This window comes from Gymnoscopelus braueri (genome assembly GCF_963280865.1).
Source record: "Gymnoscopelus braueri genome assembly, chromosome: 14".
NCBI lineage: Eukaryota > Metazoa > Chordata > Actinopteri > Myctophiformes > Myctophidae > Gymnoscopelus > Gymnoscopelus braueri.
The window spans coordinates 36423758-36565711 of NC_137619.1; the positions used below are offsets into that span (position 1 = coordinate 36423758).

General features: G+C 42.7%; 1 protein-coding gene across 1 annotated transcript; it reads right to left on the minus strand.

Moving 5' to 3' along the window:
* Positions 1-25236: 25236 nt before the first annotated feature.
* Positions 25237-121150, minus strand: wdr11 (WD repeat domain 11). The gene is made up of 29 exons (XM_080450204.1): positions 120975-121150; positions 117324-117435; positions 114977-115130; positions 114176-114349; positions 113348-113549; positions 106014-106179; positions 99542-99644; positions 97928-98126; positions 94803-94903; positions 78805-78981; positions 68812-68896; positions 66279-66385; positions 61692-61767; positions 59134-59242; positions 58409-58530; positions 55728-55875; positions 48680-48786; positions 47487-47601; positions 42630-42801; positions 41347-41455; positions 40547-40609; positions 39377-39442; positions 37197-37380; positions 34775-34870; positions 29992-30157; positions 29459-29556; positions 29210-29355; positions 28161-28243; positions 25237-27573 (listed from the first exon to the last, which is right to left on the minus strand). Exons 1-29 carry the CDS (start codon positions 121058-121060, stop codon positions 27374-27376), a joined length of 3726 nt encoding a protein of 1241 aa, XP_080306330.1. The 5' UTR covers positions 121061-121150; the 3' UTR covers positions 25237-27373.
* Positions 121151-141954: the final 20804 nt, after the last annotated feature.

Below are 141954 nucleotides of genomic sequence, written 5' to 3' on the forward strand. Positions count from 1 at the left end.
ATGACGTTTGGATAAAATCTGTAGGAGTAATGTAAAAAAAATTGTTTTGCACAAATCGGCCTCCTGGTGGCACTATAACAGGCCCATGTGAAAAAAGAGGCAGAGGTTTTGAATTGGCATCCAGGGAGTGTGTGTGCACAGTTTCGGAGCGACCGGGCCAACGGTGCAGGAGATTAGCTGCTAACACACAGACAGGACGGACACACACACACACACGGACGGACACACACACGGACGGACGGACGGACGGACGGAGGGTAAAACATACTCTCTCCCCATGCCTTCGGCCTGGCGGAGACAATAAAATTAAAATAAACAGAGAATGAGGGAGCTTGGCTTATTATAACCAGTGAGTTATCATGGGTGAGGGTGAGGACAAGCCTCGTGAATATCCTCTGAGCTGTGGAGCATCACATACAGTACGTCCTCTTGCGTGAAGACAAGCAGACAATTCTTTAACATTATTATACAGTGGACTGGAGGTGTATTTGTCTATTGCAATGTCAAACTAATGAGAGAGTGAAGTCTCCCTACCTACTCCCTTCCATTTTTCCATGACCAAACTATTCTATATCTACAGTAGATCCAGCCAAAGTGGTATCTGTGGTTAAGCAAGCATGTAGAAGAAAGTGTAGTTTTCATCATGACTGTACAGCTGCATACTTGTGCAGTATGCTGTGGTGGACAAAGTATTCAACTCCAGTACTTGAGTACAGATACTCCTTTTAAGATATTACTCTACTGCATGTGAAAGTTGCTCAGTCAAGTTGTACTTCAGTTACAGTATTGGAGTACTTCCTTTGAAAAATAAATAATAATGATAAGACAAATCTTTTTAATATCATTGCATTGCTCTATTGAAATTTTGAACATTTCCGAATGAATAAAAATAAAAGCTTTTACACTGGCTTAAATAGTCGTTAATTCATAAGTACAACATGAAATGTAGTGGAGTAAATAGGCTGCCAAAAAGCAAATACTCAAGTAAAGTTTGTTACTGTCCACCACTACATGTATGAGGTGTATGACCAAAGCCAATGCAGGAAATAGAAGAAATGCAGAAATGAATGGGATGTACTGTAGTTTGAGAGGAGAAAAAAAGGCTTCTATTATCTCAGCCTTAAATGAAGAGCCTAGTGAGTCTGTAACACACAATGGGGGCAGAGGAACCTGCCACCTGAGGCCACAAGGTGACTTCTGACCGCTGGCAGACCAGGTAGGACAGTGAGGGTGTTCAGGTATTTACAGGCAAGTGATCAGGAGTAGTTGGAAAGAAAGTTGGACAGAGAGAGTGTGTTTAAGAAGGAATGGAGGTACATGTTTTCTCTGATTGTAAAGCTCTGCTATCCGAGCCAAGTCACAGCTCCACGGTCTGAGGGAATCCCTCTCGGCGGTGTTGGACACGTTGTCCGAGAAAAAACGAAATCATATGCTTCCCCTGGGAGTTTTGCGAGAACTCTGTGTTCAAAAGGTTATCTATACTAGGAGTTATGCTTCCCTCTATGGAAAATAAAAGCCATTTTCTTTATTCTTCTGAGAAGATTTACATTATACATTCACTTTTACATTCATACCTGCACACACACACACACACACACACACACACACACACACACACACACACACACACACACACACACACACACACACACACACACACACACACACACACACACACACACACACACACACACACACACACACACACACACACAAACCATTTAACTGCCCCCTCACCACCATTTCCCACCACCAGCGCCCGTCTCCAGTTCCGCCCACTTCGACTCACGCACACTGCATTTAGCAGAGAGCACGCATGCACGCTTGAGGCAACCCTCTAATTCCCAGTGAATCCACATTTCCTTCATTAAGATCTACTTCTCTGGCGCAGGCATCCTGGCTGCAGCCTGTTTCAATAAGACCCCAACAGACTCACGCCTGGCTCATTCATCACCATAAAGGAAGTGGAAGGGAGCCCCGGACAGGTGCTGAAACCTGCTTAAAAGAAACCGTACCGGTATTTTGACAACGAAGCACCATTCACATCACACAATGATGCACTGAGTGTGACAGAGTACATTCTGATCTGAAGGCACCAGGATGCTGCAGTACATCGTTACAGTATATCGTTGCTGTCTGTATAATGTATAATGTATAATAATGATAGTATACATTTTGCTCATTTCCTCTCACCAGTTCATTTCTGTTTCTACACCACCATGGAGTGGCTTCACGTCAGTGGTGGGAAGTAACTAAGTACATTTACTCAAGTACTGTACTTACGGTATACTTTACTTTACTTGAGTATTTTTTTCTTTTTTCCAATACTTTTATATGTCTACTCCACTACATCTCAGAGTCAAATATTGTGCTTTTATTCCAGTACAATTATTTGACAGCTCTACTAGTTACTTAATTTGCAAATTTAGATTACAAAACCCTATGTGGGTGAACATGGCTATTCGGAAATAGCTGATCTACAAGGCAGCTATTTTCAACGTGTCACACATTGTGACGGAGTAGCCTACTTTTACTTTGGTATTATAAGTACATCTTGATGCCTGTACTTTTGTACTTTTACTCAAGTAACATTTTGAATGCAGGCTTTTTACTTTTACATTGTGATATCACCACTTTTACTTCAGTGAAAAATAGTAGGTTCCCCCCCACTCTTTCACATCATCCATCACCACTTGGGCTCCTCTGCCTTTTCCCTCTCTAGGGTCAGGCTGCAGCATGTCGTCTGATCCACTGGGAGGATTACTGGCTGTCAGCAACCCTCTCCACCCTCCATCAAGACACAGTGCAACTGCAGGGAACTCCCCCCCCCCCCCAGACACCAGTGGAAGAAGTACCCAGATTTTATACTTACACAGGGCTAGACCACACAGATAGGTAGAGGTTTGGGTTCAGAGCTGTCACGATAATGAAGTTTTACGTGGCGATTAATTGTCATACAAATGATTGCGATTAACGATTTAATTGTGTGGCTTTTAGGCCTTGTAAACAAAAGGTGCACAGGGCAGATACAGTATGACAAAAAAATCAAAATACACAAAGAAATGAAATAAAAATTATGGCCAAAATACGGCATATTTTATATTTTATACAAAAGATTTGTAACAAATTTGTGACGCGTTGGGAGCTTGTAGATCGTCTTTTTCCACTATTTCTGAAGAAGTTTCAAAATGTATGAACCTTTCTCAACATGGAAACGATTATGACGATATGCAAAAATAATTGCGATTAGACGATTATGTAAAAACTGTGACAGGCCTATTTGGGTTGTGTAGTTAGTTAATTTCCTTGCTATGATTTAACTCCAAAGGTGCAATAAATACAAAATAATTGCTCCATTGACTAGAAATTGATCATTCAAAATATGCTCCTCATTGACTTACATTGTACGGTGAAGAGGCTCAGGAGGAGCTCTTTTATCCCGTAAACTAACACAAACAAAGCTGATTCTGACAATATCGAACATCATCAAACCCAGTACTGTTTGTTTTTTAAATACAAATGTCAACTTCCTGTTGATTTTACTATTTGAAGATACGGATACAGATCCGCAGATCCAGTCCGGGTTTTCTTCCTAATAAAAATAGGAAAATCAAAGGAAGTTGACATTTTTATTTAGTATTGTACTGGGTTTGGTGATGTTCTATAATTGTCAGAATCAGCTTGGTTTGCGTTCGTTTACGGGCTAAAAGAGCCTCTCCTGAGCCTCTTCCCTGTACAGTGTAAGTCAATGGGGAGTATATTTTGAATTATCAATTTCTAATCAATGGAGAAATTATTTTTGATTTCTTGCCCAGCTTTGGAGTTACATCATGGCAAGGTAACTACACAACCCAAACCTCTACCAAAGTGGTCTAGCCCTTTAAAAGGTATAGGTAAGATTTTATTTTTAAATACTGTAAGTGTTAAATAGCTCAATATTGATTCTGATAGTAATCATTGCTATAGAGTGCACAGGGGGTTCCATGTCTCTCCAGCTACTGCACAGTGAAGCCAGAACTGCAAAAACTGGCAGAAGAATAATAAAAAATACATCAATAACAAGAAGGGACCACGGCACTACATGCTTGGCCCCTTAATTACAGTCATTTTGAAGTAGATTCCGTACACGTGCAATCTGGGAACCCATCGCCAAATGAAAAGGAAAAACAGCGCCCTCTGCTGTTTTTGACTATCTCAGTTGGCTCTGGGAGGAAGTTGACGTAGCACCCGTGCGTAAGGAAACCGGGGTTTTGGTCTGCCTTCAGCGCATCACTTCCGGTGGTGCGACTATGTTTTCATTCCAACTAACAATATTTCTACACGGAACACTAACACCACTTCTCCCAGAGAACATGGATCGTTTTGGTTATAAGCCCACTTGTTTCTATGATGAAAGAGCAAGTTAAAATGTGAATATCTTTCCGTGGTTTTGTCTGCTCCGCGGACGCTATTGTTAAATTAGTTTCGGTTTGTTTCGAGTGGGGAAGGATCGACGGACACGTAAATCCCGCCCACTACATTTGATTGGGTAAAGCGCGGCCTGCTTCCTGATCTGAAGGCACGCCCACTTGTAGGCCAGTGCGTAAGTGATATGACGAAGCCCCCCGACAGATTCAAACGCAGAGCAGAATCTGTTCTTGAGAGATTTGTACACGTGTGATAAAATGTGTATTGTCCTGATGAGAATCTGACCCATATAAGACTCCACACAGGATAAGAAAATATACCAAAAAAAAGAAAGAAAAAAAATGAAACTGTTTACAAAAACTCCTGACCTGGGTCTGTTTCATTGTCTCACACACTAACACATGTATACACACTCAAATGCTTGGAAAATGAAGAGCAACCTGTTTTCCATTTAGCCACTTAATTTAACTACTTAATGGTTCCTGGATGTTTGAATCATCTCAGCGTACATTTCTCTGTTACTCACATCGCCAAACGGCCCCCTTTCCTCTGACATTCCCTAACAGGCGTTAAGCTGAACGTTTGGCCTCTGCCTTTCTAAAGTCTGATCGATTGACAGCATTTAGAGGCCAGTCAAAGGAAGTAAAAGCCGGAGACATCTAAAAGCTAAAGGGTTCCTGTCACAACTTGCGCCCTGTCTGAATTCTCATTATCCTGATGAGGAAAAGTGATTGCAATGTTTGCACTGTTTTCTTTTAGTTGAGTTGACTTGTTGAAAAGCCTAAACTTGCAATAATACCCTCAGCAGACAGTCTGTGTTTGTGTGCGCACGCATGTGTACACAAGTCTGTCTGTGCGTGTGTGTGCGTGTGCGTGTGCGTGTGCGTGTGCGTGTGCGTGCATGTATGTATGTGCAACTGCAAATGTGATTGTGTGTGTATGCTAGTGTGTATGATGTGGGGCCCTGGGGGTTTGCTCCTGGGTTGAATGCATGGAATCCACCACCCTCTAGAGGTAAACTTGAACCCGGCGCCCTTTTCTCCATGGCAATACCCTCACCTGGACCAGGTGTGCTTTCCTCCGGGGTCACTGGCTAAACCCGGCATGGGGAGGTGTGCTCGGGGGGTTCAGGCCGGCGATGGGTCAGCCATGCAGCCTCTCGGTTCTGCTCCATTGCTTATCTGGTCCTAGGCCTCTCCACTACCCCCCCCTGAGCAGGCAGCCATGTAATGAAGCCCTAATGAGCCTGTCACTCCAACTGTCACTTATCTCTGCCTCGCCCCGCTCACCTGGGGGGGGTGAGGTGAGAGAGAAGGCAGGTTGAGAAAGAGGGCAAAGAGTCTGGAGAGCATATGTATAGTCACTATAGAAATCTAGATCTATGGATTCAGACAAACAGACAGACACACACACAGGTAGTACGTTTTTTAGGTGACACATTTTCTATACCGCCATTTCTTATGCTATGTCTGCCACTCAGAAACACACAATTGTATTAGAGGGGCCACAATGGAAATCAGTCTGTGATTTTTTGTGTTCATCCTCAAGTTTCTAATCATGATCGCAATGAGTATGTGGTCTTATTTTTAAATAGTCAAATAAAGAAAAAAAACTAAATTAACACTCAGGATCTTACTGTGTCGGTCGATAGAGGACAAAATCTGTTCAGACAGATTGAAGAGTTGGATCAGTGTGAGGAGATTTGTATATACATCTCTACCACTATGGGGAGCCAGTCAGCATTCTTTCGTTGAGGGGAAATGTTTAGAGTGGAGGAAAAGCAGTGGGGTGGGAGAAGACGACGAGGGGGCGCGATACAGCCATCTGACGAAGGCCGAGCATGGTTGATTAAAAGCATGTGTGAACCCCCACATTCACGAGCTAGACCGACAGACAGACCGACTGCGTCCGACTCACAGACAAAGACAAAGAAGCAAGGACCTCTAGCTCCCTATATGAACATGTACAGTGCATGCACACTTTTGGGAATACACACATGCTTGCCGAAAAAACACATTTGGAAATGATAGACGAAGTAAGGGGCCGTTCACGGGTGAGTTGTTAAAATGTTCATACTGTACCTCAGCAGGGCTACAATTGTTCACACCGAACCGTCAATTTAGAATAACAACCTATGAAAAGCCCTGGATAAATTAGTTACTTGTACCATGTGTGCCACACATAGGATTTAGATCCTGTTCTTTCTCAGACACCCACTGAAACAGACGTTTTCAACAAGGAGCAGGACCCCTGTTTGGAGAGTTGGTTAATGATAACAAACACACTCTTGAGAGTGAAAAGACGAGCGAGGAGGAGCAAAGGTGTGTGTGTGTGTGTGTGTGTGTGTGTGTGTGTGTGTTTGTGTGTGTGTGTAACACGTAGGACCTCCAGCGGCCCGTGACGCTTGCAGCTGAACCGAGCCAGGAGAAAGCAAACAGGCAGAGAGGTGGAGGGGATCGAGACCCAGAAAGAACAGCAAACTTCCAGGCCAAAGAGAAAATAGACATTACAGAGGGCTCCACATAAAATAATAATATCTCAACAAACACAGGGCCGGGCAGAAAAACCCTAGTTACACAATGACAACATGCATGACTCTTATGGAGCTTGGCTCCAACGCCGAGGCTTTGAAGCTGACAATTGATGAATAACAAAAAAGATGGGGGGAAAAAATCATGACCATTATAAAATAAATTGTTTTTTTCCCCCTCTTTATTTACAGTTTGCATGCACTTTCTATTTCCCTCTGCCTGGTCTTTGGTGTGGCCTGGCGATGGAATATCAAATATTTATCCATTCCAAGAAGCAAATCGTTCACACTCTTTTCTCACTGGTGTGGGTTGCAAAAACACATGCAGATGAGTTTAATGTATTTTTACATGCCCCCCCCCTTCCCCCCACCTCCACCAAAAATAAAGGTCAATCTCAGAAAGTCAGCGGTGCCTTGACACAACAGGAATTTCAAACGCTGCAAAAACATTTTGCCAACAGCACCAGGAGGAGCTTTCTACAGGGTCTCTCTCTGCCCAGGCCCAGAGTAGTGACGACTGGGGCCCAGGAGTCGCCTCTGAACAGCCCAGTCTGGTTCTCTCCCCCTTATCATTTTCATCCGTTTCCCAGAATCTAGTGCCAGCAGTCAACGGAGAATGTTACAGTCCCCCTGTCACATCTTATTTACACTAACTTTGATTAATAGCCCGTGCATTCGCAATGAGAGGCAAGTTGGTCGAAAGGGGAAAAAAATCCTTGACTTGTTTAATTTGAAATGGGCTCTAATTCATTCCCACTCATGTTGGGGAGTTTTCCGTCCAACGCCACATGGATGGCGGAGGACGCCAAGGCGTCCAGCCTGTATACATCTGCAAACAAACGCAGTTCCAGCTGCATAGTGGGGAGATCTTAAAAGATCCTTTTAAAATCCTCATCTATTGATTTGTCAAAAATCCAATAAAAAACACCAAAGGAAAATGCATGTTGAGAGCTATTTTCCCAGAGAGAGAAGCTATTTCTCCAACACTTGACATTTTTCCAAATTGAACAAAATAATGTCTGGGGGATCGTTCAACATACATTACTGTACTATGTCTCAAAGAAACAAAAGCTAAAACTAAATGTGATTCGATACATTATTCACAATGGTATGCATTGATTGAAACCATACGGTACCGTAACCATATTGTATTATTGATATTGTGATCTATTGTGATTGATTTGATCTGTTGTTGTGATTATATTTTTTAAAGAAAACCACAACAATGAGAGGAAAGGCAGTAATAAAAGTAAAACTAAATAGAAAAAACAAAAAAAACATTAAATAAAATAAATAAGTAATTGGCTCATTATATATGCGGTATAGCAGTTAATTAATTAATTACACACAAGATATGCAGCAAAATAAGTATGCATCCAGGATAAATAATCCATATCCAGTTATTAGGGTCTGGGCAGCTATGCTGATTTTGCCCACAGGGCATCAAAAGGTTTTACTGTAAACTTTACTGAAAACATCTACAGCAAATCCTCACTAGGAAAGCTCCAGTATTCATTAAACAAATTACAACACTTTCATATCATGGTAGATGCAGTGTGCCGAAAATTATATCCATTTGAATTATATTCTCAGCCAGCCAGGTAAACAATTGCAGTCAATGCATTATATAGCATCTTAAACATCAGTTTTCTTTTTTATAGAGCAATCAATCTTCGTACAAATGAATTATAGGCATGTCTACAGTGTATGTTATCTACAAAAATGGTCACAATTTTGTCTTGATAACAGATATTTTACACTAGTTTGAAATCTGCCATTACATGCAACATAATAGAGAGTCAGGTATTAGCGTTTCCCAGTCTTATTTTTCTTTACCTTGGCCAGATGATTCATGTGCCTGGTTGTCCAGGGGAAGAATGTATTTAGCAATCTACTGCCAAATGGCCTTGTGGCAGCGGAGCCACTTTCCATGTGGGATTGTGGCATCATCTGAAACATTTCGTGGTTGGAATGACAATGATCTTTGATGATTCTGCAAGCTTTGCTGACACTATGGTGTTTGGAAAAAGGATCAGGCCATGACACATTCATATGCCAGGGGAACGCACTGTTTACTCTCTGCTTGCCTCACACTCATACAAATACAGACAGAGCAATCGATCCCAGAACTTTAAGACATAAGCAATAGAATGCAACACTAACAACACTATAGGCATGGCACGATTGCAGCACAATATAACAAAACACTGCAATAGCTCAATGTATCACTGATGACCCAGTGTGCAGACATAAGACACAACGTGTACAGTATGTCTTGGATGGAGAGAAGCTCACATCCACTGATGTGCTTGGCTGTCCGCACAGCCATTTGTATCGCCTTGAGGTCAGTGCAGTTTCCATACTAGGCAGTGATGTAGGCCAGTCAGGAGGTGGTGGCACCTCTGTAGAAGGATCCATGCCGAACTTCTCAACTCGTCTGGGAAGCAGAGGCATTGTTGTGCTTTCTTCACCACCCATTAGTATGTACTAAAGATGCCAAAAACTGATTTAAATCTTTTCTATATTCTACTGCTCTGGCAAAGATTTTTTGATGATTAGACCCCCCACAGGGAAAAAAAGTTATTTCTATTATTATATTTTTTCCCTCCATTCCAGTAAACAGAATGCATTTTTTTCCAGTAAAAAGAATACCGTTTACTGGAATGGCTTGTTAAAATGAAAGGGTACAGCACAAAAATAGGCAGTTCAGAGTAATCCTTCATGACGTTGATTGGCTCAGTTGTCCGGGCAATAAATCAAAATATACTCACAAGTCATGGTGACATAATATTAAGTGTTGAGTGCTGTCAATGCGCCTGTGGTTAGAGCTGTGGGACAGTTGATTAAGCTTATGTGGAGTTTTAGTCTCCTAGACTGTCTAGAGCCAATCCTACTCTAACTCTAGAGCTTTTAAATTTGAGTGGTAACGTTTTATGGAACCAGCTTGTGTATTCCATGGTTGCCATTCCATCTAGCATGTTTGTGATTAGTGGTAGCACCGTTGTTCCACATGCATGTTTCAACACAGCGAACCCGCAGTGAATTAATGCACGGCTGGATGTTTCGTGTCGCACAAGCTTACATTTGACTTTGTTTTTTATTGCAGGTTGCAGCGCTTTCCATGCGATTTTGCCTAGATGGCTCGATCGGGGAGACAAGCATAAATGAGAGGCGGGTCTACAGCATGTTGTGGGCACTGGTGTCTGTTTTAACTGTGGAGAGAGACTGCCATGAATATTCAGGATTTCTAAATTCCGGTGGCATCCCTAGTGTACTGTGAACGAGTGGCGTGCACAGACATTTTGAGGGGCAGGTGCTCAAGTTAAAAAAAAAGGGCACCTTGCGCGGCGCGTGGAACCGCCGGCTGCCTTAGTATTGTGAGATTTATAGAAGAAAATTGCAATCCAAATTTTGGGGAATTGTTAATATATTAGAAGCTTTTAATCCAAAATGTATCGATGTCACCATGGGCTACATACTGTTTTTTGTTAAGTTTTTTGTTTTAAAGGGCACTTCTGGTCAAGAGGGCAAAGGGCAGGTGCTCTAGCACCACCTAGAGTCTATCTGTGCACGTCCCTGGAACGTCCCAGGTGGGTTTCTCAGTCATGTGGAGTGGATTCCAAGGAATTGGAAGTCACTGACCCTCTCCACTGCAGCGTGTGGAGTGGGTTTACATGGAGTAGGGAAGGGGGCTTTAATGGTTTAATGAACATTTTTATCCAGACACTTCTACTGATCTACCCCCCTGTATTTCTCATTTGTCTTCCTTCACCTTGCTTTCCATATTTCTTAGTTTCCCCCCCTTTTCCCCACTTCCACTTCCAAGTACCACCCGGGCCCGACCATTGCTGCGCAGGCAGCTATAATTTATGAGTTGTTCTAACGTTGCTCTTGTGCAACAGAGGCTTAAAGCTTGTAGCTGAGGGCTTTGCATCGAACAGTACACTGTAAAATCCCGAGTTCTCCTTTAACTTTGAGAGTGTACAAATGGACCCCAGTTTGCAGTGTAGGAGAGAAAAGCAATGGTGCCGGGGTCATAAAACAAAGACCTGCGCTCGGTTCAGTTGCATTTCAACAGAGGCCTCTCCTATTCAGAAGCCTTGCTCAACTCCTTGTGTAAACTTTGCAACAATCACACGAGGCAGAGGCGTTTGCACCATAAAGCATAGGTGTACCAGTCCCAGCATGAAATTGCAATGAGAACATCAGATAATGCGGGGGGGGGGGGGGATGTGTGACTTAATCTGGCTTTAGGGGTTGCTATAAATACTCTACCAATACATTTCGTTACCAAGCGTTTGAGCATGTATAGACACTGGAGGCATACAGTAAAACTAATTGCCTGGTAGAGCAGATACTGTACAGGCTGGGTGTGTATCCTGCTCCGACATGCTACATTTTACAGAGAAGTTCAAAACACACTGTTGCAAAAGAACCAAAAAAAAAATTCAGTATGTATTGCCTCCATTAGCAGTAGATCCAGTCCAGACTACAGTGGCTGGCTGTGCATATAGGTGGAACTACGGCGGTCAGTGCAGCTGTATGCATGTACTAGTACAGCCCCTCATGACTGCTTTGCATTAGGGTATTCCCTCATTCCCTGCAGTGAAATTTGCTATCTATCATGTGACTGCCTGGGTTCCATTAGGCCTCACACCTTCATCCAAACCCCCCCCCACCCCCCCTCCCCCCTACTTTCCCATCTCTCTCGATTTCTCCTGCACTGGCTGGCGGGAGGCTGTCGTGTCGGGGAGGTGGGGGGTGAGGGTGGTTCTGATAGATGTTGTTTCTCCGCATGTTTAGCTTTGTGTGCTGGGGTCCTGGCCTGGTGTTTATTTGCACAGGCTCGAGCTCAGCAGGGGCCTAGCTCTGTCCCGTTGGCACCACCTCCCATAAAATGAGGGTAGTGTGTGTGTGTGTGTGTGTGTGTGTGTGTGTGTGTGTGTGTGTGTGTGTGTGTGTGTGTGTGTGTGTGTGTGTGTGTGTGTGTGTGTGTGTGTGTGTGTGTGTGTGTGTGTGTGTGTGTGTGATGGGGTGGGGGACTTCCAAGACATTAAGAAGAATCACTTTACTGTCCAATTTGACATACATATACATACAGTTTTTGGGGGTGAAGTGCCTTGCTCAAGGGCATAGTAGCAGAGTTGGTGGGCCCCTGTGGATATACAGTTATATACAGCATGTACCAGCCACCCTTCAGTCACCTGCTGGAATACCCCCTCCTGTCAGTGTGAAAGGATCAAACTAGTTACCGTTGCGTCACTGGTCGGGCCTCTCTACGTTGGGACATTATCCAAAATATCCAATAAAATCAGAACTTTGGCTGTCCACATCACAGGTAATCCCTCTGTGAGCTCAGCCAAGTCATACTGTAGGTATGTGTAGTATTGCACATGCATGATAACCCCAATGTGCACGAAACCTATCAGCCTCCATGGGCCCTGATAAGAGCTTGGCGCCACTGGAGCGCTGATATCACATGACGGAGTGAGTGAATGAGAGAGAGAGAAAGCATGAGAACCAGAGAGAGAGAGAAGAGAGAGCCTGAGGAGAGTGAGAGAGAGATAGTCTGTCAAACATCTGACTAAAACCAATTACCCCACCTCTCTCCTCGACCTCCATCATTCACTCTTACTGTCCAGCCCTCTAACCCCTACAGTTTATCTTCTCTCTCCTTGCATGTATCCACCTCCACCCCTCTCTCTCTCTCTCTCTCTCTCTCTCTGTTCTTCTTCTTCTCCCCCCCCCCCCTTCCCACCTCCTCCCCAGTTTGGGGGTGAATGCTCTGCTGGGCTGTGGCTGTGTCCAGATGGGCCCTGGGTTTGGCTCTGTTCTTGTCTTGAGTGTCAGGGTGATGGAGTGGGGTTATCAACTCAAGACACCTCCACTCCCCTTCGCTCCTCAGGCCTCGCCTCCCCCGGAACGAGGCCTGCATGGGCCTGGGAAGGGAGTCATGAGTAGAGGGGAAGGAGCTCTTTACCCTGCTGGTGTGAATAAAAAGCAAAGCCGTCAGGCCCGATGGTAGAATGGAAGAATGAGCTGTTTCTCTGTGAATGAGTCTAATCTAGCTGGCTGTTAGAGTGTTAGAGCGAGACAGGGTCAGATATGGGCATCGGTCCGACGAGTGCTGGATGTTCTCAGACAGGTCGTTTATAACAGCGATGTGTTATGTTTTTACAGTATGGTATTAGTGGCATGCTACAGTGGTTTTACAGGTTTACACCTGAGACATGAAATACTTAGTACTTATTGTAATAATACATCATCAAGACACAATAGATTGACACCAGGATCTTGATACTAAACGGTCTAAACTAATTGCACAAACAGCTTGCAGGTTTCCTCTGTAACAAAAGCAGTTGAAGGAGGAGCTGCTTGGTGTTTATAGACTTTATTTTAGACTCATTTGTTTTCAGTTACGTCGTTAGCTCAAACTGAGGGATCACCGTTGTACCCTCGGAAAGTCCAAGAATAATCACCCATTCATGTTCATATCCACACACACACACACACACACACACACACACACACACACACACACACACACACACACACACACACACACACACAAACACTCAAATAGGTCACCCAGCTGTGAAAAGAAGCCCTGTAGTAGTGAGCGCCAAAAGTTTTCCAAAATACACTTAACTAATCTGCTTCATCTAGCAATTTATTGACGATGAAAACTTCAAAAGGTCTGAAACTCGAGCCGCTTGCGTCTCTTAAAGCATGGCCAATGCAATTTCCATGAGCGGGCATTGGGGGTGGGGGCAAGGGGTGGGTGGGTGGGGTCGGGTCTGGCCGGTGGATGGGGCTTTATTGGCTGTATTCACCTCAGCATAAAACTAATTCACCCTCGATGACAACTCATGGCAAGAGGCGAAAGACGAGATGCATTCTTTTTGCCCCCCCCCCCCCCTCCCCTCCATCTCAACTACCCACTTTATTAGCCGGCCTCTCTGTGACAGAGCTATTCATTCTCTGCTTTCCCCTCCAACACACACACACACACACACACACACACACACACACACAAACACACACACACACAAATACATGTATAGACAAAATGCATACAGACACACGCAGTCACATTTAGTCTTTCCCTCTCACACACACACACACACGCACGCAGACACGCACGCACGCACACGCACACACACGCAACCTAAACATTTTATATTACCGCCAGACTGGGGAATTTATATGGCTTTCGGAGTGAAATAGCAACTCTGCTTCAGTCGGGGGCCAGGGCTCCATCCCTCATCTGGAGAAAGGCTGGCCTTTATACATGCACACAGTAGTGAGGTACACCTCATACACACCGGGGCTTAAAGCACACTCTACAGCCGTGAGACACACACTGGGAATTTTCTGAGGGGTTGCAGCCATGAATTATCACACGTCATCTTCTGCACACACTTGGAATAAAGAACTCTTTATCTGGCTTTCCCTGTGCATTGGATGAGTGGATGAATGAATGAATGAATGAATGAATGGCGTGATTGGATGGGAGTGAGTGAGACTTCCACATTATTGCACAGAAAGCAGGGATATACTCTTTTCTTTTTCTCACACACTAAACAAACATTTATCGCGGTGCAAAGTTAAAGCAGCCAGCCTTCAATAAGTTGTGGCTCGATTTCCCTTGACTTCGTTTAACCCATTCAATCCGGGAACGCATATGTGTCATTTTAGATTTTTAGCTATAACCATTATTTTATACTTTGTCTATTTTTGGAAAATCTGTGCAAATCTGTGAATAAAAAAATTATTTTTTTTGCTTCTGGGGGTCCCTGGAACAAATTTTTTTTTCAGATGGGGGTCCGTGGCCAAATACTCATAATTTTGGGGGTGCTCGACATGAAAAAGTTTGACAATCACTGATATTATATAGCAACATAAGTTTTTTTCAGAAAACTGTTAGTGATTTAGAAGACATTTGTAGATGCGTTCCCGGGTTGAATGGGTTAAGACCATCAAGTCCAGGGAATAAAGCTTTAATGTATTACACAACATTAGGCTTAATGACGAAAGAAATATTAAGAGCTGGCAGGTAGCCGTGCTGAACTCCAATAACAGTTTCTTTATCTCCAGCAGCCACCCTGCCACGTCTGTATAGCAGCCACATGCAACTCTCTCTCCCCATCACTCTCCCCCAGGGTCCGCCTGAAGGCCAAGAATGTTGACCTAGCCACAGATCTCCAAGCACTGCAATGAGCTCCACATTATGCTGGGGGTGAAGGTACCCCGGGCCGTGGGTCCAGCTGGGCTTTACTAGCGGCCTTGCCTGCGGCTAAGGCTCTGCTGTCCTATCAAGTTACCACCATTCTGGGTCAACAAAGCCCCCCCCTCCCCCCCTCCTGGTTCTACTTAAGAGCTCCGTTTCATTATTTCAGATTTATCACTGCTATGTTTGCCAGTTGTCATGTTTTTTCTTACATACGTCCCACAGTGTAATTCATAGCATCTAATAATGCACAAAAACCCCAGACGTTTTAAGTGACTGTGGGCTGGAGTTGTTCCCAGGCTGGTCGGCGGAGGGATAAGGGGGTCCCCCAGGGGAGGCAACAGGGGTTAAGCTGTGGCTCGGGCCCCAAAGGAGAGACAGACAAAGTCCCTGGAGAAAGGACACTTCAGGACCTGATACCCAGTGTGGTAGCGCGGCCTTACGTTGGCACGGGTCCAACCTGGCGTCTAGTACAGTAGATATCTTGGCACACACCGGCGGAGTGGCACTGTGGCAATGCTGACCGAGTCCCTTAGGGACACGTAATGGCCCAAAGCAGTGGCATGGACGATTTCAAGATCCTCTCGGATCTTCAATGACTACAAACAAAGTATAATATCCATAAGCAAATCACAAAACTGTCATAATATTACATTTAAACTACTGTGCAGATATACGTAAACATGAGTGAAAGATAAAACAAGGCCCCATGTCATTTCACCTTTGAGCCTTCTCTCTTGAGTAATGTCTTTAATCTCCCAGGGTTCTCAAAGTGGGGTCCAAGAACCCCCAGAGTTCCTTGAGGGGGTGTGTCCATGTGTGTTGGTATAGCTCAGGGGTCGGCAACCTTTTTGACATGAAGTGCCATGTTTTAATGTATAGTCAGTGTGCCGTGTCATTAATTATGACACCACATAAAAATGTTATATTGCCAACTGATTTTGATTGTCCATAAGCTATATAACATGACAACCTTTTTTTTCCTTCTTCTTCTTCTTAGAAATGTTTTCTTTTACATAAAGGTGTAATGATTGACACAATAACCCACCTATCTCCCAGACTACCTCCCCGGTCAGAGTTATCAGTTTGAATGAATGTAGAATTATGTGCAGGATGTAATTTGTATATAGATGTGAGTGGACATAATTTAACTGACTAAACTTTTTTTGAGTATTGAATTTCAAAAGAAAAAACCTCTCTCTCACACTTATGCCAGTGATCACCCTCCCCTGTGCCAGTGTTGGCACCCGTGCCTAAGGTTACCTACCCCTGGTATAGCTACAGGCGTGTCATAGGTACAGCACAGGTCTGTAACTCTGAGAGTGTATACCAATGGAACCAAATGGGTCATTTGGTTCCATTTGTACACTCTCAGAGTTATGGGGAGCATTGAAGGGAAAGAGTTTGAGAACCACTGCTCTAGGTGCCATTTATTTAGCTGTTGTGTTGCTGGATTGGAAGCTCTGAGCTGTCGGGTGATTGTGGTGGGGGTGGATGGGAGGAGAGGGGTGGGGGGTGGATGGGAAGAGAGGGGTGGGGGGGTGGATGAGAGGAGATGGATGGGGGGGTGGATGAGAGGAGAGGGGGTGAGGGGTGGATGGGAGGAGAGGGGTGGGGGGGTGAGGGGTGGATGGGAGGAGAGGGGAGGGGGGGTGAGGGGTGGATGGGAGGAGAGGGGAGGGGGGGTGAGGGGTGGATGGGAGGAGAGGGGAGGGGGGGTGAGGGGTGGATGGGAGGAGAGGGGCTGGGCAGTGAACAGGAGATTCAAAACTAGGATGTGGAGCAAGGAGGGATAGAAAGCTGGGATTCATCCCCCCCATTACCATAATAGAATTAGCCTGGCGAACAAAGCAGGCATTAGTGCACCCATGGTGGCATTTGGAGAAGATCCATCTCTCTTTCCTCCGTGGGCCTGCCTGCCCTCACAGCTCAAAGGAAAAGGCAAAATCTACTCTTTGTTCGCCCTTTTATGAGTCCTCGCAGGATTGCAACAAGAGGATCGACAGACACCCGTTCACATAGACACCCGTTCACATAGACACCGTTCACATAGACACGCACAGACTCACGTACGACTCTGTGCTGCCACACACTTGTCTGTATGCGCGTGCATGGCATGCCTATAGCCCTGTGCTTTGGGTGTACTTTGGTGGTGCCGACAGCTTGACCTGCCCAACAGAGGGGATTACATCTACATATCTCTAACAGGACACCATGAGCACTTTAACAAGCTACTCTCACCATCCCCTCTCTCATTCACCCCCCGATTACCTGCTTCTCCTCTCCTTTGAGTGTGCTGGTCCCCCTTCTCTCCTCTCCATCCCAACTTTCCAATCCTACCCCTCACCTCCCACCCTCTGCTCTTCTCTCTTCTGCCTGTCTATTAAGTCTGCTGTCTGCTCTGATGTAATACAGTTCATTTTGACTGTGCTAGCGTTTCCCCCAGCTGTGCTGCATCAAGCAAACAGCACGCCATGCCCCCCACCCACCCACCGCCCAAAGACATCAGGCAAAGCTGGCTAACAATGAGTTACAAATATGCAACGTCACACACTTATAATCCTGAATGTTCATTTAAATCAGTGTAAAAACGAACACTGCAGATTCTTTTTTTTGCAGTGCATGACTTTTCACACAGCATCCCTGAAGACCAAATAATTTACAGTATGTGTGTGACTGCATGGGAATGCATGCATGGCGGACTGGCTGCAAGCGTGTGCCTATAAGAGGTAGTCGCTTCACACTGATTCCCTGATTAGGCTGTGTGCAGTAGCGCTGGTGTCAGATTGTCTCGGCGATAGAGGCAAATGTGGCGCCGACATGGACAAACACAGCAGGCTGTTATGACATGGACCTGCAGTCTCTCTGTATGGCTCTCTCACTGCATGACGTGACCCCCCCACCACACACACACACACACACAAACACACACACCTCAGCCACTGACAGCACACCACAGCAACCAGGATCCAGCAGTTACACTGGAATGTGGAGTCTCTTTCAGCGGGATGCAACTTTGTAATCCGTTTAATCAAGGTCCTGGAAGAGAAACATAATGTGGTGTAACTTGATTTTCCTAATATTGGCTAATGATTTAATTTCTTTGACCAAATCAAAACATCACGACTAACAAACAGAGATAACAACTGACTTGACCTCTAAATCACAAATTTAATTTGAGCATCACGACTATTCAAGAGCATTAGGTATTCCCACAAAAATGCAATGCATTCTTAAGCAGAAACCCCGTCTCTGCTGCAATCTCATTATTACAGAGTACTGAGTGGTCCCTGAATAAAGAGGAAAAACTCACACTCACTCCTTCACCACTATCATCCCCAGACCTGTGCTGCCCCCTAGTGGAACAACAGCACAAGTCTCGTCTCGACAACAGAATCCAATCCGGACATCGAATTCTCTGAGAAATACTCCACCAGTATGCACACTTGCGTATAATGATTGATGACCATCTTGACCGTATTGTGCCAAGGATGTTTTCCTTTGAAAACCACGGGAGAATGGCCAGGCCCCCGGACCCCCGTTCCCTTTGGCAGAGTAGCACGTGCATTTCCCCAGGAGGGACGCTCTAGTGCTGGGCCACGGCGGAACGGCTCACCACTCCATGGGCCCCGCAGTGTGTCCCCCCAAGGTCCCTCCTCGCGCACACTGCGCTGGTGTGTCCGGCCGCCTGCACATAGAGGAAACGCACATACTCCGCTTGACTAGAAACAAAAACATGCAGCTCGGCAAGAGACCGCCCGCTCCACAGGATACTCACCCTGCGCTAACACAGGAAAGAGGCCAGTGCAGCCAGACAAGGCTCATATGGACCAATTGTGCGCGCGCACACACACACACACCATAGTGACGGAACATATGTTCGTACAGTCACATGCAATGATACACAAACACATACCCAAGGTACATACCCTTCCCATACACGCAGTATATATGCGCGTAACGCGCACGCACACGCACACGCACACACACACACACAGGAAACGGGTCAGCTGCAGCCATTGGTATCCCATACAATCTCCCTTGGCTCCTGTTGTGTACCACTGTAAGGGAATACTGCCTTCTTTCCACCCCTGGGCTTAGCTGGTCGGGCTTACAGCAGCCTTTAAGAGGCCATTTCCTTCATAATCATCCCTGCCTTCCCCTGGCCTAATCTCCCAAAGGACAGTGGCAATTAGCCCAGGGGGGCCCTCTCTGCAACAGGGACATCTCTGGCATCTCCGTTACCTCACAAGCAGCCACTGTGACCAACTGGCTGACCAGCATCCAAGGGGAATGCTTGACCATGCTTGAAGAATCATTATACGCTAACCAGTGTATTAAATTGGCAAGATAAACCAGTTAATCAGTTAGGGCACCTTTTCCACTATGAACGGGTATTCCCTTTTATTTGGACTTTTCCTTTAGCGCTTTGGTTTAGCCTGTGTAAAGATACCTTTTGATATGACTAGTATAACGGGTTTGTATGATAGAATAAAACAAAAGAGATAAGAAGCTCCTTACTTGCAAAAATTTAAACTGCAGGTATGCATACCAGAATATTTAATATGTCGCCAGCTACATTATTATGTTCGTCACCTTCTCTACATGCAGATATTGCGATACGTGCACTCTTTCACAGCTTATTTTTTACCAATATTTGATGATGCCAATGTTGTGTATCAAGCTGCATCTAAAACCAGTCTGATTACTCTTAATACTGTCTATAGCAAACTTATGGGTTGTCCTTTTACAACTCATTACTGTACAATGTATGAACCTCTTCAGTTGCCCTCTCCGACAATAATTCAGTGTCACTGGTTACAGTTTATTTTCAAATGTATACATTCAGCTATCCTCAATATCTCAAACAACTTCTAGTACCACTCTACCAACTACCAGTTGAGGCACTCCACAGTCCACACAGATTTATTCTTGTTCCTTCAGCCTCCAAATCATTAGGTAAGCAAGCCTTTATGTTTAAAGCCCCCTCTGATTGGAACAATTTACCGGCAAATATTCAATCCATGTCATATTTTAATATGTTCAAAAGTGTACCGTCTTCTTCTTATACAATTTCTTGTACCTATTACCTTTTATAAACAATGAATAATTAATAACCATATAACCTATATCCCATCATAATAACTAACTAAATATACTTTTAAATCGGCTGTATGCTAATGCTGAAATCAACACTGACATTGGTATTTGACTCTTACTTCCACTATTATGCCTGAACGGCACCCACTGTACCTAATCTGCTGTATATAGAATATACCGTGAAGTTGTTTGCACAAAGTTAGGTGGCAGCTACTAAAGTACAAATGCTGTTGGTGTATACAATCAAGTTCAGTAATAAAAGTAAATTTTTTTGCAAGCAAGGAGCTACCAATCTCTTATATTTTATTTTGTATTATACTCAGGGCCACTTTGGATATTTGGATTCTACCATGCATGCATTTCCTTTACCCCTTCACCCTCCATTCCCAGTTTGCTTGCTGCCAGCTTAGTTTAACTGTTTGTTCATGTGTTTTTTTCCCTCTCTCTCTTCCTGTCTCTACCTCTTTGTCTGCTTGTTATTAATTCACCTCACAGTCTTTAATGGGAACCCTCTGTGTCAACTTCTTGTTTTCACATAGACATGCACACACACATCCAGAGGGGAATGAAAATGTGTTGTTTACAGATAAAAAATGTGTGCACATGCAGGCACACACACAAATGCACCATCGCGTGCACACAGCCAGACACACACGGAGGGTTCTGGCAATGGTGTAAGCTCAGTAAGTGAGAACAGTTAAGGTGGGGATCTTTCAACCGTGAGACTGTGTCGGGACTGTTGACGGAGCAGCTAGGGTTCCTCTTTGTATGCGGCATTAGCATCATTAGAGGTGGCAAAAGCTCCTACGCTGCCGTGTCTGGAAATTTCTCTCCCGCCGCATTAATCTGTCCGATGCAGTCTGCACATCTCCAGTGTCTGAGGGAGAATTAACCTGGGTTGGATAACCTTTTGTCACCAACACAAACACACACAGACTCAAACAAGTATACAAAAAAAATAAACATAGTCCCTCTCTCTCTCGCACTCGCGCACACACACACACACACACACACACACACACACACACCATTCTGTGGGGGGATTAGCTGTGTAGAATCAGGTAAAAGCATGCCTTGGAGCCATAGACCACACTACAGTAATTGACACAGGCGGCTCACACGCTCTTGACACAATGTGTACATTGATTCGCCCCGTGCTTCTGTAAATAACGGTTGTGACCGCAGCATGCAGGCGTGGAGGGCCACAGAGGAGCTGTTTTAGAGACAGGGCACACACACGCTTTTTTTCCTTAAAAAAAAAAAAAAAAAAAGATTATCCTGTCCTCAAGTCATTATGGGGAGTCGATAACAACATGTCATCGCACGGTAATGTTCCAGAGATCCTGTTGTTCCCCTATGCTGCCCCCCCCCTCTCTCAGGTCTTGTTTTAAATAGATCCAGTGTGGTGCTGTGCTGCACTGTGCCGCGGTGAGGTGAGGCCATGGTCTGCCGAGTACTGTGACATTCATCTAAATGGAATCAGATAAAGCCGGGGGGACCTGAATACCTTCAACATAAACATCACCTGGGGGCCCCTCGCCGGTGCACAGCCCTGAACCGAGTCACAGCCAAACGGAGACGGCGAATGCTGGGGGCAGCCAGGCAATAGCCAATAGCAGAACAGCGGAGTGGAGAGAGCGATGTCAATCCCGGCCAATCGGAAGAGAGGTTTGGGGCTGCGGGTGTATCAGATGAGATCAGGCCTGTGGGCCCTGGTTTCCTGCCATGCCAAACGATACCCCCAGATGTGGGCAACGGGAGGTGATGTGGCGGTGAGGCCGATAGAGTGTGAGAAACGGATATGACCTTTACATGTGTGGATCAGGTTCCCCTGCAGAGAGGCTGGGGAGGAGTGAAGAAATGTTGATGGAACTGGTGAAAAGAGAGAGACACACACAACTACATTGACGGGCAAAAGATTGATTGATGTTTAGGTTTTTTTGCACTGAAAAGGAACCAGAAACATGATAAGATGTGGGTCAACTTGGAGGATAGATGGCACAGGGAAGCAAAACGTACCCGTTTTGCCTAATACAGTTAACAAGACAAGCTAAAAGTACAGGATATTGTTATAGCCCTAGTCAATTCAGTGAAAACGTCAAACATTTTCTGTGTGGTGTAATATTGACAGCAATGTACTCAGGGCTCATAATGTGGTCCTACTGTACCAAGTTTTATAAGTTATAATAATACACTTTATTTGTATAGCACCTTTCATGACCTGAAATGCAGCTCAAAGTGCTTTACAGAGCAGAAGAAAATGCTTTACAGAAAATGGTGTTACAGTAAGTTTTTATGAATTCTACAACGATTTAACCATACATCACTTTTCCAAAGTGCTGTGGCTGTAGTACTATCGCCTATCATTGCTGTCTAGTCGAAGGCTTGTATGTCGAAAAACGTAGAAAAAATTGTGAGAATAGCCTACGAGCTTGGCTCGAGTTGTGAGCTTGTAGATCTGCCATTATTCACTACTTTTGTGCAACACTCTTGATTGATGAAGTAGGGCATTCATTTACACAAAAACATAAAAAGTTGAAATATGGAGATAAAAGGTTCCAGAAAGGTGCCAGAAAGCAACGCTATAAGCAGTGAAGCTGCAGAGGTGGAATGGGCTAAAATGAGGGGTTGAAATGAATACAGTGCAGCGAGGGGACAATTAAGAGGCAAAATGAGGAATAGGGCGATTGGTGGCAACCCTCGCTGAGAATGAACGCACACAAAAATGAAGAACACTACTGTAGCTCAGAAGGGGAGAGTGGGATTCCTTCCCATGTTGTGGGAGGCAGGCTTCGACTTGTCCATTCTTAGATAAAGCCATCTGTCAACAGCAAGAGGAGAGACTCCTGTATGGGAACTGCATGATCGACTGCACTCAATGACTTTACCACATAAACTGGGTAGTGTGGGCTGTGCCTCTGCTTGCCATAAACAGGAGCCTGTGTGGATGGCTCAATCGTATACAGGTGACTGAGGTTACGCGACTGCGAGTACACTGTGTTGCTTGAAATGAAGCCGGCTGCCTTCAAATAAGAAAAAGTGCCGCACACACAGTCCATGACCCAAATGCATTTAAATTTGTATTATTGGATAGACCCGAATGGAGTCTGTGGCCGTGGGGGTAACCGAGAGGTTAAAACCAAGAAACAGATGAATGGGTTTCTTTAGATGTCTGTATTACAAAGTCTTCCAAAAAACGAGCAAAGGGAAAATAAAACTCAATTAAAGGTATTGTACGGTAGAACAGTGTGTTGGCCCCATGCCTCCCAGCTGTCCTCCAGTATGAAATAGGCAGATATTGGAACAGGGAGTGAGGCTAGGGAACCAATGAGCTAGAATAGCTGGGGAACGGTTAAATCCAATTCATAGAGTGCTTCGTCGCACGACCGTGTCGATCAATGTGAATGACTGATTTTCAAGTTTAACCCATTCTGACCTGAGGCTGATAAAAAAAGAAATTCTTCTAAATCCAGTTTTCTGAAACAACGTATGTTGGTACAGTGGTGTTCAAAACCTTTTCATGTCAGGGACCCCCCAAATGTTCTGTATTTGGCCGCGGACCCCCATCTGAATATTTTGTTTCAGGGACCCCGAGAAGCAAAGATTTGAGTTAAAAATGTTCGCTTTGAAAACATGTATATTCAAAGATTTGCACAAAATGTTCATGTTTTTTCAAAAATAGCTGATCTTCAAGCTCATAGCGCGGCACTCGTGCCGTGCTATGAGCTTGTATATCTGCTATTTTTGAATAGCCAAATAGATCTAAAGTGAAAACAGATGCGTTCCCGGTCTTAACTCATTCACTGCCAGAACTTTTTTATTTTTGCGTTTGACAAACTGCCAGAGATTTTTCATAGAAAAAAAAAGTACTCAGGAGCCAAGATACAAAATGTTTAAGTTTTAAGTTAACAAGGAAGTGGATTGGAGTCTAGATCTTCAACAAATCATATCTCCTTGGTCTTTAGGTTAAAAATTAAATAAATAAATAAGAAAAAAAAAAAAAAAAGTGGGGGCTTAAGGGACAAAAGTCGTTTTAGTCGTTCTAGGCAGTGAATGAGTTGTTAATGGGTTAAAAAACGCAACAGACCATTGTTTTTTCTTTTACTTAAATACTGGGCTTTAATACAAGGGTGATTTGGCTTAGATGGGAGGCGCTGTCCAAACTAAAAGGCACAGACTTGAACTGCTGGGGTTCGGCCCCTGCAAACTCCATGCATACTGATGTCCTGGCTGTTAACGGCTGGACCTGGAGCTCCGGCAGTCATTCATTAAAAGCCATTAGAAAGAACACAATCGGCCCATTTGACTGGCCTTCTGTTTCAGCCTGCTCTCCCCCCCCCCCTCCCTCCCTCTCTTTGTGTACTGGCTTTCGTGAAAAGGAGAACGGAACAGAATGGACGTCAGTGAATAAATCTGAGGGAAACTGTTAAAGCGCGATTCATGCTTTCGGCGTAAGACGGCGCCGCGCGCCAAAAACAGCAGATCTATAAGCTCACAACACGTCGCATCCGCAGCGCACTGTGTGCTTGTAAATCGGCTGTTTTGGGTGAGAGAGACAGTCGTACGATGGGAGCATGAATTGGGCATTAAAGACCCTGGGCAGTGAGCTGTTGGGCCAGCTGTTGGCCGTCCCACCGGGCAGGAAAGGAGTAATTCATTCTTGGAACAGGTCAAGCGGGCAGGAACCAATTCACTACTTCTGGGACAGCTTGATAAATGGATCTCCATTCCCCCATTCAGTCTACCTGGCCTGGAATTAAAAGAGCATAACTCCACACAACACTTGATATAATGTGTGTTTTTAGCAGAGCTTGCCGTCACTGAAAAGCTTTGTCAGGGTTTACAAGGCAAAGATCTGCACTGCAGCCACACTGTCTCCTGTTTCTTCTATTTCAAGAGCAGGAGCGACATCTTGTGGTGAGATTATTGGATAGGAAAAAACACAGCCCAGTGTATAAGGATAAGTACTTTAAGATTTTGTTTTATTGCTATCCATATATACATATATCTTTTTTTCCCAGAATATTTATAAAGCTGAAAGCAGGCATATGGGTCACTGTGTAAACAATAACATAAAAAGTGTATTATTTTCTGTAGTTTTTTTCATCATCTAACTACAAAGCGAAGCAAAACAATATGATAAAAAACAGCGACTAATGATTAGGAAGGAGCACAGTACACTTGCTTACAAATTGCTTTTACAATACTGCATAATATGATTGAGGCTGAAGGTATACAGTGTCATGTATACAGTACTTGATTGGATTAAGACAGTTGGATAGTGTGAAACTATTCTAGGCCTCATGGAAATCCTGTGTTACAGAAAACGTTATAGGAAAGGGGTATATGGCATAGGGCTGCTATGGTAACACTGCCTGGGGGTCACAACAGTATTATAGAGAAGAAGAATATGGAGGTGTTTCTGGAACAGAACACCACACTGAGGTCCCATGGATGAGGAGGATGCACTTACAATCTGAATGCACAACAACAACTTAACATCTTAATTATGCAATTAAACACACAAGCACCGTTCACAAAATATTATTCACATTGCCTGGTCCAACAGAGATAAGTTTTCTTTTTTATCTTTAGATATTTTCCATGTTAATTCTACACAACTTACACAGAGCAGAGGAAACATTGGCTCCAGTTTGTTCATTGTGTTGACTATGGATATGATTTTGCTTATGCAAATTGTAGCTCAGTGGTCTGATAAAAAAAAGAAAAGACATTACAACAACTTTCCTCAGGACGCACACACCCACACACACACACACACACAGAAGTGCATTATTCTTTTTTAACCAGCATTTCTAATAAAAATGAAAAACTAAATTAACAATGACAACAACGCAACCCTCCACAGCTAAACAAAATAACGTTATTATTTATGGTGCTTTTCCACCGCATGCTACCGGCTCAACTAAACCCAACTCTACTTGCCTTTTTTTGGTTTTCCATCGGGCAAAAGTTGTGGATAGTACTTTTTTGCGGTTTTAGAAAACACTGGTCCCAATCACTCTCCCCTGTGTGTGTGTGTGTGTGTGTGTGTGTGTGTGTGTGTGTGTGTGTGTGTGTACAGCGGAGCCTGGCTGAATAGAGGCCATCACGCTGCATTGCCAAAGTAACGGCTGCAGCAGCCATGCTGTGGTCCCTCACATGTACGTATAATGTATACAGTACTAACTACTACTGTAGATCAAATGTTATGCCTGACCTATACTTAGTTGCACGCGGGTGTCGCACACTGAAAATAGCTCTACCAGCCCACAATGGCGTGTTGTAAGCTTGTAGAGGGGCTATTTTCAGTGCGCGACACCCGCGCACGACTAAGTACAAATCGAGCCGTATGGTCCGACTGGGCAACATCGTTCAGTGTCATTCAAACAATGTGGATGTGCATTTGGTTAAAATAAATGTGCAAAAAATATATATTCTCTTTCAAATTCAGTCACGACGTAGTCACACTATATTTCCATAAAGGGAGTGCATTTACAAGATGAAAAGGGAGCGGGTAATAGAACTTTAGGGGTGGAAAATCAGGGCACAACATGACCAAGTGAATACACATCTACACAGAAAGCAAACAGTAGCACTTTGGAAATACTTTTCACACAGTGGCAAGATAAGAGTGAATAAACTTTGAACATAAAGCTTACAAACAGACCATTTAAAATGTCAAACGACTTTGCACAAATCCACAAACAGACACTGGATAGTGTAAGGGTCCATTTTAACACTCTTAGATGGACACCACTGGGGACAAGTTGATGTGCGCACGCACACACTGTTCAAATCAAACATCAAAAAACATCAAGCTCATTAAAAGTCACAGGCAGACTCCAGTGACAGACTGACAAGTCAACATGAAGGAAATCCCTCCTCAGCCATCTCCTTCCTCTCTTGATATAAAGATGAAGATCACATTGCCCTCCCCGATGAGGATAGCACTGACGACACAATGCACATTTCTACGTTCTTCCTCTTCTAATGGCCGAGGCAAGGATGGAAAAAGGATGATTAACCGACGCCCTGATCCGCAAAACACCCAACTGCATATCGTCCACTTCTCCTTCCAAAACCTACCCAACAACACCTTGTGGTCACTCGATGCTCTCTGGGCACATCTCGGCGTCCTTTTCTCCGGACACGGCCTCAGGCGTGGTCCCCTCTCCTTGGAACAGCTCTTCCATGAGCTTCTCCCCTGCTTCGCCGGCCCGCGACGCCCACAGCGCGGCGCCCTCCCTCAGGCCCAGGGTGCGCAACAGGCGGGCGTAGTCCACGAATGCCGCGCCTATGAGCTTATGTGCACGAGTGTGTCAAGGAGAATAGATTGCGACGGATAAACACACACACAGTACATCCTCACACTAAAATATTTGCTAGATCATTTGCTAGATAACAGTTAAGTTAACTTCATTAAACTATATTTTATGCGGTGTTGCTCACCAAAAAAAGCAGATCTATAAGCTTGCAATGCATCACGCTGCGACGCGTTGTGAGCTTGTAGATCAGCTATTTGCGGTGCGTGATACCATAACGCAACTAAGTATAAATGAGGCTTTACTCTTTGCCTGCCACTGACGAGATTTCTCGTCAGATTCTGCTAAGGCGCTCGCCTATGGATCACTGCAAATTTATGGTTTATTTCTGGCAGTCAAAGAGTTAAGAATGAGCTAGCTTTCACAATTTCATGCTTTCAATCTGACTTGAACACATGATGGAACTTAAGAGCTCTGATGACACTGTGCTATTGGGCTCAAATAGATTTTTATTATACATTGCACTCTGGGGAAATGATAGAGAAAGTGAGGCAGGGGAGGTGTATTGTGCATTGTGCAGGCTAGGAATGGACCTTGGGGTCCAGTAATGGGTTTTGCTAAAAAAGGATATTGGAGGAATCATTGGCCTCCATCACCCCATACTTCAGACAGGCTTCGATGAAGAGCGCAGCGCGATCAAAGTACCTCATGCTGCCCATGGGACGCGGTTGGGAGCGGAAGACAGAGATGGAGGGAGAAAATGAGAAAGCTATTGTCAGAGTTTGGCATCATCCCGTGCATTTTACCCCGAGAACCCTAAGGCATATACATCAGCCCTGCTCTTCAATTCACCATGAAAGCAAGTCTTTTTTTGCTGCCAAGGGCTTTTCAGAAGGAGAGCTGTCAAGACGCAGCACACACACAAGACACTAGGGATGAAAGCGTTAAGTCATTTACGTGTTCAAGCACTCAAACTCAAAGAAACAGATATGATTCTTTGTGTCGATGTCAGCTCTGATTTGGTGTCTGTGCAGTAGGCTGGCCTAGGCTGCGTGCCACCCGCCTTGCTCAAATTCTATCATACTAAAGGCTCAGTGCTTTTGGCTCAGTTCAGCTGACAATATATGGTGAGTGCTGAGTAAGTCTGCCTATACATACAAATGTTTTATTAATTATTTTGCTATATGGATCAGTCATAGATGGCAGATACAGCACTGTGTCTCACTTTTAATATAGAACAGTGTCGTTTAACGTTTATGTTTTTTTTTCTTTTTTTTTAACATAAGAGATAAGAAAGTGTTTACTCCATACATTGAACAAATACCGACGTCTAAATCGAGCACTCATGCCCATCCCTAGTTGACACACGCACACACACACACACACACACACACACACAAAGGCTCAATGTGAAGCTGAAGGACATCGCGTAGGACTCGTTTATGGTTGCGTGTGTGATGAGGGACAGAGGTGACAGAAGGAGGAAAAATCAATCAGCGGAAGGACGAAGAGTTTCAACAAAGGTTGACTATGAATGAGTGAATAGAAAAAATGCGTATCATTGTAAAGAGCAGAGAGAGATGATCAGGGCATCGGAGTGATAAAAAGGGTGAGAGGGATAGATAGAGCAGCTGGGAGACAGAGAGACAGAGAGAGAGAGAGAGAGATGGATATTACCTGTGCAGCATCTCTCCTACTTTGTGAAAGCATCCCAGGGACAGGAGGACCAGGATGGCCTTGGACTTCTGGTTGACCTGAGGGGAGCAGAGGTGCTCCGCCCAGCGCTTCAACACGTCCGAGCTCTCCGCTGGGTTCAGTCGAACCTGGAGCACATGTACACATACATAAGCATCAAGGGCTCAGCAAACACACGCACACACACCCCCCCCCCCCACACACACACACATACACCAATGCGTTACGTACCTTGGCCAGCCACGCAGCACGGTTCCATTCCCCATAGGTCTGCAGGTAGCGGCACGCGTCTACCGCCTTGTCGATCAGACACAACAGCTGCACACCCTCTGACAGAGAGAGAGAAAGATAGAGAGAGAACTAGGCCTGTCACAATTATTACATAATCGCCTAATTGCAATTATTTGAGATGATCGCAATTATTTTGCATAATCGTCACCATTGTGAGAAAGGTTCATACATTTCGAAACATTTTCAAAAATTTTGGAAATAGCCGATCTACAAGCTTAATAATAAATAAAAGCCTGGAGATCGAGGCTAGCCCCCGGTGCATCTCTTGTTTAGAAGGCCTAAATGCCACACAATTAAATCGTTAATCGCAATTATTTGTATGGCAATTAATCGTCAAGTAAAATGGCATAATCGTGACAGCCCTAGAGAGAACACACACATGATGGATAGCTGATATCTGATCGCAGATGAGGGTAATAACTCTGTGGATATTTAGACCCCCCCCACCCCTAATTGAAAGAACTGTACAGTACCTGCCAGCTTGCCATTAGCGATCATGTTGGTGGCCACCAGTTTGATGGTGGACTGGGAGGGCCCTGAGGAGGTGATGGTGGTCACCAGGCAGGCCTTCAGCGAGTCACAGTAGTAGCTGCTGTTGTCCGCGCTCGTCTCCAGAAGCAGCTGCACTGCCCGGTCCGTCTATAATAATAATAATCATAAGCTTTATTAGTAGAGCACTTCTTTATAAAACAGCTACTGTACAAAAGCATCCTACTATTAAAGTCGAGCTGCAATGGCTTTTTGTAACCTTTATTGTGATTTTTGGGCGGTGAAACCGCCCCTATAAGTGAGATTTGGAAAAATGTACATTTTCCTGCGCTGTGATCTGGGCCCAGGAAATTAGTAGAATTATCCTGCGCTGTGATTGGCCAATCACAGTCTATTCAGGACTGTGATTGGCCAGTGTCACATGACACATGTGCATAGCCCTATATAAGCAACCATAACTTGAAAAAAAACAAAGTTTGGTTTTTTTCAAGTTATGGTTTCGTCCATCATAAAGAGTGTTTCAATAAATGTATTTATCTTTTGTACATGATTGGTTGACTCCATTCAGTATTGTGATTAGCTAGCAAGACACCGCCCACTTCACACAGGGTGTGATTTTTTTTTAAACAAGAAAGAACACAATTCTTTCTTGTTAATTATATCTCCATGATGACCCTCTATGCTCTATGTGTGAAATTTTTTTAATTTCAGCTTTAAATAAACAAAACTGCCCTCATCCATTTTTCTCAGTGGGTTGACCGGTTGATCTGAAATTGCACACGGGCATTGACCCGATTCTTCACTTTACCAAACTTTAAGCCGTTTATTAGCATATTGGCCATGGGCTATTGCAGAAACAATTGAAGAAAACAAGCAGTACAATTTGATTAAAATATTAATATGAACCAAAGAATAGTAAAAACTAACAAAACTTTAAAACAGGGCTGATGGGCTGTTAGACTTTTAGTCTTGTTTTAAAGATTTGTTCTTTGTTTTAGCCGTTATGGTTGTGCTGCTCCTAAAACCCCAGATACAGTAGTAGTTTTTTTTCCGAGATATCTTGTTTATGACTAAAGGGTTGGAAAGGAAAGTGTCATGGCACTCTGCCCATTCCATTCTAGATACAGTATCTTTTGTGCAGAGACGACATTTTGACCTGAGCATGGTGCTAAAGGAAAGGTCTTGGGGTCACTCAAATCAATATGGTTTATTCTCCAGGGAGCATGGATACACTAGTTTCATGGCAATCCGCACATTACATTTTGAGATCTTGTTTGGGACAAAACTGCTGTATTGACCGACTGACTGACAGACAGACTGACCTCACCATCCTTAACTCATTCTGTGCCACATGACGTCAAAGACGTCACGAGGCCTGACGCCCCGTGTGCCACATGACGTCAAAGACGTCATGAAAAATAAAAAATAAAAATATATATTTTATTTTTTTTGAAAAACATGTTCAGAACCCAAGATATGATGATTTGAAGATTTGCTGCTCCATTCACTTCTTGTTTAACTTTTTACAGAAAAAGGCTGTATCTCGGCTCCTAAGCACTTTTTTTTTACAATGAATTTTGTTGTGGCACTCAGAACCAAAATTCCATAAATAAGCATGGCATTGAAAGAGTTAAGGGGGTTTATAGTAAGTTGCGTGCTGGTGTCGCACACCGATATTAGTATCTCACAATGCATCAAGCTTGAAGAACAGCTATTTTTGGTGTGTGACACAGCGAGCAAACCGAGTATAAATCAGGAATTAGAGCCTCGCTGCTAGTTAAGGGTAAGACAAGTAAATAAGTAAAGATAAGTAAAAACATAAAATCAGGTTTAAGCAAGTCTATGAAGGTGGGTCTCAAAAAGCGATTTAAAAGAGGACACCAAGTTTTGACACTGAAAGAGAAAGATTTAATAAGGAGAGCAGTGGGAGAAATAAGAGTTGAGGTACACAGGGGCACACATGGAACCATATGGTTCAAATGATGATGTTGTTGTTGATGTGTTGTGGAGTGAGGGCAGAGGGACAGGTTCACGGAGGGCCCGCTGTGCACGCTGGCCCCGAACAGGCTGCCCATTAAGGGGACTGCACTCTTCAGCTTTTTGCTGTGGCTGACCTATCCTCCTCTCTGCTGTTAACAGGTCCCTCTGAACCCAGACGGCCTGCTGACTGCAGCAGTGATTAGGGGGGATGGCAATGAGATGGGTGAGAGGACTGTGAGTGACTCCATTCTCTATGTGGGAGTGAATTACGGGAGAGTATAGAGGGGCAGCATTCACTCCCCCATAATAGGATGGGGTCTTATTATATTGGTATCACAAGGCCCTCATGATACACAGCTGAGGAGGTTGGATGTGTGTGTGCGTGTGTGTGCAGAGAGAGAGAGAGAGAGAGAGAAAGAGAGAGAGAAAAAGAGAAGCATTATTTCCATATGTAGCCGGTAGTGATGTGCGGGTCGGGTTTTTTCATGACCCGCCCCGCCCCGCCACGGAACCCAACCCGCCTCAACCCGCCCCGCGAACCCATATATAAATCTATGGCTCAACCCGCCCCGCGACCCGCGGTGGGTATATATATATATATATTATATAGCGCTCTTTTAAGTACCCAAAGTCGCTTTAAATGTCTACAGTAGCACAACATTGTCATGGGCTAAATAAACAAGCATGTTGTTCAAAATAGGGTTTTTTTTTTTTTTTTTTTTTGTGAGAGCGGCTGACCCACTCACCCGCAGCCCGCATCATTGCCTCTGAAATCCTGACTCGCCCACCCGTGCCGCGGGTTGACCCGTGGGTTACGGGTCGGCCCGCTCATCACTAGTAGCCGGCCTTCATTTGAAATATTTATGTGTTCAAGCAGTCATGTAAGAAGTTTGTGAATACATCCTCCTTACATTCCTTATCTGTCTCTGTAAACACAGTAATATCCAAATAGGGCTCCCAGTGCGCTGTCGTGGAATTCTGGATCAATCAGCATTCAGTGAGGCACATAGGAGTCGAGACAATATTCTAGGTGGTGATGATTATGCTTTATGTACATGATATCATGGTCAGAAGTACGTTAACACTCATGTCAGTGGTACGGTAGTTCTGCCTCAAGCACAGGGCAGAGATCATAGTTATACTGTATCTGCCTGAAGGACAAACTGAACCATAACAAGATAGGCTGTACCAAAACAATAGGCCTAGTAGGCCTAGTGGAGACATTTAGGCTCTTACAAGAAGCTGTCAAATATCATAATGTATTGTAGAAGTATTATAAGTGATGGTAACATATAAAGGTTAGATATAAGCAGCCATATAATTTCTTCCTCAGCGCGCTCCTGGCACGCATGAAGAAGTAAAAAGCAACAACACCTGCTCAACCCGTTTCAATCCATCTGATCTGAACACAACACTTACTGTATGCTCAGCAATAGAGGTGGCATTTCAAGCACTTAATGCTTCATTAATCCTACGAAATAACAGAAAAGGTTACCGCTGTTATGCCTGTTATGCAGTATGCAGTATGGAGCGCCTCTATTACAGTAGTTTGTGCCGTGCCGTGCGCATGGAAATATCTGATCTCCAAGCTCAGAAAGTATCGCGGAGCGATGCGTTGCAAGTTTGGAGATCAGATATCTTTGTGCAGCAGTAGCGCCCAACTAAGTGAAACATACGAATGTCTCTCAACTCGGTGCGTTTTTGGAGAGCTCTGTCAGGCTGTCATGGTGAGGAAAGAGAAAGGTGGAGAAACGTAACACATTGGGATGCTTTAATATATAATAGCCAACTGAGAATGTGAATATTAGTTGATATGTCAAGATATCACAGATTTCTATTGGACATGAGGCATGATTAGGCAGAGCCAACAGTTTCACCGGCGTCTCCTGACATCATCATATCACATTATTAATGCAGATACGCTGCTCCCGCTCGTATGCTTTCACTTCAGGCACAAGGATGCTAGGAAAGCATTCTGTGCTCCTTTGAGCTCACCACCTTAAATGCACGAAAGATAGCACTGCGTCTTAGCGCAACGTTGTTCTTAACACATTGAATGCCAAAAACGGTCCGGACAGTTTTTGAGGATCCAAACGAGAAGTGCCGAAAACGGTCCGGACCGTTTTTGACCCAATTCTATTTTTATACATGTGGGCCACGTGGGGCGCTAAAACGAAACTTTGACATCACCCAAGGAGTTTCTGAGAAGAAGAGGCTGGATCTGGCTCCATGTCAAAAATCCTTCCGGTCGGCGTTTTCAATGTTATCTCCTTGACTAAAAGCTTAATATCTCCATTTCTTTTTAACGTGGTGAAAACGAGCCGTTTTCGATCGGCGATCACGCTGCAATGGAGGATCGCGTTAGAAATATTATTGTTCCAGGCGTTAGTCGGGACCCTCCGCCGTCTCGCACGCACGCTTTGTTTACATGCACTTCCGCGTCGGGGCTTCTACAGCACGAAACGTATAACGCAAGTGGATGGAAGAAATGCAGGCACTCAACGTATAATATTTTAATAAACCTCTGGCACCCAATGTGTTAAAGGTAATGGTGGCCAACACTCTGTTTGGTTTGATTAATGTAATGCCCAAACCACACCTATGAATAATCCAGGGCTGTTTCGTATCTAGCGCCGGTGTTGCGCTTCGCGTAAGATAGCTAAATAGCGCTGGGACACACCCACCATGGCACGAGGTAAGACATAGCGCCAGATGTTAAGTTGCGCCCTTAAAATAGGGCCCCTTGTGTCTATGAGGATTAAGGAGTATGGGTAGTGTAGTACCAACCTGGCCCAGAAGGAGGAGCTGGTCAGCGCATTTCTTGGTGTGTTCATAACTGGATCTTTTCACCTCCTGCAGGTGAACTCGATCCAACTGGAATTTCTGCAAAACGGGAGTTAATCAAGACGATGTCACTTCACACTCAAAACATTGTCACTCAAAAACTAAGCATTTCTAGACACATGCATATTTTTTCACCCAGATTTGGTATCACCAAGGACTTGAAGTAAAAAAAAAAAAGAAAACAACATTAATGGGACATATGATCAAAGGTGCGTGTGTGGTTGAGGGAATGATCACATGTGTCAAGGTATAGAGGTGTGTGTGTGTGTGTGTGTGTGTGTGTGTGTGTGAGATATTTTTTTTGGGGCATGTGCCTGCGGTAAGAGGGGAGACTTTTATTATTTCCAGTATTCTACAGTATTGCGTGTCGACATAATCACATTTCATATTCCCTCCTGCTAGAGAGCGGATGGCATTCAAACAAATGAGTGAACGGTGATTTCACACAACAAAGCAAAACAATAGTACTGTAACAAAATAAAACTGCAGATTTTTACAAAGCGTGAAGTTCATGACAGGACTGGGGCAAAGACATAAAAGAGAAGAATGTATGTGTTGTGTGTGCGCGTGTGCGTGTGCGTGAGTGTGTGTGTGTGTGTGTTTGTGGGTTAGTGTAAACTTTGCCAAAGACAACACCCCAATTAAGGGGGTGAGAGACAGGCAGGCTCTATTTTTTGTTTGTGCTTCTGTGTGTGTGTGTGTGTGTGTGTGTGTGTGTGTGTGTGTGTGTGTGTGTGTGTGTGTGTGTGTGTGTGTGTGTGTGTGTGTGTTCATTTGAAAATCATGAAGCAGAAATGCGTTATTATTTTGTGAAGATGAATTCTCCTCTGAGGCACAGCCATTGTAATAAATCCTTAGAGATAACCAAATGATCTTAGTTTAACTTTGGAGCAACTTGTATTGAAAACTTGTGTTAGTTAAAAGGCTAGTGTGTGTGTGTGTGTGTGTGTGTGTGTGTGTGTGTGTGTGTGTGTGTGTGTGTGTGTGTGTGTGTGTGTGTGTGTGTGAGTGTGTGTAGACTGCCATCACTGACAGCATTCTGGGTAGCTCTTTGCTAAATACATGTTTCTGTTCACTGCGTGTTCCCTCATTAACAGGGAGCAGAACATTCAGGAGGAATAAAGTACAGCGCAAACACTTCAAGTTTTGAAATGCCAGAGAATCGTTTTACAAAGAAATAAAACACTATTATTTTAGAACATCCATTAACAGAAAGACCGCTAAAAGCTTGAAGAAATCAAGTGGTCCCTTCGCTGGGCATTGGAAATTTGAGTGTTTCGAAGCAACTAAAAGTAAAATTTCTTATTCATGGCCATCCTTTGGCCATGAAAAAAAGGAAAGGAAAAGGAAAAAGATAATAATCAAAATGCTCTTTCCTAGAAAACCAGGGTATGCTGATGGGCGTCTGGTGGAACAAAAGCCTAGACCAACTAGAAACCACGGAACATTCGAAAAATGTGAACTTAATTTTTGGTACATTGTTCAATTTCTTTCTGAAAGGGAGCCGCAATGACACTGCATATTGAAGAATGTGGGGTTCATCAAGACTTATGACAGCTCCACCAACCCTCAGATCTTTGATTAAAAGCCTCCACTGTCACCTAGGCAACAAACAGGGTGGATGTCTTGTCTCCACTTGGTTGGCTGCGTGGCTGCCATGCCAACAGGCAGTCTAAGGCAGAGAGACAACACTGAGGAAGGGCCAATCAATCGAGTGTTCTATTAAGGTAAACTTTTGCCAACACAGTGTACGGAGGGGGGGGTGCTGTGGTCGATATTAAGTTTGAAAAAGTCACGCTGCATTGTTTATCAAAAAGCTCTACACTCTACCAGCCTCTCTCTCCCCATTTCCAAGCCGACACAGCTGTGTCATCGATGAGGGACATCGATCTTTCCAATGACAAAATTGCACAAACAAGGACATTTCTTGTTCTTTTTGTTTCATTGCTGCGACTATAGCTGGGTATTATTGACTCAAGGTCAGTGTGACAAGGGAAAACATTTGGTGGGAGTATGGAGGGAGATGAAATGCTAAATTTGCCCGCAAAGGCTCCTTCAAAAACTGGGCTTAGTGAGAGACTAAGGAGAAAAACTGAAACACTTTCAACCTGGCGTCCCTATTTTGGGCATGTCATTATAGGAGAAAGATTTCAAAACATTTAAATACACACACCAGGTAAACCTGAATGCACACACACACACACACACACACACACACACACACACACACACACACACACACACACACACACACACACACACACACACACACACACACACACACACACACACACACACACACACACACACACACACACACACACACACACACACACACACACACACACACAGAGAGCTTGCTTACTTGGAAGTAGGCGCTCTCGCACAAGGTGTCATGGCAGATATCCAGATGGCTCTGGTTGACAGGGTGGGTTCCTTCACCCTGGCGTTCTGCCGTGGGTACGCTCAGTTGTCGAGCCTGGGCAAACGACTGAAGGTAGTGGGCTGCCACCGTCCAGAACTGGAGGTCTGACTCATCCCCGAACAGCCTGCGGGGTGCATACACAACCACAGCAAGGCTTTAGTTGATAACCCAGTGTGGATAATGATCTCCATTAACTCTTTAAAACCGGGGAAGCATCGTTTGTGTCATTTCTAAAGATTTCTTTAGCTATTCAAAAATAGCAGATCTACAAGCTCATACATAATAGCACCGCGCAATGAGCTTGTAGATCTGCTTTTTTAGAAAAGTTGTGAAAATGTGGAATATATTTTTTTTCTTGGAATATATTTTTTTCAAAGTGAACATTTGTAAAATATTTAGTTCCAGGGACCCCCAGAAGCAAAGATTTGAGTTACAAATGTCCGCTTAAAAAAATAAATGATTTAAAAAAAAATAGCAGATCTACAAGGTGCCGCGCTATGAGCTTGTATATCTGCTATTTTTGAATAGCCAAAACAAATCGAAAGTGACAGAGATGCGTTCCCCGGATTGAATGGGTTAAATCAGTTAGCTACTGTAAGTATAGGCTGTATTTTTGTTGTCGTGTTGTGTTGTACCATAAGTGCTTTGTTCTCTAATGACCACAGATCCCCAACACATCCATTGTCCAAGCCCACGCCTTGCCCCCCTGGCATCATGCTAGCTTTAGTTCAGACGGACCTTTTATTCCTTTCGTAATTGTCAGAGTTTGCAGATTACACAAAGCTGTTGCTTGGTTACCTTTCTCGATCGAAAAAAAAAAGGCAAGGAAGTTCCAAATGGGTAGATGGGGGTGACGTCGCAAGAGCTTTCAGAAGACAAAACGAAAGTGTTATTCTGTACAAAGAAGGACCTTGGGTGTTCTCAGGTAAATTAAGGTTTTAATAATGCAATGCGAAAAAAACAGGGAGAAATTACAGTTCAGCTCGGAATAGCTCACTTCTAGGCATATGTGCATGCCCGGTGGGAAATTAAAACTGGGGCGCCGCAGACGCAAGAAATGAGGGCTTGCTGACATTTCCTCGCCTGTCACGCATTGCGTTGAGAATGCAGAAGAGTGGTGTACCACCACGTCTAGTTTATTACATCCCAATCTGTCAGGCAAAACAAAGAAACTGACAAGTGACTGGGCTTGAAAAAGTACATTATAACTGCCGCACTTCTCAAAACAGACAGCCCCAGCCAGTCAGCCAGACAGGAAGACAGCAGAACAAAAATCACTCAAGCCACTGTCAGACATCGCAATGTCATGCTTTCTGACCGCCCAGAGAGTTGTTTGTACCACACCGTGACCCGACACGATGCGGTGCGTGAAGCCTGATTGACACTTGGGTGTCTCATAGCGTAAAATAGCAGATCTACAAGCTCACAACGTATCACGGTGCGAGCTTGTAGATCTGCTATTTTTCGTGCACAACGCTGGTGTGCAACCAAGTATAAATCAGGCATTATCGTGCCGTCTTACCTTCATGGCAGTGGTGTAAAGTAACTAAGTACATTTACTCTAGTACTGTCCTTTTGAGGTATTTTGAGGTATTTTTTACTTTACTGGAGTATAACAATTTTAAATACTTTTACTCCACTACATCTCAGAGACAAATATTGTATTTTTACTAGTTACTTTGTAGATTTTTTTTATTATTGCAAAACATAGATTACCACTTCAGCCCTATATATATTTTGGCCATTTGAAAATAGTCGATCTACAAGCTCTAGATCTACAATGCGTCGCATCGCATTGTGATCAGCTATTTTCAAGAGATATTCTTATACATTTTTAACTTGTGAAATGGGACATTCTGCACATTGAGGACTTTTACTTTTGGTACTTATATATATTTTGATGACAATACTTTTGTACTTTTACTCAAGTAAATTTTGATTACCGGAATTTTACGTGTAACAGAGTGTTTCTACATTGCAGTATTGATACTTTTACTTAAGTAAGAAATGTGTGTACTTTTTCCCACCACTGCTTCATGGTGTCATGTGCCCCAATGTCAATTGGCCATCATTTCACACACAATTACCCATGAGGCACTATACTGTAAGGGACGACTCACCGTGAGACGAGCAGGCAGCGCTGCAGCAGGTTGAGCTCGGGGTCCTGCAGCACGCTCTTCAAGTCGCTGGGGAGCCAATCAGAGTCACACAGTCACAACATGGTTACAGCCAATTACGCTTCTTGCACACACAGCACATACAGATGCCGATGCCGGGGGGGGGTCCGCTTATCTGTCAGCTGCCTGCAGAGCTCATGCTGAGCAGGCATCGTCGCTGTCTAAAGACAAAGGATTGCTGGGGAGGGAGCCTGGGACACCCGTCTGGAAGGCATGAGTTGTGAATGCAAAAGGACACAGCTTCATACCCATGGCACACCTACCGCAGGCACCACGCCCTGTGAAGGCAGGTGCTTGCATGGTTGCATACCCGTGCATGCATGCTTGTTTGAATTTACTAAAGCAAACACACAACCACAAGCATACAGTAAGCAGAGGTAGGCAGCCTTAGGCACGGGCGCCACTGGCACACTGGCATAAGTGTGAGAAAAAAACAAAACAATATTAAAATAATGTTGAGTCAGTTAAATTATGTCCACTCACATCCATGTTCAAATTACATCCTGCAAATAAGTCTGCATTCATTCAAACTGATAACTCTGACTGGGGAGGGAGTCTGGGAGATAGGTGGGTTATTGAGTCTAATGATCATTACACCCTTATGTAAAAGAAAATATTTCTAAAGAAAAAAAAGGTTATGTTATATAGCCTATGGGCAATCAAAATCAGTTGGCAATATTGGTTGTTATGTTATATAGCCTATGGACAGTTGGCAATATTACATTTTGATGTGGTGTCGTAATTAAACTTAATGTTGATATGGCACACTGACTATCAAGAAAATGAAAACATGGCACTTCATGTCAAAAAGGTTGCCAACCCCTGCAGTACTGTAATAAAACCTACATAAACCCACATTAACCCAATGTGCACGCACACGCACAGACAGACAGACAGACAGACAGACAGACAGACAGACAGACAGACAGACAGACAGACAGACAGACAGACAGACACACACAGGACAAACACACTCACACACAGGACAAACACACCAACTCATGCGGTCACATTCTGGCCAGCTCCGAAACAAACAAGGCACTATCAGACTCCTCTCCTAGCGTGCGCCAAGAAGCCCTTGTGCTGCAAGAAGACAACGGAGTCATAACTCACTTAGACATAGCGTTGAGCTGCTCCTGGATCAGACCCTTTATCTCATCTTTTTCAATGTAGTCCCTGGAACAAAGAGAGGGATCAATCTCAGCACATGATTAGAGAGACAAAGCCCATCCAGTGCTCCCTAACATGGGAAACCCTGGGCAGAGGTTCGTTCCATAGGCAGCTCAGAGCCTTTTCTCTGTCAGAAATACGTCAAACTGAGGTGGTGAGAAAGAATAGATAGCTCTCATCTCATATTTATGTCCTTCATTATAGGCTAGATATTGGGCAGGAGGGTGTGCGGTTAATGGAGGAAACGCTCAGTAATGCTAAAAGTCTGCTAAATGGGGATAATACGTCAGGTTGCAGTTAAAACAGTGAGGCATCTCTCTGAGAACCCCAAAAGCCCAGACCTCTTCAGTGTAATGTTTTTTTGTATTCCCCTGATGACCTAGCTTTATGGAGGTGAGCGTTTCACACTGGTAATTGGTATTTCCTTTATGGCAGCATTAAAACTGAGTGTTAGGGTGTGTAGCATTGCACCATCTCATCTCATTTGATAGCCCATGACGGCCGTGACATCAATACCGATGTGTTGGAGATTTAAGACACTTAACCCCTTCCTGGTTCACAGGTCCCAAGTGTCTGCGTTTTTAATTGTAAAATAACAAATAAAAACAGAAAAAACTATTAGTTTGCTTCCCAGTGGGTGGGGGTGGGTCACTAATCAATAAGGTCAATTGATACGGTCAATTATTAGCGAAACACTTGACTAGGTGGGGGACTATCTGTCCATGTTAAGAGGTTATACCTACACTTGAGTGATGTCCATGGTGAAGGATCCAGACCATGGCTGTAGCAGCAGGAATGCCTTGAGGGTGAGGGCAGCTCGGGGGAGCAGCAGGTAGGGACACCATACTGGGTCTGGCAGAGGTCCCCAGATACAGCAACAATTAAAAACATTAGTCGATGGCTCGTTAATGTTTCCTTCAGTGATAATTGCATGTTAACATAATCAATTTTAATTGCGTCTAATGCAGGGGTCTTCAACAGGGGGTCCAGAACCCATAGGGGGTCCTCAGAGTTACTACAGGGGGTCCGCCAAATCTTTGTGTGATATGATTTTTTTTTTACCTTAAAGGGTAAGACCACTTTGGTAGAGGTTTGGGTTGTGTAGTTACCTTGCCATGATGTAACTCCAAAGGTGGGCAAGAAATAAAAAATAATTGCTCCATTGATTATAAATTGATAATTCAAAATATGCTCCTCATTGACTTACATTGTACGGTAAAACAGCTCTCAAAGTCACTCTTTTAGCACATAAATGAACCCAAACATAGCTGATTCAGGCAATATAGAACATCACCAAACCCAGTACTGTTTGTTTTTTTAATAAAAATGTCAACTTCCTGTTGATTTTACTATTTGAAGATCTGGATCCGGATCCGCGGATCCAGTCCAGGTTTTCTACTTATTAAAAATGGCAAAATCAACAGGAAGTTGACATTTTTATAAAAAAAAAAAACAGTACTGGTTTGGTGATGTTCTATATTGTCTGAATCAACTTTGTTTGCGTTCGTTTATGTGCTAAAAGAGTGACTTTGAGAGCTGTTTTACCGTACAATGTAAGTCAATGAGGAGCATATTTTGAATTATCAATTTCTAATCAATGGAGCAATTATTTTTTATTTCTTGCCCACCTTTGGGGTTACATCATGGCAAGGTAACTACACAACCCAAACCTCTACCAAAGTGGTCTTGCCCTTTAACCACCTTTTCTGAGAACTCTAGCCAAAAATAGCCGATCTACAAGCTCACAACGCCTCGCAGCTTGTAGATCGGCTATTTTTGGCAAAGAGGTATAGGTGTAGAGGGGGAAAAAAGCAGACCAAGTAAACAAAAAAAGTTGAATCTGAAACACAATTTTATACAATATAGAGGGGGTCCCTGCTTCATCTCTCTCTCAGCCACGGGGTCCTTGGGCTGAAAACGTTGAAGACCCCTCGTCTAATGTACAATGCCATTGTACACACACACACACACACGCACACAAAATCGATTGGTATCGATCACTCTTCCCGTCCACTGCAATTTTTACCCGTGAGGTCCTGTTCATCCATGCGGTAGCTGGCAGACTTCATGGCCATCTCTAGCACTCGAATGCAGCCGTCGTCTGAGGCCAGCACCACCTTGTCCGACGTGCACCAGTCTATGTCCAGGATGCGGTAGTTGACGTTCCGACCAATCCTTATGCTGCTCACCATCTGCACCTGCAGGAGGGAGGATCCAGGGGGGGGCGTGGGGGGGTGAAAACCACTAAATCCATCTTATGTGACATGACCCCAATCAACGCCTGCTACAACCCCTTTAAAAATTCAGAGAAAATGACAACGATAATGATTTTTATTGAATAAGTGGGTGGTGCGGGTTGATTCATTGAATGGAGCGTTAATGCTGGACGGCAGGAGAACACCTTGTCCAACACGCACTGCCAAACTTCTGGGGCTTACGGTACAAAAAGACCCGCAGTGGAGCAAACAGGTCTCCACAATGACAATTATTTTTCTCTGCATCACCTCAGGGGAGCCAGTATCCCCAAAAGAAGACCTTGTGGCTGTCTATACAGGATATCTGAGACCCAGTCTGGAATGCACTGATTTAGCACAATAAAACTCAAAGACGATAAATCAAAACAAACTTTAAATCCCATCAGAGCGAACTGATCGATATAAAGGATCCATGATCCGTTTCATCACATTTCTCATGAACAATTGTGTGAAAATGGACTGACGCACTGCGGAAGCCTTTTTTAAACATATTTTAACTGTTGATACACTGCCTTAGAGTTAGGAATTGTTGGACTATTTATTTAGTTATTTAATTTATTTAGACTTTTAAAGAACCAATGACACTGCTAGCAATCATAAAATGTATTTCTGCATATCTATGCATTTTCTGTAAAGAACATGAAGCTAGCTAGGCAGGACATATCATGGATATTGATTGGCGTTTACAGTAGCCAATGAGACTCCATAAAACCAGGTGTTTCACCAGGGGGTGGTGCCTTACAACTCGCTGTTGGTTGGTTGTCTTGTCATGCATACCAAGCTGACAAAACCAGAAGCCAAAACGTTGCTTAATAACCCAATCTTTGCTTTAACCCATGTTTAAATCTACAGGAGACGTCACACACATTTTTCTTATGGGAGGGATAATAAATTGACAAGTAACACTTCTTTTCCTTGTATCCTACTGCTGCAGCCTGGTGTCATTGTAGATGTGTTTATGCAAACCACAGATCTCTTCCTGTACATGTGTGGGCCACTGGCAAATGCATTAACTTAAATAGCATTACAGATACCCTGAAAAACTATTTTTTTTAGTGGATTTTTGGGACAGATACAGAATATAACACAGGTTCAAGCCCAAGACATGATACAGTTAACACACTTAAACATTGATGTTGATGTCATGAGGACTTTAAGATGCTTTCACCGTTTGTTTTCATTTGACTATACTGTATGTAATGCCCATGCATTTTCAGTGTACATACCTCTACCATGTGGGCAATAATAAACGTAAAGACAAGCCCCTTGTGGACAAACAGTCATTCAGAATGACATTTTCAAAGCCTGCTTCTCTGGCTTATTTAGGGGCTGTATGGGAGCCATTACAATGCGGCTGTCAGCGAAGCACTGGTGCATTTCAGATATCTCTCCATTTGATTCTCTTGCTCTCCCTTTCCCCTCTATGGCTGTCGCTCTCTACTTTTCTCTCGGCAGCTTGCCCACATCTGTTGTCTGCTTTTACCACAGGGGAAAGGAGATCTCCTCCCGGCTCCCCATAGAAATTCATTTCTCCCTTCATACGGCACGACTCCATAGGGGACTCCCAACACACCCACCCCGGCCCCCATTTCTTTATTTTCCCCACCTCCGTGCTTTGCTAGTCATCCACCAGAGCATCCATCTTCGTCCAGGCTCATCTGTGCCTCTCCATATATTTTAAGTGTTCTCTAAAAGCTGCAGGGTAAGCTCGCCTCTTAACTGGGTTTTGTTGTTTAGCATGTGAGGGAACAGGGAGAGAGGCTGGTCTATATTAGATCGAGTGATGAGTTGGAGAGCCTGGAATACAAGGTAGAAATGTACTTAAGTGAGGTATAATGAAGGCTGTGCCGAGAAAGAAGTCTTTCCCAGAGAGAAAAAGACCATTGAGGTAAACAAATTTAACCCATTAAGACCGGGAAGGGAACGCATCTGTGTGTCATTTTAAGATTTCTTTGGCTATTTCAAAATAGCAGATTTACAAGCTCATAGCACGGCACCGAGTGACACGCTATGAGCATGTAGATCTGCTATTTCTTTGAAAAAAATTGAAAATTCGTGCTAATATTTGAATATATTTTTTTTAAAGCGAACACTTTTAACTCTGTTACAACTTCTGGGGGTCCCTGGAACAAAATATTTTGAGATGGGGGTCCACGGCCAAATACATAACATTTTTGAGAACCACTGATATTATAGGAACATACGTTTTTTTCAAAAAACTGTTAGGATTTAGAAGACATTTGTAAGCAAAAGATTTGAGCAAAGATATGAGTTACAAACGTTTGCTTTAAAAAATACTAGTCCATACCTGTGGGGGGGATATGGACGCGCCACGCAATGAGCTTGTATATCTGCTATTTTTGAATAGCCCAAAAAATCAAAAAAATGACAGAGATGCGTTCCCGGTTTGAATGGGTTAAAGAGAGATAGTGCATAGTCCTATCTATTCTTGTTATGGATAATGCTATGAGTGTCCGCGGAAACAGTTTAACCTTTAGCGTGAGAGCTTTTGTGACATACTGACATTGCTGTTTAGAGACCCATTATAGTCCCACCGAGAAACATACACCAAATACAAATCCATACATCCTGAAAAGAAAAGAGCAAGAAACTTTCCAGACCATTTTGTTTCATCTGAGTAATGTGGTGCTGCTCTGCTAGAATGTTATCAATTATGCAGGGGGTGGGGGTGTCTGTCAATGCCCCAGGCTATCAAGTAATTACACATTCTTTTTTTATTTTAATCCGGTTGATTTAGGGTCTGTTCATTATTTAAATTAGAATGGTGAGGGTCGTAGGAGGAATTTAGAGCACTCTGAAATAAAACGTTGTGACCCTCCTGAAAGAAATATGTTTTCTCTTTCTTCAAGTGAATGAACAAGAGAAGAAAGTGACCCTCCCCCAACCAAACAATAGAAAAATCACACCCAGTGTGAAGTGGGCAGTGTGGTCATCACAGTGGTCATCACAGTGATTTTTTAAGTGCATAGTCCTATTTATAGGTTATTGGTTTCATCATGTGTCTCACTAGCCAATCACAGTGCTGAATAGAGTCAGCCAATCACAGTACAGCTAGGGGTGTACTAATGCTAGGGGTGTACTAATTATGAGCCAATCACAGTACAGCGAAGGGTGTACTAATGAGGTGTCCCAACCCCACTTATAGGGGCGGCTACACCGCCCAAAAAAACAACGGTATAATAAATAGACCAACCTTTCGTGGGTCAGGGACAAGCCATAGGCTGCCGTGTTAAGTGGTCAGATGGGTGGCCCACGTGCATTTTCAGAGCACGTTAAGAATAATCAATACAGTAGCTTGCGTTCAGACTTGGATATACTTTAAGTTCCTATTTAGCAGTATCACAATGAAAACTTACTTTTCAAGGCTTTAAAGAAGATGTTCTATTATCATTCAAATCTTAGTGTTTTATCAAAATATTTGGGGGCACACTTGCAATATCCTCACCAGCCATCAGTGGGCCCCGGGGCCTACAGGTTGAGAACCACTGGAATGGATAACTTTGAGCCATCCACATGGTTTGTGGCCATTGCTGTGAGACAGCAGCAACTCATCCAACACTCATTTCATTCATCTCAGCGTACAGTATAAAATAGTGGTCTTCCTTTTTCTCCAAATCATTTTAAAATTTGAAGAGACTTTCTTCAGGAGAGAGAGACTAGCAGCACAGTAGCAGCGCCAGGATTGTCATTTTGGATGGCCACGTCAAAGTGGTGGGTGGGCAGAGTCTGTGTGCATGACTGAATCAGACCGAACCCCCTGTACTGTACTGTAGTTGTGTATGGCTGCACTATAATAGCCAGCACGACACTCACCACCACTGTAGCGGGAAGTCAAGAGAAGAAGGCACTTCCACAGTGCTGCATGCTTTTCACTTTGCCTAAAAGTTCAGCCAAAATCTAGCTTTCAGTCCAGTATTTCTTCTGTTCTCTTTCCACCAAAATAAAGAGAACTGCAGTAAAAATTGGACTTCCTGTAGATAGTAGTCAGACTTGATGAATAGGTATGAATGGGACTCCAGTTCTATGTTGTGGGTTCTACTGTATTATCTGAACTGGGGCCATGATTCAGAGGGACGGCTGGAAGGATTTGTATTGCACCGTTGGAGATGAAATTCTCTGAAAAAAACAGACATCGGTCCCAAATGCCTTACATCGCCGGCATTGAGGGCTCTAGCTCTAAATGTTTTTTTGATTAGCTACGACTTTTGATGGAGGAAACCATCTATAATCACAACCAGCAGCGAGCCGTCGTACGTGGAGAGGACACTGCTTCAAAATGCTGAACATCACCTCAAACTCTAAATGAATTTCCTATGAAGTCACTGTATGAACACACTGCGGAGCTTAATTACCTGAAAATCGAAAAAAAACGAAATATTAAAAGAGGAATATTAGGTTTGCATTTCTTAAAACTTTAAGTTATCTAGCTAACGTGTAAGCAGTTAGCTAGATAACTCCCCATCATCCCGCCCAGGTTCCCCCAAAGCGGTACATCTAGGGGAAACACAAACTATTGTGAGAGAAATATACTGTACTGGTACCATCCCATACGTTCAAACTGTCCCTTAGTACTATTGGACTGCTTGTATGGTTCTCTGCAAATGTACCTCTTTGGTGTCCCAGACTTCTGCCCCATCTGTGTACATGACCAGCAGCTTCTGGTTGCCCTTTCCTGGGGCAAAGCGGATTTTCTTTACCCAGCCACGGTGAGTAGGGATCCCCCTGGAATAATAAGTCAAGTTAGTCAAAGCTATTTGTTTACAGACACTCTGTTTATTTGCTTCAGTAATGACTGTACTACCTATGAGTATGTAAAAGAACAAAAATGAATAAACAAAACGTTTAAAAAAAAAAGAATCTATTTGTTTACATTTCATACAGAGGGAAACTCAATTTGTAAAACAAACAACAAAAAAATAACTGCACTAGTTAACCTGCGATTCATTGGCTGATTGTCTGGTGTTCTTTATTGTTTTTATTACATTTATTTTCTATTTGTTTGCCTACTTTTGTCCTTGTATTTTTTCTTTTCGAAAATTGAAAGATTGAATAAACTTTGAGTAAAAAAAACAACAGCAATCAATCAGCCCTCTTTTGGTGCACTTTGGTGTGCATCATGTCAGAAACTGACATGATGAAAACAGACATTGTAAACTGTAGAAAAGACTGATTACGTGAGCTGAGTACATGGGAGCTTAACTCCCATATATCCTATTTTAAAATCTGCCGATCCATATCCAACCAATATGCCCATATATGGGAATTCCAATATATGGGCATATACTGATGACATCAGGGATCACCATATATGGGCATAGAAGGGACAAGGAATGACAGACAGAAACAGACATCTCCATATTTGGGCACAAAAGGCACACAGACAGACGGGTACAACGGGTACTCTGACCCCCAACACTATGACTCAGACATATTAGTCGGATCGGCAGTGTGACGTAGAACCTCTAGTGTTTTAAATTTGAACAAGCTTGTTGTGTCCTGGAACAAGCCACTGAACCCTTAACAGCTCCTGACGAACATTTGAAAACATATAATTATGTACAGTATATGCATTTTTGCCAATAAAAACAAATACACACACACACATCAAGTGTGTGTCTGTGTGCATGTGGTGTGGATATGGACCGTGGCATTTGGTAAGATGATCGGGTGGGGCTGCAATTAACCCAGCTAAATTTAGTAACCCTGATGTGGGTTAAAGTCAAAAACCATTTAATCACTCATGGCAGGGACATCAATTCTTATCCTTACTAAATAAATAGAGGCATGAGCTGTTTGTTACCTGGACAAACGGGCCTTGAGGTCCCAGAAGTTCAGATTGCCATCCACATCTCCAAGAACCAGTGTATCACCTTTCCAGGCAATGCATGCAATGCTGCCCATGCTGCCCTGCATTACAGGAAGAGATTACAGACACGATGAAGGGGCATTACAATAAGCCATCAAAGTAGGGGAAGCCCACTAGCAGTACACTCACTCACATTCCCATTCAGCCCACATCATGTTAGACTGTTAATGAGCCCACCCAAAAAGTCTGTTTTGTTGGCCATCTTGTACCGTTTCGTTTTCTCTGTTGTCAACACGCTGCATAACAACAGGAAGTTAAAAACGTGCATCAAGTGCAGACTGGAAGACAATCCGAGACATCACTGGACCCTAAAACTTCCAGTGCGTATCTAGGTGGGCCGTGATCCTGAGGGAAATTCAGGTGTCATAGCAGCAATGCAGTAGGGATGCAATATAGATACAGGTAAGAGTAGGGAGATACACAAGAAGTAATAAGGTAACAATAAATAAATAATACAATGTATTTTGAGAATTAAGTATGACCCATTAATAGATACAAATATATATATGCATAAGTATCATGTACAAACAATCACCAGTAATAGACCACCGAAGTCTGACGTAATTTACACATCCTTTGTTTGTCTACCTGGTTCGCAGTTTTCCACCCCCATTCTGAATCCCATAGACGTATTTAATATCGCATCAAATAAGAACTGTGTTCCAAAAATAAACAAATGACCCCGGCGGTTTGACTCTTATATATGAAGCATCAACTGACGGTGAGAAAACGATAATGTTACTTCCGCCGAATTAGTTACATTTTCGACAGAAACAGACTGTATCAAATATAAGTGACTGACTATCATAAACGATATAGAACCTCCTCCCTGACAATATCGCCGGGACAGTTTGTTTATTTTTGGACCACAATTCTTATATGAGACGATTCTAAGATGACCCAATGTTATTCTCCATAGAGAAATTACTTCCGCAAACCTGGGGATGAACGAATGACGTCAGGACTTCGGTGGTCTATATGGGCATATAAATAGAAGACTGAACTGGACATCTATATTAGACTGACCGGGTTGGAAATTAGTAGATATAAAATAGTATAATCTAATTGATATAATTATAATACCCTTCCTCTCTGCCTGACCTACTTGTTGTTAACTAGTTGTACGAACGCTTGTTTTCTATTGTTGTATTGTTTATTGGATCTTGTTTAGTCGATACACTTATTTGTTTTAGCTCATGCTCATTTGATTTAGCTATTTTGTCTCATCTGTTTAAGGAAATAGGTAGCTGATATATTGCACTTTTACCTTAGCGCTAGGTATACTCTTGGTTGCTTGTTTTTGCAGAAAATGCACTAAAGACGTCTGGTGATTAGTAGTTTTCGTTCCCTACCTATGTTGAATACACTTATTGTAAGTCGCTTTGGATAAAAGCGTCTGCTAAATGACTGTAATGTAATGTAATGTAATAATATAGTGTCATGTACAGTCAATCACCAGTAATATGGGCTTAAGTGGATATATACTGTATTATATGTACAGACAGTGATGTGAAGCTGATGTGTGCATAGTGTCAGCCAACTAGAATACAGATACAAATTCATAAATATTTACAGTCAATCAGCAGTGAATATATATATATATATATATATATATATATATATATATATATATATATATATATATATATATATATATATATATATATATATATATATAGTGAACAATACATCATCTATTGATGGTATCTATCAACAACTCATGATTATGTATAAAACAAAAGATCATCCCCATAGTCTGGGCAAACCACCACAAAGACTGATGTTCTCAAGTTTACAATGCAGTTAGTAGAGGCCAATAATTGCATTCGTTCCCAACAAATCTCAGCCCATTAAACAGCTATTCCTGATTACATAAACAACAAACCATCCCCACAACATTTGATGTTTGTTGTGTCTGGATGTGAACGGGAAAAGGAATAAACGCCGAGTGGTAAAAACATCATGATAAGTCAAAGCGACGCAGCAGGGAAAGACAAAGTGCTGGTGTGACATTATATGTCAGATCACCTTCAGAGCACTACTGGTGCTGAATGATGCCATAGAACTTTAAGGGAGCAATTTCATCAGTTCCCTGACAGAGATATGAAGATCCTACATCATCCGGCTACAAAACCTATTGGGATATGCTAATCTTTTCAGCGTAGAAACTTCGTCCGTTTCACTAATACAGCTTTAAATCCCCCAGGTGCACCCTCCCTGTCAGCCTGATAGGTTAAGAGGACATGCAAGCGGTGCAGCTAGTGGAATAGACTTTTAATCAATATAAGCGAATGCTCAGAAAAGGACAACTTCATGTAATTGGCTACACAGTTCAGTGATTCAGTACTCTGTCGGAATGACAGTGAAGACTGAAAGACTACTTGTTCATGGATGTTTGCCAACCAAAAGTGTGTGTGTGTGCGCACACGCGCGCGTGTTTGTTTGGTATGGGTAAATTGTGTTGTATTGGTAGTCAACAACATACCACCATATGTGATGACTCTAACAGAGGCGATGAAACACAAAGGACACAAAGAGTCAGTAAATGTTCAATTAAATGCCTTGTTGTATCTAATTACAGCCATGAACAATAGGTTGGCAGAGACTGACGAGTGATGACAAATAAGCATCTGCCTATAATAAATACAAAGTCACAAACACCAGGTGTGCGACCATCATAACGTCATGTAATCATGGTATTAATACTCAATCATTGAGGTTACTTAGTATCCCTTCTTGTCAGAATGTAATTTGGATAGCACGTTATTTAGAGTAGATAAAAGCACTGCATTTAAATGTAACTAGCCTGTGCAAGTTGTTGCTGCGTAGTAATCTTGACCAACCAAAAGCCCCAAAAATGTATCCTTAATGTCAGAGGGTTGATGAAATCTTGATGCTAGGTTCATTGATAATATAACCCGGTATCCTAGTTTTATGAGGCACTAAATTGTTCTACATGGACTGATCTCGCACTTATAAGTCGCTCTGGAGAAAAGCATCTGCTAAATGCCTAAATTGTAAAATGTAATTTAAATTACTGGCTAGTTATTATAATGAATAAAACATTAATTAAACCAATCATGTAACTTGGCATGGCACATAAGGTCTTGCTGTTGTGCTGCAACATTGCCCCCTCCTCCACACAAAAAAAATCCACGAGAACACACAATGTAGCCTGGCTGATGCTTAATTTTTTTTGCAGATGAGGCACATGTGTCTCCGAGGATAAAGAAAATGAGCGGTGCGACGAGAACAAAAACCTAAAATATGACACCTTTTATGCACAATTTTTTTTCAAGGTAGTAAACATTTGGAACGTATCAGCAGCACACCTGTGTGTCACATAAATGTACTGACACAGTGGGACACTGGTGAAACCACTGCAGGTGCAGCTGTTGTGACAGTCAGGTGTAGGATGATACCCTCTGCTTCAGCTGCGCTGCCTTATAGTGCTGTTGCTGTTTTTGTTGTTTCTATCACTTCTATTATGTGGTGGCACAGTAGTAGGTTTTATTATTATGACCTTATTGTGGAGATATCATGCACGTTATGGACCTGTGCCCTAGGCTTTATGTTTATCTGGTAGAGTGCTGGCAGTGGGCTTATTCATCACGGAGAGAGGCACATGATGATGTTTATACTCGCAGGAGCTACAGTACACTATTGTGTCCTCACATATTGACCGTTAGCCTTCATCCTTTTCCCATCTTCCCTTAAAGCAAAAACAAGCTTTTTTCATTCTTTCCTTTTCCTTTTTGCAGGACCCTATAATGAAGGTGTGTGACTGCTTCCCCATTGTTGAAACATCTATGCAAGACATCTCTCCCTCACCCTGCTGCAAACAGCTGGTAATGTTCCATTTTCCTGCTTTTCAGAGGCTGAAACTCAACCCGGAAACATCTAAGTTAACGTTTGGAAACGTATGTTTCTCCATTATCCCACAGTCAGCGATTTGTAGGCATTTCATACAGTATTTTACTTGTGATTTCATTCAAATCTGTCCAGTAACTTGGCTCATCAGTACTGGACAGCAGCAAAAACAGAGAGAGGACTCTGAAATGCCTTCTGTTTTTGCTATTTACTTCCCAAAGGTATCAGTAAATTATTTTATTAGTCCTTCATTCCTACTCTGTACTTCAGGGCATACGCTCGCCCGCTCGCCTTGTGAGAGTGGTTTTGAGAGCATTACGAATGGCTGTAGATGGTAATTATCATACAATCTGCACTCAGGCAGCTTTACTAGGTGATAGCTCACTTTCATGGGGCATCTGTGGCTCAAGAGGTAGAGTGGCCATTTGGGAACTGTTAAATTCCAGGTTCGATCCCTTCCTGGTTTAGTGTCAAAGTGTCCTTGAGCAAGACACTGAACCCATAACTGCTTTCGATGAGGGACCGGTTCCTTGCATGGTTGCCTCCGCCATCAGTGTGTGAATGTGTGTGAATGGGTGAACGTAATGCACATTGTAAATTGCTTTGGACAAAAGCGTTTGTTAAATGCAGACCATTTAACAATTGCAGACCATTTTTCTCTTAAAACCCAGGTTAATGCTGAGAATGCATTTATTTTATTTTATAACTTAGTTAATGTCCCGCTGTTGCCACCACCTTCAGCGAAGAAACAGTTCTACAAAATGCTAAGCACAGACGGTGCACATAAAAACACAACGTACACTACACCACCCCAGTGACCACACACACAAAAGTATATGACACCCCACCAATGTGGACAGTTTTTTCAGATAGCCTATGGGTGAATGAAATGTAAAAAAAAGAAAGAATCTGTTGTAATTTTAACAACATCCACAAAAGTAGACCATCTGTATGTCCCCCCAAAAAATTGTCTGATCACTCATGCTGCCACAAGCATACAGCACCAATCACAATGCAGCTCACACACACCTCAAATGACGCTTAGCACACAAAGCTCACATTAGCATATGGTAATGCATTGTGTAGGCATTGTTCAAGGTATATGCATATCACTGTAGCCCAATGTAAAAGACGGAAGATAAGCAATTGTCCCACTGCAATAAGTCTGAAGACATTTTTTTAATTTACATTTTAAGATGTAAGGTAGGCAATTATATATAAAGGTTTCAAGCCAGATAGCTTCTAATTAATTATGCTATCTGAAAGCCTTTTCAATTGCACTGGGAAGCCATGCTGTTGTCGGATGCCATCAAGTTTAAGAAGTAGGTTACGCCCGGCGTGAAGCGCAGTCCTATGAAGTGGCGGAGAGCAGAAGCATCTGCAGTGCTCACTGACACTGCATTTATATGGACCCTAATATTCCACTAATATCCAGAATGACAGCCCAAAATGCCTCCTGTAAACACCTCAATTGGAAGAGAATATTCCGATTTGGACTGATCGGAAGGAATTTTCATTCTGGTTGAGAGGGGTGGCTAAACCTTTTGATAGTCAGATCGACAGGAAAATATCAGCATCTAAAGACTTCCCCTGATTCTGATTGTTTCTCTCTGGTTAGTATTACTTCTGTGCATCTTTGCATGTTTGTTAATGGTGTCAAATTAGAATAAAATAATGTAAATACTATAGGACTGAAGTCCGGAGCTGAGCGTGCTCTACTGACTGTAGTTTAAGGAATCGGGGACAGATGCAGACTCACAGCAAACAGTCAAGAAATTGTCAGCCACTCACAAAATAATTGTTTGCGTTTCAGCAGCAGTCTGACAAACGGACGCGTTTCGGCTTCTCTTCATCATGGCCTGGAGGCCTGAGGAGTAAGGAGCGGAAACGCATCCGTTTGTCAGACTGCTGCTGCGGTAAATTAAAAGACTCTGAATGTCCCTGAAGGTAAAACTTCCTGCTTGTTGTCACATTTCTCATGTATCTTAATATTAAATAAATGTTGCAAAAGTGTAGGCTCAAATGAGATTGGTTTGATTATAATTTCCCGTTTCATGTCGATGTAAAAATAGTTCCATCGCAGCACGTCACTCGGAGCAATTCATGTCAGTTCTCTGGACAAGTCAAACCACTATACTGTATTATATAAGTCTATTAAAATGAGGCTATAGCATAAGACAACAATATGAATTTGTGAACAAGAGCAGCCTTTAAGTTATTAGTGATTCACAATATGTGGAAGTCAGAGTTAATTTACCATTGATTGATTGATTGCATACTTTATTAACACGATTATTAACAGTAACTGTTACAAGCTTGTTTATTTTCCCTGTTGGCTCTTAGCGATCCTGGGAAATGATGGCAAATACATGTATAACCTTAACATCTCATCCATTTGTTATATCAATAAAAGATAATGGAAGAAAATGCATCTGTTTGTTTTCATTATGGCTAATTAGAAATGCACGTTGGTTTAATTAAAAGTAACAAGTACTACAGTGTAGTACTTGTAAAAATCATGTATTGAAAATAAAAATTGATGCATCAAGATGCATTGATTTATCATCGCAGCCCTCTGGACCGGAATCAAATAGTCAGAAGCCTAGAAATTGGCTGCAGCCTGAAAAAATATCCCACTGTTACATTGGCAAGCCGCTTCCCCCCCTACTCCTTTTTCAAAGGTTTGTTGACAATTGCAATGGATTCATGAAGTGTGTGTATAAATGGCAAAATCCATTGTGGCTGGCTAGACACAGGTTCACTCACGTGCCCATGGCGCTTTTCTGGATTTTACGGTGGATTGATTAACGAGACTGCTCATCTACACCAAATGATCGCCTTTTGATTGCCGTTTGTGATCAATAAAAATACCTAATTAGATCTACCCTCTGATTGGCTGTCGCTGCTCACAAAGTGCCGTGCCATGTCGTTCAGTGTAGCTCAGCAACCACTGAAAATGAAAGGCTTCTGGCCGCTTTGTTGCTTGTTGCCGCTGCTGGTGTGAGCCCCAGGATTACACGCTAACTTTCATGTTATTGGGAATGCAGAATTCAATTGAACTAAAGGAAAAGAAACTGGTGCAATAGAAAGCTGTAGTAGTGTATGGACTCACATCAGGGGGGATCCGCGCTCCATCTTTCACCGTGTTGCCTTCTACAGTGATGTGGTACACCTGCCCATCAGTGTCAGTGAACACAAAGTGTTCCCTGGCTGAGATGTTCTGACTGGTCTCCGACTTACTCTCTGCATCCTGCAGGAGACTGTGAGGGCAAACCACACACACACACAAAAACATTTCTTCATCTCCACCAAAATTTTAGGTTGTTATTTCTTCAGAAAGGGATCTATGATTCTATCAAATCAAAGAAAGGTTGTGATTTCTTGACTGACCTTGACTGTTGGCTGATATTCAAAATAATGTATATTTACAATATAAGGCTGGGTATCAACTAGGGCATCTCTGCATATATGAAAATTAGCAATTATGAAAAAGAGTTTTTAATTGATCAATTAAAAAGCTTCCCATACTGATTTTAAAGGAACTGCTCAACTCCTATAGGCCTCAAATTAATATCTAATTCACTCCCACTGCAAAATCCTGAATTTAACACTAAGAGTGTAAAAAAAGGGACCATATGGGTCCTTTTGTGCACTCCCAGAGTTAAACTAGACACTCTTAACTAGATTAACTCTGGCATCCCTATTTGGGCATGTAATTATTGGCGGACATTTGGCATACATACTTAAAGTCATACTGTGTGATTTTATAAATTAAACAAAGGTTATTTATGATATACTGTAATGTTGACTGGTACTGTATTTTCCGCACTATAAGGCGCATCTGAGTATAAGGCGCACCTTCAATAAATGTATTATTTTCATATATAGGGCGCACCGCATTATAAGGCGCATCCGCACTATAAGGCGCACTGACGGTGCGGCTTATAGTGCGGAAACCAAGGGAACCAATATTGATACATATATAAGGCGCATCGGATTATAAGGCGCACTGACGGTGCGCCTTATAGTGCGGAAAATACGGTATATTTTTTCCACACTAACGATTCCCCATAAATGTGTTTAACTCATTCAGTGCCCGGCTTATTTATGGCAGTTTGGCTCTGAGTGCCACAGCCAAAATTCATTGTAAAAAAAAAGAGATACAGCCTTTTTCAGTAAGAAGTTAAACAAAGAGTGATTGGAGCAGAATATTTTCAAATCATCATATCTTGGGTTCTGAACATTTTTTTCCCCCCTGTCTTAGACGTCCAGTGGCACTCAGGGCTTATGTTAAAACGGACGTCTTAGACGTCCAGTGGCACTGAATGAGTTAATGACAACTTCTCTAAACACTATTAAATACTATTGTCGGGGGCGGCCACTCACCCCCAAATAATGTAGTCACGGAAATGTACCGGAAATGTATTTATTTATGTTCTGCAACGTTCCTGACTACGTATTGTGTTCCAAAATATCCTCTGGCACTAATGCTGTGGAGCCATCAGGTGTCACCAATTCTTTTTTTTAAATAACACAGCATGACTTTATTTATTTATCCCAACGTGATGCGACGTATTGTGAGCTTGTTGATTGGCTATTGCTGCTGCGTAATGTAGAAATAAGGCTTTAAGTGGTAAAATTGTACACAGTGGTTTCCTCTTTAAGCCGTTAATCTGGGTTTATAAAATATTATACATTCCCTAGCGAATCTCTTAAATACACCCAACATTGTTCATGTGAAGCAGTTTGCTCATGCTTATTTATGAAGATTATAAAAGTCGCTGTGGGGCTGCGACGGTGTGGGCGGATAATCAACAGGTGGTTTGGCCAGGCACAGAGCTTGGCAGAGCGCACACACAGGCCAGGAGGCTCTTTGAGGGCGGCTTGGAGCAGACAGACGTGGAGGTGTAACGGAGAGAGTGAGCGCTGCGGCACTCTCGCTGCTTGTTTGTAAACAGCCTATTAACTCATTTAGACCGGGAACGCATCTGTTATTTTAGGTTATTCAAAAATAGCAGATCTACAAGCTCATAGCGCGGCACCGAGTGCCGTGCTATGAGCTTGTAGATCTGCTATTTTTGAAAACCATTTGAAAAATATTTGTGAAAATGTGTGCAAATCTTTGAATATATATATTTTTTAAAGCGAACTTTTTTAACTCAAATCTTTGTTTCTGGGGGGTCCCTGGAACACAATATTTTGGGATGGGGGGGTCCGTGGCCAAATACATATAACTTTGGGTGGTCCTTGACATGAAAGTTTGAGAACCAAAACCAACAATAAACTGTTAGGATTTAGAAAACATTGTAGAATCCCCAGAAGCAAAGATTTGAGTTACAAATGTTGATTTGAAAATAATATATATTCAAAGATGTGCAAACATTTGCACGATTTTTATTTTTTTTGCAGATCTACAAGCTGATCATATGAACTTTTGAATAGCCTAAAAAATAAAAAAATGACACACAGATGCGTTCCCGGTCTTAATGGGTTAATTTTAGACGATAAATAAGTCAAGTAGTTGTTGAATACTGATCGATAGGCCAGACGCAAACCAGGCTGTCACTGATATAATCTCGTCCCATTGGCTGCTGTAATCGCAAATCAATGAGAGTTACTGGTTTCACAGGAATCACGTGATGTGTAGAATCGAATATGAAGATTTCTGGCCCATATCATGGGGTATTTAAAGTGGTTAAATGAACCCTGAGGAGGTTTACAGTGCCCTTGCACTTGTCTAGGTTTTCCATGACTTGACTGCTAATGCGGGCGCTGTTGGCCTGTGATGCTGACCTGATGACAGATGACTCCACACTGCTCTGCTCATTGTCAGACACAGTCTGCCGAGCCATAGCCTCCCTGGCTGCCATCTGCTTCTTCTTTAGACTCTTCAGATTATGAGATGGGGACCACTCCTGTTTATATGTATAAACAGATTACACACACGCACACGCACACACACACACACACACACACACACACACACACACACACACAATACAAACAAATATTGAGATAGAGACAGGAGATAAAAAGCTATTTCTATAATAGGTTCATAACAACACTTCTATAAATAAAACCCACAAAACAGCGTCTCCCATCGTACAGTGGGAACATAGAGGCTGCAGTCCGTTGGTTCCGCAGGCTGCAATCAGTATGGAAATGAGGCAACGATGAGGGAAGGCAGCATGCACTATTAAGGTTACTGGGCTGTTATTTGTACTGTGGAGGAATTTACTGCCACACTGTAAAGTTTGTCCAGCATAACTCTTCTTTTATGGGCCCTTTCTTCAGCCTAATGAAGCTACTGTTCCATGCTGAGCCCAGGAGAATTTTTTTTCCAGACTAATCTTTCAAATGGCCACTACACCCACTGGTAGGGAGGCAGAGTACACACTCGAACACTATCACCCAAATGGAGAGGCAAACAGCATGGGAGTTCTGGACCAATGGATTTTTATGACGCTTATAAATGTATGATAATGGAAGTGTGTGTGTCCCTACGAGTTTGTCATTACCAGTGCAGTGACGGTGGGGAAGTTCTTGGCCATCTCTCGAAGCAGGGCTCCAGTCCTGACGTCCCAGAGCTCCAGGGGCTTGTCTCTGAACACCACCACCAGGTACTGCCTGAGGACAGACGGACGGACGGACGCACATGATGAGGAACTGAAAGAGCTTCTAGAGATGCTAGCTGCCAAAGGAAACTGGACCCTCCATAAACCCATTTATTCCAAATGACCACTCCTTTGATAGAAACATCTGATCTCAGTAGCCTAGCAACACTCTTCAGTCAGTTAGAGTTTAACTGGAGGCGCGTGTGGCTTGGGAAAGATTCCAAATGACCATTGGGAATGGGACTGCAGGCACAGGCTCAAGATATTAATTCCACTGAAATTGAAAGGGTAGATGGCAGCTACTCTTGCCGCTTGGATGAAGTATTGACTGTCCACACTGGTTTGGTTTGAGACCACATCGTGTACAATAAAGGCATGCAATGATTGCCATTTATCCTGCAAGTACTGTACACAAACACCATAAATAACATAGTCAAACACCAAGGTAACTTTCAGTGAGGGCCAAGGCCATACAACAATAATAATAATAATAATAACTAGAAAATGTGCTCCTCGGAGCACAAGTCTCCGCCAGCAGACCCGTGCTATTTTAATAGCACGTCTTGGTAGAACGGGTCGTCTTGGTAGAATGTGCGTGGTTTTTGGTGTTCTGCAGGGGCGACTGAATATGTAGTGTCTGCATCTAAAAAATGTTCTTCTTGAAGCAATGTGTCATATGGGAGTCGTCGTAATTGACTGGTTTGTTCAAATGCTTGTCTGTCTTCTTCATCTTCATTGTCTTGAACAGTTTCAGCAGTTGATTGGTGTGTTTGATCTATGTCAGTTTTCTCTAGTGCTACATAATGTATTTGATCAAGGTGGCCAATTGTTACAGTATTAAGACTTCGGCCTTGTTGTGGGATCAATTCAACTCTATAGTCCTCTTCTGTGTTACTGTTGTAGATGAGTATGCTTTCTCAGCTTTGGCCTTCTGCGCCTTTGCTTGACCAATGTTAGGTGTTCTCAGAGGGACACACACACGCACGGACGGTGATTTGTACTGATTGATCCCGTCTTACCTCACTTCAAAAAATGTAAATGGCTTTTTGAAGTGACACACCTATTTATAGGATTTTATTTCGTCATACGTCCCTCTAGCCAATCAAAGGCATTGGTGTCAACATATTGACACGTGTCACGTGGAGCTTGACCAATGTTAGCTTGGCTAGGGGCCATGCTCACACACGGCGGGACGAAGCGAAAACATACTCTCCACCTACGGCGGAGACAATAACTGCTACGTGGTGATTCGGGGGTACAATGCAGACTGTTAGAAGTTGGAAGCTGGGAGGTCTAGACCTTTGACAGTGTCCTCAATTGTACTACACTAAGAGCTTTTATGGCAATCGAATCATTCATTTCTGGTCAAATTATGGCAGCTCACCTCAAAGACTAGGCGCTCTCAACTCAAAGAACTTGAGGTCAAACTGAGTGCATATTCGTGACAACATAAACAACAAAAGGAACCATGACATTTTGAAAGTGACAGTTTTGAAAATGCTGATTTTGAAAAGAGCATTACTCAGCTAATTGAAACCCGGAGGTTAAAGCAGGTTTGTGAGCAAAAGATCGGCGGTTCAAAGCCCCGAGCTGGTTGGGAAAGTTGACTATGCCTAAATGTCCTTGAGCATGGCATTAAACCCTCCAACTGCTCCTGTCAAGCTGGACAGAGTGTACAGGTACAATGTGTGTTACACATTGAGCAGATCCCTGGCATGACAGTGTGTCCCTTCCCTTCCCTACAACTTCACTGGCCAGCTTAAGTGATGATAAAACACGGAGAACTGAAGCTCTACATAAAGGTCATCTACAATTTCCTTTAAACTTCCATCAAGGTTCCTTCATCACACAGCTGGCTTTGTGTCTCCCTGCAGTCTTCTCTTTTCCTCCCCACCTCTCTGTCTTGATCTGTCTGTCTGTCTGTCTTGATCTGTCTGACCGTCTGTCTGTCTGTCTGTCTCATCCCTCATTCTTGTTCCGTTTCTCAGAACAACTCAACCTCATTGACATTTGTCTCTGGTTATCGGCTTACGACAAAGATGGTGTTGTGGAGAAGGGTTCTGCGGTGTGGAGTGAATGGTGTAGTGGTGTGGTGTTTAAGGGCGAATTCAGACTATGGACCCTGAGTACCATTACAGATGAATATAGTGTAATCAGGTACGGGAGAATCATGGCCAATGTGAATGCTGGCCAGTGGGGAGAGGGCAATTGTACTCGGGAACGATTCCAATCAATCGGACCCAGTCTGAATCCGCCCTAAGGGTGCTGGGGTGTTGTTTTGAAGGGTGTTTGGGTGTGGGTGTGGTGTTGAAGAGTGTTTGAGTGTGGTGTTGAAGGGTGTAGTGGAGTGGTGTTTGAGGGAGTCGGAGTGTTGTTTTGAAGGGTGTTTACAGAGTTTAGTGTTGAAGGGTGTAGTGGTGTGGTGTTTAAGGGTGTTGTTTTGAAGGGGTCTTGGAACTCACTTGAGATGAGACACTTTAATCATCTCAATGGCTGGCTCATCGTTCCCTCTCTCCCCTCGGAATGCAAAGCACCTGCCTGAGAGAGACAGAGAGAGAGGAGGAGAAAAAGTTGAAGTTGGGGTAAAGATTGAAGAGAAAAACTAAGAAAATAGACTGGTATATGTAATAGCTTTGTACTGATACTGTAGAGATCGTTTAATTTTAGTGATCAGGCGGTCTTGGTTTAATCTCTCTGCTGGAGCAGGATTGAAGAAACAGCAGTTGGTCTGATCTCTTCTTTATTCATGGGGTTCCACCCACCGCAGACGACATTATGCAAAATGTCAACGAATATTAAACGACCTGCAGGGTGTTTTGCTTTTACGGCACACTTGTAAGGAAGTGCTGATGCACTTGGGAGAGGACACCTCCCGGTGGTCTGTTTAAAATGCATGAGAGGGGAAGCGGACAGGTCCCAAAGGTGATCTAGGGACAACAAAGGCAAAGAGCAAAGAGCAAATTGACCTCCGCCAATTGTCTGGGGACCAGTATGATGTGGAGCATTGTGGCAAAAAAACTCAAAAGAGTTAGTGTTTTGGGTGTGTGTGTGTGCGTGCGTTACGGTATTCAGGCTAATACGGACAGAACATGTCACATCTCCTTTTTAGTTTTCCTCTGACATACACAATGGCCGGTGTCTAGCGTCCTGATTACTGGATGGCCATTAACGTACCCCTAGAGATGATCAGCCGGGGCGACGGGCCGTTGTAATCACAGCGGTGTCTGTCAGACACACGCGTCTCAAGGACATACAGCATAACCGGTAGTAGCAGCGCACACACAGGGATGTGTATGGGTACAGGTAGGAAGGCACGAGCATTCCACACATACACACACAAAATATAAGTTTTGAGAATTGGTATGAAAAAAATAAAAGGTCAGCACTTTACAATTCAGGCATTTAGCAGATGCTCTTTGCCGGAGCAACAATAAATGGCATGAATCCTAGTAAGCAAACGACAGGGTAAATGTCAAATGTAAATAGAGTTCAAAGTAAAACAATTAAATGCTACAAAGTAGCAACTAAGTAAACATCTAACCGAGCATGTGTCTAAACCAGTGGCAAACAGTACTGTATACAGTATGTCTATCGAAATAATACAACCGTGAACCTATTTGAACAAGAAACAGTGAAAAATTGGGAGTGAAGCCTAATTAATACTTAGTTATGTGCCGGTGTCTTGCACAGAAAATAGCAGATCTAGAAGCTTGTAGATTTTCATGCGTGACACCGGCGCCGAACAAAGTATAAATCAGGCATGAGACTGCAAATCCTGACTGCGGGGGAGGGGGGGTGGAGGTCATTCCACACCTTGGGAGGCAGGAGGATGATGCTGCCAGGACTACCCAAACTCAGTTATCTCTCCACGGGTAGTGGCTAAATTTAAAGTCAAGGTCTCCTTTGACAGTATAAGTGTTTTGAACGCACATGAACTTGTTTTAGGAACTCAGGACAATTAGGAGTGTGTGCTATAAAATAGCCAGTAACCAAAGCTAATGATGTGGACTGTTAACTTTGACGACTCTTAGCACAAAGTCGTTAAGGAAGTGGCTCGCCCTTTGAATGAACTGAGGGGAAAGAACATTTACTATCGCTGCCATTTTTTAACCATTACATTGGCTGCCTATTTTATGTAGTCAATGCAAAGTTCATAAGCCACGGCAATATAACACTATGGGCAAAGACAGTTAGGCAGCCATGAGGACAGTGATTGGAGAGGAAACATGGGAGGGTTCTACAATGTAATGTTGGGCAAGGAGCACAGTACAGACATTTTACACACTTTGTAAAAAAGAAAAGAAAAAAGGAAATAAACTGAACAAGTGGTTCGATTGATGGGTAAATTATATTTAAGAGCCTATAAAAGGAGCAAATAAAAATCATGGCATATGGCATTTGCCATATTTTATTCCCAAACTCATTCCCCTTTCCTCGTTCCATTGACTTTTTATAGCTCTCCCCTTTCACATTTTGTCGACGTAGTAACGCCATCCATCTCTTCCCAACTTACTGTCATTTGTCCTCTACTTAACTCTGCCATGTGCCCTCTTTACCCCCACCAGGATCTATGGCCACTGGTGGGGAAATGATTCTATTGGCTCGGCAGGCAGGCTACGTCAACCAAGTCCCCAGACATGATGAGAGCTCATTTTCAAAGTCAGACACCCTTCAGTAATGCCTTTTTACTTTGACTATTTAGTTTGAAGTTGTATTTTGAGGAGATTGGCAACTCCTGTAGAACAAAGAGATTAGATGACTAAAGACAGAGGGAAACAGAGGTAAGGGGATTAACAGAGAGAGTAATGGAGAGAATAGAGAATGATATACTAATCTCACATGGTGGCCTTAAAAAAGGGATTCAATCGTCCGAAGTGTACCACATGATCAGAAAGCTGTGCAGAGATTGGATAGAAAACAAAAAGCCCTGCTTGTGGCCCCAATAGGCTGCACTGCTCCCTACATCCAACCAGAACAAAGTGGTTTGAACTGACAGACATTGGCATCTTTAAAGCCAAAGTTCTCTCTAGTGGGGCTAAAACTTAAGAAGAAATTGTATGGGGGCACATAATATCAAATATTGACTATGACGGAGGCGCTAGAGGAAAGGCTATAAGGTTACCAAACTAAAATTGAGCTATTTTTCTGCAAATCTGACATTTTGGCCTGAGGGTGGCGCTAGAGGCAATGTCAGAGCATCCCTCAAATGGTTAGGGTTCATCCACCACACTCAGGAAGTATATCCGCCAGGTTACATGGCAATCTGGCCTTTAGATTTTGAGATATCTTGTGAGCGAGTGGAAGTTTGGGCCTAAAGGTGGTGCTGGAGGAACGGCTATGGGTCACCAAATTCTCCAGGGAGCACAAAGTAAGAAAGCAGCATTGGGAACCAATGGTTCCTGAGCCATGTGGTCCAAAGGTCAGTAGCCTATCTGCTGTTTCCGTAGCATGAGGCAGCTTGATGTACAAGTACAGCCCCTTGACAGGACACTAGTATATCTATATCAGAGGGACTGACAATCCTTGATGCTTGATGCCGAGTACCAAGCAGGGAAGCATTGGCCGCCTTTTTTATAGTCTTTGGTAGGACTTGGCTGGGGACTGAATCTCTAACCAGAAGGCCACTGAGCTGGTGGAGAGCATGAAGGTGCACAGCCAATTCTATTGCAATCCAGCCAGTTTTGAGACCATGTCGTTTGGGACCAAAGTGTTGGATGGACCGACCGACTAAACGTAGCCAACCTAACCCTGCTGCACTCACATCAAAACGACAACAAGAACGTTGTTCTTCATTTCCATTGGTAGCTGGCAAATTGGTGACAAATAAAAAGTTGAGGATATATAAAACTTAAGCAAACCGAGCGAACACGGCAGACGTGCTTCCCCTTCTTCTGCTGTGAAACATTCCTGAATTGATAAACTATTAAACTAGCTGTTATAAATGTGAAATGTAATCAATATTTTTTTTACAGTGCTACCGACTGCGCCACCGTGCCCCCAGAAATGAATCAATATTGAGCATGGCCTATTTTTCCTGATAAAATATTATCACTTTTTTTGATAGATGCTAAATAGTTGGGCTCATTTAAAAGAGCCTTAAAAAAAAATCACCTTTCAGGTGGCCAAAGGAGGAGGTAGTACCATTTTCCCGTTAGACAGCAGACCCCCCCCCCTGTTCTTGTACATATCTTTTCCCCCCTCTTTTTATTTTTTTGTTGTACATAGTGATATTTTTTTTTGCTGTTTTTTTGTAATGATATTCGAACTGTGGTGCCACTATATATGTATATGAATTGAATACCAAGGCCCTCACTGGAAACAAGTCCGCAAGGACTTTTATGAACGGACCTGTTAGACAAAGTATTTTAAATGTAACTGTGCTGTTTTACATTTTTTGCCTAATAAAATATTCAATCAAAAAAGTTGTACTATGCAGATATACAGTATGTATCACCCCCTAGGTCTTCTCGTTCCTTGTGTCCCTTCTTGTCGAAATGTTTGTGATAGATGCTAAATAATTGTACTATGCAGATACAGTATGTTGCTTACTTGATACACAGTATGTTGCTCACTTGTTCACGTATGTTATATTATTTAGATACCGTTTGCTTGGCCACAAATGCTACTGTAAGAATGTTATTTACAAAATGTTATTTTGTAGATAGCATGTTGTTTAGTCATATGCTAGGTTTGACGTTTACCAGGTTTCCTAGTATCTTTGTAGTACTTAATTGTTTTTCTTTGCACTTTACTTATGTGACCATTTATCCTGTTGTTTGTTGAATAGGGTTCATGCCATTTACCCTGGAAAAGAGCATCTGCTAAATGCCTGAATTGTAAATTAGAGTAGGACCCCTGGAATCTTCACTGAACAGAGAGAATTAAAGTGAGTGAAAGAGGGACAGAAGCGGTACTCACCCAGTGTGTGGGAAGTGTGTGTGTGTGTGTGTGTGTGTGTGTGTGTGTGTGTGTGTGTGTGTGTGTGTGTGTGTGTGTGTGTGTGTGTGTGTGTGTGTGTGTGTGCGAGCGTGCGTGCGTAATCGACTCACCAGTGGGCAGGTCTACGTGCTGCAGTTCATTCCGCACCATGCCCATGTTGTTGGGAGCAGAGGTAGCAAAGGACAAGAAGCTGGTAAGACTCACCCATTCAATCCCCCTGTTGTGCAAGCATGCATGCATGCGCACAAACAAAAAAACAAACACAAACAAACACACACACACTCTTTATTTCAATGAGTAATTCTGCTGCCTACCTCTGAATTCCACTAAAGACTTTACAATGCTTAGCAACTCAAGCCAAGAGAAGTCAACATTCTGGGAGGTGAGCCCAGTATGGGCAGCAAGCATTGCGCCATAATGAGATGCTAAATATACGCATGATTAATTAGTAAATTTCCCCACAAAATGTAGATGAGATGCTAATTATCTGGACCTCCCTTGGTGTGGCTAGGCTGAGGCAGGGGCTGCTACACTGATTTCAATCCTGTGTTCCTCGCTTCCAGCCAAACAAAATATATGGTTATAGAATTTAAGACACCGTTTAGTATGTATATTTGAGCATCGTTCCCGAGTAGGCTGGTGCCCGTGTAGTTAGGAAAATATTCAGAATTGGGTTAGGGTTAGGATTAGGTATTTACAGGTAAGGTTTAGGGGTTATGGTCAGAGTTAGACCTGATTAATACGTAGTTGACATGTAGGCTATTTTTGGTGCGCGACACCTGCACACAACCAAGTATAACTCAGGCTTTAGGATTAGGGTTAAAAATGGCAAAATAAATATCGATGTCCTCACAAGTATAGTAATACAAACGTGTGTGTGTGCGTGTGTGTATGTATTATGCGTGTGCTTGTGTTATTTGCCAGTGCATAGTTTATTTCACAGTTTATGTGTGTGCGTCTTCACCCTGGTGTGCATATTACTTTCATGTGTTTATTTGTTCCGAGTTTTTTAATCGTTTCATTTGAGTAACTTCTGATGTAGCGACATAAATCAAGTCAACAAATCAGAATGCTGAAGACAAGCTAACTGAAGGGTTACACAAGTACCAACACGGGGATGAGATGGGGGCTTATGGAATAAGTAAAAGGCACTGATGTTTTAAGTGACAGCTAACAAGCAGTGTCCATGTGTTAAGTGACAGCTACAGTAACAAGCAGTGTCATGAATGGAGAGGGAACGACCAAGCTCTGCTTTCTGAAGGAAGCAAAGCCAATCCAGGTCTGTGTGTGAATCATATTCTTTGAGCTGTAAATCTTACAGAAAAATAACAAAAATCTCTGGGGAAATAAAGTAAAGATTGATTTTCTGCATACTGTAGCATCTGAACACCATGCACAATCCAACTGCTTCTGGTGGCGGGCAGGTTGACTAAATTGTGCACGAGTGTTGGCATAGCAACACTCTATAATATCACCCCCCCCTCCAACACACACTCACCCCAACACAGCCTAAAGGGAGTCGTGACAACAACCCGCATGATAAACACAGTTTAGCTCAAAATTAAATTCTCTAAAATACACCGTTTATATACTTTTGCAACAGGGGAATCGTATACAGCACCTGTAGATGAAAAATAGCATAATTATATCTGGCTGCATTAAGAGTTGGTCATGATCTCTTGAAAGTTTGTTAAGAGTTTGTGTTTATGGAGAGAAACTTATCTCTTAGGGGGAAAGCCCGGTTCTGCTTGCAGGGATGATGTTCCCTCCCAATCGATCTCTTAGCGGTATAATTGATTCAATCTTGCGGCTAATTAATCACGGTTTAATAGTTTCACTGCTCGTTAGAGGATAATAATTAATGAAGCGAGGCCTGCCCTTTTTGCTGGTGTTTGACCCTTTCATTGTATGGTGCTGCGGGGGGACTACCACTCTGACTTTAACTCTCATCAGGGTTGGCTGCCCCTTAAACTGCAATTAACCTTCACAGCGGTACAGAAGAACAGCAGGGGAATGAGGTTGGTTTGGAGCATGGTTGAACTGGAACAAAGGTAATTGTATGACCCACTCTATTACTGCTTATACTGACTCTATCACCTCCTACATACTTCATCAATACCAATAATAGCAGCAACTCTAATCTTCTAGTAGAACATGGCAGCCCGGTTAAGTAGATGTTCGTGAGAATTTGACCATGCAATTAAAAGGTTCTATCAGAGTGCTTTCATGTTATTGAGCTTTTTCAATAACATGTGTCTTTTCATTCAGATATAACCATTTTATGTACTGTACCATGTGTATGTACTGTATGTAATAAATGTTGTGTAATACCTCACATATATTTTTACAAATGTCAGTAGAAACTATGTCATTTTAAAGGTCTAGTGACTTGCCATTGGTGGAGAGTATTGTTTGGATACACAGACTGACCACTGGGATTTATATAACACAGTTTCAAGGCTTTGATCCCCTAATCCTGGACAGGGCTACTGCTGTGCTCTACAAAGTAAAATCCTCAGTGGTAATTTAACTCTGACAATGTACAAATGGAACCAAATGGACCCGGTTCCATTTGTACACTCCGAGTTAAATTAGCACTCAGGACTTGACAGTGTACCCTCTGAACTATACCAGCACTCTTACTTGACTTCACATGAGTGGACGCTCAGCTCCTTGTGGAGGAGACCACTGGTGAGGTTGTACACCAGCACTGACCCGTTACTGGTCCCTGTGGAGAAAACAGAGCGGGGGGGGGGGGGGGAGAGACACAGACAGAGGGAGAGAGAACACAATACAGTTGCTATTAGAAACCAGCAGTGGTGGAAAAGGTACTCAAATGTTTTACTTAAGTAAAAGTATCAATACTGCAATGTAGAATAACTCAAGTTACAAGTAAAAGTCCGGAATTCAAAATTTACTTGAGTAAAAGTACCAAAGTATTGATATAAAAATGAACTTAAATTACCAAAAGTAAAAGTCCTAAAATGTTTGAAAATGGCAGATCTACAAGTTCACAACTTGTACAGTGTAGATCTGCTATTTTCAAATAGCCTATGTATAAAATAGAGCTGAAGTGGTTAATGTATGTTTTATAATTGCAAAGTAACTAGTAAGTAAGTTTTCAAATAATTGCAGTGGAGTAAAAGTACAATATTAACTCTAACCCTAACCCTCTGAGATGTATGTAGTGGAGTAGAAGTAGAAGCACTGATAATTGGAAATACTCCAGTAAAGTAAAAGTACCTCAAAATTGTACTTAAGTACAGTACTTGAGTAAATGTACTTAGTTACTTTACAGCACTGGAAACCAGTGGTAGTGATGCTGCAGCCTCTCCAGTGGATCAGGTAGACAGCGTTGTCAGTATGACACGCTCTTGTGTTCTCTGTCACAATACAGCAGTTAGAGGCAACGTGTCAACGCCTGTCACTAAGCACACAGGTCTCACGGCTCTGGAACATTACTCAATTACCCCTGGCCTGCCACCGGGAATATATATATCACCCCCCCACCACCATATACCTGTGATTAAATGGAAAGCTTCTGCGACCAGGTGTTACGGTACATGACAAGCTCCAAAAAGCAACCTCTGGGCAATTTTGATGAGGCGAGGACTTTTCACAATTGTTAAAGGGATATTTCACTTTCAAATCAAATAAACATAAAAAATACATATTTTAAAAAATGAAAAAAGTAATGGAAAAATCACGGGCCCCTCACACATTTTATTTTGTATATATATTCTTTAATGCTTATTTTATTTGAAAGTGAAATATCCCTTTAACCGTGTTGAATGTTGTCCATTTCTATAAGAACTGAGCCATCACTGTGGAATGGTGAGAACTTTTCCTCATTATTGTAACGAATCAAACAATAATCATCTCATTAGAACTTCACTCTTTTATGATCTCGTTTTACAACTGAAGCAATAAAAACAATCTATTTACCACAGTAATTAAATCAGCTTTTTCAGCATGAATAGTGCAGAAAAGACTGATGTAATTTAAGTGTTTCATGCTGAAACTACAAAAGCAGGGAAAAAGATTGAGAAACCGGGCTGGGTTAATGGTAGTGAGTCAGTTAACGACAAAGATGTGGACTGGATCCTTGTGAAAATCCTTCATTAACACATGGAGGCGCAACGGGGACAGTAAGCTCTATAATTAGCTTGTGCGATGTTGGGACTGCAGAAAGGGCATCTCAGTCAACACAGGGAACCAGAGAGAAGACCACATGCAGACAAAACATCTGGAGCCAGTGCATAATAATGTGTAGCACAGTCATCTGTGAGAGAGAGAGTCTGTGTGTGTGTGTGTGTGTGTGTGTGTGTGTGTGTGTGTGTGTGTGTGTGTGTGTGTGTGTGTGTGTGTGTGTGTGTGTGCGCCATGCCGTGCACGCCTTAGCATGTGTTTTTTGTGTTGTTTTTTCTCTTTCATTCACCATTTGGCAAGTAGGCAGAGATGGTGAAGCGGGGGTGGTTTGGGGGTGATGACTGCATCCACAGGCATCTGTCCTGCTGTGTTCTTTGTTTGAGGAGAGCAGTGGGTGGGCTTGGTGGAGAAAAAAAACTGATACTAATGTTTCCTGCTTTCTCTTAAACCACCTGCCTGATTTTATACTTCGTCGGTGGCGAAAATAGCGACGCGCTGTGAGCTATTGGAGTTCGGCTATTTTCAAACATATTTTGAATGGACTGATTTGCATTGATTTAATTAATGTTCACCTATAATGATATGCCCAAAATAGGGATGCCAGGTCGAAAGTGGTTAAATTATTTCATATATGCCTTTCTAATGATGCTGCCTACCAACATATCCTTGTCTGACTCATGTTTACAGTACGTGGCTGCAGTACTGTTTAAAATGTGCTTTTAAATTTTCTGTTCTGCTTTTGTAATCTGTACAGCCATCTGCCATTCTAAGGAGAGCTAAACTGTACTGAATTATCCCTGTGAAGCATATTCAATATACATACACTCATACAGTAACACGAATCAGTGTGTAACAATTATTTTCTGCCCAGATTTGCTGGTTCAAAACAAATCAGAGCTCAAATTTACCCTCTGAAGTGTGATGAAGCCAAATAAATTGAACAGACGAGAGAATTTGTCTCAAACTTGCTGGGAGAGAAAACAGTTGATATAATATTTGGCAGATCACTGAAGCGTCCAAATGAGTCTGGATATTTGATAACTGCTGGTTGTATGACCTGCTTGCCCCGACGTCTGCCTTCTTATGAGAAGATTATTGTTTTGTTAGTTAAAAGTCCTTGCTTGTTGCTATTCGAACAAAGCGTTGACAATGTTCTATTTTGTGAACCCATTATACAATGCAGAACAAGCAGGGATGCATTTAAGCTGCTCTATTCAACTGATTAAGGTGAATACTGTTCTCTCTCGGTCCATCCATAAGAGGGGGGCGGGGGGGCTGTGCCTATCAGTTATGGAAGCTGACAGGTCCCACACACAGATTACAGCATTTCAGACAGGGAATCCAGACAACTGCACCCATGGGTGTGCTACGGTCTAAAGACATCAATTTCAACCCCCAGTGCTTTCACAATGTCAACACAGAGCTCGTCCCTGCTTTATTTGCAGGTATTGGGTATGTTAACCCATTAAAACCGAGAAAGCATCTGCGGAATTTTTGATTTTAGCTAAATATATATAGAAACATACGTTTTTTTTTATTGAACTCTTTGGAGTTAGAACAGTGGTTCTCAAAAATAGCAGATATACAAGCTCACAGTGCAACACTTCATACCACGCTGCGAGCGTGTACATCTGCTATTTAAAACAAATATTTTAAGTGTTAAAATGTTGAATCATTTTGAATTTTTAACACAAAATATTTTTTGATGGGGGTCTGCGGCCAAATACATAATTTTGGGGGTCCTTGGCACGAAAACGTTTCAGAAGTACTGACCTGAATCAGGTCGTAATGGGTTAAAAAAAAAAGGGGGAAAGGGGGGGTCCATTCCTCTTGTGTCATATAACTAAGACCCATCCCCAAACTCAAGGAGAATCCCAATGTATGGAGGGACATAGGGCAAGTAAAGAGGGCGATCTCTGTCTGCCCGCTAGCATTCATTATTATTAGACTGGATTCATTGATCAGGGCGATGTGGTGAATCCAGCCCTTGGCCGAAGAGTGGAGAAATAATTTATGCCCAGACGACAGCCGAAGTGCTTAACCAGTTTCCAGGGCTGATAGCAGTTGTGTTGTCTGAGGGAAATATAAAATTATTCCCAGGACTCAATGTCGTTATGCCAGAGTAATAACAGCAGATGTCGATAAATGGTAGCAATCATGTCATCAAAGTCTGACAGTTTCTTAAATCACATTAATGTACCTACGTGTATATGCAGTAGTATGCACACACCCATTACAGTATCTGTGGCCGATGCTTTTAAAGGTTTGACTTGTCAATACCAGTTTTTGGCCCATTCTGATTTTCTAAGAACGATAATTGACAGCATTCACACATTTTTCTAACTTTTCTATAATGGAAAATTAAAATTAAACTTTATGTTCCATTTTTCATAATGACATCTTGATTAGATAAAGTTTTAAGAGAGCTGTATTGCTTTTCAGTTATGAAGTTACATGAATGAAGATGGCAAATGAAACATTTTACCCCATCATTAAACACAACTCATTACTAGGCCCTTGTAATACATTATTATCCTATCAGACAGAAGGTCATTTGGTAAAATGTTCTTAATACTGAAGAAATTGTTTTGTTTTGTTTAAATTACAATAATTATTTAGTTTGGTGTTGGTTAATGTCTGTACTGTTGCTCCCAATATTTGAGGGAGTGGTACATTTTGCTCTAAATACCACATGACTTTGTCGTGTCCTGACGGCTGAACCCCACGCCTGACACAGCCCTGGGTAGGCGACTTAACCTGATTGTGCTGCGTGTGCTTGTAAATACGTGCTTGAATTTTCTGAGACCATCCAGTCGCCAATCATGCAAAGTAGCTGAAAACGGGCGATTCTAATTGGTGGCCGACTGCTAAGTGCATCTCTAACACACACACATGAACACAAAATACAAAAATGTAAGTCTTCCTGTTCTTTTTTATGCCATTCTGACTACAAATTCAAATTCACCAATCTGGTGATGCTGCTAGAATACCTGGGGGCATCTGACCTCCTGCCCCCTTGCATTTGGACCTGCCAACACCAATCTCACAGGAGCAGACGGTTGAAACTTTGCAGTGAGTGGGAGCACTGCAGGCTGTCAAAAAACGCAAACTCCCAGGTCCTGGGATTTAGCTAGCGCTAACCAGAAGGATGCTCACAGCTCCACCTGCCCACACAACTTCTCCAGCTCCACCCATACAGGTTCTCAACCTGCCCACACAACTTCTCCATGTGCACACACACCACTATCTGCTAATAGGGGATGGGAGGGGGGATGGCAGGTTAACCAGGCGGATGCATTTTTTATATTTCGGTTGACATCCAGCACCTACTGCCTTCATGAATAACAGGATATATTTAAGCAATAACCTACTCCAGGCCATGGCATACTGTCGTTATCTCACAGCTACGGACGCTTGCAAGCCTTTGCTTCCATAGAATGGAGGTGAACAGGACGCTGATGCTTCTGATGTGTATGTGTGTCCATGCCCTTAAATTACACCTCAATACACCTTTTAAGGTGGAGTGTTTCCCGGAGCCATTGCTCTATCCACGTCCTGCATAGTTAAGCCTCACTGACATCGAAGTTCATCTCAAATTATGTTGGATTTCACTTGGACTAGTAGCCTATCCACAGAGTGGATAGAACAGAGTAGGCATAGAACCGTACAAAGACATTAGACTTCATAGACATGGTATATGGCTATTTTACCACACCTAAATCAACTAATGAGATTGTGTGATTTGACCAACCCCGTTGTATGTTAATTACCAGCTGGGCCTAAAGATTAGAGGAGTGCGCTTGTTACCGGAAGGTTCCCGGTTAGATTCCCTGGACCGGCAGGAAAAATCTGGGTGGGGAAGTGCATAGCCACCACTTACCCCTTCCCCCAACACCGCTGAAGTGCCCTTGAGCAAGGCACTGAACCCCCTCCTGCTACAGTGGAGCTCTTCAGTGACCAACAGTACGAGACTGCGTTGTACTGGTCAGCTCCCAGGTTTAAATGTGTGGGTGTCTGACTGTGTATGTCTGTATGCACTATGCAGGGTGTTGCTGAAAATGAGCATCTGTGCTCAGCAACTTTCCAGGGTAAATAAAGGACAAAAAAAATAAGCCTCTTATATTGGAAATAAAGCAGCTTTTAGATCATTTGGGCATCATCAGCCACCAGCTGCGACATGTTGCGAGTTTGTAGATCTGCAATTTTCAACGCACGACATGATAAACAACCAAGTATAAATCAGGCAGTACTCCAATGTGATCTTCCTGATGTAATGACCCAGCCACAAGAGCCTACTCAACACCAGCCAACTCTCTCTGGCGGGGTGTTTTAATAACGCAGCAACAGAATGATTAAGCACTTGATAGTGCTTGGATGACTGTGGAGACTAGACAAATGATGTGCACGGAAACCTGATCGGCACGCTTTGGTTTCAGATTCAGAGCGTGGCAGCGTAGGAAGCCAGCAGTGCCGAGTCACCATGGCCCATCTGTGGAATGATAAGCCCTTTACGGCTCAGCGTCCAACACTCGCCCATGCTGACATAGAATGCCACAATCTCTCTGACAACACGAGAAAAATGTCTTGGAAAATTATGCTATGGAGTGCCAGTTGCCCTTTTCTACAGATGCCCTTTCGCTTTTGCGAAATAAACGAAACAAAAGAAAAGTCAGTAATTGACAAATAAGTGAAGAACTGGTAAATACCCCTCAAGGACATTCAGACAGTAATTGGATTCATTATGTCATAATGGGCTCTGAACTTGTAGACCTTCACAATAACTGCAACATACGCTTCCCTATCAGAGGTGAAATACTCATAAATGAGGGGAATAAAAAAAAGAAAAAAGATGACAACTGCAAAAGGTTGGGGGGGGGGGCAGTTGAGGGAATCATTATCCATCTGCTTGTCGGTGGGTCCGCAAGAGAAAATGTGTCTTTGCCGTATGATTAATTTATGTGGACTATGTCAGGAGACTGAGAGTAGCCTATTTTTCAGCTTGACAGCTAAACTGAAGCTAAGCTGCTGAGGGAGGGCAGAGCAGTGTGCTGGAACCCTAAAATGAGGCGCAATCACATAAACTCTGTCAAAAAGGCAAACAAAGACAAAGAGAGAGGCTGAAGCCGAAACGCATACCCATATTCTGCATGCAATTCGGCCTCTAATCTTCCCCATTCATGTTGACACGGTCATAATTTTTACCATTACTGCAGACAAGAGAAGGGAGCAGCTTTTGTGGAAAGAATGATATGCTGATTTAACACTAATAAATTCATTCTACTGTCTGGCTCTCTCTTCATCTACCCACACCTATCAATTTATTTTTCTCTGGTTGTCTTTTCTGTTGCCTTGCAGCTGTCTCTGGAGAATAATAATAGAAGCAGATGTTTCAGAACAAAGTATCTGCCTTTTGCATCATTTTCAGAGATCACAGCTAAACAGGATGGGCTGCCATCATCTCCCTCTCATATCCGCCCCAGGTGTAGAAATTCACAGCTACAATTTCCGCATGCAGACATGATATGCATTTCATTTCAAAAGCCTTAAGTCCTTAAATTCGAGTTTGAAAAGCTGTGCACTGCAGCTTATCAAATAGCCAAACTAGAAGCACACAATGCATCTTGAGCATAATAAGCATGAGCTTGTAGATCGGCTATTTTCCTTCTAAGCAGCAAGCTACTGTATATGCGTCAACTAATTTGATTTACAAATTTACGCACTGGATGGGGGACATCCGCTGCATTTGCTTTGTATTTTCTGTATGACGAAGCATTTGAAAATCTCAAGAGACTATGCCACATGAAACACCTTTGACAGGAAATAATTAATATGACTTTTGTATAATTAATATAAACATTTGGCATCTATTGTTAATTACATCTCCATTAAGACCACGGATATACTGTACATGGACATATTTTAAATTTCATGACATCTTTAAATGGAACGGAACCTTAATTAAAAATATCATTAGTAACACCTGTGTTTACCCTACTATTTTTTTATGGCTGCTGTGAAAAGGGTCTATTCTATGGCAGTGTCAACATTAATTAAGTTACATCTGGCAGAGCCTCTCGAGACTGTTGACTCACACAATTTTCAAATGCTTCCAGCACATAGTCCGCAGTCGTGTAATTTTGTCCTGCTGTAAATCAAATTAGTAGATGCATATATAGCTTGCTGCTTAGCAGAAATGGAAATGTAAAAACTATATTGTAAAGATATTGTTTAACTATATTTTCACAAACTAAAATGACAAACAGCTTCCGTTTGCGGCTTTCAGGATGCGTAGTTACAGAATGCCAGATGAAACACCTTTGACAGGAAATAATTAATCTGACTTTTGACATAAAAATACACATTCGGCATCTATTGTTAATTATATCTCCATTAAATTAACTGCCAGAGGTATTTTCATATTTTTTTAGCCAGTGCCAGAGTTTTTCATTGAAAAAAATAAAGTACTCAGGAGCCGAGATACAGAATTTTTAAGTTTTAAGTTAACAAGGAAGTGGATAGGAGTCTAGATCTTTGAACAATCATATCTCCTTGGTCTTTGGGTAAAAAAAAAAAAAAGCAATTCTTTTTTTTTTCCACTTCACGTAGAGCTACGCGATTGGCACGTGGCGGCTTTAAATAGGTTCGCGTAGATCTACGTGATTGGCAGTGAATCAGTTAAGACCACGGATATACATGGACAAACATATTTTTAATTTCATGACATCTTTAAACGGAACCTTAATTAAAAATATCATTAGTAACACCTGTGTTTACCCTACTATTTTTTGTTATGGCTGCCATCTATTCTATGGTAGTGTTAATTAAGTTACATCTGGCAGAGCCCTTGAGACAGACTGTTGACTCACACAATTTTCAAATGCTTCCAGCATACAGTCCGTTTCGTCTTTGCAGTCGTGTAATTTTGTCCTGCTGTAAATCAAATTAGTAGATGCATAGCTTGCTGCTTAGCAGAAATGGAAATGGAAAAACTATATTGTAAAGATATTGTTTAACTATATTTTCACAAACTAAAATGACAAACAGCTTCCGTTTGTGGCTTTCAGGATGCGTAGTTACAGACCCTAATAGCATGCTTAGATTGGCTTGAGAGACTACATCTGGCACAACAACAACCAAGACCTGGTAAAAGCTCCACATAAAAACAATATATATTTCAGGAACTTTAACTTTACTTATTACTGGGTGGTTCTGACTGGACTTTTGTGTACTCTTAGTGATGCAAAAGAAATTGATTTGAAAATTGAAATTGACAAGAATGAATCAGCACATCTCATCATGATTGTGTTGCTTTTCTGAAGTAAAGGCCTGCTTGTCTCAGTAGCCCTCCCCCCATCCCTTGTTTTGTGGCTGACCAATTGACATTGACATGGTCATGCTCTGCTGCTGCTCAAATAAAGTGTTGGCCGTGTCTCACCGCAGATGCAAAACAATATGCTGTCAGTGTCAAACAAGCATGGCTTAATTAATTAGATGTGTCCCAATCAATTTATTATTATTATTTGGACCTACACATCTTAAATTACGTTATGCAACAAAGTCCCATAAATCAGAACAGACAAGCCAATTATGATGGTCGCAATCATTTTTGATGATGGTATAACACTATAGAGAGAGAGAAGCCTTTCACAAAATATATAATAAATAGATCGCTCACATATCTATAAGAACCATATGCAGGTGAGAGTGCAATAGCCTTCTCTTTGCATTATGATAAATACGTACAGATGCAGTACCAGGTGTTCTACTTATTTTTCACCTCAAAGTTTCAAACTTTTCCGGCTCTAATTTCATGACTAGCTTTAAAGATACAGGTAAATATTCAGTAAGGTGCAGTTAGTGTGTGTGCGCTCGTGCGCGTGCGTGCGTGTGTGTGCGTTGGTGCAAACCATTGTGCAACTGGGCTACAGGTGTAAGCCTTTCATTTTTATTTGGCAGCCTGGGTCATGTTCATAAACTGGTTGTGAGGGGCCTCCAGACAGCTGGTCAATCTAAAAGGTCCAGACAAGCAACCGTCAGACGCGAGTACAATGGGTGTCATTGTTTATTACGGCTGCAGCCACAGTCAATAGGACGCGTCAAAACCGGTCGATGCATCTTTCAGAGCTTCCCTTCTAGTTTGGAGCATCGACGTGTGCCACAGACCATTCAAAATGAGTTGGAGCAACACAGAAAGGTAACCACTACTACGCTCTCCCCATCACGGTGAAATAACACAGATTACAAGTCCGTAAATACACAACATAACAATTTAAAAAAGACAAAAAAAACATTAGGGCTGCGTTCGCTTCCCGCGTTCGCGCGTCTTACTTGTATAGTGTGCTATAAATATTACCGTGTCTGTGTGTGACGTCCTGGTTGCCAATCAGGTACTTCAGTAACTGACTGTCCCTCAATATCAAATAGCGCATCAGTGTGTGTGTGTGTGTGCGTGTGTGTGTGTGTATGCGTGTGGCCAGCACTACTCACCTATAGCCAGCAAGGGCTGGTAGTGGTTGATGTTCTTGGTGGTGAGTGGTGGACACATGCGGATGGCGAACGGTGGCAGAGGCAGACCAGAGAGCAGGCCAGTCAGGAGGAACTTCAACTGGACCTCCTGTTGGTTGGATGATGGAGGAGGAACTTCACCTCCCATCAGGGTCTGTCCTGGAGATCCACACACAAGAACAATATTAATGTTCTGTCCTGGAGATCCACACACAACATCAGTATTCATATTCTGTCCCAGAGATCCACACACAACATCAATGTTAATGTTCTGTCCCGGAGATCCACACACACAACATCAATGTTAATGTTCTGTCCCGGAGATTCACACACAACATCAATGTTAATGTTCTGTCCCGGAGATGCACACACAACATCAATGTTAATGTCAACAAAATAGCTTATTTAGTTTGTGCCAATTACATTTTATACACCATTTTTAAGTGACACCTTAAGATTACATTTAAAATGTTATAGTTTTAAGAGCCAAAAAGCTGATGCAATAAAACTCAATCGTTTTCATGGATTGGATTCCTAGTAATGAAAAGAAATATTATGTACAGTATATATTTTTTTCCAAGTGAAGAAAACGCTGCAGACTCATGGCCACGATGCAGAATAATTTAATGATAACCAACATTTCGACCTGGAATGGTCTTCTTCAGGGACAATCCCTCACTTTTAGTTCAGCAGCACCTCAGCAATACTGGTGTGCGACTGTGCGCCCTTCTCCTGTTTGTTTGCCTGTATCTTTTTTTTTAAACACTTTATCATCAACAAGGAACATGATATGACTCATAGCCATCATGTCATCATAGCCTTTGGGACTTTGGCTTTGGGATTCGGTGAGTTAAGGTTACCATCCCTGGTTTGGAGGTGCCGGTGAAACTGTGATATTTTAACCTATTTTCCAACTTCATACCAAAAATGTTAAGGTATTGACATGGTCCTATGGTAAAAAAAAAAAAGGGAAAAATGGTGCTAAAATAATATTCCACTGTGAATAGTTTACATCTGATATTTCCACAGCCTGTACTGAATTTCAAATCCATAAACACAGATCCACGCTCCTGATTGGCAGTAGTGCCAGGCGACAAAGCGCATGCTTCCGGGTTTTCAGTTGGAAATTCGGCAGTCCTGATTTAATGGCGGAATATATAAAACGGAAGCCCGACACAGGCATCAGTACAAGGGCCTTCACCAGAGGGGATTGTGAGGTGCAGTCTAGACGCACAGCCTTTGCGCAAAATTCCTTTTCAGTTCAAGGAAGCGCAATTTGGAACAATCTACCCACTAACACAAGAGAGTGTCCATCCTTATAATGAATTTCAGATGGCCCTCTTGTCAAAGCAGGGCCATGATTACACAGGGACAAAAGAACCAGAGAGAGTTTGACCTTACTCTCCATTTACAGTATATGGTCCAAAACAAAAGTGTACTACAACCTGAGAGTCTCTGAAAATATCCTTTTAAATAGCCTTGACGTTGGGGGAAAAAAGCAAATAATACCCCAATTCCACCGGCCCCTCAAACCAGGGATCGTAAACTGAATACCGAAGCCAGAGTCAACCACTGCTTACAATACAAAGGGAAATTAAAATGTTTGCTACACAGCAGAAAACCCATCAGATAACATTACACCTATACATCTACTTTAATCTATCCATTTAGCTGATGGTCTTATTGAAGGGGAAACTTTACAATAATGGGAGATAGTAGGAGTGATTCCCATCTAGATGTGCCCATTTCATTTCAACAGTGTCCTGAAATGGCTCCTGGCACACATCTAAATTATGTGCTGACTCCAAATGAAGCTCATTAGCTTTGCTTTACCAATACGACTCTGAACTTGGCTTTACCAACCTGATCCAAAGTTATTGCATTTGATTAAATTGGAGAAGCTTAATTTGACCGCAGCAGCAGCTGGCAGAAAAAGGGCAATATTATGTTCATTTCATTAAGCTATGGCCTATTAAGTTTTTATTGTAATGTTTTGACGGCGAGTTGAGGCAGAGGCTAAAGACTGATGCCTGATTCAGGGTTTCGGTTATTGGCAATGTACCTGTTGATTCAACATGACAATGGCAGATCAAATTACATTTAAGACCACTAAAACTGCATATATACTGTATAAGACCTTTTAAAACTTTTTAAGTACCGGTGAACATTGTAATCTATTGCTAAGGAGTGGTTTCTGATGTCTGTGCTCAACGGAAATCAGACACCCTCCTCCGTAATTAGACAAATGATACATTTCAACCTCGCAATTATCTCATTAGAGGCTTTGAACGTCTAACTTGGTATTGATTAAAAATCCATTGGGTTTTCACTCCATGCAATGTGATAGCATGTTAGCAATACAATAATGCACAGTATATATCTGCTCCTATGCTCGTGCACCTTTATATCTCATCTCAGGTACCATGTGTAAATATGTAGTAGATAATGTATTCGTTTTTTCTTGTGTGATCTCCTTTACCCCCTCCCTCTCTTCTTCTTCCCTTTCTTTCTTCTATGGAAATAACGATACGATGGGAACTATGCACGAAAACGAATTTCACCCATTTCTTTACTTCTGTAAACCTGTGATGTGACAATAAAGCAGATTCTGATTCTGAATACTCATTACATTGGAGAGATTATGGTCACCTGAATAAGTATTATTATGGTTTGTGAAATAACACGATAGGAATATAAAATGGCTACTATAAGAGGCATAGTCATAAATAGGTAGACATTGCCTAAGGCTGACATTTTACAAATAATTGCGATCAACGGTTTGTTTTTAGCATTGAACATATATTAGGGATGGCCAACCGATAACCGTTAAGAAATCGGCAACCGGTTAATACTAACGATTAAAATTAATCGTAAAAAAAAAACAAAGGCCCAAAGTGTTTTAAATTTGTTTTTGGGCCAAGTCTACACCTGCAACCACACTTGGCTTCCACTTTATTCTTCTTCTTCCTTGTCTTTGTATTGGTATTGTTTGTGTTGGAGCGCCTCAGTGCGGCTGCAGAGTTCATGTGCAACCTCTTCCAGAGAGAGATAGAGACACTAGAAACTCTGCTGGAGACACAAAACAAACTGTGTAGACTTGGCCCTTCAAAATAAAATGTATTTTGGCCCTTATTTTTTAAATTTTTCCTTAACGGTTATCGATTAATTAATCGGTAAGGCCTAACGGTAACCGGTTAATAAAATGTCTCCATTTGGCCACCCCTAACATATATATAACAATAAAATGTCTGTTTGGCTTTTAGCCTTCGTAAACAAAACGTGCACAAGGACAAATCCTATATTAGAATTGGCTAATGTCTTTATGTTTTATAACTGCATAGCATGCCTTCTCTCTCTCTCTCCAACCATGGTGCTGTCAGTGTGACTGACAGGTGATGAGATTAGGAATGTCAGCCGACTGATACTACTTATTAGGATCACTGAGAATGGAGGGCAAAGAATATGGTGAAGGGACTTCTGAGGGAAAATAAGTTGAACCTCATAAATGAAGAGCTGAAAGAGATGCTTGATTTCTACTCGGGTAAAATGAAAATAATGCTTTGAAATGTACACTACAGGATATTTTATGTTCACACTGTTCGTTAGACTTGTAAGACTTAATTATTACCGTATATCAAGGGGACTTCCAAATTAATTTGTGCTAACTGAATTTCAGATGTCCCTCTTGTCAAAGCAGGGCCATGATTACTCAGGGACATAAGAACAAGAGAGTTTTGTTGCATTGCTTCTCTCGTTGTTCACTATGGGAAACAGCGCCCTCCGGCGATGATACAGAAGCTTCACATTCACTCCCTCAGGGCCGAAACCCTTTTTGGCCCGATGGGCCTTTCGTCGCTTCCCAGCAGCCTCCTCGCCCGAGGGCATATGAGGAGCAGGAACGCGGAAGTCATCCTCTTTGTTCCTTCTGCCAAGCGTGTGAAGGAGCTCCACACTCTGAGAATCGAGGTTGCGGGTTTCTACAAGCTCAATAGCGACGGGTTGGATCCCAGTCCACTGAGTTCCCCAACCTTTCTCCCTCTAACTACTATTTTCCCGGCGTGGAAAACTCCGCTAACTTTGTTAGCTCTTCAATCTCCATGGATCGACGGGACCGTCCAGCCGTCGCCGATCGCCGACAGCTGGAGACCAGCATGGACCTTCCCCCGCGGCGTTGCGGCTCCCGTTCTTGCTCCCAGCCTCTCGAGGAATGGGACCAGCATGACCACTGCGTTAGCTGCCTGGGGCTCGCACACGCTGAGGACGCCGTCTACGGCGACCCGAGATGCTACGAGTGTGCAGGCTTGCACACCTCCGAGCTTAGGGAAAGGTTCAACAGGGCCCAGAGGCTCTTCCTACCACCACGAGCCATGTTCGAGAGCTGCGAGGACGAGTACGACGGAGACCGCCGCTACTATTCCTCTCGACGATCGGCGGACCGCGGGCCAGCTAGCCTAGCCTCCGTATGGGAAGAACGTCGGCGGCCCCGAGCGTCAGCAGCAGCCGGCTCTGCACGAGCTCTGGAACCTCCGAGGTCTACTCTGCACCCCCGCTCACGCTCTCCTACATCCAGGGCACCCTACGAGGGCAGCGAGCCCCACGTGGATCCCCCTCTCTCCCCACATGATGGCCGCTGCAGCAGCGCAGAGCATCGAGCGGCTCTCCGCTACTACTCCCCGCCGGTGAGTGTTGATGGCGATGCCGATAACGGGGCCATCACCTCTTACCATGACGATATTGACGAATTCCAAGTCGTCGATGAAGTCCAGGGGGACGGGGAGGTCGTCCTCCACGACGCTGACGCCACGGATGACCGTGGCCCCCCAGTTCTCGGCCCACCTGAAGCGAGGACCCTTCTCCCTGTTACGATGCCTGCGGTGGCGGCTGCGGCTCAGCCTGGCAGCATTCTCCCACCAGCCGAAAAAGGTGAGACCACTTTACTGGAGCTCTACAAAACAGCTACCATTAGATGCGGTCTTAAATGGCCGGCTGACGACACCGAGGAGCCCCCCGCCAACCCGTCGGTTGGCGGGGGGCGACTCGGTGGAAGAAACCGAGTGGAAGAAAAGGTTGCCACTCGGTGGAAGAAAAGGTTGCCAAGAAATCAAAGCTTCCCCTGGCTATGGGTTTCAACGCAGCTCTCTCATCGTCGTGGGATTCCCCTTTAACCCCCGACTCTGATCCTAAAAGGCTATGTTTTAACATCGATTGTGCGGGTGCGAGCGAGCTCGGTCTCCTGGCCCTTCCCCCCATGGATCGCACCCTAGCCCTCTCACTCGCCCTTAGCATACCGAAAAACCAGAAGCTCCCCTTCTCCACGGTTAAGGATCCTCCGCTTCTGACCAACGAGAAGGACGTGTCTGGCTCTGCAGCCACCAGAGTTCTCCACAAAGCTTTTACCTCCGGAGCTAGAGCCCTCAACGCCACAGCGCTGCTGCAGGGGTCCCTGAAAGTACTCCTGAGCGAGGCAGGAGACACCGCCACACCTCAGCAGCTAGCAGAGATGAGGCGCATCACACAGGAGCTTATCCTGCTTAACAAATACTCCACAGAGTGGACTGGCAGGGGAATCGGACTGTGTGTTACTCATGAGAGAGCGCGGTGGCTCGACCACGTCAACTTCAAGGGTCCTTAGGACAAAAAGAATCTCCAGAACCTAAAAGTAACTCCAGGTAATCTTTTCAAGGGGGGCATGAGCTACCTGCAGGACAGCGCCGCAGTGCGTAAAGCTCAAGACGAGGCTGCCTTGTCCTGCATCCAGGTTCCGACCAGGTCTCTTCCCCCCAAACCCCAGAACCGTCCTCCGCGGCCGGAGAGAGGCAGACCACCGACCCGACAGGACGCTCCGTCTCGCCAGACCCATTCCTTCTCCGCCCCGCCCGCCGCCAGAAGCGAACAGCGGGACCGGAGAGAGGACGACCGTCCTCGCCCTCCACCCAGCAAGCCTAACCAGAGAGGCGGTTACAGAGGTCGCACGTCCAAGCGTGGGGGGTCAACTAGGTGACACCATCACTCCCTGCCAGACGTGCAGGGAGGCTCTCTCCCCCGGTTCCCTCTCCCCTCAGAAGGGGGATCTGCATCGGGTTCTAGTGGCCGCGGGCCTCAGTACCAGGACGACGAGGAAGAGGAGGAGACCTTCATCGGAGTCAGTGGCGACAGTGAACTGCGCTACGAGCCCCGAGTTCAGAGACACACACACACATGTCACAGTAGCAAATTACGTGAATGTGCATGCACAATTGAATACACATGTTGTCCTAGAGAATTACTTAAATGTGTATGCGCCGTTAAATGTGAATGTGTCCCGTGCTTTTGTTGCAAATGTTTCTTACTTGACGAAAAATGCTGTAATAAACAACCAAAAACTTCTGCAAACAAAGGTACCCAAAATGAGCCAACGACCACTACGGACCCCCCCGCGGGGGTCCATGGTGGTCGTTGGACAGAGAAAAGGCGTTATGGCGGGCCAAAACCGTCATTTCCTACAAGGGTCACGCCAAAATTTTCCTTGGTCCATGAAAGAAAGTCACAAGGTAAATATAAGCCAAATTGCTGTAAGGAAGGTGGGTGTAGCCAAAATGGCCGCCCCCACTGCACAACACGTGTTGCCAATAAAGATGGCCGCTGCTGCTCGCAGACACGTGTTGCCGGCAACAATGGCGGCGCCCACGTGCGTGGCCAGTATTTCCAAAATGGCCGCGTACATGGGCCCGGAAGTAACACCAAGCACGGTTGTCAGGACAACGAGTGGCGCCAAGATGGCGGCTCATGTACGCTCGAATACAATAACAACCCCCCCAAATCCGTTGTCATTGCACATCGAGCAATGGAAAAAATGCAACCCCAACCCCTGGGTGCTTCGTACGATAGCAAAGGGTTACAGTCTGCAATTTTCCACCAAACCACCCATGTCCAACAAAGTACTGTTGTCACAAGCGAGTGGTCAAGCGGCGGTGACGTTACGAGAGGAGATCTCCTCTCTATTACGCAAGAATGCCGTAAGGGAAGTGCTACCAGGAGAAAGCCGTCTCGGTTTCTACTCGAGATACTTCCTGGTCAAGAAGAAAGGGGGTGGATTACGTCCCATAATGGATCTCAGAGCTCTCAACAGGTATTTGAAAACTTTTCAGTTCAAAATGTTGACGGCAGCAGCGTTACTACGCTCAGTCCGCCAGGGCGACTGGTGGAGCTCAATAGATCTCAAGGACGCATATTTCCACATCCCTATTTACCCACCGCACAGAAAATTCCTGCGGTTCGAATTCGAGGGTCGGGTGTACGAGTACCTGGTCCTCCCGTTCGGGATGTCCCTGAGTCCCAGGGTGTTCGTGAAATGCACTCAGGCAGCGATAGCTCCTCTGAGGCAGAGTGGCGTTCGCATAGCGAGTTACATAGACGATTGGCTTCTGACGGCGGATTCGCGTCAGGAAGCATGTCATCACACCAGTCTGGTGGTGTCGCACCTGACCTCCCTGGGGTTCACGCTAAACTTTGAGAAGTGCGTGCTCACACCGTCCCGTTGCGCTACTTTTATAGGTATAGCACTGGACTCGGTCGCTCTCAGGGCGCGTTTGTCTCAGGAGAGGATAGATTCCTTCCTGAAGTGTCTGGCATTGTTTCAACTGGGACGCAGGGTCCAGTACAAAATCTGCATGAGGGCAGCGGGACTCATGGCCTCGGCCATTTCCTTAGTGCGTCTGGGCAGACTACACATGCGGCCGTTTCAGAGATGGGTGGGCTCCCTCAGGATCCCGGCCACTCAGGGTTTTCGTCACGTGACAGTGTCCGCGGCGTGCATGCAATCCCTTCAACAGTGGAAAGTAGCTTCTTTCCTGTCGGAGGGCGTCCCGATGGGGAGGATCATCTCGAGGAAGATGATCACCACAGATGCCAGCCTGACAGGCTGGGGCGCAACATTCGAGGGCCGGATGGCCAGGGGTCTATGGGACCGCAGTATGAGGAAAGCACACATCAACTACTTGGAGCTGATGGCAGTCTTTCTGGCAGTAAAACATTTCAGGTCCCACATCGGTGGTTGTCACGTTCTGGTCAGGACAGACAATACCACGACCATGGCCTACATCAACAAGCAGGGAGGTCTGAAGTCTCCTACCTTAGATGGTCTGGCTCGGAGGCTGATACTGTGGTGCAACTTGCACCTGAAATCAATCAGCGCCTCTCATGTGCCTGGACTTCTGAACAGGGGAGCCGATCTTCTGTCCAGAGGCAGGACTCATTATTCGGACTGGTCTCTGCACCCCGGGGTCGCGGCCCAGATTTGGACCAGGTTCGGTCGGCCCCAGGTGGACCTCTTTGCCTCGGAGGAGAACGCAAAGTGCTCGCTGTTTTTCTCAATGAAAGGACAGGCTCCGCTGGGTTTGGACGCCCTGGCACACGAGTGGCCGGGGGGGCTACTTTATGCGTTCCCTCCGCTGGAGCTGATCCACCCCACTCTGGAACGGATCAGGCTCCGGGACCTGACGGTGCTGCTGGTGGCCCCAGCATGGGGCACGTGGAGGTCGGAGATAGCTCCCCTCCTATACGAGCGGCCTTGGCCCCTCCCGTTGCGAGAGGACCTGCTGCAGCAGGCGGGGGGCGAACTTCATCATCCCAGACCCGCAGACCTAGCTCTGTGGGTCTGGCCCGTGAGAGGGCGAACTTGACTGCGACTGGACTTCCACCTAGGGTGGTAGCTACTATTCAGGCCGCTAGGGCACACTCCACTAGGTCTCTCTATGGAGCTAAGTGGGGCGTGTTCGAGGAGTGGTGTATGGAACAGTCCCTGGTTGTGGTCCCGTTCCAGGCGTCGGCCGCAGATATCATGACCTTCCTACAGGATAGGTTGGATCTTGGGAACGCTTTCTCCACGGTTAAAGTGTGGCCATTTCGGCCAACCATGTTGGTTTCCCCGATGGAAAAACCGCGGGGAAACAACCACTTGTGGGTCAGTTCATGAAGGGCGCGTTGCGTGAACGCCCTGTCTCAAGGTCTTTGTTTCCCACGTGGGACTTGGTCCTGGTGCTAGACTCACTCTCTCGTCCTCCTTTTGAACCTTTTGAGACGGTGGAACTGAAGTTCCTCGCGCTCAAGACAGTACTCTTGGTTGCGCTGACAACAGCGAAACGGGTGAGCGATATACATGCCCTCTCGGTGGTTCCGGAGTGCATGAGGTTTGCGGGTGATGGTAGTAGGGTTGTTCTAAAACCTAACCCGGCGTTCATCCCCAAGAACCACCTGACGGTGGTTGCGCCAACCGAGTTGGTGGCTTTTCACCCGCCTCCGTTTGCCTCAGAGGAGGATCGGAGGCTGCACTGTCTTTGTCCAGTGAGAGCCTTGCGGCTGTATGTCCAGAGGACTGCGGCCCAGGGCCGGCCTAGCCAGTTGTTTGTCTCCTTGGGCCCCGGGCCTGGGGGAAAGGCGGTGACTAAGTCTACGCTTTCCCGTTGGATTGTGGAGGCTATTCGCCTGGCATACACCAGTAGGGGAGCCCCAGTGCCTGAGGGCCTGAGGGCGCACTCTACTAGGGGTGTGTCAGCGTCCTGGGCCCTCTGCAGAGGGGTGTCTATTCAGGACGTTTGTACTGCAGCGAGTTGGGCGTCGCCGTTGACTTTCGCTGCTTTCTACAGCCTGGACGTGGCGGCGTCTTCATTGGCGCACGCAGTCCTGGGTGTGGCTTCCACCTGAGGGTGGGTGGGTGCATGGAACCGCGGTAGTTTCTGTTCATGCCCCTGTGCCTTAGTGTAGGATAGGCCGATGTCTGGGCCTTAGATTTATAAGGCGGACTTCGGTCTGTCAGGGCCCTCCCCCCACTAGAATAGACAGGCTGTGCCTGCTTTTTAGTTTATAAGGCAGACCTTGGTCTGTCAGGGCCCCACTTTTCTCCTGTTCCGTGCCTTAGACCCGGTGGGTCTGTTGGCGCCTGGGTGGCAAGGGTCACGCCCCTCGGGGCGTGGCCCTGGCGCCCAGGGGAGGGCTGGGACAGCAGGTTGTGGTATCTCGATTCGTAGATACATTCCGGGGGTTTATATCTCCCATAGTGAACAACGAGAGAAGCAATGCAACAAAACTATGGGTTACTTGCGTAACCCCGGTTTTGTAAATTGCGAACGAGTTGTTCACTAAAACACCCTTCTTTTTTGCTTGGCAGAAGGAAGCTGGTGTGTTAACACATTGGGTGCCAGCATTTTTTCATAACAACTTACGTTGGGTGCCAGCATTCTCCCCATTGACTGCGCTTTGCTGTTTAAGGCTCTAGACTCCACGAGGAGCAAATCCATGTAAAAAAAAACATCCATTCATGTTGCGCGATGACCCTGGCTACAACCTGGAACGATAACATTTCACTCGCGAGTTACAATGGGGGGGGATCGCGCATCGCGCATGACCGGTTTTCCCCACCGGAAACAGATTCGGAGATATAGGTGTTTTAAAGAAGGAAATAGACAGGAAGTGGATGGCAGCCATGTTTTTGTTTTTCCGGTGATCTATCTGGCCTATCCTTCTCAAGATCACAATGGGTACTCCCAGAGCTGCTCTAGCCCCGCCCGTGTGGAGAAAAACGAAAAAAACAAAAAGACAAATTTCACGGTCTGGACCGTGTTCGGCACCGGACCGCTACTCTGCGCAAACACGGTTCAGACCGTGTTTGGCACCCGATGTGTTAAGAGGATGACTTCCGCGTTCCTGCTCCTCATATGCCCTCGGGCGAGGAGGCTGCTGGGAAGCGACGAAAGGCCCATCGGGCCAAAAAGGGTTTCGGCCCTGAGGGAGTGAATGTGAAGCTTCTGTATCATCGCCGGAGGGCGCTGTTTCCCATAGTGAACAACTCGTTCGCAATTTACAAAACCGGGGTTACGCAAGTAACCCATAGTTTGACCTTACTCTCCATTTACAGTATATGGTGCAAAACAAAAGTGTACTACAACCTGAGAGAGTCTCTAGTCTATATCTTAAACTCCCCAATCGTCAAACAGTGCAATGGTATTCTTTGTGTTGCTTGATTGCCCTTATTAACCCTTTAAGACCTGAGGCAATTCTTAAAAATGTTTTCTAAATCCTAACAGTTTTTTGAAAAAAAAAAAAAGAAAGTCAAGATTTTTCAAAAATAGCAGATCTACAAGCTCATAGCGCGGCACTCGGTGCCGCGCTTTGAGCTTGTATATCTGCTATTTTTTAATAGGCAAAGAAATCTAAAGTGACACAGATGCGTTCCAGGTCTTAATGGGTTAAAACATCTTGGTTCAAATACATGAAATAACAATTTCCGTTCCTTTTTACAAAGGTGGATGAGTTCTGTGGAAAGCCTGGCCTCCAAATAGATATGTGATTATGATGTTAGTTGCCATGGCCACCAAGAAGCCAGTCCAGTACAATCGTCATACGCAAACAGTGTCTGTATTTGACATGGCCATTGGAAGACTCCAATTGCCTACTACTGGACAAAGTCTCAGTCACCAGAATTGGCTCCCATCTATCTATCTATGTGACTGTCTCTATATCTCTATACTGACAGAGTAGAGTTATTGTTGCAAGCAAGGAGGTACCTGATAATTCTGGTCATGAAAAAAAGGCACACCCCTTCACCAATCTGATTGTTCCGATCTGTGTTCACGGTCTGCGGTTTGGTTTCTCTTGGAATTCTGTTATGTTCAGTGATTTTCAGTTCATAAAAGGTATCCCAGCCTGCTGGGTATGTACTGTATGTCATTTCAAGGACCCTAAACCTGACATTGATTTATACTCCTAAGAAGCACCTAGTGATTTTACAGTACACTTCATTTACCAAGTGGAGCAAAAATATCTATTACTGGCACCATTTATTGACGTTGACCTAGCATGCCACGCTGTGTTGTGTCACAGCTCATGAATATCTGTGGATAAGTACATTTCCAACTTTTAGAGAATAAAATTACTTGGTACTCTCAAGGTATCTTGTTTTTGCCGTGATCATATCAATGACACATTTTATTTTGAAGGTACCTGGAAGTCATGGGCTTCATCAACATTAACATTGACACCCTGATGCTCATGATTCCTGAACAAGTGCAGCGATACATCTGCAAGTACCGGTTTAGCCAGGATCACTTGGAGCTTCTCTTTAATTTGATTAGGGCATCAGGTAGGGATTTCACAAGATAAATGTTTTTTCGAAAAAGTAAGTCAGAAAAGATATCAAATATGTTGAGTGGTTCTGCGTCGTTTCTTCCCTTTTCTAGGTGGCTGGATAACAACCCAGGGCAGTTTCAGAGCATTTCCGCCGTGGTATCTCGCCAAGTTCTGCAGGCAATGTCACAGCACAGGACTGTGTCCCTATCGGCTGTGGAGATGTCCTCTGCCTCTCTCGCAGTGACACATTTCATTGTAACACACCCGGAAACGGAAATATCCGTATCCGGAGATTTTCGTTCCCACCCGCCTCCGCTCTAAAGCTCCCACTAACCCTCCATTTTCTCGGTTGTTGTTTTTCTCCTCGCTGATCGCTGTTTAACATAAACCGCGACAACTTCAAAATGGACGATCGCCAATCGAAAAGGTCTTCTCTGGGCCACTCACACAGCTACCCTGTGTGTCTACAAACAGTTGAACGCGTGATTTTAAGGTATTTAGAGAGGTCTGTGGCGACGTGAAAAAAACAAAAAAACAACAATAAATCGCTGGCACTGGTGAGTACATGATGATATTAAACTCTGGCGTGGAATGTGTTAAGGAACACAATGGAAACAAGCTGTAAGCTTTTTTTTTTTTATCCTTTTGATTATGGTGGGTCAGATGTATGTTACTGTGACCTATGTTTATTTCATGATCAATAAAGATATCAATCAATCAACGACATATTTTTAGAAAGCTGTCCTGTGATGTATGCCGTTATAGCCGGGTGAGGTGATAGATGCTGTAAGCACATTGTTTGAGCAGAGCTACCACTTGCTTGCTTTGAAGAATAAGGTTGGGCTGATGATTCCGTCTGATGGTACGGTGAAGGTGATTAGAATAGATGTGCAGAGCGGGTTCGGAGGCTGTGTTTGTTCTCAGGGAGCACATACTGTAGAAGAAACCCGGTTTGGTATATTATTGTTAAAGTAATACTAGGTAACGTTTTCAACAAAACTAAAGTTAAATTGTATATCTTTTGCGAGTGGCAAAAGTTTCACAACACCCACTCCGTGAATTTCACCCCCGGAAGCCTTTTATTTATATATTTTCTATTGAACGTGTACGGGGGGGACTTTCCCGGGAAAATGACGTTCCTGGCCAACGTCATGACGTCGTGGCCGACGTCCTCAGGAACTACCGCAACGGTTTCCTGTTTGGCCAGGAACTACCGCGCTATTAACAAAAAGGAACCTCACGCTGATTTTAAGATAATGTAGGATTGGAAGATCGAAAAAGAACAGAAAAAGAAAGCACAGCTCATGGTAACTAATGCTCCACTGGCTAAGAGAAACGATCCGTAGATAGTATAAAACAATTAAAAGATCGCTTTTTGAAACGCTTCCGGCTTCCGGTGAAAACGAATGGAATTCTGGGTAATCGAGGACTAGGGAAATTGTATGCAGTGACGGTAGTGACCAGCAGAGGTTGCTAAAAATCGTTATTTGTGATTCTGCATTGTACAACTTTAACCATCTTTTTATTTTGTGATTAGTTGTGTCTGTCTTTTACAAACTGAAATTGCACAACATTGCCAAACTGAGCACCCTACAATAACAGAGTGGCAACACACTGTAATTTGCTGTGCCAAACATGTTACTATGTACAACTGTGTTTTTGTACCATTATATTATACTGCTCCGAGAGTTGAATTTTCCCTCCAAGGATTTCAGTTATTTTACTGTACTACATTAGTGCTATTTTGTTCAGTTTTGGGGGGATATGTTGGAGTAATGCCATAAAATATGTAACACAGACTGACTGCCAGTGTCTATTTCCTTTATATATTTCTCAATGATGGTCAAGATTTCAGTATTTCAAAGTTGATAGCTGTGTTCTGACCAGAATAGCTAATGATGGATGCAGACTGTGGACTGCATATTTAATATTGTCTATTTCAGTGACTGGAGACAGAGATTATGTTATGTTTTAGGACTATTACCTGGTTTAGATTAGGTATTTTGGTTATGAAAATATGCTTTTTGGATGTAACCAAGTATGCTGGATCCATAACTCCATGTCTGGCATTTGTAACAACCGCCTGCAAAACGGTTGAAAATTCAGCAAGTTATAATGATTTAAATTGTGGAGAGACCTCCTGATTCAATAGACATACAGCACATGGGCCAATTGGGTCATACATGCATTAGGAGGTATGGCTGGCCATTCATAATATGGCGGCCGTGATGACGCATCGCTCGAGTGAACAGCAGCGGCCAATGAGGTATCTATGTGTATTTATCTATGGACATAGTACTGTACATAGTGTACAAAAATAAATGTTATCATTTTGAGTCCCAGCCTAATGTATGTTTGAATTCAAGGCTACGGTGAGTTTGAAATCAAGCCTGAGATTAATTAATATTACATTAATCTAAATTATTATGTATGGCGTGTCAAAACGTATAGTATTGTGCTATCGCTCTGGCAGTAAGGGTAATCCAAGGTAAATGTACGTGCAATCCCAATGTCAGACTATCACCACCAGTCACCACTTGTATTTAGTGTAGCTAACCATGTCCCCGTTTTCATAAAATGTCATAAACCGGATAACAATCACGCACTATGACAAACGCATTAGTCAGCAACTCAACAAAAAGTAGCAGCCAACTCCTACACCAACAGAAAGAGAGAGCAAGTGAGAGAGAGCATGTGTGCGTGGGAGAGCTAGAGAGAGAGAGAGAGAGAACAAAAGGCCCTCTGCTGCAAACATCACAACTACTGTTCTATATCCCTGAGGGCTCACACCGCTCAATGGCAGGTCGACTCTTGCTGAATACAACTCTCACGGACATTCATTCATTTTCTGATAAGCAGTCCTATTCCAGTAGCAGAGGGGAGGGAGCGAGAGAATGTTGGGTAATGGAGACTGGAAGAGAGGACAGTGAGGGCAAGAGAAAAAAGAAGAAGAAGAAGAAGTGAGCAGAAAGGGAGAGATGACGATAAAGACAAAGAGAAGGAGCAGAGGAAGGAAGGGTCAGGGGAAGTAGCCCTGGGGGCTTTGCGAGGGACCGTTCAGCGTGAGAGATGACTCAGCCCTGTGTGGCACACGGAGGAGGCACCGGCACAGATAGATTAGATGAAGAGAGCTAAGGGGCGTCCTCGTGTCCCGCACGCATCTCACATGAGGCCAATAAAAGACTATTAACCCATTCAAACCGGGAGAGCGTCCAACCACTTTAAACATTATTTTATACTTTTCTTGGCTAAGTTCATAGCAGCACTGCGCTATGAACTTCTAGATCTGCAATTTTTTTTAAAATCTTGAACATTTTGTGCAAATATTTGAATATGTATATTCTTTAAAGGGACATTTTTTGACTCAAATCTTTGCTTCTGGGAGGTCCCTGGAACCAAATATTTTGTGATGGGGGGGCCACGGCCAAATACATATCATTTCGGGGGTCCTTCACATGAAAAAGTTTGAGAACCACTTATATAACATAAGAAGAAAAAAAAATTAGAAGACATTTGTAGAACCGGCCTCAGGTTTTAATGGGTTAACAGGCCTTGACACACACAGGCGTAACACAAGCCCGCACATACAACGTGCACAATCATGCACATGTAAAAAGGGACAAAGGTTCAGACAGCTTTGCAATAAAACACTACGATACAAGATGCTCTCTGAAGGCTGTAGGAGAGAATGTTACATTTATTTAAAAGCAGAACTAACTGCAATGTGTGTGTGTGTGTGTGTGTGTGTGTGTGTGTGTGTGTGTGTGTGTGTGTGTGTGTGTGTGTGTGTGTGTGTGTGTGTGTGTGTGTGTGTGTGTGTGTGTGTGTGTGTGTGTGTGAGAGTGTGTGCGCATGCATGCATGTGTTCAGAGACCTACCGATCATAGTGTTGAGGGACAGGTCGTGGATCCGTTTCTGGTTCTGAGCCAGTGGAGCCCCACAGAACGACACAGGCGAGTAGAGAGGAGACAGGCACGAACTGAAACAACAGAGGAGGGACCATTTATTTTAAGATTAGATTTGTTTCATGGCTTTTCGCCTTTATTTTTGATACAACAGTGGAGAGAGGCAGTAAACTGGGGAGTCCGGGAGTGACATGTGGCAAATCCGCTGCTGGGAATCAATCCCGGGACACACTGTCAGGCATCAAAGCCTATCTGGGCCATCAGCAGTGCACCCATTATTTTAAGGATCCTTTTTTTTATTATTAACTGTGTGGATTCACTCTTAAGGCTTAAGGAGGTCGTCGCTCCTTCTCTATTCTCTATGTATTTATTTATGTGGTCGTCGTCAGTCTGCTCAAGCTCCGCATGCGAGTGCGGGGAGCTTGAGCAGACTATCGACCACATAGTCAACACCTGTCCCCTGTGTGGACCACCTTCAGTGGAGGGCCTCTTCCTAATGGGACCAGAGACGAGGGCGTGGCTGCACGTCACAGAGTTGGGCATTTGATGTCGATACACGTTTTGTTGTTTTATATTCCCGCAATTAGATCCAGGTGGCAAAATTACTGTTCCAGCAGTGTATACAGTAGGCCGGTTCAGCACTCAAAGCAGAGACGCGTTGAGTATAAAAAGAAATGTATCTGCAGAAAAGTTATTTGGTTGAAAATGTTTCTCCATTTTCACTGGAGAACACAAAAGTTCTCAATAATTTCTTATTAGGTAGTTTTGACACATATCTAGTGAACCTAGACCTGTGAGTGTGATCCTTTCTTACCCTCAGTGAAGAAAGTACCTGGGAGGCAGCCGCTGCTCACAAGGTTTCAAACAAAACTGTACATCCAATGCATGATGCATGATGGCAGCCTTCCATGCGTCACTGAGGGAAATAATAAAGGACCATGGGCGTCCGGGTGAAGCACTCACCCACCACAGTCGAGACTGGGGATTTGATTTGTCCACGGTGCTTCCACCATGGCAGCCGGCAGGGATTTAAAAAAAAAAAAGTACCTTGTACACCGAGTGCCTGATAATGTAGCTTACAGTAAATCTTACATTCTATGGAGCGAGGAATAAGAATGCTTCACTTCAAAAAGGCTCGCTGTGCTCCAATGTTGATTATTAACACATTATTACAGTTTGAACATTTAATAGAATGTGTATAAACAGATTCAAAAGATAGATTTCAAAGATGTTTTTAAATGACAAGTGACAGCCCTAGTATGCATCTGCACGTTTGCACTGTATGTATGTATGTATGTACTATGTACAGGGGTGCACATAACTGGTGCGCAGGTGCAAATGCTCACCCAAAATAAATAATGCGCGGCACATCAGACGACGCAAGGCGCTTTTGCGTACCAACAGCTGGGACAGGAATTTCCAAGCTTTTATTTTTTAGCAAAACTAAAAAATAAAAGCCTGGAGATCGAGGCTAGGAATTTACCTCCTGAAGCCACACTCAACACAATCACGCTTAAGCACGCGTCGGCCCCCATGTACAGCGAAAAACGGCGGAATTTGGAAGCAGAGCGTCCTTTTTTCTCGCGCAGCACCCCCCCCCCCCCTGTTGACAAAACTGTCCCGGGGGGCACCGTGCTGAATCCCCCCCCCCCCCCGTTGACAAAACGGCGGGGGGACGGGACGGGACCATTTATTTGGTGCGCACCAAGTCACATCTCCAGGTGCTCTTCTGAGTACTAGACCTAAAAAGTTATCTATCCATCCACCTATCCATCCATCCATCCATGATTCTATTCATCTATACACACATACTGTACTGTACATATGGCATGGGACATTTAAATGTTTAACCATGTACACATACCAAAATACTCTCCATTTAGGCCTAAATAACCACACATTTTAAATTACTCGGATAAATAACATAACTTATTAAAACAGTGTATTTCACTGTAAATCTTACAAGACTCTTAGCTAGAAGGGTGTTCTAAAAGCAGAACAAGCGTGTAACACTGTTACACGCTTGTTCTGCTTTTCATAGTGACTGTCAGCAGTTCTCAGTTCTACAAGTGCTTCATTTTAACCCTTTAAGACCGGGGAAGCATTTTTTTTTATGTCTTTGGCTATTAAAAAATAGCAGATATACTGTACAAGCTCATAGTGCCGCACTGTGAACATTTGTGCAGATCTTTCAATATATATATTTTTTTAAAGCAAACATTTGTAACTCAAATCTTTGCTTCTGGGGGTCCCTGGAACAACAGTTTTGAGATGGGGGTTCGCGGCCAAAAACATCATTTGGGTGGTCCACATGAATTCTTTTTGAGAACCACTAATTATAGCAACATACGTTTTTTCAAAAAACTGTTAGAATTTAGAAGACATTTGTAGAATCCCCCCGAAGCAAAGATTTGAGTTACAAATGTTCGCTTCAAAAAAATATAGATATTCAAAGATTTGCACACATTTTCACGATTTTTCATAAATAGCAGATCTACAAGCTCATAGCGCGGCACTCGGTGCCGTGCTATGAGCTTGTATATCTGCTATCTTTGAATAGCCCAAAGAAATCATAAAATGACACAGATGCGTTACCGCTGGTCTTAATGGGTTAATATGTGATGAACGCTGCTTTTTTTCCAATCTACTTGTTCCAGAGCCACGATTAACATGAACTTTTATCCTGTTGGACTTATCCAACAAATGCATCTAATATGTAACGTGGCCGGCAGCTATGAAACAATATATCATATTAACATCAAGCCAAGCAGCAAATGAAGGGGAAAACAAGCCTTTGTATTCTACATATAAACCCTAGGTAAGATTCACTTGCAGTTTTAATTGCTTGGCTCTTAAAATTAATGAGAAGCTTTGCTCTGACACCGCAGCTGATAGAGACGACTAGGAAACCAAAAGGAAGAGGAAAACATTTTCACAAAGAGATGATTATACATCTTAGCTTATATGATGATGAGTTTTATGGTTGTTGGACCTTACTTTGTCTAATGTGTGTGTGTGTGTGTGTGTGTGTGTGTGTGTGTGTGTGTGTGTGTGTGTGTGTGTGTGTGTGTGTGTGTGTGTGTGTGTGTGTTGTGTACTTAGGGTTGGTGGGGGCCCTGCCGGTGTGGGCTTTGAGTTCCCATAGCATGACCCTGCCATCGCTGACCATGAGGGCGGCGTTGTTCTCGTTCACGGGGCAGATGACCATGCGGTACGGACGGACCGTCTTGGTGATGCGGATGGCGTCGCACTGGGAGCGCAGGTCATACACCAGCTCCTGAACACTCTGCTCTGGGTCTGACCAGAGGGAGAGGGGCGAAAAGATCAGTGTTGTAAAGTCACCAAGTACATTTACTCAAGTAATGTACAATCTTTTGGTACTTTTACTTTACTGGAGTATTTCCAATTGTCTATACTTCCATAGCAAATATTATACATTTACTCCACTACAATTATTGGAAATCTTTTAGTTAACAGTTACTTTGCAGATATCAATTATTACATTGTAAAACATACATTAACCACTTCAGCCCTATTTCATGCATAGGCTATTTGAAAATAGCCGATTTACAAGCTCACAACGCATCACATTGCGACGCGTTGTGGGTTTGTAGATCTGCTATTTTCAAACATTTTAGTACTTTTACTTTTGGTACATTTTGATACCAATACTTTATGTACTTTTACTCAAGTACATTTTGAATTCCGGACTTTTACTTGTGACAGAGTACGTGTCTACATTGCAGTATTGATACTGTTACTTAAGTAAAACATTTGAGCACTTTTTCCACCACTGGAAAAGATTAAGGGTTAGAGAGAGACAGAGAAGGGGAGAAAGCCCAGAGCAGACGGGAGTGGAAAGAGAAAATAGAGAAACAACAGGAGAGAAGGGTGGAGAAAAACTGTGGGAGACAGGCTCTCCATCAGCCAATCACAGTTAAGTGGAGGATAAATGAAAGATAGAGGGACTAAACAGCTATGCTGCACTTTGTCCAGATAGATGGACAGCAACGGAGGTGCGGTGTGTTTGCCACTGGCCAGTGTGGGAATGTTTTCTTTTCTTTTTTGCAGACTATAATCAATAAATACATTCATGCAATTTCAACATACTTGCAGTGGTGGAAAAAGTACTCAAATGTTGTAATTAGGTAAAAATATCAATAATGCTATGTAGAAATACTCTGTAAAAAGTAAAAGTCCGTTAATCAAAATTTACTTGAGTAAAAGTACAAAAGTATTGGCATCAAAATTTAATTAAAGTACCAAATGTAAAAGTACTCTTTTTAGTACACTTGTAGATCGGCTATTTTCAAATGGCCAAAATGTATATAGGGCTGAAGTGGTAAATGTGTGTTTTATAATAATAATCAAAATGAGATGTAGTGGAGTAGAAGTAAAAGTACTGAAAATTGGAAATACTCCAGCTAAGTAAAAAATGCCTCAAAATTAAATGTACTTAGTTAATTTACACCACTGCATACTAGACAGGTAAAATAGGGGTTAAATAGTAGCAGGTTTCCTATTGTAAAAGGAACCTGCTACAATGCAGATAATCGACGGTTAGGTCCAGCTGCTATACAGCCAGCTCTTTATGGAGGAACGATACAACTTGTTCTCTTAATACAACTTGGGTGTCGTATGCATGCATGTGTCTGCATGTGTGTGTGTGTGTGTGTGTGTGTGTGTGTGTGTGTGCACGTCTCGTGTGTCACCTGCTGCATCGTCCGCTGTGGTGGTGGAGCGGCACACTCGCAGGGTGATGCAGCCGTTGTCGTGGAGACAGTACAGGGCATCCCTCTGGGCACACGGGATCACCTGCACGCGTACAGAACAGTCAGGGAAAGACACAGCATCCTGTCCTCCGCAGGGATTTAGTGATTAACCCATTCAACCCGGGAATGCATATTAAAGGAGGAGTTCACCCAAAAAATGACTTATTTTCTATCAATTGCACACCCCATGAAGCCTTGAATCCATGGATTTATTTTTGTTTTTGTGGCATTCGTAAGCCAATAATTTGATTCCCGTCTCCTACCGGCTAATGTATCCGGTAGGAGACACAAATTAGATTATTTGTGTCTCCTACCGGATACACACCCGGTCATCAAATTATTGGCTTAGGAATGCCACAAAAACTAAAATAAATCCATGAATTCAAGGCTTCATGGGGTGTGCAATTGATAGAAAATAAGTAATTTTTGGGGTGAACTCCTCCTTTAATGTGTCATTTTAGATTTTTGGCTATAACCATTATTTTATACTTTGGGCTATTCAAAAATAGTAGATATACAAGCTCGTAGCGCGGCACACAAGCTTATCTGCTATTTATTTTTTAAATCTTGAAATGTGTGCAAATCTTTGAATATATATGTTTTTTTAAAACGAACATTTTAACTAAAATCTTTGCTTCTGGGTATTCTACAAATGTCTTCTAAATCCTAACAGTTTTTTTTTTTTAAATACTTATGTTGCTATATCAGTGGTTCTTGAACTTTTTACATGTTATGGACCACCCAAAATGTATTTGTCCGCCGACCCCCCCATCATAAAATATTTTGATTTTCACGATAAAAGCAGATCTACAAGATCATAGCGCGGCACTCGGTGGCTCGCTATGAGCTTGTATATCTGCTATTTTTGAATAGCCCAAAGAAATCAAAAAACGTACACAGATGCGTTCCCGGTCCGAATGGATTAACGAGGAGCTTTTTATGACACTGATGAAGGAGCTTAAACTCTAACCCCCTTTAGATCAAACACGCATGAATCAGACAGAGGTGTCAGACAGGTACTTGGGGGTACTTATGGGTTGCTGGCTCTAACACTAAGCGCCCACAGAGGCAAGCGTAGTTTAGGACTGCACAAGTATGGCTAAAATGTTCGTGATTACTTTGCTGAATACTGCAATGACAACTATTAATCACAATTATTGGTAATGGTGGACCTTTGGTGTAAAAATCTTTTTTTACCATTTTCTTAATAACTTTGTAGCTCATTGGGCGTATCGGTACCATATTCCATAATGGTATGTAATGGCCTCTGTGATTTTACTGTTCTTTTGTGACCCTGAGAGATGGGTAGATGGGTTGTGCAGTATACAATATATTAGTGTTTATCTGTGTAATGGTGAGGAGTCAAGGGAAAGGTGCCAAAGTTCATGATTACATAATTATAATAATGTTTCAGATTACTTGTGCAGTCAACCCTTTGCACACCGGCACGATCTCGACTATACTGAGGCTAATGTCAGAAACACCTGTTTATTACTATAATGCCTCAATTAGCGCTGAAAATAGCATATCTACATTGTTCACAATGCATCTCGACTCATCCGTGGCACGCTGTGAGCTTTTGGATCTGCTATTTTGGTGTGCAAACATCGTCAAAGTATAAATCAGGCTTAATCTGACATAGTGGAGTAGAGAGTGAAGTCATGCTGCATCCTTCTCTCCTTGGAGCTTATCTCTGGGCACCCACGGAGAAACCGCAGGCTGGACTATTGCTGGAGCATATATCATCAGTCATGCAAATTGGCTATCTGACAAGCACTTTATAACACTTAGAGTGGGATGTGTTGGCTGGACAGAGCCTAGGAGGCTGAGTAATGCTCACACCAATACTGGCCAGTGACTTAGAGCTGGCCCTGAGCCAATCTACATGCTACACGTCCCAATGCGTTCACGATTTTTTACAATTTCTGTTTGACAAATATAAAACCAGGCAAAGACAACACTACAGTATTGTGATATAACAATATTAAAAAATCCCAGACAATAATTTAGTCTCAAATCACAAATTTGTTATCCCAGCCCAGCCCTATAATAGACCACAATCATTAACGTAGGGAAGATAAAAGGGCATTTGAATATTTTGCACTATAAAACTACTGACGGAATATGGCCCATTAGGGTCCGAATGGGGTCTGACCACATCTGAGATCTTCAAAACAAAGTGACAATCTCCCACAAAAACCTAATCAGGATATTGGGAGGGGACACCAAACAGCGAGAATGGGTGGAATTGCTCAGTTCCATTACCGGCTCTCTGGCCACGGCAACTCCTTAAATCGGACACCATCCAGCTTTCATTACGTTACAATTAGAATTTAGTCTCCGAAACATGGAAATGTGCGCTGAGAAGTCAGTGGTAAATAGAACTACCAAGACAAGCAGAAAGTCTTATCCATCAATGTGTGTGTTGTGATTTCCTGCCGTGGCTAAAGCCCGTGTATTTCTTCCCTGCTGAGCTGCAACCAAGAGAAGGGCAAGAGGGAGGACAAGAAGTGAACTTTATCATCCACAGCAGGGGGAATTGGCTTCCTGGCAGAATCATCCATAAAGAAAACAGATAGTGAATGCAAGCCAGCACAGCAAAAGGAGAAAATAGAAAGCCTAAATTGCGTCTTGAGTTCAGATGAGGCAAAGGCATCTGTGATGATGATGAAGGGAGGCAGCCAAAGTTTCTAGTGAGCTAAACTGAGACAGTGTGTATGTCAGGGAACCAGTGTGTGTGCGACTGCGTGTGCGTGCGTGTGTGTGTGTGTGCGTGCGTGCCTGTGCTGGGTTTTCCCTGTGTATTAAATTTGTAGGCAGCTCACACAATTTTTTTTTTTTTGGCAAGCTGAAGAAGAATATCTAAACCCTTGTGATGTCAAACAAATCAATATTATCCTTGCCTTCTAGTATATACATTCTGTATGAGCTACAGCTGTCTTATACTTGACAAATAGTTCTAACGGCTTCAGTCCATGCCAGAGGCTTTTCTATACAGAAGTCTTCAACAATCCCCAAATAAATCTCATTGCCCCTATCAAAAACCAGCTAACTTTATCTTATACAGCAGTGGTTCTCAACCAGTGGTCCGAGGACCACCAGTGGTATGGACCCTTATAAATCTTTTACTCTTGAGAGCGTAAAATGAAATCAAATCGCTCTCAAGAGTTAAATTATTGTTAAACATCTGAATTTACTTAATTATGGAATTGTTATTTTGATCAACTTTTGCCTGTTATCTCTCCTATGGTACCAACATCAATACAGCATGGAATTGTGGACAAAATCAGAGAGGCTAAACCTCATCAAATGGTGATGAATCTGTGTCTCGAATAAATAATGGTATGAAAAGGGTTGTACTGCAAATAACATCTCATCATGCTCTGTGGTAAGGACATGTGCGTGACGCAATCAGACTGTCAGCGAGAACAACTACATAGAGAAGGATGCTACAGTAGTGTTGCAGTGCATAAACCCCTCATTACAAAGATAAACGCACATTTGAGAGTCCAGTGGTGCAAAAACCATAAGCACTGGTCCATCGAGAGATAAAGGGTAAGACTTTTTTCATGTCAAGGACCCCCAAAATGATATGTATTTGGCTGCGGACCCCCATCTTAAAAACATTTTGTGCCAGGGATTTTTCAAAAATAGCAGATCCGCTATGAGCTTGTCCAGTATATCTGCTATTTTTGAATAGCCAAAGTACACAATAATGGTTAAAGTGGTTAAAATGATTGTGACACTACTGTATATTAACTCATTTAGCTGGGGACTCCTTGGTACCCCGCCAAGGACCCCTGGGGGTCCCCGGACCCCACTTTGAGAACCAAGAGGCCTGAATGCTTGTGGCCCTCCCTGAGCAGGGGCCACATTTGTTGTTTGGTGCCTTGCATTACATGATGATGACATTCATTGAATATATTATGTGCTTTCTGTTCCTGTAAATGATGTTCATTGATGGAAGGGAAGACAGGCTGTATGTGAGTGATGTTGAGGAAATACTAAAAGATTCCATAGCGCGTTGACTGCTCGTTATCTGTTTGTCCAACACCTCGGACACCACGCGCACAACATTAAAAGAATGTGGGCTGTGATATTCCAGCTGTGCGGCTATTGTATACTGAAATGTGAACACATCAACAATTTAGAGTAAAAATACTTAAATCAATTAAAGTAAGTAAAAAGTAAAACAATTAAGTATAACTACTTGAAAGTTCATGAAATCATAAAAAATACTTCTAAGTAACTAAATGAACCTAAATTGCACACATACTGTATGGGGCACTTCATCAGTGTTACAGCAGTTTCTAAGACTTCAAATGGCCATAACTCTGTGACCATTGCTCTGATAAGCGCAAATAGAGCATTACCATCTGAATACCAGCGTCCACGCATCAAACAGAGTAGTACCGCCTGAATACCAGCACCCACACATCAAACAGAGTAGGCACCGCTTACTCACAATGGGTGTGATGTTTTCTTTTGATTTCTCTTCTGCACTGTAATTGTATCTACACAACTGTTGTTTTTTTATTTCTTTAGTTTTATGCATCCTGATATCATCGTATAATTGTGTTTCCTTCGCTTGATGTTCTGTGTAAAGCACATTGAATTGGCTTGCTGTTGAAATGAGCCATTAGGCCTGACCTCGACTAGTCGAATAGTCGACTAATTAGTCGCGGGGGGTCCGAGTCGACTGTGTGTCTCTTAGTCGAATTTTTATTTATTTATTATTTGACTGAGAGATTGGCCTAGTTTGTTATATTAATTAACTATAGTTTGGCAAAAATAGGATATACATCATGATTTATTGGGAGAAACCAATAGTATGTGTTAAATCAGACACTAAGCACCCCTACAGCCCAAATGGAATGTTCCTCTATTGCATAACATATTTTTTGCATGATTTGACTGAGAGATTGGCAGTCAAATCAGATTGATTCGACTGCCAATCTCAGTAAAATTATGCAAAAAAAAATAAAAAATAAAACAAAAAAAAAGTATTATTATTATTATTATTATTTTTGCATTAGTCGATTGCCAGTCGACTATTGGCAATTAGTCGCCAATTAGATTCGACTAAACAAATCCTTAGTCGGGGACAGGCCTATGAGCTATATAAACAAAATAGCTTTGCCGTCAATTTGATCCAGATACCAGATAGAGTAGAGATACAAGGAGCGTGACTGCTTGACCGGGCTGGAAAAAGGAACTTTCAAGGTCGTCTTTGATTTCTTCCAGCGGAGCAATTATTGCGTGAATGCTTAATCTACACCTTTTGATGATTTCTTGTTCAGGGAGTTGGAATAGCGTGACTTGTTACCAAGGTTCTCTCTGTATTTAAAGACCTTCATTTGTCTCTCTTTGCTGTAATTACGATCACCACAACCCCCTTTAACCCGTTAAGGCCTGAGGCCGATTCTACAAATGATTCTTCTAAATCGGTAGTTCTCACACTTTCAAGATGTTTCTAAAAATGTAAAAAAAATAGCAGATGTACAAGCTCGCAGCACGGCACAAAGTAACACGCTGTGAGCTTGTATATCTGCTATTTTTGAATAGCCAACGCAAAAATCTTAAAACGACAGATACTTTCCCGGTTTTAACACTTTCCATGCCAGACGTTAATCTCATAATGTACTCACCAGTGCCAACGTGTTATTGTTGTTTTTTTCACGTCGCCATAGACCTTGTTAAAATCCTTAAGATTGAGCTGTGCACTGTCTGTTTACATCGGCGACTTCTCACTGAATCTACCAGTGAAAACCACGTGTCAAACGGAGCTCCATGGTTGTAGTTAGAACGGATTACGTTAAACAGTGATATGCGAGGAGAAAAAACTACAGGAAGAGAATTGAGTTTCAGTTTCGTCATTAGAACGAGGGCCGATGTGATCGGCAAAACCGGATCCCAAATAATTCTGTTTCCGGTCTTCAAACCGGAACCGGAAATGGATCAAAAAATTCCGAAAGTGCACCTGGGGGGGGGATCTACGCGAACCGGCGGTTCGCGTAGATCTACGCGATTGGCACGCTGCGGCTTTAAATAGGTTCGCGTAGATCTACGCGATTGGCATTCAATGTGTTAATGGGTTATATAGCTTATTTGCACCTTAAATGTCCACACAAAACTGACCCTTGCAAATTATGTGTCAATAAAATTCAACAGAATGCGTCAACCACAATTATATCTCCCATTATTTGTGTGATCATCCCTTACACGCGGCATATGCATAACAATGCAAGGTGTGCTTCAGATGACAAGCAAACTGTGCTTCTGGACTGAATGAGTCTGAAACTAGGTGTAATGAAGCTGTAGTAAATCTAGTCCTCAGTGCATGATGTAATGTATGTGTGCATGCATGTATGCGTGCACGTGTGCCTGTGTCGTGCCATCACTGTCCCCCCACCTGGGCGAAGGGCACCCCGGAGCGCTCGATAGCCACCACACCGACGGTCTGGCTGAGCTCCAAGTCTAGGATGAGGATCTCCCTGGGGTAGAGGAGCAGCATGTGGTTCCTCTTGGACGGCAGGTAGGACAGCTGCAGACAGTCATTGAGTGTCACCGCCTCCGCACTGGGCCGCCGCCGCATGGGAGAGGAACATGAACAGCATGGAGAGAGAAAAAAAAGACATACAGTAAGTGCCACACATCACCTGGAAACTCTCACATACTCTAAGGACATTTTAACCCATTAAGACCGGGAACCCATATAAGTAACTATACCTTTCAATCCAGGAATCTCTTTTGGGGTTGTACAGTATATAGCAACATACATTTTTTGTAATTTTTTTATAAATATTTAAAGTTTTTCAGAAAACTTTATTTAGTTATTTTAGTTTAGTTTTTAGAACCCATTAGGTCTAAATGGGTTATAGAACGTGATGAATATTACCCCAGTTTTTCCTTCCATATTTAGTTATCGTCTTGGATTTTTCTCTGTGACGTTTGATGTTCTATTATGTAATGACCTCTCTTGGGTATTCAGAAAGGTTTCTTATCTCAAGATGTATCATTCAGATTTTGTTGTTCGTTTGTTTTTGTTATTCGAGAGCAAATGAGCCAAGAAAAACTTAAACTAAATTTGCCTGAAGCGAATTTGCCAGGCGTGGCTGAATTTCTAATGTGCAACATGTAACGAGTAGGCCTAGATACGCTCCCACATACTTCAGCCTCATTAATAAAAAATCAATCAAATCATTGCAGAATCACAGGAGGCATTATTACAGAGACCAAAATAGCTGCCTAACATTTGTTGAGGCTTAGCTATAAGGGAAGCATGCCATGTACATATGAAATATTATTTAGGCCTGCATGATAATATGGGAAAACTATTTTCAACTATGTTAATATTTCATTGACTTTCTCATTTCTCCGATGTAGATCTTTATTCATGTCTCCTCATACAGCAGGCTGGGTGAGTTCCGAGGCAAATGAGGGTGAGCTGCAAGTGAACTCTGGGGACGGGAGGCTGATGAATTAAGCAGGAATTGGGCAACTTCAAAACAAATCCTCTTTCTAGATTAAAATGTCTCATCTCTCAACTGTTGTTTGCCAAGCCTTTTTAACAGTTAGGCCTTATTGTATACTTTGTCATACGATGGTGCCGTGCGAAGAAAACAGGCGATTTATCACGATGAGCTGTGAGCTTGTAGATGGTCTGTTCTCGTTGCTTTTTTTTATCTTTGAAGATTTTTCTGAATGACATGCAAAATAGGGACGCCAAGCTGAAAGTGGTTAATTTGAGCTAACTTCATCAAAGCATGCACAGGTGTTTTATTGAATGAGGCATGCTATTGGATATCGCACACAAAGAGCCCCATCTCTCTCTTGGAACAAAGCAGTCACAGATGCTTAACCGTTAAGCACAAAAAACCTCAGAAGAGACTTTTCTTTATTCAAAGTATCGAAAAAGGTCAGCGCCCATAACTCATTGGTACAGCTGCATTCCTCTGGTTCCAGATAAAGAAATAAAGACAGATTGACTACAGGACAATGCAGATCATTAATCATTGGCAGATGGAGGCAGTGACTGCTGCTATCTAAAGTTGTCTAAGGACAGGAGACGACACTTCAGGACGCACAGTTTCTAACTCACACTGGAACAAGTGCATTGTGGTCAGAGGCGCCCGAGTTAGGGGCTGGAACTGCTGGCCGACTGAGACATCAGAGGAAGGAGGAAAAAACAGAAGGAGTAGTAGAAGAAGAACGAGAGGCCAGAACAGAATTCTATGTCTCAGCTTATCTGACAGAATGACAGAGAGAGAGACAGCAGCAAAGGCATCACCCCTGACTTCACACCTGAAGTTACCCCACACTGCCATCATTAAACCAACAAAGAAGAACAAAACCAACAGACTCTCCTCACCTCTGCCCTTGTTGTTGATGGCTTATGAAGTGGACTGCAGTAGATGATGCACAACATAATATAATGACACTCTGACACATGCACACAAACACACACTAGCCCCAAGGTATCTTTTTAGGCCTTGCAGTTATTTGTTAGACTAGTCATTTGGGTATGGAGAAACGCGCACATATCACCTTATGGGTGTTTCTACAACTTATGATGTGCTCAGAGAAGCAGCAGGTTTGCCAATTTTCCTTGTATTTATGCAACAATCTATCGATCTAAGTTTATATCGAGCTCCAAAGGTGAACACAATAAATATAATTGAGTTCCCTGGCAGAGTTAATAAGATTTAGTCATTGCTGTTGCAGCACTTTTGTGGTCGTGCTCTTTGCATATTTCCAAATAATATAATGTTTTACAACTAAACTCTCGTCTCAGGCATAGCAGATATACAATCCAGGTTTGACGCAGGGCACGCAACTTTGACAGGGTGTGAGGTCACATGCTGAACACCAATCTAAGTGGTACAATAAGAGCGCTCATCCGTTCCCGACACAATTCGTAGATAAAGAAATGAAATGAAATGAGGAAATGAAAGGAAATGAAAACCAAAAATGTATATAGCCAAATTTTGATTTGTAGTATCATGTGCTATCAGCCTTTTCTTTTTATTGTTCAAAATTCAGAACACTTTTCTTCCCCAGGTCTGAATTTTGATAATGTTGTTTTCTGTAAAACAGTAGTTAAAAGTAAAAAAGTTGTCTTGTGATTATATTAAGTCAACTTAGTGTGTGTGTGTGTGTGTGTGTGTGTGTGTGTGTGTGTGTGTGTGTGTGTGTACACACTCATGCACATGTACTGTGCGTGTGCATGCGTGCAATGTCATTACGACCCTGTTGAGCATATATGTTCACATTTGTGTCGGTCTGTCTCTGTGTGTGCGTGCGTGCGTGCGTGTGTGTATGAGACTGTGAAATCGAGCGTGCGTGCCTGCACGCATGCATTTTGTAGGCATGAAAGCAATCATGCCAGCCTTTGGAATAGCAGCCTTTGGAAAGGCAGCCAATCCGGACAACACCGTTCAAATCAATCCAAAGCACCGTGCTGGCCAATAGAGTAATGTGTGCCAGATGAGTCACAAAACGTGCATGGTACGGTCCTGTGTTCGTCTTAGAGCTTCTGATAAGAGCCTGGCTGAAAGGGAGCTGCCCAACCCCCCTTTCTATCATCCAGATGGAGAGAGAGAGAGACAAAGCATAAGAGATTACACCCGACTCGGGGTATAAAGAAAGGACCCAACACGCGGACAAAGCCAGAGAAATTGAAAACGTAATTCGAGGCGCCATTACAGAAGAAGAGACTGAGAGGGGAAGAAAATGAGAGAGACGTTGGGGGAGAGAGAACATGATTAAGAGACGGACAAATAGCTTTCAGAGAGCAAGAAGAGGGACATGATGTGAAATGCAAGAGGTAGACTATAGACAAGTATGATTAATGGGCGGGTTTGTTATTACAGCTAGTTGGGTGGGTGGAGAGGCTAGGGTGGTGCTGCTATAAATAAAGTAGACCGACACGACAAATACAACCACTCAGGGAACTAGCTGGCAGCACATCAACCTGGATCTGGGCTTGGATCGTTCTCGACTTCTTCAAAACTAATGCCTTACTTACATGATATTAGGAGCCAGAGTGGTAAATGGTGCAAAAATGAGGTCAGGCATTAATCTCTGCGCGGTAAAATATGGTCACTGTCAGGGAGAAACCTTGCATCTCTAGATTTCATTTCTTTGTTTTTGCGTAAATGAAAGCCCTATTTTGTACTCTGTCAGGTGAGTAAGAGCAGTGAAAATAGCAGATCTACAGGCTTGTAAATCTGCGATTCTCAATATCTTTTTGAAAGGTTACCCAAAAAAAATCACGTTTAAAGATTTTGGAAACTACTAATAATGACATGCCCAAAATAGGGATGCCAGGTTTAACCCATTAACTCATTGAGTGCCCAAATTATTAATATCTATTTCTGGCCATTACGATTTTTATTTTTTTATTTTTTCAAAGTAAAAAAAAAGTGCTTAGGAAGCGAGATACAGCCTTTTTCAGTTACAAGTTAAACAAGGAGTGGATGAAGCTGCAAATCTTCAGATAATGATATCTTGGGTTCATATTTTTTTTTATAATTATTATTATTATTTATTTATTTTGAGTTCTATTTTTTTCAAAAACATGTGAAACACGTTAATGGCACGTTGCACCATAGCACTAAAACACGTGAAACACGTTAATGGCACTCAATGAGTTAAGACCTTGAGCTAAAAAGCATTATTTTACACTTTGGCTATTCAAAAATAGCAGATATACAAGCTCATAGCGCGGCACCGAGTAGATCTGCTATTTTTGAAAAATCAAGAAAATGTGTGTAAATTAATATATTTATATTCTTTTCAGGCTAACATTTTAAACTCAAATCTTTGCTTCTGGGGGTCCCTGGAACAAAATATTTTGAGATGGGGGTCGGCAGCCAAATACATATCGTTTCGGGGGTCCTTGACATGAAAAGGTTTGAGAACCACTGATACAGAAACATACGTTTTTCACAGAAAACTGTTTTTCTAACTGCTTTAGAAGACATAAGTAAGAATCGGCCTCAGGTCTTAATGGGTTAAAGTGGTTAAGTCTGTATGTGGGTTTCATAAATATTTACCAATGAAAGGTATTAACAAGAGCTTGTAAATAACAACTACATTGGATCCATTGGAACACAGGTTCCCCCCCCCCCCCCCCCCCCATTTGATTAAAAGTAACAGTTTTGGACATACAAGGTTTCTGTCCGACAATATACATCACTGCACAGATAATGGTGTAAATGTCAATTCATTTGCAAGTCAACCTTTTCCCTGGTTGCTGTAAATTTTGACTCTTGCTTGTCTTGATTTATTGTGCAATTAATGGTCTTAAAATAAAACGTGTGACACCCCGCCGCCGCAAAGCACATTTAGATCTATAGTCCTCGCTGCCAAATTCTCTCCATCTCTATCAATAATTAAGTTCAACATTCTACCCAGAGTTAATTTCTTTAATTCAATGCTACACAGTAAAATCCTCAGTGTTGATGGTTCATTCATTTCATTTGGACCCTTACAGATCCATCTGGTTACATTCGCACACTCTGTGAGAGTTAAATAAACACTGAGGATTTTACCGTGTACTGTTTGCCCCACCAAATAGCTTGTAACAGCGTGTATATGGCGAGGTAAGCGACCATGCATCAAGCTCTCTACAATGCAGTGGGAGATAGGATGCTGGTTTGTCTCTTCCGAATGTTAAACACTATTATTGGGCGTTTATGCTTAGACCCTAATTGGCCTGGCTACAGCCTGAAGCATCGGTATTAGGGGTGTGCTAATTTCATCAAACGACACGATACGATATTGGGCTCACGACATCGATACGATACGATATATGGCACTTTTTTATTATGAAAATATATAGGGGGGGGGGGGAATCAAATGCAAACAAATATTTCTGTTTTGCATTATTCAGACATGCAAACTTGTAGCTTTTCAGCTACAATAGCCGTTTTGAATCCAAATAGGGCAATAGTGTGACACCTGACCTGAAAAGGTGGCTGTTTACATGCCTGATTATTATTATTTTTTCAAAACGATATATTTTTTTCCAAAACGATACATATCGTCACGAAAACGTATCGCGATATATCGCGGGACGATATATCGGCACACCCCTAATCGGTGTTGTGGCGGGCTCTGGAACATTGATTGTGAAAATTGCGGTACTTTATTTTGAGAAAATAAAGAAAACATTTGATCACTAAGAAATATGTACGTATACTACATCATACTTATGTGTCCTCCTTGTGTGCTAATGATCATGAAGTTATTCTCTGCAAATCATGTTTTATTGCCGGATTAATTGCCTGCTTTATTTGATTTGTTATCCTGCTGTTCTATTGTTGGGAATCACTTTGTTGTTATTGAAACATGACATTATCATCAAATCATCGACGCTTGTCATTTACAAAAAAGAATACTGAGGCCTGTCATTTTGTACTCTGGCAAATTCATTGCATAACCATTAAACATAGCAAATTATACTGACGAATAGCTTTGCCTGACATTTTATTCCTTCCAAAACAAACAACCCTGCCACGCCACGGGTCCCCTTCAATAAGTTAGTTAGATCACAATATATTATATGAGTAATGGGCAGAGCCAAGCACCACAGAGGGAGCATGTCTCATGTAAGCTGCAGTGCGAAATTGATGCTAACTAAAGAGCACCTGTGGATTTCATTGTAGCGGACGTGGGTGTGTGATTTTGCGCCCCCGAGACTGCCGTTTCAAATTGGATTTTGCACTCATATCGGCAGATTAGAAGGTTTCATTAAACAAACAAGGCTAATTGCTCACTCATAACCATCTTTACACCAGAAATTTGTCATAGTTTTAATAAGCGTATGATGAATGAGGACCACGGGCTTGTTCCACCTTCTGTCTGTAACGGATACAAAACATTACTGTGCCGTGTGCTCACAACCAGTGGTGGAAAAAGTACTCAAATGTTAAGGTAAAAGTATCAATACTGCAAGCTCTAGAAGAACTCTGTTACAAGTAAAAGTCCGTAATTAAAAAATTACTTGAGTAAAAGTACAAAAGTATTGGTATCAAAATGCACTTATAATTACCAAAAGTAAAAGTACTAAAATGAAATAAAAACGAATGAAAAGCAGATCTACAAGCTCACAACCCGTCGCATCGCGACGCGTTGCAAGCTTGTAGATCGGCTATTTCCAAATATCCTATGTATAAAATAGGGCTGAAGTGGTTAATGTATGTTTTATAATATAATTATTTATATCTGCAAAGTAACTTGTAAAAAAAGTTTTCAAATAATTGTAATGGAGTAAAAGTACAATATTTGCCTCTGATATGTAGTGGAGTAGAAGCAAAAGTACTGAAAACTGGAAATACAACAGTACAGTAAAAATACCAAAACATTTTACTTAAGTACAGTACTTGAGTAAATGTACTTAGTTACTTTCCACCACTGCTCACAACGATACTTGCATTTCATGTTGTGTGCCAGCCTACCTGCAGTATGAACTCAGCACACTAACAGCATTGTTTTCTGGTGTCTACCGTCTACTCACATGGTACTGTGCTACTGGATCTCCACTACCTATTCAACCTTTATAAAAACCAAGCCTGAATTATGTTCTAAAAAAAAGGTACAACTAGCTCTTGTAGGCCTACAGTACATGAATGGAATCTGCTTCATGTTGTACTCATCGTTACTCAAGCACTTGTCATCGATCGACAATGTCAATCTTGTACACGTTCACATGGCATACGAGGCCAATTTGCTGGGTCTTACGTGGGCTTCTCGTTGGTGATGAGCACTTTGACCTTGTTGAGGGCCTTCTTGGCACCGGTGGGGGCCGGGGCAGCAGCAGGGGCAGGCTTGGTATGGGCAGGGCTAGCGTGGGGGCTGGCGATGTAGACCTTCTTCCCGGTGCTGCCCGGGGGCTTGGAATGGGAGAAGTCGTTGATGAAAACGATGCCTTCACTGGTGAGCACTGCCAAGGGGAGAAGTTGTAACAGAGCGGATAGTAAAACACTGTGGATCTGTGTGTGCTAGCTACTGCAGCCCTTTCTCTTGTGTGCCCAATGGACAACAGCGGGCAAGACAATGTTCATATCCATGCAAAATCGCGATAACACGTCATCACTCTGTTAATGATTATTTCTATTTACTAATGCCAAATAAAACGTTTACCACTAATAATATGTGTGGTTGTCACAAAATCCCAAGGCACACCTGGACTTGTCTGACGGCATACCGTTTGGGAACCACAAGGTTAGAGAATATTATCTCACCAGTTGGTGAAAGTCAGTTGGAGATGCACGTAGAAATTATGTTAGCAACTTTGTAACCATTAACGTCTTTAATCTGGTAATGGGCTAAGACAATCGTTTCCTCTGTTGATTTTCTAAATTGAGGGGCAGCATAGTAAAATACCACTCGGTTGACTGTGTGGCTCTAATACAGTACAGGACACATGGGCAAAATGTCCTATGATATTTGGACTAATGATAAAATATTCAGACGATGGGTAGACATGAGTCAAAACAGAAAATGTGTCAGACTGGATGATCAAGATCCAAGTCTGATATTTGACACATGTGCACATACTGTACGTACATGCCATGTTGGAGGGGTCAAATGGGTCGAAGGAGAACGAGAGGATGTTCTCAGCATAGCTTTTCTTCCACAGCTTGGTGCCTGTGTCTCCATTCCACAGCACGATGTAGTTGGGAGGGTGCACGGCTAACAGGAGATCACGAGACGCATCCTGATTCCACAGCCACTCCAAGTCTGAAAGAGAGTGAGTGTTTGAGAGAGTGTTTGTGTGTGTGTGTGTGTGTGTGTGTGTGTGTGTGTGTGTGTGTGTGTGTGTGTGTGTGTGTGTGTGTGTGTGTGTGTGTGTGTGTGTGTGTGTGTGTGTGTGTGTGAGTGAGTGAGTGAGTGAGTGAGTGTGAGAGAGAGAGACAGAGAGAGAGACAGAGAGACAGAGAGAGAGAGAGAGAGAGAGATGGGTACAGGGAGAAGTGAAGAGAAAAGGACTATGTTAATATGGGTGCTGTCCTTTTTTATGTTTGTCCTTTTGGTATTGGTTTGTTTTGTCTTGGTTGTATAATATGCATATTATATACAATTATTATTATCATTGCAAAAGCAATAGCAAACAGCATGTTGCAATCTGTGAAAGACAAACACGCATGGACGACGTGCACACATTACACCCACATAAAGGGATACAATGTCTATAATAAGAAGTGATTTAATGGGCACAGATATGTTTGTTTGTGCAAGCGCTCACACCATCAAAGGGACATGATGTTTACACAATAAGTGAGCTGATGGCCACACATGCACACACAGAGAAGATAAGATAATAAGATTGTCTATCACAGCAGTGGTGGAGGTTGCTGTGGTCTTTACCCTGGATGGGTTTGGAATGTTCCTGGATCTCACAGTGGGCTGTGCCACTGACCACATCCCACACAATGATCTTGCCCGCGGCATCTCCCGAGGCCAACCGCAGAGAGTAGGGCGAGCTCAAGCTGTGGTGGTAGTTTTCTCTGGACCATTTCACCTACACACACACACACACACACACACACACACACACACACACACACACACACACACACACACACACACACACACACACACACAGTGGGGTCACACTTAAACGGCACACACAAGTCCACAGCAAAACTCAAGACAACTTGCTATTTCACTCTTCCTGTGAAGGGGTTGCATGATACCGACAGGAAAGCTTTGTAATCGACATTTTTCGGAATTCTATGACTGCGTCCTGCATTGAATTACATGTCAACAGATGTGCCGGAATACATTTTTATGGGGGAAAAATGCACATCGTGACAAGGTAACGTGCAGATATCAATGAACCAGCTGAGTCACACGCAACGTTTACATGATCATTGTTTTGAGCAATTCAATTGTAAATTAAGTCAAAACCCAAAATTATTTCTGCAATGATTGTATAAATTCGCAGCTCAAACGTTCTCTCTCGCTCTCTAAATCGCACACACACGCACACAGTCTACCGTACCAGCCTGTGAGAACGAGGGAGAAGAGAAAGAGTGAGCGGCTGCTGTGTTAGCACAACGCTCTCAAACGGGAGAAAAGAAGGGAGCCTCATAGAGCACATGTTTAAATAAGAGTATATGCAGTATAATAAATACATAATATAACAGGTAGGTTGTGACAACGTGCTGAGGAAACAATAAACAATCTCGACCTCAGCTCGTCATCTAGATGTGGGCTGTCACAACAGAGGCGGCCGCGTTTATAAAAACAATTAGAATTACTGTAACCCTTGAAAGTGGACCAAAGGTCCCCTGGCCCCCCTATTCCAGCGCATGTAAACACAGCCCATGCAAAAGACATTTTCAGCACAGGTACATAGAAATGTCCCAAAATGAGATGCTGCTATGGCTGCGGAATTACTCCTTGAACACAATGGAAAGTGTCCTCCGCCTCCGGAATGCAATTTGATTTGCACGCAGAACCCTTTTATACCTTGTTTGTTGTTGAAGGTTGTCAGAAACACTTTTCTCATCTAAGAAATAAAATGAAAGCTCTTGCCGTTTGAAAACCGCAGTAGGCATTATTGCTTTGATATATTCTTTTAATTAACGGTTCCACCCTTTAGGGACATTTTATAAACTGATAGAAGCAAATTATTACTTGCCAAAGTCTGCACCACATATTATATTTTTATTCACAACACAACAAGGGGCTAAGATGTAAGGTTTCCATTATGATGACTGACACAGGTCTAGTTATAATTACAGCTAGTCGTTTCTTTTTGTAAAACTCTGCCCATACAGTATGATAGCATAGTTGAACAGATACAGGACAAGAGGAATAGAATGCAGAACTCCAAACAACAGAGAAAAAACGGAGAATTGGAAGTGAAAATGAGCGGAAATCCATTGGCTTTACAGCACTGATGAGCTGGTTGTTTCAATAATGGAATATGTCTGGCTTTTTGTTGTGAGTAAGGCATACACTTTGCTCTGGCTGCCGCTTTATTTGCCCATCTTCTTCTTATTCGTCTGTGTGTTGAGCAATGGGCCGGTACTGTAGCCGTGGTGCTTTACAAGATTAAGTGTGCTCTGGAGTGAAGAATGAAAGTCTAGGATTGAGCCCAGGCACTGATAATCACTGTGGAGTTTATTGGCTATTATTCACCCTCTGACAAACACACCAAGTAACACACACTCCTCACACAAGCATACACACAGGCACCTCTCAGAATGTACTCTCACACACACACACACACACTCTCTCATGCACACACGCACAAGAACACACACACACACATTGGCCAAAACACAGTAAAATAGATAAGAGGAAGAAAAATTACTTTGCTCAATGTCAAATGATACCAGTGTTCATACAGTGTGATAATCAAATATGACTTCACCGCTGATTGTAAATGTATTTTAAACATTCCTCACAACCAACAAAATACTGTTATTTAAGACGTATGTGAGAAGTATGTAATTCTTGAGACTAACTTAAATTAACTTAACTTAAAATTAACTCATTTAAGCATTTCTCCCAATTCATTCATCCCAATCGCCATTAAACCAACCATTGCTTCATTTCAAGCATTATTTTAATTGGCTCAATGTTGATTCTGATTTGCTGTTATAAGCATTTAGGTATTTGGAATAGGCTGTATGGAAAGACCTCAGTCTCTGAGTGTCTTGAAGTGCAGGAGAATCAAAACAGGCCTGCAGCCGACACTCACCTTTACCACATTGGCTTTGTGCCTTTCCAGCACCTGGATAGTCTGGGAAGTCTTAGGATCAATGATTAGGATGCTGGAGTGACATCCCTGAGCTATCAGCCCCTGGCAACCCCTAGGGAAGAGGACAGAGACATGGGTTAACTGAGTAAAGAGGAAAAACTGAGAAAAACTGGTGTTGAACTGAACATTAGGAGGCACTGGGTTCTGAGATGTGGTGTGGACGAAAGATTGGACAAAGTGAGAGAAAAGTGTTTGAAATTGGGAAGAGGGAGATAGGGTGACTGACTGGAGATGGAAGGGGAAGACAACAACATTATCTATTGCAGAGAACAAGGAGAGAGTGCGCTTATCTAACCACCACCCTTCAAGGTTAAGACCCAAACACCACGAAAAGACTACGAAAAGACTACAGTGCGATTTAGGAGGCTCATCTAACAATTATTCACAAATCTCTATAAATTGCATGAATCACTTTGGCTTATTTTTTTTTTAAAATTTTATGTAACGGCAGTCTGGCTGATTCGTTTTGATATGTTTGAAGAGGCTCCACCAGCAACCAGCCTGTGAGACATTATATTATCCAGCCAGTTTTCAGTAACTGTGTCATCACATATTCTCCTAACTCACATAAGATTAAGTGAAGTCCATTTTTGAGCAGTGCAACCGCTCCTAAAGAGGGTTTAGGACCCATCCGTGGCGAAAGTTTTTCTTTCCGTCGTGAAAATTTGTCTTTCGCTGTGACGCCATGCTGTGGAAAACACGCCCATAGGCTAAGCTTAGCAGGACGTGCTGTGATTGGCTAGCGAGACACATGATGAAATTAACTTCAAACTTCGCAGACGCGCTGTGATTGGCTAGCGAGACGCATGATGAAATTAATAATAATGTAAAAAATGTAAGCACGTCACTTCGCAGGACGTGCTGTGATTGGCTACCGAGATGCATGATGAAATTAATAACTCATAAATAGCACCGCTCACTCACTTCACACTGGGTGTGATTTTTAAAGAAACATCGGCACATTTTAAGTTCAGATCCTGTTTTTTTTTTCATTTAGAAGGGGAAAAAATCTTACTGACCAGTTGGCCCCATGCAGATTTTCAATCTCCGAGCACTGTGCCACAGAGACGGTCACTTTTGGCTCCCCGGTCTAAGTGGAACTATCGGTGTGCAACAACAACACATCTAGAACTAACTTTTTCAGTCACCCTCACACAGGTAAAAAGTCTCAGATCAAAAGTACTACTTGTGCTTCCACTAGTGTTGTGAACCTGATCCTTGTGGAAAAATGTCTAGTCTAGACAACTCAAACAGAGGATTAGTGAACATAAAAGTTATATTTGTAGGAACGATCGTCGGACTCCATTTCAATGATTTTAAACGTGATGTTTCTAGTTTTCGGTTCATTGGCATTGAACAAGTCCGCCTATCCCAAATAGGGGGTAACCTAGACCTTCTCCTTAAACAAAGGGAAGCGTATTGGATAGTACACTCTACAGACTTTAACCCCAAGGGGGCTTACTGTAATGATGAGCTCTTGCTCAATGTGATGTTGTAGCCATATGATTTGTATTAGCCTGCTGATGCTGTTCTGTTGCTTTCTATCTTATTTCTTCACTCCCAGCCCAGGCACTGCACATATCCCTCTGCCTGACCTGATGGACAAGTTGACGTTTGTCACACCTTTTGTATTTGTGTGTCATTTTTCATGTGTAATATAATTGCCATGGTGATTTTTTTCTAATACTGTTTTGATGAGTTGATTGACGATGCTTAAATTGAATTGATTTATTTACTGTATTTTTATTGTATTAAGAAATGTCTTGTATTGATTGTATAGATCAACGGTGATAACGGACATTATTCTAATGTGATCATGTCTATACGTGGTGTTTCCACATGTCAGTAGATGCCTGAGGAAGGTCTTTGACCGAAATGTTTTTCTTTATTGAGCATGTGAAGACAGTGTGCAGGTAAGTGTCTATCCTTCTCCTTATATATGTCCCGGCTGCTCCACCAACGGATCTATCGCTGAGCCTTTTTAAAGGGTGTGCAAAAGACTTTGATTACCTACTATCCAGCTAGAGAAATGCCTTTATTTATTTATCCAACCTGGCTTTATGGTATAAAGTATTCAATATTTTTTGGGTCAAAACGGTCACAGTAAATACAAAGAACTGTAGTGGAATTGCACTGGCTAGAAGAATCTTCCACCACCAAAATCCCACTTTAAATTGAAAAAGTACAGTATAGGCTAGTCAGTGACCCACTCATATCTTTGTTAATGCAAATTTGTATGTATCAATCAATCATGTATACATTATCGGTAATTTTGCTAAAGGTGCAAACAAATAATTTATTCAACAATGAATAAGAATGAATTCATCTTGCAGAGAAGTTTTCTGCAGGACATTAGATACCTTGTTTTGTCAAAATGCAAAACTATGTGCACCGACACACCACACAGTTGTTCTGTTTTATAGAAATGCATCATGCAGATAATGTTTAATAACGCATCCCAGATCCTTTATTCACCTGAGCAATGAATGAGTTTCTGTCACTGCACCCATAACAACAACATTATTTGATTTGCTGAAGAAAACAACAATATACTGTATAGCTATTATACTATTACTATCAGTATACGCTTTGATACAATTCATTCAACATATTTCATTACTATCCAGATATGTAATATTTTCCTCACATATATTTATTTAGGCATTCGGAATCTGATGGTCGTGCAAGTTAAATAGCTCGGCTAACTTAAAATAAAACAAAAACGTGCATGTATATCCAGTGGTGTAAAGTAAATAAGTGCATTTACTTAAGTACTGTACTTAATTTACAATTTGAGGTGTTTTTACTTTATTGGAGTATTTCCAATATTCAATACTTTTACTTCTACTCCACTACATCTCAGAGGCAAATATTGTACTTTTACTCCGCTACAATTATTTGCAAACTTTAGTTACTAATTACTTTGTTGATTTAGATTATTATCACAACACATACTGTACATTACCCACTTCAGCCCTATATATTGTACATTTCGGCTATTTGAAAATAGCAGATCTACAAGCTCACAATGCGTCGTTTGTAGATCTGCTATTTTCTAAAGATTTGTATACATTTTATACATTTGAAAACCTGTGAAACAGGAAATTCTGCATAATGAGTACTTCCTACTTTTGGTACTTTAAGTACATTTTGATACAAATACTTTTGTACATTTACTCAAGTACATTTTGAATTATGGACTTTTACTTGTAACAGCTAGAGTACATTCTATATTGCAGTATTGATACTTTTAGTTGATTGATTGATTGATTGATTGAATACTTTATTAGCAGTTTGCAAAAAAAAGCACAGGACCAGTTCAATACAGGTCTGCTAAGGGGATTTTAAACCCAAGAAAGCCTATGGCTTGTTTCCATTGAGTACTTTTCCCACCACTGTACTTATAGGCTATTCTGAGTCTGATTCTTAATTTTCGTGTACGTTAAATAGCTCGGTTAATTTACAATAAAACAAAAACGTGCTTGTATATGATGTGTGTATCCATTGTGTGTATCCATTGAAACAGTAGAGCATCTTCCTTGTAGACAGCCATAGCTACCAATGCTAAAGACCAGATGCTTGTGGACTCACCAGTCCACAGCGGGTTTGTTCTGCAGGTTGAGCGTGCCAGTCAGAGTCCGAGCCGCCAGTTTGATGTTGACAGTGTAAGGAATCATGATGTTTGACAGATAAATCCACTACGTTCGCATTTGAAGACCAAACAGTTCCACCAAAAACACTCAAATCTTCCTGGCTCGAATGCGACGAGTAAACAGGAAGTGGAATGGTGTTCTGGTAATAGAATTCCGAGTAGGAATCTCGTTTTAGAAAATTGGTTCCATATGCGGTTCCCACGGTGGTGTAAAGTGGTTCTCCAACTTTTTCATGTCAAGGACCCCCAAATTTGTGTATATGTATTTGGCCGTGGACCCCGATCTCAAAATGTTTTGTTCCATGGAGGGACCCCCAGAAGCAAAGATTTGAGTTACAAATGTTTGCTTTAAAAAATATATATATATATTCAAAGATTTGCAAAAATATTCACAAATGTAAAAAAAAAACAGTATGCGCGCAATGAAACCCATTCTATCAGGTCTCGCTAGGACGCGCCTCACTAGCCAACACACAAGAGGGGGTTGGGGTGCCCCGAAACAACAGGTTGGGAATTGATTGCGTGAAACAATCACCTGTGCGTCCAGTCTCAATGTTAGTAAACAAATAATTGGTCTATAAAACAATATAACTGCGTCATCGTTGATTCATCAAGAAGATAGAAGAAAGCAGCTTAAAGAAGAGGGCATTTTTTAGATGAGTGTTTAATGGCAAAAAATGTGGCTTTTTAGTAGGTATTTTTGTACCGTGCTTTTGTCGTGTAGTCTGGTGGCTTTGAAGACGGTGTGTTAATGGCTGTTATGGATATTAAGTATGTTAACAATATGAGCCTCCCATGTGGCAAAAAACACAGACTTTAAGTAGACGTATCTTGATAGGTACAGTTGCCCAAATGATAGTATTATTAGAACCATTTTGTGGCTGTCAACAGAGTTTAACAACTGTCAACCTGGCGTCCCTATTTTGGACATGTCATTATAAGTGAGAATAGGGAAAATATCATATTTACAACAAGCTTACAACAACGGTAGCATAGTGACAAGTGAGCTTGTAGATAATCTATTTAGCTATTTAGAACTATGGTGGTTCTCAAAGTAAGGTCTGGGGGCTTAAAGGGCTGTCAGTGGGCCCCAAGCAAAATGAGTTAAAATAGCATTGAAATTAGTTTGACCACCATAACCCTATATCTATTTACATTATTTATGTATAACTGAGTAGGTATTGGTATGAAAGTGTTAATGCATCACATTGAAGATTATTTAGGCTAGTGTTTATTTTATCCATTGTGTTTAAACTGAGGTACCATGGCTAGATTTTAAGTAAGGAACCCCCCTATATTCATAGCCCACTTACCTACAAATGCTCACATATTAGTTCTACTTTCATTGGTTTCTCATAAGAATAAGCTATATTAGTGGATTTCATACATTGTGATTGCCTCCTAAAAACAGAGTTAAGCCTTTTTGAGATGCTGATGGAGATTACCATAATAGTAATTTCTTTAGCTACTGATGATTTCATTATTTTATTTTAATGTAAATTAGCATGCTGATTTGAGTATGCAATTGATCGTTAATCAGATATCAGCCAAAATGTTAATATTGTGCATCACTAATTTGAGTAGTAGTATGAAAGTAGTTGAATTTGCCTTTCAAATAAATGTGAGACAAGATGGTTAATGCTATTCCCTCTTCCCCAGGGCCAAGCTCAGACCAGCACTTCTGGCATGTCAACACCAATGCAGTATGACCACATCGTGCTCACATTGGATGGACAGGTGATCACAGATGAGAGTGAGTACATCTCCATGGCACTAGGACTCCTATTGTGTGTATATTTAGTGTTCAGAATCCAGTACCCTAAAGGATTGAACAAGACACTGACCTTTTTGGAGTTGTGTTGTTCTGAAATTGAAGGATGCAGGCAAACCTCCTGTCACAGTAAAAAAGAATGTACAACTACATCTGTGAGTAGCTTGTAGGAGTCAGTATTCTCTCTAGATTTTGTCCTGACATTTCAGCACTGATGTTCAAGTTAGCGAGTGTATATTTATTAATGATATAGAGGATATTTGTATCATAGTTTTATCAATACATTATTTATTTGCTAAATTAAATAAAACGTTTGAAAAGGTTATGTATTGTATTTCTCAGTATGCTTCTTGTACATGATTCCGAATCTTTTAAGCCCTATTTGGTAAGAAATTATCAATATTTTTTGAGTGGAAGTGTGATTTAGAAGCATATTAAGTAATCTATGTTAGTATCTGGCATGATTTAATTGCCGTACTATACTGTTAACAATATAGTGCTATTTGGCACCTCTAGTGGTGCTATATAGCACCTTTGTGGTTCTATATAGCACCCTTTAACAAAGGGTGCTAAATAGCACCTCAATAACAGGTGCTATATGGCACCAGACAAAGGTGCTATATAGCACCTTTAAAGATTGGTGCTATATAGCACCAAAAACGGTTCCCCTATGATTACGAGCCAAAAAAACGATTTTGGTGCTATATAGCACCGTTTGTTTTTAGTGTGTACACGCTCACAATGCGTTGCAATGCGACACATTGTGAGCTTGTAGATCAGCTATTTTCAAAAGAGTTTTTATTAAAAAAATTACATTTGAAAAGTTTTGAAATGGGACATTCTGCGTGATGAGTACTTTCTACTTTTGGTACTTTAAGCACATTTTGATACCAATACTTTTGTACTTTTACTCAAGTACATTTTGAATTCCGGACTTTTAATTGTAACAGAGTATTTCTACAATGCAGTATTGATACCTTTACTTAAGTAAAACATTTGAGTATTTTTTCCACCACTGGGACTGGGTTCCCATCACTCATAACGAATTGAGCTCTGCCATCACTCATCGCTGATGTGTGTGTAAATCAAAATGATCATGGTTGAAACAAAATGACAAAATGACTCACAGCATAATATTATTATATTGATAGCCATCAAAACTGTCACCACCATTGACTTCTGAAATAATAAGCCTTTCCAACTAAATCAATGGTTGGAGATTTGAACCTAATGATTGCAGTTCTAATTAGTGCTTCTAATTAAAGGTAGGGTAAGTGATTTTCTTTGGTTAAAATAAGTGTTAAATAGATTTACACTCTGATGCCTGCTCATTGCTAGAGTGTTTGCTCAGTAGCAGGGGTCTCCCTGTCTCACTCCCTGTCTCACTCCAGTAAACAGAAAATGCATTTCAGGTCAGGATACCAATTTTATCCAATCAGGATAGTAGAGAACTCAGACAGGATACAGATTAAACAAGTGAAATTGGAAGTGATGACACAAAGAAATGAGCAGACATAATTGGAATTGGAACACAAAAAAATGAAGCTGGTACTCTTTCCTGATTTCTTTCCTGAAATTTTGTCACCTACCTGAAAATGTATTTTCTGTTTATTAAAGAGCTAGAGAGACAGCTGTGACTGAATAAACACTTTATGACAATAATTCAGAATATAGTGCTTTTTAGACAACCTTTTGACAAAAAAGACCAAAAGAATCAATACCTGGTGAAAGATTTGCTATTAACTGGAAGATTATATTACCATGAAATTCACAGCAGCACTTTGAGGAAGATGACAAATTGACTTATTTATTCTGACCTGAAGCATTGTTCACACCTGCTCCATAGGACATATTTAGGTCTGGAATGGATGTTCTTAAAGTAATGGTATTGTAAATGTAAATAGTAAATACAGCAGTATTGTAAATCAAACTGTCACTCTCTAGACTCTTTGGGAGGATTGTATAAAACATGCATACCATTTACCTAATGGGGTACATTGAGCTCATAATATGAGTTCAGAATCAATATTTCACAATAAGCATATTATGCTCATTGATTTTTTGGAATAAATAAGATTCTACAGCTACATTAGGCTACTTGGTCCAATATTTCACACTAGCAATGGAAAATATAATACATGCGTAGCCTTAATGTGGCTCCCACATAGCAGGCTGACTATGTAATAGACTGGCTGTTGCTATTTTCTATATGGTTATTAGATTGTATTAACAATTTTGCTCAACTATTTGCCAGATTCATGGTTAATTGTCCATTGCTGGATTCAAGATTGCATGCCAGCTCATCCATCTGTATCGTGGATGTTCTTCCATCCATTAACGTTATCTCGTGGCTAAAGCTTGCTGCACCCTGAATGAACACTAGAAGGATTTCACCTATCAAATTCATCATAGGCCTCTGCTGAGCTGATAAAAACAACATACTGTAATGTTGCTGTGCCTAATGTTGGAGCGCACATTTTTAAATTGCAGTGGGACAGCTATGCATGCCAAGATTGACATGTCAGATAATAGGATTTTGACAGGTTATGTCTAAAAAAAAATTGGTGACCGTGACACAACCTACAGTATATACACAATCATGGCACCTTCAACAACCGTTAATTTGTTTCCAATATCATCTACACTGCCCACAAGGGACAGGCATTATTTGACAGAGATGAAAGGTAATAAATCATTCTTTAGTGTTTTTATTCCTATAAGAGTACTCCGTTGCTGTGTTGGCCAATGGACCTGGGTGATGTGTAATGAAAGTTCTGTAATGGAAACGGAGAGCAGGAATAATCACACTTTGCGACACGTAAAAAAACAAAACTAATTAGAAGCTCACTGTTTTGAGACAGTTTGCGCTGCAGGCCTGTGAAATATCCCCATTGCTATTGCTACCCATCTACGGTATACACCTACGCTTGAAAGCTCGCTCAGCACTTTTTTTTGTAAAAGTACACAAGGATAATTATTGTTTATATGGTATCCTGTTGAGCTTTGCACTTTCACAACTTCTCAGCACACAGCCACTGTAGCACTGATTGAATAAATTAGCAGGTTCTATTAAAAAACTAATTTTCAAAAGCAGTAATTAGCCTTGCCAGGGCAAAATTTCAATTTGCCATTTATACACTGTATTTTTCGCAACTATTTTTCATGTCTAAAACTCTAAATACAATTCTGAAGAGAAATGGTTTCAAACAGGCCTCCAGTGATAGACACCATTTGTTTCCAAATTGCTACAAATCCATCTGTATGCATAACTGCCAATGAACTTACAGAAAAACATCGTTATCACTCTAAATATATCTGTCCCTTCAACTGTAAATATTACAGAACAAATCTATAGCTGTGTCTTATCAGAAGACAGTGAATTAATGAGAAGCATAATGCCTCATTAATTTTTATGACGATGCCCTGAACCGAAAATAGCAGCTCAACAAGCTTGTCAGCTTATACATCTGCTATTTTCAGCATAGGACAATGTTGTATGACAAAGTAGACAATAAATCACGCTGACGCTGGCACAATGAGCCTACATGCTCTCATTTCTGCTATCCCACACACTGCAATACTCGTGATCTTCTCATCAGCATTCCCTGCTGAGCACAGGGACAGATCAAAATTAAACAGGGGCAATAAAAAGGGCTATAAAATCGTGCAGATTTTCATAAAACCATAGCAGCATTCCCTGTGTTAGTCTTCCATTGCATTGGCACAGTATAATTTGTGTGACGTGTTCACTGAATCTATACATTTCACACAATGTTCACAGATAATAATCTGTGATCAAATATGCCTGGCCGACCACATGGAGCTTACATAGCATGTAGAAGGATCAGGCTCTTCAATCATGCCACAATGTGCCAATGTACTCATCCTCTGCGCCAAACACTCTGGGCTTGATGGTTACCAGTACTGGACGGCTGCCAGTGCCATTGATGGTGATATGGGCTCACACCTTCAGATGGACATTTCCCAGACATAACGTTGATTTATTGTGTCATCATTTTGGCGATTGAACATCTGCTAGATTGCTACATGACTGCTAATGAAACCATAAACAAGTCATACACATTACTGAAGGCATTTGGATCTGTTTAATTAGCCACAATGTTGCAATCACTTCTGCTAGGATGAAACAAACTCCCGATTGTTGGTTTGAAAAAGGCAAGTATACGTATACTGTACTGTATACATTTTATATGCTCTGTACTTTTTTTTTTTTTTTTTTTTTTTTTTATCCCGCGATTTTTGTAACCCATTTTTTTCACCCGGTGCCAATTTCCTAAGTGATCCTGGGCACTACACCAGCCCTACACCAGTATTACACCTGTCACCCCACAGTAGGGAGGCCAGGGCCGAGCTCATGCTTCCTTCAGGCATGAGAGCCAACTGACCTTCTTGTCACCTGACAGGGGGGAGTTTCCCTGGTTGGACGTAGCGCGTGGAAGGAACACGTTATTCCAACCAGTTCCCTTCCCCTCCATCAGGCGCCCCGGCTGTCATGGGGGAGGCGGTATAGTGACCAGGATTACTACATGTTTTTGTGAGGGTATTAACTACCCTAGGAGACACGGGGAGAACATGCAAACTCCACACAGAGTAGGCCCTTTCGCCAACCCCACCTAGGGTATGGGCGCTGATGACGCGGAGGAGAAGACAGGCCCCCAGTGCCCACAGCGTCCCCGGCGGGAATCGAACCCAGGACCTTCTAGCTGTGAGGCGACAGCGCTACCGACTGCGCCACCGCGCCCCTCTATATGCTCTGTACTTTAATTTAATAACACACGCATACTACACACATGCACACGTGCACACGCATGCACGCGTGCACACACACTACATCGATTTGTGTATTATGGAACAATAGGGATGTCGTTCATTATGAATGTTACATCTAGAAACTGAAAGAATACAATTAGGACAGACAATGGGTATTGTGAACTGTGTACAACTGGTGAATTATGGTATGGTAAACAGTACTGTACAGTATATCTGGAAGCCAGGCTACATGTATGGCCCGTGGGAACTGTTTTACAATTGTATAGCATTAATCATAATTTGGCTTTTTACTGACAAACAAACTAACACTGGAACTAACATGAGACCCTGTCCCTAGATGAAGCTATAGAACCCACACAAATATATATATTTTCAATATCATAGTCCAAACGTTACATGAGAGAACAGAACTTTCATAACATTTTGAAGTAGTGAAGGGCACTTAATTCATAAAGACTAAATCTCTACAGAGCAATAATAACGCCTGAACTATGCGTGGGTGCAAAGTACACTAACCTTTCTGGTATGGGTTCTCATATTAAAGTGATTTTGTTCAGTGCACTAAGAAAAGAACTGTGAAAAAACAATAAAAAAGATAAGTGCTTGACTAAAATTGATAAAAGGTTAAGCATGGCTTGAGAGACATCTTAACTCAGCCTCATTTGGGAGAGGTGGGTTTTGAGTGCGGTTTTGAAGGAAGGGAGAGAGTCTTTAATCTGGTTGGAGAGTGCGTTCCAGAGGGAGGGGGCAGCAGCAACAGAGAAAGCCCTATCACCCCAGGTTTGGTACTTGGTCTTGGGGACCTCCAGGAGGTTCGCTTCACTGGACCTGAGGGAACGGAAGTGGACATACAGTAATGGTGGAGGTCAGAGAGGTAGGGGGTATTCAGAATATTGAGAGCCTTGTAGGTGGTGAACAGGATTTTGTATAGTGGATTCTTTTTTTTGACAGGGAGCCAGTGTAAGTCGTGGAGGACGGGTGTAATATGGTCTCTGGAGCGGTACTGGTGGGCAGGCGGGCGAGTTCTGAGCGTATTCAAATTTATTAAGGGCTTGGGAGCTGGTGCAATTGAGGATACTGTTGCAGTAGTCGAGCCGGGATGTGATGAATGCGTGAATGAGTGTTTCGGCAGCTGGAAATGTCAGAGAGGGCCGGAGGCGGGCCCACTCTTCTTGGGCTGACAACCAAGAAGAGTACAGGTCTTCAGTATACACAGTATGAGTAGATGGGAAAGCAGTATTTTTGAAAGCCGGTTCATTTGAAGTTTCACCTACTCCATTATGCGCAGCCTCAAAGTTTTCAAACATGAGGAATAAGAAGCCAATGAAGACCACAGCATCAATGTTACAGCGGGTTAAGGACTGCATAAGGTACTGTTTAAAGTTGCATTTCACTGAGGTGGAATTGGTAAGGAGCCAGAGAGACGGTGTTTCATTTAATGTGTTACTCGTACACAAGATGTAGTAAGTCTGACCTGTAAATAACCTCAACGGTCACCCTCGGCCTTGTCTGGAATGTCTCTGATGTTTAATTATGTAACACAAACAAAATTTACAGATGGTTGAACATAAAATACCTTTTAAAGAAAATTAGCCTCTCTGAAGAGACATAAACAACACAAATGTCCCCTTGGACGTGTTGTTTCAGTTATAGAGGTTATATTCTTATATTCTGGGCTGTGTTGAATATAGGCTACACTTCACTGTCTGTTAGAAGAACTACCAAGGGACCTTGGCAACTAAGCGATTTGGAGGTTTAATGTGATGAGGATGTTCATAAAACTTAAGAAACATAACCATACGACATACATTATATTAAGTGAATTCTGCATTTTCTCAGGCAATTAATAGTTTGTGGGGGGTGGGGGGGGCTAGGTTATGTGGTGTATTGTATTATCTTTATATTTTTTTTATGTTTGATGGGGTAGGTATACATGGTTAAGAATAAAATGTTGTTGTCTCTACAATTTGTTGTCTTTGTGTGTCGTGTTCTAGGTTATTATGCGGTTATAAGTTATTGGTTGTTTATGTATGTCATTCTAAAACCTGGACCTTTGAGGAATGTTTGAATGAGGAAAATACACAGTCAATTCTTGATTGGTATTCTGCGAGCGTACAAACGGAATCAAATTGACCCGTAAGATTTTGCTGTGTAAGTTACAGTCAACCAACAAATATATTCAGTGCAATCTAGCCTGCAGTACTGCTGACGGATCCCACGAGGGCGGAAACAGAAGTGACACTCATGGTCATTAAAAGCCTCGGGCTCACACACAGCGATCCACTAGAAATATTCTCATCAGAAAACCACACTGAATATGAATATGCCCTATTATAACCTCCCACCCACAGCACTTTTCACATGATAGTTTTAATAATGAACGTCATTGTGCATGGAAACCTAATGCTGCTGGATGTCCTAATTGACCATGGCAATTTAATGTCCAAATGTGGCAGTTTTGACAATGACAACTTTATATAACCGGCAAATATAGCCGTTGCCAGGCTTTATTAATGGCTGGATGCAGTGACATTGTGTATTGGCGGTATCTTTATTGAATCTCATTGCATTATGACACATTGGCTGTATTGATCATCTAACATTTATGACAGTAAAGAATATTGATTTGAATTTAAATCCATGCGAGCCGTAGCATATTGAGAGGGAGAGGCGAGAGAAAATGTGAAAGAGTGCAGGAAGGCCTGCCACTCAAGTTGATATCTGTGGAGGAGGACAGAAAGGTGAGGAAGCATTCAGAGGCTACACTGTACACAAGTTGTCCTGCATGACAGAGTTAACGTTGTTAGATTAGTTTGCTTGCTCGAGAGTATCGAGACGAATGACAAAATTTTTAATTGCACATTAAGGAGTTTTTGTTTCTGTTGGTTTTTAACCTACAGAAGACGGCTTAAAATCTCTGTCCTAAATGACGCAACTGAAACTGATATGGCAGCAAGTACCTACCACTGTGTGGTGAACTGTGAGTGACCTCACTGCGGAAGGAGTTCTGCATGTCAAACTTTAGGCTACTGCCATGGTTGCTGTGTTGATTCAAATTCTATTTTTCAAATAGCTTTTCTGAATAAATGGCTATATGATGAACAAATTTGGTTAAGAATGTCGCGTGCATGGATGCTTCCGGACAAGCACGTTCGTCCTTGTATATTCCTTAAATTCCCCGCTAGGGGATGCAAGTCTGTTCACATTGTATATGTATGTGTATCTGTGTGCAGAGCGCAGTCATGAACCATGGTTCATTACTCATCCTAACAACACATCTGTCCTTTTGAAAGCTCTAAGAGTTGTTGTAATTAATATTGTAGCATCCTGGGATGCACTTTGTACAGGAAAGGGCTTCCCTGCATGACTTGGGGCACACATTCATGTTTTAATTGTTGTGCTATTTTGTTGTTATTTGTTATGGGAATGAGTTGAGAGCAGTTTGTGTGTTAATGTCATTGGATTGTGCTCAGTTAACCATTTCATGTGTTGTGATTTTGACCGAAAGTAAACAGCAACGCACACTTGAAACACTGGCAAGTGTCCAATTTCATTGCAGGCTTTCGGTCATTTGACCCTCTTCAGGCATAAACGCTTTCAGTGTTTCGAGTGTGCCGTTTTCTTTCACTCTGATTTTATTCAGCTACAGCACTTTTTTTTTGTTAATGGATGGATGAGCAGTGGTTTACTTCACGTTTATGTGTTGTATTTTTCAAAGAAACCCCCTTCACTTTGAAAGTGATAGGGATAGTTACAGGGAGCACACCCTGTAACTAAACAGTACAGTAAACATTAACAGTATTTGAGTTGTTTAAGAAACGATTTTTTATTGGAAATTTGGACAAATAACACACTTAAAATAATCGTAAACAGGCAAAACAAACCTCGCGGACAGAACATGTACATTGCCAACACAAGCAATCCTAATATACAATAGAGAGTCGCACACATGCGTGGCTGTCTGTCTGCGTCTCCAAGCTGTTTGCGTGTCTGGGTCATACGGGTCCTCATGCTCTCTCTCTCAATACAAACTGATGGTCACTCGACTATGCTCTCTCCGTCAAGACAAAGTCAAGTTTCGCTTTCGTTTTCAGAATCAGAATCAGAATCAGTTTTATTGTCACATCACAGGTTTACAAGGTAAAGAAGTGGGTGAAATTCGTTTTTGTACATCGTTCCCATCGCAACGTTAATTTCCATAGAAAGAAGAGGGGGGGGAGAAGAAGAGGGGTGGGGGGCAAGTGGGAAGGAGATCAAAACAAGAGAGCAACAGAAGGCCAGACAAGTTAACTACATATTTACAAAGTACCTGAGATAATAAAAAACTAAGGTGCCTGAGCATAGCAGCAATGTATGTATACTGTGCATGTTATACTTATACTGTGCATGATATACATATGGACGTTAAGGTGCTTAGAGAAAAAAATCACAATAAAAAAACAAAAAAAGTCAGTGCGTTATACATGGGATTAAGGTGCAAAAGGTCAGTGCGTGTCCACCTAGGGTGGACTGACCCTAGTATAATCCGCAAGTAGCTCCATGAGGGAGTGCAACAAAAAAGTCATTTGTACCTGGTGTAGTCCACAGGTGTGTCCGAGGGGGAGCTAAGTCCAAGTCATTGTCCCTGGTATAATCCACAGGTGTGTTCAGGAAGAGCCAGAAAAGTTTTTGCACTGCCTGCTGTCAGGCTGCTGAACAAGGCTTATGCCTCATTCAGCATCCTGACAGCAGCCGGATTAAAACTGCACCAGAGCCTGGTGGTGGAACTCTTGATACTGCGGTAGAGCCCCTTGCCCGGTCGCGGTCGTTGTAGGGGTTTGAACAGTCTGTGACTTGGGTGGTGCTTGTCCTTGATGATGCGCTTGGCTTTGACCACGCACCGCTTTTTGTACAGTTCCTGGAGCGCTGGGAGCTCGATTCCCATTGTCCGCTCTGCCGATCGCACTACTCGCTGTAGGCTGATCTTTTCTCGGGCAGTGCAGTTCCCGTACCAGGCCGTGACACAGCCTGTTAGGATGCCTTCAACAGAACTGTTGTAATACAGCCTGAGGATGCGACGTCCTACTCCGAGCTTCTTCAGGCGGCGGAGCCAGTACAGTCGCTGCTGAGCCTTTTTCCTCACGTGTGTGGTGTGCGTCTCCCATTTGAGGTCCTCCTCGATGTGTACTCCGAGGAACTTGAACTCGCTGACCCTTTCCACTGCAGCACCGTCGATGAGGATGGGCGCATGGTCTCTCCGCGGCCTCCTGAAGTCCACGATCAGTTCTTTGGTCTTGTCGACGTTAAGAGAGAGGTTGTTCTCCCGGCACCAGCGCGCCAGTGTGTTGATCTCCTCTCTATAGTCAGACTCGTCGTTGTTGACGATTCGGCCTATCACTGTCGTGTCGTCCGCGTACTTTATGATGGTGTTGGAGACATGTGTGGCTATGCAGTCATACGTGTACAGGGAGTAGAGGAGAGGGCTCAGCACGCATCCCTGGGGTGCTCCGGTGTTGAGGGTCAGGGGGTCGGATGTGATGCTGCCCATTCTCACCACCTGATGTCGGTTGGACAAGAAGTCCTGTATCCAGTCGCACATGCTTGGGTGTAGCCCTAGGTCTCTGAGCTTTTTGTCAAGTATTGCTGGGACAATGGTGTTGAATGCTGAGCTGTAGTCCACGAACAGCATACGTACATATTTGTCCTTCAGCAGCTTGTTGTCCATGTGCGAGAGGACGGTGTGGAGAGCCATGGCAATAGCGTCGTCGGTGGATCTGTTTTTGCGGTATGCATACTGCCACGGATCCAGCGAGGCAGGTAGCGTGGAGCTGATGTATTCCCTCACCAGTTTCTCGAAGCACTTGCTGACGATCGGGGTGAGAGCGACAGGTCTCCAGTCGTTCAGGCATGTCACTTTGGCCTTTTTGGGAATGGGCACAATGGTTGACATTTTGAACCCTGCAGGGACCACAGCCTGGGAGAGGGAGAGGTTAAAGATGTCAGCGAAGACACCCGCCAGCTGGTCTGCACATGCCTTAAGGACCCGGCCTGGAATCCCATCAGGTCCGGCTGCCTTGTGGATGTTGACCCGTGCGAAGGCTGTGCGCACTTCTCTCTCCGAGATGGTTAGAGGGTTCTCCTCTGCTGGTGCTGCTGATGGCCCCGCTTGGCTGCCGCGGTTGGGGCTGATCTCAAACCGGCCGTAGAAAGTGTTCAGTTCGTTGGGGAGGGAGGCAGGCGGGTTCACCTCGCTTCTGGTTCTTGTTTTGCAGTCTGTCAAGGTGTGTACCGCCTGCCATGTGCTCCTGATGTCGCCATTGCTGAGTTTGTCTTGCATCTTTTTTGTGTAGGCCTTTTTCGCCTTCCTGATGGCGCTGTTTAGGGCCGCGCGCGTCGTGTTGCGCGTTTCCACGTCGCCAGATTTGAAACCAGCATCCCGTTCATGCAGATGTGCACGTACTCCGCTGTCCATCCATGGTTTCTGATTGGGATAGATCCGAACTGTCTTTTTTGGGACTATGTCATTTATGCACTTACTGATAAAGCCAGTGACTGAGTCTGAGAGTTCGTTGATGTTATTCCCAGCGGCGTTCTTAAACATCCCCCAGTCAGTCTGGTAGAAGCAGGATTGTAGCATAGCGTCTGTGTCCTCAGACCAGATTCGGATTTCCTTCTCAACGACCGGCTCCCTTTTTAGCCTCTGTTTGTAGGCAGGTAGCAGCTGGATGGCGTAGTGGTCAGAGCTTCCTAGCGGTGGGCGGCGGAGAGCTTTGTATCCATCCTTGAAGGGCGTGTAGCAGTGGTCAAGAATATTGTCACCACGGGTACTGCAGGTGACATGCTGGTGGAATTTGGGAAAGACCTTTTTTAAGTCTGTCCGGTTGAAGTCGCCTAGGCAGATGACTGCGCAGTCCGGGTGGCGATTTTCTTGTGCACTGATCGCCTGGTGTAATTCCCTCATAGCTGTGTCCTTATTAGCTCCAGGATGAATGTAAACAACGGCTACAATCACAATGCTGAAGTCGCGTGGTAGGTAGAAAGGACGGCAGGCTATGATTAAAAGTTCAAGGTCTGGAGAGCAGTGACTATCTAGGATTTTAACATCTTTGCACCAGTTGTTGTTGATCAAGGCACAAACTCCCCCCCACGTTGCTTACCGCTTAGTACAGGGTCTCTGTCTTTCCTATACACGGTGAAACCAGGGGGAGTGATGGAAGAATCAGATGCTAACTCCGTTAGCCACGTCTCTGTTAGCACAACAATAGACGTGATCCTCGTCTCTGCGTTGTATTTAACGCGCGCCAGTAAGCCGTCCATAGTGGTCACTGTTCTTGATTCACACAGAGATCTAACGTTCGCTAGCAGGATTGAAGGCAGTGCAGGTTTATATCCACGTTTTGTTGTTCTTACGAGGAGACCCGCTCTTTTCCCTCGTCGACCTGGCCGTCTTCTTTCGCCTCCGCACACTGCTGTTGCAATGAACGTCTACAGGCTACTAGACGGGAGCCCCGCGCAGCGGCGAGACGGGAGGGCCGCATAGCGGCCCGAACCTCTAGTATCATACATACAACAAAAACAAAGAAACAACATGAGCACACACATGCAAAGAAAAACAAAACAAAAGGAAAAGAAAAGCTGTCATATTATATCAATTACTGTACATTGACAGTTAATACCTAATATACACAATGCCGGAATCACAGTGAATAGCTGTTTCCATTATATTGTTAATACATATGACAACAGTAGACCAGAAATCATGTACTTTATCACATTCATACAACATGGAATAATGTTACTCTTTCTTTGTTGCATCTCCAGAAGCTATCTCTTTCCCTAAGCCCTAGTCTTGCCATATAACTCATATTCAAGATTTTAAAAGAGATTAAGCGAGCCTGCATGTCCCAAGCTACAGAGACTTGAGTACCAAGATTGTACCACATCTGTCCATACATCCATACTTTTGTTTGAGGAAAAAGGTATTTCATGAGGCGTTCCGCAGGGCCGCAGGGCGCTATACTTGGGACTCTTCTCTTTCTCATATACTGTACATTAATGATATGTCTGCTGCAGTGAAATGCAAACTTTTGCGGTACGCGGATGATTCGGCATTACTGGTTCCAGGGAAAAATGTGTCTGAGATCGAGAAGACATTGAGTGTGGTATTAGAATCGGTCAGTGAGTGGCTGACAGAAACTAAATTATCACTTCATCTTGAAAAAAAAGTCTATCTTGATCACCTCTAAGAGATGCCTTCAGAAGGCAAATGGGATTAATGTTGTTAACATTAGACCAGACATTGCGACTAAGGTGATCTTTCGATATCCGATATATATGCCGATATCCGAGCAAAACTTTAAATACAAAAAGAAATGCATTACCTTTCAATTAAAGACATTTATTACTGAATATTTTAAAGTACAATAACAGTAGAAAAAAAACAAATACACTATGATCTATCACCAAAAGAAAATACCTACAAATCAGAGGCGTCAATTGGGTATGGCAGGGTATTGCAGCTGCCATACCCTGGCTCCAGGATTATTATTTTTTTTTATTTTTTTACTTTTTTTATCGGAACCCTGATCGGTTATGTCATGTCCGATATCCGATACGTGAAATAAGTCATATCGGTAGCCGATACCGATACGGTATCGGTATCAGTGCAACTCTACCTAGGACACACATGGGTTATTATGACCAGTTTAGAGAGGTAGGGATCCCTGTGAGGTACAGGGAGCATCTTGGTTATATGCACAACATTTTAATGGTAATGCCCGTGACTACTTTAGGAGTAATGCTGTTGATTTTACATCATTATGAAACTAGGGCAAACCAAACGCTATATGAGATACCAAGAGTCAAAGGTTGTGGCAAGAGTTCTTTTATATATTCAGGTATTTCTCTTTGGAATAAGCTGCCTCTGTGTTAGGCAGTCTCATACAGTATCTAAACAGTCCTATAAAAAAAGTGTGAAAATACTGTTATGGAATCGGCTACAGGCTAATAATGCACTTTAGATTTGTGTTTTTATGGTTTGATATTTGTTTTGGGATTTTAGGTCGTTTTTTTATTTATTTTGTTGTTCATGTGATGTGCTGCGTGTATGTATTGGTGCTATGCAATGTACCGGACTATTTGTTTATTTTGTGTTCAGGACCACTTTGGAAACAAGTGTTTTGTTATGCTTTTGTGTGTAAATCCTCATTATCCTGGGTTTAAGTTATATTGTGTTTACTCGTATTTCTTTTACCCAAATCAAATCAAATCAAAATCTGATCTGATGAGCTTTTTGCCAGCTCTAGATGGCTACAGATTTAAACTGATTGAAAAATGTGCTCCTCGGACCACAGGTAGGTGACAGGGACCCGGATATTTTTGGACACATACAGTATGCAGCAACTCAACTTCAAAGTAAAGGCAGAAACCAAAGAGGACAGTTTAACAACGATTTTACTATTTACTATTACTTAATAATGCAGACACAGGTACACCTCACAGGGTGAAATACAGGACACAGATAATACACAGAGATCCGAAAGTAAACAACATGACACTACAATGAACCAGTTCAGAGGGCTCCGTGCAGTCACAGACAGTGTTAAATAGTCTCTCTGGCCAACTAGGCAGTCATTAGGCCAACAGCTTGCAGCTGTGAACCCGGGTGGAGCTCTGTCTCTCACTCAAGGACTCAAAGGGGGGGAGGGGGCGACCAGAGCGTGGGGAAGGCAGGGTACAGAGTAGCCCTGGTCCAGAGCGTTAGTGAGTTCTCTCTAACGCCCTGCCAGGCGCTGGGCTCTGCGCTTGTGAAGTATATTTTATGATCCAAGAGTGGCTTTAATCAGTTTCCTGGGAAAAGGTTTCACTGCAGCCATGGTCCATGTATCTGATTGGTTGAGGAACTCATGTCTACATCTGAATACAAGCAAAACTGTTTGTATGTTTTATTCACGCAACTCCACAGACAATGTTTATCCTGACATTATCGTCAATGGAAACATTATTAAGGTAGTATCTGAATTTAAATATCTTGGAATCACACTAGACTCAAACTTGACATTTAAAAAACATGTAAAAAATGTAGCCAACACAATCAAATTCAATCTGTCTAATTTCAGGCACATAAGACCATATTTAACAACTGACGCAGCTAAACTCTTCATGCATGCTATGATTTTCTCACACATCACATACTGCTTCACAACCTGGTCACAGACAAATCAAACAACTCTCAAACCCATAGAATCACTTTACAAACAGGCATTAAAAACACTTGATCAAAAACCCAACCGTTACCACCATTGCCGTATAGTTCAAAAGTATAATTTATTTAATTTTGATGGCTTTAAACATTTTGCAGATGCTTGTCTCATTTTTAAGGTTTTAAATGGGCTTGCACCTCCACCACTAAAACAGTTCATAGAGCGAAGAGAAAGTGGTGACCGAACAACAAGGGCAACTACCAGAGGAGACTGTGAGGTACCATTCAGACAGAGTGTGTTTGGTAAAACAGTCTTCTCTGTTAGAGCCTCCCATCACTGGAACAGTCTTCCTACCGAAGTAAGAGAGACCACCAACTATCTAACTTTCAAATTCAACCTCAAAAGATGGCTTAAAGCTAACCAAATTTGTAATCATGAGTAAATTTAGGACCCATTAATCACTGTCTTCTCATATTTTACTGTATTGTTTTGTCTGTACTACGTCTGCTTGTTTGTATTGTTGACAATGTCTCTTTTTGTATCGATAATTATACCACTTTTTTAACAGCCTGCTCAGGGACTACAGATGAAAATTAGCCAACTCTGGCTAACTCTGGCTCATTTACATGGACGTGAATAACTGACATGTTGATTAATGTGCATTGTCCCTGTTAAATAAATAAATAAATAAATAAGGAGAGAAGATCCGGTCCAAGGTTTCAAGTCAAGCATATTTTATTTCCGCCCGACTGGCCAACTGCCTTTCGGTCTAATGAGCAGCGCACAGTCATCACATACAAACACGTCATTTTATACACTGTTTCAAATCCTGTTCACATGGGAGGGCCAAAGAGTTAAGACCCGCCCTTACTCCTTTTGTCAGCCAATCCCAACACACAAACATGAATATTGAGGAGTCGTGGCTCGAGCCCCCACAACACTCTGTTGAAACACATTTGCATGTCTTTACAGTGTACCAATTTGTCTTGTTTCTATTTATCAAACTTTACTATTACACAAAGTCTGGTTTAGTATTTCTTGTTCAACATCTCTTAAGCTTTAGAATAAGCCCACACACTTTATACTTTCATGATTGCAAACAGCCGTTTAGAAATACAATGAGTCAACAAAAACAGCAGTTACTTCAGGACTGAATCTTTTCCTTAAATGACATTTCTCTTTGTTAACAGCACCAGTCATAGTTATCAAAACTTCAATCATTTTAACTATAGCTATGTTTTTACTCAGAATTAGTACTATCTTTAAAAGTAACTTTGTTTTAAGCCAGTGGCTCAACCGACCTGTGTAGAATGCTCAAACAGGTATGCAAAATTTATCAGAGCTTGACACTCTGTCCCCCATGGGGCCAAGCCTCAAACGGAATGCATACAATAGAACAAAGGCTTCTCTTGTAGAGGTAAACACAAGTTTCTTTTGTCTATCAATTTGAGGTGTTGTCTCTGTACCTTCCCGGACCCCCACAATGTAACTGCATTATGATCAAATAGCTCCAATCTTGGGTACTGCGTTTTTACATCTCAGTGCAGAGGAACAAAAAGGTTTAGGTGTTGGGGAATGCAAAGTTGATCGCATCTCCGCCTGCCTAAACAGATGGGTTATTTTCCACTCCAAGCACTGCTAACTGCAAAGTGCAAAACTCAGAATCACCTAGTACTGTATCTCAAATTCTCAATATATAGAAAAATGCAGGGTGGCATTTCTTCCTTCCTTGGCCTATAGTGGAAAATGGGCATGCATTCATGGGAATCGAACGCTGCGTGCATGACACACACATTGACACACGGACGGACAGGGGTGAAAACATAGTCTCGGCCATGCCTTCAGCCTGGTGGAGACAAAAAGAGATGCAAGGATGGAAAGGTGTGCTTATTGAACTATCCTTAGTGCCTTAATGGTGTTTCATCTATTACTGTTGCAGTCAGTATACTCCTGCTTGCCTACTACTTGGGGAACAGCAGTATTTCAGGTCAGTCCTAAATGTAAACTTAATAAAATTTGCTAAACGACTAATTGACAAGGTTAGATAGAGCGAGTAGAAACGGGTATCTGCACCTGACCTGACTTCAGTTAATTCAATTTAGTCAATACCAAGGCACTAAGTGCGGCTTTGAACTCAAAGCTAAGAAGTGCTAAATCAACTTGGGGCTGACAACCATGCCTTGGTGAAGTACTCTGAATGTAATTTGTGTTAAAATAATGGATGGATGTTAATGGAAAAATTACTCTAGTAATATCTTACTTCAGTAAACATTTTCCTAATTATTATGTTTTCAATCACTAGTTTCAAGTCTTATTCAATATACTATACTTTGATTTTCATTTTGTAAGTTATGGTCCCATTTAGAGTATTATTAGATAAACAAGGCAGGCTATGATTTGGGGCGTGGCTATTGTGATTGTTACATTGATACACAGGGCATGGACCCTAATGAACATCAACAAAGTAAATGAATAGAGTGCAAAGACATCAATTACCAGCTCAGTGGCCTTGTGGTTAGAGGGCATAGTCAGGGAGACTATTAATTAATGTAGAAAGAAAGTTAGGCTGAAATATCTTAAGTCTCAAATGTATGACTATTTTTTTTGCATTGGTGAGGTCTACCAGTGCTGGACTTGAAGAGAGCTGCCGTGTGCTAAGGTGCCTGGGTGCTGATGGGTAATCAATCACTGGCAGGCAGGCAGGCAGGCAGGCAGGCAGGCAGAGACAATAGGCAGGCAGAGACAATACGAAGAGAAAAGGGATTCACAGGGCAGCGAAGTGGAAAAGACAAAGAAAAGATTTGATCTTGATGTCTCCAGCCAAAGGGTACAGGCTGTAAACACACAGCCAGTAGGCCCGCATGTGGGGGGATGATGACTAATTGCCCAGTCAGGATTTCACCTGGGGTTTATTTCTAAACCTTAACTACAGTGACTGAGGATAACTGATATTTTTGTATGAATTAGTAGCTCTTGTAATTTACAAACAAGTTCTATTGTGGTTTGTTTGTGTTTGTGTGAGTGTGCTAATGTGTGTGTTTTTGTGATTGGTATGGTGTGCTCTAAAGGCCAAACCACACCAATGCAACTAGTCGCAACTCCTTGCAACAAAACAGTTTTAAAGCCATGTCACACCGATGCAACTGCCATTGGGGATTATGTTTGCAAGCAGTTGCATGTTGTAAGGAGTTGCATTGGTGTGGAGTGGACTGGTCTGCCCTTAACACCTCACATAAATCAGCAAAACACTCTCACAGGCAGCCTATGTGCAATACATTTAATTAGTTTGAACACAAACTTTAACACATTACTTTGAACCAAGATGTTTAAAAAGATACAATCCATAAAACGAAAAATACTTAACAAAGGTGAAATTGTCAGCACTAATGTATGTGTGAATACAGTGAAATTCTATTACCTGGGTATGATGATAGATTTATCTTGCTATGCTGACAATGTGATTGCATATCTTCTCAGACCCACTCAGAAATAATTACTCATGTACTCGTGTAATCATCCACTACCAGGTTTTCAGGGGCCATATGATTTTCTCGTCAAGAAAGATGGACTTAATTGAGAAGTTATTGCAAAGTTAGCAAATACTGTATTGGGAGTGTCAACAACAATTTATGGCTCATTATGGAGTTGATAGGGTGTGGAGCTAGAAATTGCCCTTTGTACAACATTTCTTCTCTGATTGTCATTTATAATAAGAAACATGCGTATGGATTGTGTATGCAGCATTTTAGAAAATGAGCTCATCCATGTTTTACCTGATTATTATCCCTGTCTGGACATAATGCATTTGGCCCTGCCTGTCTGTCTGTCTGTCTGTCTGTCTGTCTGTCTGTCTGTCTGTCTGTCTGTCTGTCTGTCTGTCTGTCTGTCTGTCAGTGTCTCTGTCCTCTGTCTCTCTCTGTCTGTCTGTGTGTGTGTGACTGACCACAGCTAATTACGCAAACTACTAGTATGCAAGCAGATCAAGGACCTCAATTCTCAAATATGTTTTCAAATCGGCCAACGTCATTTTAAAAATAAATAATCGCAATTATAAACTAACGCTCCTGTCCCTCCGGCGTATGGGATGTACTGGATATAGCTAATCACAGGAGACATGTCTCATTGCAAATGCAACCATTATTGCATTTCAGAATAAAGTCGTCGGTGACAAATAAT

Coding starts and splice junctions, on each gene's coding strand:
- wdr11 (XM_080450204.1), bottom strand. CDS start 121,060: ATGATTCCTTACACTGTCAACATCAAACTGGCGGCTCGGACTCTGACT. Junction 113,550..114,175: donor TGACCCCTCCAACATGGCAT/GTACGTACAGTA, acceptor TCCCCTTGGCAG/TGCTCACCAGTGAAGGCATC. Junction 61,768..66,278: donor GCACGTAGACCTGCCCACTG/GTGAGTCGATTA, acceptor TGTCTCTCTCAG/GCAGGTGCTTTGCATTCCGA.